This window comes from Tasmannia lanceolata, unplaced genomic scaffold, assembly GCF_043159265.1.
Source record: "Tasmannia lanceolata isolate RefF3 unplaced genomic scaffold, GAP_Taslan_0.1 ptg000009l, whole genome shotgun sequence".
NCBI classification, from domain to species: Eukaryota; Viridiplantae; Streptophyta; class Magnoliopsida; order Canellales; family Winteraceae; genus Tasmannia; species Tasmannia lanceolata.
Genome location: NW_027518686.1, coordinates 425,330 through 569,508, shown reverse-complemented (window position 1 = coordinate 569,508; position 144,179 = coordinate 425,330). Strand labels below are relative to the sequence as shown.

General features: G+C 39.2%; 5 protein-coding genes and 7 long non-coding RNA genes across 15 annotated transcripts in view; 7 read left to right on the top strand and 5 right to left on the bottom strand.

The window, feature by feature from the left end:
• The first annotated feature begins 12,751 nt into the window (after positions 1-12,751).
• On the top strand, positions 12,752-27,222 carry LOC143885810 (beta-1,3-galactosyltransferase GALT1-like). The gene is made up of 8 exons (XM_077389869.1): positions 12,752-13,022; positions 15,947-17,242; positions 20,767-21,002; positions 21,841-22,122; positions 22,966-23,094; positions 23,506-23,685; positions 25,703-25,810; positions 26,351-27,222. Exons 2-8 carry the CDS (start codon positions 16,480-16,482, stop codon positions 26,558-26,560), a joined length of 1,908 nt encoding a protein of 635 aa, XP_077245984.1. The 5' UTR covers positions 12,752-13,022; positions 15,947-16,479; the 3' UTR covers positions 26,561-27,222.
• A 389-nt stretch (positions 27,223-27,611) lies between these two features.
• On the bottom strand, positions 27,612-29,306 carry LOC143885812 (protein DMP9-like). The gene is made up of 2 exons (XM_077389870.1): positions 28,771-29,306; positions 27,612-28,037 (listed from the first exon to the last, which is right to left on the bottom strand). Exons 1-2 carry the CDS (start codon positions 29,101-29,103, stop codon positions 27,732-27,734), a joined length of 639 nt encoding a protein of 212 aa, XP_077245985.1. The 5' UTR covers positions 29,104-29,306; the 3' UTR covers positions 27,612-27,731.
• A 971-nt stretch (positions 29,307-30,277) lies between these two features.
• Positions 30,278-31,520, bottom strand: LOC143885787 (uncharacterized). The gene is made up of 2 exons (XR_013253590.1): positions 31,309-31,520; positions 30,278-30,730 (listed from the first exon to the last, which is right to left on the bottom strand). It is a non-coding gene; the product is annotated as an uncharacterized LOC143885787 (long non-coding RNA).
• Positions 31,521-44,760: 13,240 nt separating this feature from the next.
• Positions 44,761-46,290, bottom strand: LOC143885786 (uncharacterized protein At5g19025-like). The gene is made up of 2 exons (XM_077389847.1): positions 45,971-46,290; positions 44,761-45,791 (listed from the first exon to the last, which is right to left on the bottom strand). Exon 2 carries the CDS (start codon positions 45,623-45,625, stop codon positions 44,927-44,929), a length of 699 nt encoding a protein of 232 aa, XP_077245962.1. The 5' UTR covers positions 45,626-45,791; positions 45,971-46,290; the 3' UTR covers positions 44,761-44,926.
• A 30,375-nt stretch (positions 46,291-76,665) lies between these two features.
• LOC143885809 (cyclic dof factor 1-like) lies at positions 76,666-80,603 on the top strand. 2 transcript variants are annotated; one of them, XM_077389867.1, is made up of 2 exons: positions 76,666-76,921; positions 78,951-80,603. In XM_077389867.1, the coding sequence occupies exons 1-2, from the start codon at positions 76,742-76,744 to the stop codon at positions 80,193-80,195; spliced, it is 1,425 nt and encodes a 474-aa protein (XP_077245982.1). In that variant the 5' UTR covers positions 76,666-76,741; the 3' UTR covers positions 80,196-80,603. The 2 variants fall into 2 exon arrangements, with proteins under 2 accessions (XP_077245982.1, XP_077245983.1); XM_077389868.1 differs by having other exon boundaries at positions 76,782-76,921; positions 78,494-80,603.
• A 4,681-nt stretch (positions 80,604-85,284) lies between these two features.
• Positions 85,285-90,571, bottom strand: LOC143885766 (uncharacterized). Its single transcript, XM_077389834.1, has 2 exons — positions 89,689-90,571; positions 85,285-85,343 (listed from the first exon to the last, which is right to left on the bottom strand). The coding sequence occupies exons 1-2, from the start codon at positions 90,569-90,571 to the stop codon at positions 85,285-85,287; spliced, it is 942 nt and encodes a 313-aa protein (XP_077245949.1).
• A 6,487-nt stretch (positions 90,572-97,058) lies between these two features.
• LOC143885808 (uncharacterized) lies at positions 97,059-106,907 on the bottom strand. Of its 2 annotated transcripts, XR_013253641.1 has the most exons (5): positions 106,276-106,907; positions 106,115-106,170; positions 105,443-106,008; positions 98,484-98,577; positions 97,059-98,370 (listed from the first exon to the last, which is right to left on the bottom strand). It is a non-coding gene; the product is annotated as an uncharacterized LOC143885808 (long non-coding RNA). The 2 variants fall into 2 exon arrangements; XR_013253642.1 differs by lacking the exons at positions 97,059-98,370; positions 98,484-98,577 and having other exon boundaries at positions 105,359-106,008; positions 106,276-106,890.
• Positions 106,028-113,028, top strand: LOC143885807 (uncharacterized). 2 transcript variants are annotated; one of them, XR_013253640.1, is made up of 5 exons: positions 106,047-106,890; positions 111,650-111,705; positions 111,807-111,943; positions 112,553-112,605; positions 112,702-113,028. It is a non-coding gene; the product is annotated as an uncharacterized LOC143885807 (long non-coding RNA). The 2 variants fall into 2 exon arrangements; XR_013253638.1 differs by having other exon boundaries at positions 106,028-106,890; positions 111,807-112,605.
• Positions 113,029-116,660: 3,632 nt separating this feature from the next.
• On the top strand, positions 116,661-117,527 carry LOC143885785 (uncharacterized). Its single transcript, XR_013253589.1, has 3 exons — positions 116,661-116,897; positions 116,966-117,021; positions 117,123-117,527. It is a non-coding gene; the product is annotated as an uncharacterized LOC143885785 (long non-coding RNA).
• A 1,177-nt stretch (positions 117,528-118,704) lies between these two features.
• LOC143885791 (uncharacterized) lies at positions 118,705-119,479 on the top strand. Its single transcript, XR_013253591.1, has 3 exons — positions 118,705-118,847; positions 118,929-118,984; positions 119,091-119,479. It is a non-coding gene; the product is annotated as an uncharacterized LOC143885791 (long non-coding RNA).
• Positions 119,480-125,689: 6,210 nt separating this feature from the next.
• Positions 125,690-126,454, top strand: LOC143885784 (uncharacterized). Its single transcript, XR_013253588.1, has 3 exons — positions 125,690-125,990; positions 126,090-126,145; positions 126,259-126,454. It is a non-coding gene; the product is annotated as an uncharacterized LOC143885784 (long non-coding RNA).
• Positions 126,455-144,170: 17,716 nt separating this feature from the next.
• The window catches only part of LOC143885783 (uncharacterized), a 750-nt gene continuing 741 nt past the window's right edge, over positions 144,171-144,179 (top strand). The window contains exon 1 of the long non-coding RNA XR_013253587.1: positions 144,171-144,179. This exon is cut by the window's right edge and continues 215 nt beyond it. This is a non-coding gene — a long non-coding RNA (uncharacterized LOC143885783).

The window sequence follows — 144,179 nt, the reverse complement described above, 5'->3', positions numbered from 1 at the left end:
TATGTCAATCCTTTGTAAGTGCCAAACTGATTGCGAGTCCAAAATCTTTAGTCTAATAATCAGTTTGGCCCTCACAATCAGATGTCATAATCTTAAACGAACAGGGCCTAAACGTAAATTTGAGTCTAATAATCAAGTTTAGCACTCACAAGATGATACTAGAGGTTTTCCTTCTCTTGAAGAGTGACTTTTACCATAAATGGTAAAATGCAATTTTTGAAGGGGAATGATATCCCCCCCCCTGTGACGGTCTGACCTATAAAATCCCCCCTTTAATGTTATTCGTTAAATTTTAAAGGCAAAGAAAAACGTTAAAGGGGGTGAATTTATCCTCAACGAGTGAACCATTCTCACATAAACAATTAAATGGGGGGATTTTATCCGTTTATTAGGGGGGGGGATATCATTTCCCTTTTTGAATCCTACAAGGGGCATCTACATGAAATCGAGACCTAGATTTTGTAAAACATCACAAGATGGCCCACATGTTAGGTATATAATATAACCCATATATGTTCTAATATAAGCCCAACAAGATAATGGACCGGTGTAGTGGGCCTATTTGGGCTAGAGCCCACTAACCTATTAAAACCCTAGTGTATCTCTATATATAGGGGCCGGAGGCAACAAACTTGGTATTTCAAATTAGATACCTTGGTGTAATGCTTCAAGCAACTTCTTGCTTGACCTAATTCTTCTAACAATCTTGAAGCATTATTCTGCAGCCATAATTTTTTATCGTTTTGGGTGTGGGTTTAACCCTCGACAAATCGATTTGGGCGTGGTTCTATACTAACCTGAATTTTTTTTTCCGGTCTGGCTCGCTACCTGATTGTGTATTCGCTTCTTGGTTGCGGTGTTTGGCTTGCTACCTGCTTGCAGTATACGCTACCGGCGAAAAGAAATTTCACAAACCTATTCGTTTTGGGATTTTGAGAATTGATTTTCAGCCCAACTCCGTCATCCCTGTCACGGCAGAGGAAGGTTTTATGCCAAATCAATTTGGGGTTCTCACGGCAATGGAGATTTTCAGCAATTTCTCTTGGTGGGATTTTTCCACCGAACCAGGACGCTTGATTCTTGAATCTTGGTCGAGTTTTCTCAGACAAAAGATCAAGGATTTGTTCTCCTCTCCATACTCGACTTGTGGCCGTTTCTAATTCCCGCTTGTGGGTTTCTCCCGCTCGTGGGTTTCTTCCACCATATGATGCAACTCACGTTTCTTGAAGAACAAAACAGAGCAGGTCTGATTTTTTTTCTCCGCCAAACGGTTGCGAATCTTGCAGCCCTCTTTATCGTGGGTTCAAGAAAAAGAATTAGCGAAGCACGTTCATTCAATCTGCTGGTGGCGTGGGGTTCTCTCCATCAAACAAGGTTTCTGGGCGTGAGTTAATCAAACAAGGGCTTGTTTTTAACATTTGCCTCTTTGGTGCTAGTCCTTCCTCAACGGTTTTTGGAGGAAACGTATCTTCTTGGTGGGCTTTCTACTAATTATTGACCCACTCCTAATCAATTTGGTCGGTGATAAATAAAGTCACCATCCATTGCCGAACCATAGTTCTGCTAGAGGACGAGATTAAAAAAAAAAAAAAAAGGGCAAGTTGAAAAAAAAAAAAACAGAGAGCTACTGTACAAAGACTTGTGTTCGGGGCTTACGGAAACTTGGAGTGGATTTTCACTTTCATTGGGTAAAACAGGGTCGTGCAGTTCCCTCCCTGGTCGCACAAATTGTTATTGCATCCCAATCCGGATGACCTTTCTTGGCCCTAATTGAAAAAGAGCCGAAACTTTAGATTTTGGCTGCCTGTGTTGTGATGGTTCTTGAAATCTCAGAGGCTGTTATTGTTAGCACCCCCTTTTGTCTTTCATTACATCTTGGGCTATGCATATAGCAATGTGAAAAGAAGCCCACTCACTTGGGGATTCTTGAAGACCGTTTTGGGGTAATTCTCTCTTCTCCTTGGTCGGTGACACACAAGTACACTACCATTGCTGAATTCACATTTTTTTTGGGTATAAATCCCATATTTGAATTCCTTTAGAGGACCTCCCCATTGCCGAATCCTAACTGGTTACCTTCGCAGCATTTGTGGCCGGTTTTTTGGAACTAGTTTTCTCAGACTTTACAACTGGTTCAGTTTGTGAAACTGGTTTTAGACCAGTTCTCTACAACCAGTTTTGTTGACAGTTTGGGTTCTTTTGAATCTGTTTGGTTTGCCACCAGTTCTTGCATGAGCCTAAATGCCTCGGGTTTGGCCTTGGTTGTTTCTTTATTCTCTGGTTCACCCCCTGTAAATCCCAATAGTTGTCAGTTGGGTTTGGGTTATTACCTTGGTGGTTATCTGTTGCTGAAGGGTTTCACCTTGGCTGTTGGATTTGGATTTGGTACACGATTTGGTTCACCCATTTGGCTTCGGCTTTCGCGATACACAAATCAGGTGCACTCTTTCCATATTTACTTTTGTAGTTAGCCTAAAATGGAAAAGACTATTATTCCCTTTGAGATGGTCAAACTTCAATCCTTTGGTGGATCTAAGTTTAATTCATGGAAGTTAAAGACTCAATTCGGTCTAAAATATATGAATTATTTTTACACCATTTTGAGTACCTTTGTTGACACGAATGAAGAAGTTGATGAATCTCAATGGCATTCTTTTAAAAATGAAATGTATAGGAAAAAGGTGCAAGTGGGACTGGATGATCTCAAACGATTCATTCGAATCGAAAATGAGACTCGAGCCAGGAATAACTTGGAGATGATTGGACAACAACAGTTTGCTGCTAACGCGGTAACAAATCCCAAGAAATTTTCTTGAAAATCTAAGTCACCTAAAAGTGACAATCCCAAGTTGGAGGCCAAAAAGCCTATCTTCCAGAAAAGAATGGCAAGTGCCACAACTGTGGAAAATGTGATCACTTTGCAGCAGATTGTAGGCTACCTAACCAGTCTAAATCTGACACACCACAGAAGGAAGCTCATATGATGGTGGGTAAGACTGAGCCTAAGAGTTTTGTTGCTATGTTGGGCAACAGTAAGGCCAGTCCTTCTTCAGATTGGTGGTTAGATACAGGAACCACTTGTTGCCGCGAAAGAGACTGTTACAGTGGCTAGTGGAGCAGAGGCAGAGATTACTCACACTGGTACTGTGAACTTGGTCCTTTCTTCAGAACAAATACTAACTTTAAAAATTGTTAAAGTAGTTCTTGCTTTTCAAAATAATTTAATTTTTATTAGTCTTTTAGACTATGCTGGCATATGTACTTCATTTATGTGTGGTAGAGTAACTTTAATTGTTAACTTATACTATTTTGATTGTGCATATTTGATAGATGGTATGTTTGATTTGAGTTTAGATAATGAGACTGTTAGTTAGGATAGTTCATCGCTAATTGCTCCTAAGTTGTTACACAACTGATTGGGACATGTGCACTATTAGAAAATGGTCTAATTTACTAATACTCATAAGATACCATTATATATGTCAATAAAAAACATTTGACAAGTGTGAGTGTTAGGAGTGATAGAGAGGAGAAGAAACACATTGACAGGGTTTAAGAAATTATGTGCCTCTCAGGGCGTAATCCTTGAAACTACTGCTCATCTCTCTCGCCTCAATCAAATGGCATAGCTGAGTGTAAGAACATGACGTTAACTTAAGTGTTAAACTCTATGTTAATGTCAGCTGGCATGCCTAGTTGCATTTGGGGAGAGGCAGCTTTGACTGCAAATCGCATCCTAAATCTCTATATGCTCCTCCATGTGATAGAATACCCAAGAATTTGGTGAGGACTTTGTAACCTACCAATTGGAGAATGATCCATCATCCTATCAGGACCTGATGAGATCTAGGGACTCTATATTGTGGGCAGAAGCCATTCATGATAAAATGGGCTCTCTGTTAGAAAATCTAACTTGACAGCTAGTCGATTTGCCAAAAGGGGCTAAGACTATAGGCTGTAAGTAGATATTTGTATGTGATTATACAAAGTTTATTATGGTCTTAATCAAGCACCTATATTGTGACATCAGAATTTGACAAATTTGTAAAGAGCTTTGGGTTTCTGACAAATTACTCGGATAAATGCCTTTCTTATCGTTTTGTGTCGAATAAGGTAATGATTATTTACTTGTATGTCGATGTTGATTCTTGTTTCCAATCTCTCTTTGTGATGAGTAATGTGAACTAACCTTGGATACAGAATTCGACATGAAAAGACCTGGGTGTTGTTAACATCATTCTTGGTATGAAAGTAAGTTTTTGAAAGGCAAGGAATCACCCTTGGCCTAGCGCATTATATGAAAAACTACTTTTCTTTTGAGGATGCAGTGAGTGCAAACCGATTGAGACACCATTTTAATTATACCAATAAACTGATCTCTAAGGAAGAGACAGAGTGAGTCAGTTAGATTATTCTAAACTGATTGGTAGTCTCATGTATGATTTGTGTTGCACTAGGCCAGACATAGCCTTTATAGTCGGCATGCTGAGTCGTTTTACTAGTCATCCTGGCCATGAGCATAGAAATGCCCTTATGAGGCTGATGAGATACCTTTCGTGTACTCAAGAGTATGCTCAAAACTATGGTGGCCATCCACTTATTGTGGAAGAATATTCTGATGAATCATAGGGCTCAGAATTAAGAGTCAGTAAGTCTACCAGTGGTTATGTGTTTACCCTGGGTGGAGCTGCTGCTGCTTGGAAGTCGAAGAGACAGACTTGCATTGCTCTGTCATTCATAAAATCGGAACTTTATGCTCTAACGTCAGCTATAGATGAAAGCTAAGGGATAAAGAATCTGATTATGGTTATGGCATTCCACTGACCCGGTTAAAGATAAGTTCTTTAGTGGGTTTCCTTATGTGTGTTCTGTGATAATCAAGCTACAACAATGGTTGTGAAGAACTCACTCTTTAATGGTAAGAGGAGACATCTTAGGCTGAACCAGGCCATATGCTGAATTATCTCAAGAACACAGGATTATCACTTTGATTGATACGAAATCGAAGGATAATAGGCTGAAGCTCTCACAAAAGGGACTGACCAAAGATCGAATATTCAGAATTGTGGGGGAGATGGGGTTAAAGACTGTGTAGACATGTCTTAACCTACATCCATGTTATTTTGAATTTTTTGAATCTCCCTCTCTTGGCCAAGATAGGAACTTGATATGTTTCGATGACATGTCATTTTTGGGAAAGGTTGTACATTCCAAACTTGATGATACATCTTAACTCAAATATGGATAAGATGACTGTAACATTCCAAAAAGAAACATGGAATGGTTCTTTGCAAAAGACACTATTTGGTCTTGTTCTGTATGGAAACTTAACAATTAGTAATGGTTCTTTGCAAAAGAAGCTATTTAGGTCTTGTTCTTTATTGAAACTTGACAATGACGCTTATGGTGAGAGTGATATTGATACTTTTTTTCAGTCATTTTAGAATTGTACTAAGTTCTTCTTCTGGTAAAACTAGATACTTTCGTGGATTATGTAATTGTACTAAGTTCTTCTTTAGGTGGAACTAGATACTTTCATGTTTATAATATTGGTTGGATTCATTTTTATGAATTCCATATTTTATAATTCACAGGGATTGGCGAAAATGAGGAGCTTGTCTTGATTTGGACTTTGATGAAGATGACTTACTTGATGATGATGACTTACTTGATGAGTAAATCTTCTAAAGTCATAAAGAATATGCTTTCATTTCAGTATGTATCGAGTTCACTTTTTTGTGGAACTTTATTTCAGTATGTATCAAGTTCACTTTTTTGTGGAACTTTATTTTGGATCTCGATGAGAATCATACCCCATGAATGAATTCCTTTAAGATCAGTGGGGTTCACTTATATGTGAAACTACCTTTGGTTGAGTTTAGATTGTATCTCAAACTCTTGGTTAATCATAAAGTATTCTTGTTTTCAGTTGGATTACAGATCTTTATTGATATGGTGATATGGATGATTCAATAATTTTGTTTGGACATCACATTAACTATCTATTGGATTGTGCTATATGTAGAACATAGGAGGAGATTGTTGAGTATATAATATAACCCATGTATGTTCTAATATAAGCCCAACAAGATAATGGACCGGTGTAGTGGGCCTATTTGGGCTAGAGCCCACTAACCTATTAAAACCCTAGTGTATCTCTATATATAGGGGCTGGAGGCAACAAACTTGGTATTCCAAATTAGATACCTTGGGTGTAATGCTTCAAGCAACTTCTTGCTTGACCTAATTCCTCTAACACCACAGACATAGGGTGTGGGTTTCCATCTCGGACAGACATCTCGTGGCTAAGATAGAGGACTTCCATATCCAACAGACATCCCATGGCTAAGATAGAGAGGACTACAAAAATCAATAGTTTAACTTTTCTGCTTTTCTAGGTAAGAATCCTAAACGAGACTTAATGGATCAAAAGCCTATGATAGTCCGATTAAGGTGTTCTCAAGGGTATTTGGTCGGACTTATGGCTGCCATTCGGAACAACGAATCTGACCACATAAATTAGGCAAAAATGGACCCAATAGGTGGCTTTTATTAAGGGGCATAAAAGTGACTTTCTTATTAGCAATTTCACTCAAACCAAGCAACATTTATGTGGGGTTTTTTTTTTTTTTTTTTTTTTTTTAATAATGGTTGCCCACTAACTGAAAAATCAGATTACTTGAATGGTCCTAATCTCTTTCCTAAATACAAATCTTTTTTTAATTGTACATTTATAGCCCTCAAAACTTATCTAATCAGAAGGTTAAGATTGCATCATTGGTGTGATTTTTGGGATATGGTCCATTATCTACATGGGTTCCATTGCATGTGCTAATAAATGGGATTAGTGCCTAACACATAAAGAAAGTGTGCTAATTGAAGATATACTGTCACCTGACCACTTGAATTAATTAAAAACTACGGACACCAAATAAATGTTTGGAGCTTACAAAATTGGTAGGTGCTGTTGCCCATCATGCAACAACCATCAATATGGTTTTACAAATTGATAGCTTTCTCATTGGCTTCTAAATGAAGGCTAGGGTGTAAATGTACAAAACTAAGGGCTGGTCTGGAAGTATCAAATCTTTAATAATTATTTTAAGAGGAATGCTAAACTGAATGGCGCCCTTGCAAAAACCAGCCGCAAGGGCACCCCATTGGGTCCGTGTCAACCGCTCGAGACAGCGACTCCCACAACATTAGCCCAGAAGCTTGTCCTCAATCCCAGAAATGCGAGTCAAACAGCAGGTTCCATAAAGAGGTGCCGTCACTGTAATGTAATAAGAGTTCAAAATGGAATGATCAGCTTGAGTTGACACCTTTCGTTCACCGATACTAGTAGAGGAGGAAAGAGTGGCAATGCCTAATGGAAAGGATACACATGCGAGCTTGGTTGCCAAGTATAGTAAAGATAGCAATCTCGTCCCTTTCGTCCAAAAAAGAATAGGTTAAAACAACGATTTTCCCCTTACTGTTGGAACGCTTGAGTTCAAGCTTTCAGAAGTTCAGTGCGAGAGGAGCTTACACCGGTCAAAGGTTGCCGGCCCCTCGACCCCGCAAGGTACTATTGAGGAGCTCTTTGGTCCCGTCGCCTTATCGTTCCTATCCGCAGCTTTTCTTCAGAAAGAGCAAAGTGAGCAATTATTATTCCTTTGATTTTACATTTTCCAGTGGTATTGTAAATGCACATTGTTGATTTGGATCCAATGGGGCAAACTTGTGAGTCGTGGCGGGTTTCTTCAAGGGTGGTCTTGAGTTTAGCTTTCCTCTAATTTTAAAGATGTCATTTGTAAGAATGTGAGAAAATAAGGCCCACCAACCATTTTCCGTAGAGTTTTTGCACATTTTCTGTGTGGAGAAAAAGAAAAGAGAAAACAAAAGAATTGCTTTCGGTAGACTCATTCTGCCTGTTTTGTTAGAGTATAAAAGATTAAATAATGCGATTTATACAACTTAAGCTTCTGGAGAAATTGGTTGTTTCACATGGTATCAAAGCATGCCATCTCCAATTGCTTAAACTTTTGAAGAATTGGTTGTTTCACATGTTTAATGAAATCTAGACCGTTAATTAACAAAAGGGGCCGAAATCTTGACCCTCTACCAATACTTACACATGTCAATGAGCCGTGCCTGTCCAATTTCGTTTTTTTCAAAGAGATTTTATTTGACCTGAGGCCGTATAAACCTATTTTCTTTCAAAAAGTATGGTATGACCCACACTATAGGATGATCCAATCCGTCCATTATAGGTTGTGTGCCCCAAAAGTCATTTGCATAGGATGATCCTAACCCTTCGATCTATAGAAGTTCCCATAATGTGCATCTCCTCTATAGATAGGAGGGTAAAGATCATCCTACTGAAATGATTTTCGTTGTGGCCCAACAAATGATGGAAGTGATTTTCTCGGTTTATACGGCCATAAATCATCTAATCTCTTTTTCAAAAGGGATATGCTAGGGACCATCGCATAAGGCATTTTGAGGAACCGTGTTGCTTGAGAGAGCAGCCGCCTCAGATACATTAAATTAATAAGACAAATCTGGGCCTATGTGGCTTCTCTCTCATGCGACGGCCGGCCCACAAATGCCTTCTTCAGTGGCCCTTAGCAAATTCCCTCTTACCACAGGAAAATTATTTTCTAACATTTGGTAATTTAGTAATTTAGCAGAAAAAAGCATGGACATTCTAGTAACTCAAACAGAAGTCTCATGACTTGACTTCATCGCTAAACAAATTATAAAAAAACGCAACCGTTTCCTCTCCTTAAATGGCGTTTGCGTGCAAAAACAAGAAAAAAAAGAAAACAGAGAGATCCCCTCAAAATTAGGCAGTTCCACCCATACCGGTTTAAAGAAATACCAAACCAACCTTCCAATCATTCCTCTATAGATTTATATAATAAAATGGTGGACAAAATGAACAATAATTGAAGAAAACAAAAGGACACCGCGCGCGGGGGGTGGGCCGGGGTTGGTTAAAATATGTAAATAGTCATTTAGACAAAATGATAAAAGCACCCAGCAAAGGAGGCATTTCGCGGATGGTCTGTTGCATGTGAGAGCAGCCACCAAGGCTCACTTTAGGGCAGATTTTGTCTTCATTCATGAGGTGGCTACTCTCACATGCAACAGACCATCCGCGAAATGCCTTCTGCAATGGACGCTAGTAAATCCCGTATAATAAAGGGGAAAACAAAAAAAAGGGGTGGAAATATCATTGTCCTAGATATGTATATGTATACAATGAAGGGGATAACAAATTGGTGAAGGTCTTTGTTTTCAACTTTCAAGATTGGAGGTTCCACTTCCATCCAGCTTCCCTAACAATAACGTTAGGTACTATAATTGGACATTTGGACGTCCGACACCCGATGAATAAGATGTTTGAATTTATGATGGGGGTCCACAGGATGACCACTGCATATCATGTTGACATCACTTGGATGCTCCACATCTATCCATTTTCAAAGGGTAATGATATACTCACCCCTTTTTTTTACTTTGGGACAGCCCCTCTAGTGTACCTATCTATGACTTTTTACACTGGAGGGGGCTGTCCCAAGTAAAAAAAGAGTCGAATATATCATTTCCCCCCTTTCAAATCCAAAACTAAGATAAATAGTAAAAAGTATGGGAGGAAATTTATTATAATCTTCCTTCAATAGATTTTTATGCTCTTCAGCAGACTAATGTGTTATTTTATCCTTCAATTTGGGTCACCTTTGACTTTAGAAAGGATCTTTTGAAGATATTAGCACAACCAAGTTTTGATATTTACACTAACTCATCTTGTCTTTTATTATTTAAAGAGCGGTCAAGGGTCATTGTAGTTCCAAAAAAGGCCCTCACAAGCATGGTTTTAAATTTCAACCGAAATCTGAAATTTCGGTCGATACCGATGCCTAAATGTACTGAAACCGAAACTTACCAAATTTCAGCTGAAACTTAACAAATTTTGGCTGAAATTTGGAAAAAATTTTAATTTTTTATTCCTTTACCGAATTTCAGCCAAAATTACCAAAATTTTGGGATTTCGGCAAAAATTTCGGTTTTGGTTACCCCTGAAACCTTTTCAATTGGCTTGTGAGCAGGGTTTTAACTTTTAAATTTAGGCCGAAACCGAAATTTAAAACCTTGCTCACAAGCCAATTGAAAATGAAAAGACAAGCTGGGTTTGTGCAATTAATAAAACCTGGCTGTGCTGTTATCATTTCCCAATAAAAAAAAAGAGTGTTTGTCCTATGAACTGTACTAGGTGGGAGACAGTTGACGAGGACTTCGAAGTTTTGTTTCTTTGTTTCTTTAATGATGAAAGTTATCAGCCTTTCACTTTATCCAAAATAACGGAAATGCCCTTTTGACATTTTTGACTCTTTTGGCGTAAGGAGCGTATTCAGCATAAATTTAGTGGAATATTTAGCTGGCAGCCTTGAACTTTCCGGTCGCAACAAGTGAAAAGAGTGAAATCTGTGGTTTGTTCGAGATGTTCTTTGAGTTGACCAAAATGCCCTTGCTCTTTTTATTTTTATCTTTTCGGTATTAATAGGAAAAGGGAAATGATACGAGCGCTCCATTGTTTTGATAAACATGCGCTCCACTTGTTTGTCGTGTAGTATTTAAAGGTCTATAATGCTCTGTATGGTTGCCAGGTTTTTTTTGGTCCCGGGAGTTATGTGGGAGAAAAAAAATACCCTGGGAGATAGGTGGGGAAAAAAAAGTCCTGGAAGTATCCTGGTAAAATAAAAATCCCAAGTTTGGTTATGTGGGAGAAAAAAATACCCTGGGAGATATGATGGGAAAAAAAAAACCTTTGTTTGGTTGCTTGAACTGTTGGGTAGAAAAAAATTCTTTTCAAGCTTATTTTTGGTTCCTGAGTTTATTTTTGTTCCTGAGGTTATCTTGGGATGGGATGAAAAGGCAATCATTACAAAAGTGAGATTAAAAAATTCACCCCACAAGTAATCATTACAAGAGTAGGATTAAAATAAACCTAGTGCTAAAAGGCAACCAAACATGGGATGGGACCAAAATTTAACTTACTCTCCCACAAAACTCCCAGGAACAAAAAAAACCTGACAACCAAACAGAGCATAAGAGTTTTTTGAAAACCGTAATATTCCTCTGACAACCCTTTAAATGCTACACGATAAAAATTAGAGCGCCTGTTTATCATAACATTAGAGTGCAAAAATCATTTACCTAGAAAAATAAGAAATCTAAGACTTGATAATTTAAGCCTTATGCCATGTTAAGTTTGAGTCTTATAATCAAGTTTAGCACTCACAAGATGGTACTAGAGGTTTACCTTCTCTTGAAGAGTGACTTTTACCATAAATGGTAAAATGCAATTTTTGAATCCTACAAGGGACATTTACATGAAATTGAGACCGTCGATTTTATAAAACATCACAAAGATGGCCCACAGGCATAGAGGATTTCCATATCTAAGAGACATCCCTGGCTAAGATAGAGGACTACAAAAATCAATAGTTTAACTTTTCTGTGTAGAATCCTAAATGAGACTTAATGGATCAAAAGCCTATGATCGGACAGATTAAGGTGTTGGTCAAGGGAATTTGGTCCGACTTATGGTTGCCATTCGGAACAGCGAATCTGACTGCAAAAATGGACCCAATAAGTGGCTTTTATTAAGGGGCATAAAAGTGACTTTCTTTTTAGCAATTTCACTCATAAAGAAAGTGTGCTGATTGAAGGGATACTGTCACATGACCACTTGAATTAATTGAAAACTATGGACACCAAATAAATGTTTGGAGCTTACAAAATTGGTAGGTGATGTTGCCCAGTTTTACAAATTGATAGCTTTCTCAGTGGCTTCTAAATGAAGGCTAGGGTGTAAATGACAAAACTAAGGGCCGGAAGTATCAAATCTTTAATAATTATTTTAAGAGGAATGCTAAACTGAATGGCGCCCTTGCAAAAACCACCCGCCTCTAATTTTAGAGATCTCATTTTTGTAAGAATGTGAGAAAATAAGGCACTCCAACCATTTTCCTTAGAGATTTTGCACTTTTTCTGTGTGGAGAATAAGAAAAGAGAAAGAGGAAGGGAAAGAGAAAGAGAAAGAGAAAGAATTGGTTTCGGTAGACTCATTCTGTAAAAGATTAAATAATGCCATTCTTACAGCTTAAGCTTCTGGAGAAATTTCATTTTTTCAAAGAGATTTTATTTGACTTGTGGCCATATAAAGTATAAACCTTTTTTTTTTTCAACAAGAATGGTATGACCCACACTATAGGATGATACAATCTGTCCATTATAGGTTGTGTACCCCAAAAGTCATTTGCATAGGATGATCCTAACCCTTCGATCTATAGAAGTTCCCTCTATAGATGCATCTCCTCTATAGATCGGAGGGTAAGGATCATCCTATGGAAATGATTTTCGTTGTGGCCCAACAAATGGATGGATTGGATCATCCTATGGAAATGATTTTCTGGGTTTATACGGCCGGCCATCTAAATGAATTGTGCCATTGGTCCCTAGCAAATTTCCTTTTCCATTGGAAAAATATTATTTTCTAACATTTGGTAATTTAGTAATTTAGTAGAAAGAGCATGGACATTATAGTAATTCAAACAGAAGTCTCATGACTTGACTTCACCGCCAAACAAATTAAAAAAAAAAACAAACGCAACCGTTTCCTCTCCTTAACTGGCGTTTGCCTGAAAAAACAAGAAAAAAAGAAAACAAAATTAGGCAGTTCCCACCCATACCAGTTTAAAGAAATACCAAACAAAGCATCCAATCACATTAAGAGGGGTGCCAATTATCCTACAGGGGGTGCGAATTTATTATAACCCTAAACAAAAGACAGTCTAACTCTTCACCTGCTCTCCTTTCAAAAGTAAAAAATAAAAAAAAGGGAAAGCAAAATATCTTCTTCTTCTTCACCTTGGCGTAGACTCCAAGTTCAAAAGAAACCCAAAAAAAAAGAAAAAAAAGAACCCTATTTTTCCTCCTCGAATAACACGCGATTTCTCTTTCTCTGGCAAAAGGTCAGCCTCTCTGGAACTGATCAGAATTTGTTTCTTGATTTTTTTATCTAATTTTCGACCTTTTTTTCAAGTTCAGTTTCATGAGATTTGTCCATCTATTCAGTGTTTTACATTGTTGTTACATGTTTTTGTTTTTTGCTCTTGTATTGATTATCTCTGTTTTTTTATTTTTTTATTTTTTGTACTGGACATTTTGGATCTGGTCTGAGACTGTTTGTTTAGGGTTTGGGATTATAATTTAGGGTTTGTTTGAAGTTAAGGAGTGTTCTTTAAGAGATTAGAGTTTGTATCTGCTTTTGAATTTGTTTGTTTTGGTTATGTTTCGTAATTGAATTTTTTTTTTCTTTTGGCAGTTTTGAGGGATTTTGCAAGAAATGAGGTTTTTTTGAATGGTTTGAGGACTCTAGAAGTGAAGGATTCTGACTGGATGGAGTTTAATATCTGTTAGATTACTCTGTTTTTGGTTGAAATTAGGGATTGGTTGATGATTTATTCAAGGAATGTGGTTTTGAATTGCATATAGAGCGTGGCAATTTAGGGTTTAGGTTGAATTTAATGTTTTAGTCTGTTTGAGAAGTGGCTTTCTTTTCTGATTTCATGTTTTTTTTTGTGGAAAAGGTGGCTTTGAATTGTTAAAATGAGAATTAGTTTTTTTTTTTGAAATATTTTTTGTTTTGCTTCTTAGGTATGTCATATCAGTTGGGGTAGGAGGTAAGGAAGAAGACATAGTGTTGAATTGTTGATTATCTGTTGGGTTACTGTCTTTGGATGGAATTAGGGACCTTAGAGTTGTTTAATGATTTATTCAAGGAATGTGGTTTTGAATTGCATATATACTGTGGAAATTTAGGGTTTAGTTTGAATTTAATGTTTTAGTCTGTTTGAGAAGTGGCTTTCTTGTTGGATTATGCGTGTTTTTGGGGAAAAGGTCGTTTTGAATTGTTAAAATGAGAGCTATTCTTTTGAGATTTTTTTGTTTTGCTTCTTAGGTTTGTGAAATCAGTTGGAGTATGAGGTAAGGAAGAAGAAATAATGTTGAAATCTTTGGAATTTTTTGCAGTTTTGATGATTTCTGCAAGAAATGAGGTTTTGTGAATGGTTTGATGACTTTAGAAGTGAAGGATTTCGACTGGATGGAGTGGATTATCTGTTGGATTAATTTGTTTTTGGTTGGAATTAGGGACCCTAGGGTTGTTTAATGATTTATTCAAGGAATGTGGTTTTGGATTGCATATAGACAGTTGAAATTTAGGGTTTAAGTTGTATTTAATAGTTAAATATAAATGATTAAATAACACCATCTCTAACAGCTTACGCTTTTGAAGGAATTGGTTGTTTCACATGGTATTAGAGCCATTGCTTCATATCAGGTCCTGGGTTCAAAACCCAACTCAAAAAAGAGGGTCCGCAGTCGAGGGGAAATCTTGAATTATAAACGGTTTGTAGAAAATCCGAGAAATACTTCTTAACACGGATCGAACACGATGTGCAACAAAACAACAACAAAACGATGCAGAGAAACACAATCACACAAGAAACACAAGATTTTACGTGGTTCGGCACTGCCTACGTCCACGGGGGAAGATTTTCACTATTTCAGTCTAGGGTTACAAAGTCGCTTCTTCTTGGCCAAGAAAACACAAAGAATAAAAACCTAATCCCGCAACCCTAACATGTGGCTTATATATCAACGCCACTATGTGGAGAAAATTTACCGAAATACCCTTAAGGGAAAACCCAAAACTTAAATTTAGCTTCCGGGGTGCTGCCTCGGAAACCCCGGCCGGGGCGCGCTGCCCCCGGCACCCCCAGCGAACTAACCGCGTAGCTCGACCCGCGTGTGCGTCTCGCACATTAGTCCGTCAGGGTCCTGTAGAATACAAGACATCTGCACAACACGATTAAATAAGGGAAGTGATATATCCACCCCTTTTGATTACTTGGGACACCCAGCAGCAGCAGTGTGCGTGGCAATCAGCCCCATTGAATCCTTCTGACATGAAGTACATCAGCCTCTCTGCAGTCATTGATACACTGCTGCTTGGTGTCTCAAGTAATCAAAAGGCGCAGATATATCACTTCCCTTATTTAACACCATCTCCATAACAGCTGAAGTTTTTGGAGGAATTGGTTGTTTCACATTAGTATTTTAGTCTGTTTGAGAAGTGGTTTTCTTGTTGGATTACACGTTTTTTTTTTTTGTTGTTGTTGGGAAATGGTGGTTTTGAATGGTTAAAATGAGAGATGTTCTTTTGATTTTTTTTTTGTTTTGTTTTGCCTCTTAGGTTTGTGATATCAGTTGGAGTATGAGGCAAGGAAGAAGAAATAGTGTTGAAAACTTTGGAATTTTGGCAGGGTTGTGGGATGAAAGGTTTAGGATGGCTGATGTAGAAAACCTCTATGTTTGATAACTCTTTCTCTGGCCATATCTGTAATTTCAGTAGGATATACTCAGTTTAGATAAATGGAAGTGTACATGCCTTCTATTTTATGCTGCAAGTCGAAGTGGGGTATCTTTTAGGGAAGGTATATTGAGGAGGCCTACCTGAATTTGTTGGGTTCATCAGTAATCTGTTAATGGGTCTTCCTCAATAGAATATTTCTTTTCGCTTATTATCACGCAGTTCACTATTTTCGTAGTATTCTCTCTTGAGAGCTGCATCTCTAAGTCATTCACTTCGTGGTCAAAGTTGCATTCAGCTGTATTGTGTGTGAACTTTCATATTCTGGAATTCATTCACATTTTTGTTGCATTTTTTTTTTATGAAATCCTATTTACTTGGATCCCTTTCCTTGGTTTTGACACTTTAATTCAGCTTTTTTTTTTTTTGGTTTCTCCTTTTGAGGTTATCTAAAATACAAGGCTAATGATTTAGAAAAATACTGTTGTTTGCTTGACTGACATTGCTTTGCTGGTTGTGCAGATAATTTGACTGAAGCCTTTTGTTAAGTACCGAGTCACTCTTGAATGCATTTCATTGAGAGTTGAACGTGGGGTCAAGGGGTGTGCCACTTAAGTCTTTCCCTGTGATTCTTGCTGAACCAATGCTTTTATAGTTGCATTTTCATAGGTTCCACATGAAGAGTTTTGATGTTGAGCTTACTGGCTTGAGTTGCGGTTGGGGAGGTCTAATTGCAAAGCATGGCAGTTTGTTGGGTGCAATAGACTGACAAGTTGAAGTTTCATCTTATTCATCACTTAAGAAATAATTCTTTTTCCCTTAAAGTATCTGACCGTTGAGTTCAATTTTCACTGAAAAAGTTGAATCTTTTGCTCTTAACATGTTTCATTTTGCCCCTTATAATTCCCAGAAATTAGTTAACTTGCTTCAATGGAAAGAAATTCTCAGGAACTCAAATGACGCGCCATTGGCCCAAGTAGTAAATTTGTTTCATACTATATAACGTCACTTGCTCCAGCTCTGAAATTTTGAAGTGAAGCTGCGAGTGTCAAAAAATGAAGAAGTGGTATGGAGGTGTTCTAATTGCATCCTTATTTATTTTGCTGGTTCTAAGGTATGGCGTGATGGACGATCCTCTTGGACAGAGGTCAATTTTAAATCCCTTTTCGTACTATAATACATCAGATCATCTTCATTGGGAGCATGTTGGGGTTTCTTCTGCAGTTCAAAATCCAGAAAGTGACTCTCAAGTAGTTTCAACCAATATATTAGTCTCCAGTCTTTTTACACAAAGAAACCTTTCTAATGAAGAGCTACAATCTTTACAAACATGGAACCGCATGACCCACTTAATTAGTCACGCTGAGGGGTTACCTCAGGCAATAGACTCCATCAAAGAGGCTAGTACTGCATGGGAAAGCCTTATGGTTTCAGTTGAAGAGGAAAGACAACTTGGTTTTTTAAATGAAAGCGTGCGTCAAAAAGTGAAAGAGAAACAATGCCCATATTCTATTCGTGAAATGAATGCTTCTAAACTCGGGGATAGCGGGTATAAGTTACGGATTCCTTGTGGGCTGATTCAGGGTTCGTCTATTACAATTATTGGCAGTCCTGGTGGCCTTCTTGGTAACTTTCGGATTGATTTAACGGGAACACCACTACCAGGGGAACCAGATCCTCCCATTATCTTGCATTACAATGTTCGGCTTCATGGTGATAAGATTACAGAGGATCCTGTGATTGTCCAAAATACGTGGACCATAGCTCATGATTGGGGGGCAGAGTGGCGCTGTCCTGCTCCTGATAGTAATGGGAAAGGTAATTATTCCATTTGCATTTTCTGGTATTTGAAGTGTAGAGGCTCATCTCTTATGGTCTGTTATAAGACGTGTATTTTGCCAATTGTCACTGAAATTTGACCACTTCTGTAATCTTTTAGTTGTCTAGAATTCATGCATGAAAGGTCATTTTTGCTTAAATTATCATTGGAGCTGATTTGATATCTCTTTAGACCATCGGTTGATCTCCGATTTAGCTTTAGCTTGGAGTCGAATTTCATTAGTATTTAATGACTGGCGTCTCTGTTGATGCTTATGATGTATGAATGGTTGGTATCCTTATGCCTTTATTTTCTTTACAGATGCCGTGATTGTGATAAGTTTGCCTTATTTGTTCTTTGTTCTATTTTATCGGTTGATGCGGTCATAATTCGGGAGAGTCTGACTCTGTAGGGCAAAATGCGGATGTGGCGCAACGCGGCCAAGGTAAAAAGGGAGTCACTCCGGGGATTCGATGCGGACGCGGACACGGGGGAATTTTAAAACTATGGATCAAACTATTAATAGTCTTCTGCTCCATATTTTTTCCATAACCAATTAACCATGCCTTCATTTGAACATTTTCCTGAATCCTCTTCGAGAATTTAGATGCATATGATTTAGGTTTTGCCTTTATAAGATACCACAACTTTCCCTTGGTAGTGAGAACAACAACAATGTATCTCACCCAGTGAACTTAGTTAATATAGGTAACATAGATATTAAGGTAATATAAAGGAAGGAGCAGTTCATACTCTAACATGGATTCAGCAGACTTTGTCTCCATCACAACATGCTTGAATCAAAACCTATTACAAAACTGAATAAATATCGCAAAAACAGCTAACATGCAACCGCTGACTATGTCACAAATATCTCCAAATAAATTGCTAACTATCGCGATATTTTGATAAATCGAAAAAATCCCGAAATATTCCCTAGAATTTAAAAAATATTGCGATATTTTCATTTACCGGGATAATATCACGATATTTTTTCGATATTTTATATTTTTCTTAATTTATATATTTTTAAATAATTTTATTTTATCATTTTTTCCGATATAAACCTGAAAAAATAAAAATAAAATTAATATGTCCCGATATTTTCCCTTGCCGAGGAATTCCCGACAACAATATTTGTGATATAGATAGCTAATCACTCTCAAGTCCTTAACACTGCTGGAAGCCACTAATCACCCATTGATTGATGTCACAATTAGAAAACAACAGGAATCCACTTTTACTAACACCACCACCAATAGAGCTTATAAAGTTATAAGATACAAAACAACATACCAAACTTGTCGTCAATCTATAATAATGGCATATGGATTAGAAAATACAGAAACAACACGTTGCCTCTATCTTTCTAACGAGGATCTACATGATTGAAAGAATATGAGGCAAACCTTGTGGTTCGTATGAACCATCACTGACAATAAAATCAGGAAATCCTAAGTTGCGATAAGCACTTAGAGATTTTATTCACTTCATGTTTGTATGGACGGGGAGGATGAGGAAAACAAGAGAATGAAGAAGAATCAAACTTTAGACTGTTAGCTCTGATACCATGTTATAATGTAGGGTTCGATCAAGAAGAAACAAAGAAGAAGAGAGATACAGGAATCTTGAGATAAGACGAGAGTTTCCCTCTCTCTCTCTTTCTATATATATATACATATATATATATATATATATATATATATATATATATAACGTTGACACACACACACACACACACACAGATCCTGAATCAATTCAGCCAACATGTTTGAAGGGGAAGGGAAATTTCCAATTCTTATAAGGAAATTACAGTGCCATTTCTTCTTAATGCATTATTCTATGTATTGTTAAGAGTTATTGCAGAAGAGTTTTTCCTCTAAATTATCTGAAGATCATTAAATTTATAAAATTCTTCTGTTGGTTTAACTTGTCTTGAGGTGGATGGCTTGGCTTTTATTTTCTAAAGATGACTGTCTAAATATTTTCTTTGTTGATCTTTATTTTAGATTATCAATTAAATCAAGAATAAATTGTTTGTTTGAAGTTAAGACGTTGACACACACACACACACACACACACACAGATATATATATATATATATATATATATATATATATATATATATATATATATATATATATATATATATATATATATATATATGAGAAAAGGGTTCCTGCGCTCGAGTGCAGATAGCTATCTGCGCTCGAGTGCTGGAAACAGAGGTGGGGCCGCATTTGGGGGGGGGGGGGGTGATCCTAGGCATTCATTTGGCAGGCCCTATCATGGATGGGGGGTGTACAAAAAATCAGCTCCATTGGACCCTCTTAGAGTGTCCATTTGTGGGGGAGAAAATGGACAGATACTGTTTGTTCAGAAATCTGCCCATTTTCACCCCACAAATGGACACCCTATGGTGATCCAATGGAGCTGATTTTTGGTGGACACCCTATCCATGAAAGGGCCCATCAAATGAATGCTTTGGACCCCCCCCACCCACCCATGTGGCCCACCCCTGTTTCTGTGCTCGAGCGCAGATAAGCTTAGCTGTGCTAGAGTGCAGGAACCCTTTACTCTCTCTCTCTCTCTCTCTCTCTATATATATATATATATATATATATATATATATATATATATATATATTTTTTTTTTTTCTTTTCAACGCCGGAGCTGGAGGAATGCTGTCTATGTGGATATTTTTCCTACATGTGTACCTTTTCTAATCCTACTTGTATTTTCGGCTATGATTTGTGGACATGGACACGGAGTTTCGTACACTGCAAATCCCCAAAATTTAGAAACGGGGACATGGCTAAAATAGAAATTATATATAATCCCGGTTTGTCGATATGTATTTGTGTGTCGAGGTTCCACAAAAACGCGTCCACACGACCACATCAATTCTAACACTCCTAACAGTACATTTAAAAGTGTCCAAAGGAGTGTCGACATGTGTAGACACATGTGTCGTGTCAGACATCGCAGGACACGTCTGTCAGCAATAAATATAAAGTGTCGGCTAAGTCATAGATTTTCAGCATATACAGGTCCTAGAAACCTTTACTTAAAATTTCTAATTATGTGTTTCTTTTGTTTTTAATTGTACTGAAGCTTCGCGCTAATAATCATTTTTAGGAACTTTACTTCAGGATTCCTGTTTTACTTGGTGGTTGTACATGACTATTGTCTCTTGTGATCTTGGATCTTTTAATTTTCTTTTGAAATGAACAAAGAACTTGCCTTTATCTTAGTTTTCTTTTGCTTGCTTTTCTTTAAAATGACAAAAATACTCATCCCTATGCCATGTGGCATGTTGGGATTTGCTCGGTTTACCTCTCAGTGAGCTTGAATCTTTTATCTTAGACTATTAGTGTTGACATATCGAAAAGAGTCTTTTATTTGATTTTCTTTGTTTGTTTGTATCCTATCTTTCTATTTTCAGTTTACTTGTTGAGACCCATCTTCAATTGATTCAATTACCGTCTCTTATATCCGTATCTGTAAACTTTTCTCCTTTCAGTTGACGACTTGGATCAGTGCAACCCACTGGTTGGTAAAGATGATAAGAGGTTGTTTCCTAGTAGTAAATATTCTAATGGCTCGAGAAGGCCTCCACTGTCACAAGAAGGTGCTTCACCAAGACGGTATTTTCCTTTTAAGCAAGGCTATCTGTCTGTTGCCACTCTACGGGTGGGAGAGGAAGGGATACAAATGACAGTTGATGGAAAGCATATAACTTCTTTTGCTTACCGCGAGGTAATCACTCTACCCAGAGAGGAATTATATAATGCTTTACTAAAGCTAAAAAACAATTAGAAATTATACAGGTGGACTCCATTATTAAACGATCCCTACCATTTATCTAGTGGGCCCAGTCTGAAACAACCAACTACTCGAAATGCTTAAACCGTTGGAGATGGCATTATTTAATCTCTTATACTTTAACACTCCCCTTCACGTGTGGCCCCTCTTTTTAGGGTTGGCCTACAAGTGGCACCTCTTTTTGTTCTAGCCATTACATGTGGATTTTTATTATCAAGGAGTTTTGAACCCAGGACTTTTGCTCTGATGTTATGTGTAACAAACAATTACTCCAAAAGCTTAAGCTGTTGGAGATGGCATTATTTAATCTCTTATACTTTAACACCTAGGACTATGGTCCATGCCACAACAGTCTTTCCCGTTGGATGATCCTTGCCATTTAATTGGTGGAATTCTGGGCCACAAATTGAATGGTCACCATGATTTGAAAGGGGAGATTTTTTGGTTACGTCTCTACTGTGGTGAGTTTGAATTTTGTTTGGATCAACAAGCAAGGGACCACACCTGTATAGTGTGGTGCTTTGAGCAATACACTTTAGTGTCCTGCTCTCTGGTGTGTTGCTTTGAGCAATACACTTTAGTGTCCTGCTCTATAGTGTGGTGCTTTGAGCAATACACTTTAGTGTCCTGCTTTGAGCAAGACACATTTTTGTTGGTACTGGCATTATATAATTCCTTTACATCGAAACCTTTTTCTTCCTTAGTTTGCCCTTCATTTAGAAAATCAATGCCTTTTCATTCTAACTTTTCTTTTTTACTGGTATTTTTCCAGAGTTTGGAGCCATGGTTTGTTAGTGAAGTAAGGATCTCGGGGGACCTAAAGCTTATTTCTGTTCTGGCTAGTGGTTTACCCACATCAGAGGATTTAGAACATGTCATTGATTTAGAAGCACTTAAGTCAGCTCCTCTACCCGCTCACAAACCGTTGGATCTTTTCATTGGTGTATTTTCTACGGCAAACAATTTCAAGCGCCGGATGGCAGTTCGGAGAACGTGGATGCAATATGATGCTGTGCGGTCTGGAGTTGTTGCAGTTCGTTTCTTTGTCGGGCTGGTGAGAACATAGCATATAGTGCTTGATGTATTTATGGTGATTTCTAGTTTGTGAGTGAGTATTTATCTTTGTGAAACAACCAATTACTCCAAAAGCTTAGGCCGTTGGAGATGGTGTTATTTACTCTTTTATGCTTTAACACTCCCCCTCACGTGTGAACCCTCTTTTGAGTGGGCCCTTACATGCGGATTTTTAATATCAAGGAGTTTTGAACCTAGGGCAATTGCTTTGATACAATGTGAAACGACCAATTAGTCTCAAATATCGTTCTCGGGGATTTCTCGGTAAGGGAAAATCTCGAGATAGTTTTTTTTTTTTTTTTTTTTTTTTCGGGTGTATATTGGGAAGAAAACGATAAAATTAAATTATTTAAAGTTATATAAAAATATATAAATAAGGAAAAAATATAAAATATCACAAAAATATCGTGATATTAACGCGGCAAATGAAAATATCGATATATGTTTTGAATTCTCGGGAGTTGTTTTATTAAAATATGTTAAACAACCAGCTACTCCAAAAGCTTAAGCTGTTTGAGAAAGGCTTTTTTAATCTTTTATACTTTAACACTCCCCATCACGCGTGGCCCCTCCTTTTAGGGTTGGCCTACACGTGGCACATGTGGGCCCCTCTTCTGGGTTTGGCCATTGCATGTCGATTTTGCTATCAAGGACGTACCCAGGGATTTGCTCTGATTCCATGTGAAACAACCAGCTACTCCAAAAGCTTAAGCTGTTGCAGAAAGGCGTTTTTAATCTTATATTCTTCATCAAAATATATCGATAAAATCTCTATATTTTGAAAATATCAGAGATATTTGTGACATGGTGTGATATTGAACAGCATAAAAATGAAATGGTGAATGAGGAGCTTTGGAATGAGGCACGCACATATGGAGATACTCAGCTGATGCCATTTGTTGACTACTACAGTCTCATCACCTGGAAGACTATTGCCATTTGCATCTATGGGGTAAATTTGTTAACTCTTTTCCTGAAACTGGAAGATTTTTTTTCATCACTTTGGATATGTCTGGCAGGCAGGATTATTTTTTCATGATAAATCGCCGTCTCCAAGTGGCGAGAGAGGGGTAGGGCAATGGGAGAAGGAGAGAGATTTGAGACGACACGATTGAGATGAGCCTGAAAAGTGGCTAAAAATAAGGAAAAAGTCAATACTATTTTGAGTAGAGTTTTTTGTTCCTGATTTTAACTTATCATTTGGAGACACTAGTTTCCTATTTCTTGTTTCCTGATTTTTAGCCACTTCACTCTCATCTCCACTTGGAGACACCGATTTATCATGAAAAAAAAATTCATGGTGGCCAAACATTCCCTTTGTGTTTCACTCTTTTCAAATTATGTTTGTTATTTACTTTAACAGACGGAGGTTGTTTCGGCTAAATTCGTGATGAAAACGGATGATGATGCATTTGTGCGTGTGGATGAGGTGCTGGCTTCTTTAAATAGGGTAAATGTGACACGTGGACTGTTGTATGGTCTTATAAACTCAGACTCTCAACCTCATCGAAATACCGACAGCAAATGGTACATAAGCCCAGAGGTAATAGGATTTCTTCCATCTGTGTCTGCAATTTCCTATATCAATTCTTGGACAGACCAAATTACAATCCACTGTTATAGTAGTGGGCATGAGTAACATGGGTTCTTTGGGATAGCTCGAACCCAAGACCTATATTTAGTAGGGGTATTTGAATTACCCACCTATAATATTTCTAATTTGCAAAAGCTCACCCATAGTATTAGTTTTTTGGAATTCATGGCCAAGTTTTGAAGTATTTTTTTCGAAAACTGACCTGCTGTTCTGATTTTAAATGGACCGGTGTTTGGCATACCCATTTGTGTTGAAAAAAGACTAAAATGCCCTTCAAAATAAAAAAGAAAATCTCGGGACTAGGATGATCAGTCTATTGTTTTTTTTTTTTGTTTCGTATTGAAAATTGACATATTTCATTAATATTAAGGTAGCAATTGGGACCAGTAGTCCCCTCCTGCATTACAAAATATTAAGGTGGACTGTACCGACATGCCGGTACTAGTCCAAGAGAGAGAAACAAAACAGCATACAGATGTCTATATAGTGTTCAACCACTAACTAGGTCTTCCAATCATTCACTTCTTGTACCAAAAAAACCCAACCTAACGTTCCCCAAGAGGTCCCATCCCTGCAATTATTACCTCCAAAAATCTCGTTAAACTTCCTTGCCATCTTTACATTTTCTCCATCCAGTTAGAATTACTGAGTAATTAACTTCGAGACATACTATTAAGAGTAATATGTCACAAGGTTTAGTATCCCTGACTTTCCTTTCCATTTTTCCTTTTCAAACTAACATTGGCCTCCCCTACCAAGAGGTTCTTCTGTTCTTAAACAGGGGCACCTCTCCCCTTCTTATCTGATAATTGAAATTGTAGATGATTCGTATTTAGCCTAATCCATAAAATTATTTCGACAGGGAGTTCATTTTAACTTAGGGTCCCTTAATCCTGGTTTCCTTGGTCTCGACCAATCTCCTCGATTCTTTTCTCCCTTTCCTTGCCATCCCTTTCTTGTATGGCACAACACATTTCTCTAGTTTTGTCCATATTTTCATTATAAGACATTCCGAGAACATCCCCTATTCTTAAAAAATAACTAAATTGTTCTGGGTATTGAGGTTCAGGGGACCTTAAAATGTCACTGAGGCGTCGGCTTTTTCCTTTGGTGTCCCCATCCGGTCCACACACTTCCTTAACGGTGGGGACAATATCCAGGGCTAGGGTTCCAGTCTATTGTTTTTTCAAAACATCTTTCTTGTTATTATTATTTTTTTAAATTTAAACAAGCTGCTTGACTTAATATTTGGTCAAACTTGACTTGGCTGGCGTGGGTTGAGTACTGAATTCAAACTTCGATTCAATAAAAACTTTGGTTTATTGAACCCCTTACTTGGACAAATTTTTTTAACTCCCAAGATTGACTTGGATGAGTTGAAGTTTAGATGAGTACTGGATTACAAATATTGTTTCATGGAGCATCTCATCTTTTTGAGCTTTACTAAAAAATGGGAAAGTATTTCAAACATTGCTGAGAGCCATGTTGGATCATAACAGCATCTTGCTGGAGTTTAAAAACTTTCTGATCAACTCAAAAGATGAGGCATGAACAATTTTTATATATAATATTAAAATTAGAGATACCGATCTAATGCTTTCAGCGCCAAATCCAGGTCTCTAAACATTCTGCTAGACCATGTCACACTATGGGTTTATAACACAGCCTTGTCCAGATATGGAATAACTTTCTGATCATCTCAAAATTTGAGTGAATTGAATTTACTCATTTTGTCCAAACTCGGAGTATCTGTTCTAAACTGTGGTTTTGTGAGAATCAGAAATTTGACAATTGAATTGGCTGTTTTTTTTCTAGTAAACTTTGACTTGTCATTGACTTGGCCAAGTAGGGTCTGTACACGAACCTTGTGACTACGATGATTAGAGTGGCTCTTTTTAGTTTTCTTCTTTTATTTTTATTCTTTGCTCCTATGGTTATCTAAATGTGCTTCTCTTTTTTTGTGAAGGAATGGCCTGAAAACAATTACCCCCCTTGGGCACACGGACCTGGTTATGTAGTGTCTCAAGACATTGCAAAGATGGTGTACAGACAACACAAAAAAGGGCGCTTAAAGGTGCATTCTTCTCTTCTTTCGTTATGATTTAACATTCCATATCTTTCTAAAATGCACAGTTCTTAATGTGCACACCTTACTTTTGTGTTCTCATGTGTGCACCAAAATATGGGTTGACACATGCAAACGAACTTGCATTTTTACCTGCATGATATGCTTCAAAGCAGTATTGCCAGAGACTCTGCCGTGTTTCCATATGGGAATGAATCAAAGTAGGATGTGTTCATGGTTTTAAATTTCATCCGAAACAGAAATATTTAAGCCAAAATTTCGGATTTCCACCCTGACTGAAACGATATTCTCATGGAATCTTTTTTTACAGGATTTCGCCGAAATTTCACCAAAAATTTTCCGAAATTCTGAAATTTCCTTTTTACAAGACTTCCACTGAAATTTTAGAGAAACCAAGATTTTTTCCATTAAATTTACATGATTTTTGTCTAAATTTCCACCGAAGCCGAAATATTTCAATTTCCATTGTGGCCGAAACCAAAATCTAAAACCTTGGATCTGTTAAATGCTGACATGGTGTTGGGGCAGATGTTCAAGTTGGAGGATGTGGCGATGGGCATATGGATAGCGGATATGAAGAAGGGAGGGTTGGGCATTCGCTACGTAAATGAGGAAAGGGTCCACAACGCGGGGTGCAAAGACGGGTTTGTGGTTGCTCACTACCAAGGGCCGAGGGAGATGCTCTGCCTCTGGCAGAAGCTCCAAGATGGTCAGGGGGCCAAATGTTGTGGTGATTAAAGCTGTCTGAGAGAGTGGGGGAGGATGCTTCTACAGGGGTTTGGGTAGGACTGCAATCTAATCAGGGTTTTAGGATGGTATTAAATCTGGGTTTTATCGATTTCACTGACTTAGTTTTTCCAGGGAAGTGACTATATGGTTTACAATGAGTGTTTTGGGATTTCAAATGAGGTTTGTGAAAGAAAATATGGCTAACTAGGGTTTTAGGTTAGGGCTTGGGTTGAAACCAGTTCAACTTTTAGCAGTTGTACAACCCAACCTGAGCCATGTTGTACCCTTACTTGTAGCTATAGGGGTTTTAAGGAGATAAATATGACTGACTAGAGGTTTTAGTTTAGGGTGGTAGGAAGTTCTGTGGGTCTAACATCATATATTGAGAGGGAGGTGTACTGTATGTAGAGAGGAAGACTCTATATGAAGTAGAGGGGGTATGATTTTAAATGAGGGTGCTGTAGGAAGATGGTATATTCTATTCATTTCACCACGTTTTCTTTTAATGTAAGCTTTGATTACATTTATTTCTCTTTTGAAATTTGGGTGGCCACCTGAGATTTTTTTTACGACCTTACATGTGTAAACTTCCCTCTAGCTACTTAAATGTCTTATATTATGTTTATTTTATACTAATGGAAATTAAATAAATGGAAAAACCTAAGTTGTCATGCCCAGGCTCCAAGGCTACTGAACACCTTATAAACATGAACTCCGAGGTATTTCCGTGAGTCTTGAAATGGATTGGGATGGAGGAAAAATGCTGTTAAAACACCAATGGGTTGTGGATTAGCAGCAGAAGTTAGATATGGGTTGTGAGCTCATAATCAAGATATTGGGGTTAGACTCTCAATTGATTTGTAACCTTTCAAGCACTATCAATATATGTTTGAACCCTCTTTATTTGTAGGACTACATCCCTTGAAATTGTTAGAGGAAAATACTTCCAAAACGGGAATTCGATTGGAAAATAAACACAAATGTGAAATTGGACCAACGATTTTGTCATTTGCAGTGTTTTGCCCATGTGTTTCGTCTTTATTTTCCAAACGAGATGTTGATAACGAATAAGTATCAATGATACTTCAATTAATAATCAAATACTCAAATAACACTCATCTTGCACCATCCCCAACTACTAACCTAAGCATGGTGGGAATTAAAAACACCAGTTTCCCTTTCAGGAAGCCATGCATCCAATGCCATAACGAGTGTTGGGGAACACAAGAAACAGACCACTACATATTACACCCACCATTAGAGGGAAACTCTCCATAACTTCCTCCATCTCTTCCGCATGCCCTGGAAACAGGCAATTTGTCACCCGATGATCAGAAAAGGCGATTGCCACGAACACCATCACCGACATCGCCGCATGCACAAAATCCACAAACCCGACTCGGAACCGATCGTCCTTCGGTACCTCCACTCCGAGGCCCGATTTGAAGACCGCCAATCCCCTCGGCGTCACAAACCCGTAGTAGACCTGTTGAAGTATAAATGATTTAGGTGTAAATAGCTTTGATCTCATAGTCTGTATCCTTATTCTTGTGACAGGGTTAGTATTTTGTATGCTAATTGTAATATCATTCTCATTCTAATAAAACGGTAGGTGTAAATAGCTGTTACACATGGTATCAGAGCTATTGTCTCACAGCAGGTCGTGGGTTCAAACCCAACAACTCCTTGATATTAAGGCCATGTCTCTCGAAGCCATTTTTTTTTTTTTTTCCATGATAAATTAGTGTCTCCAAGCCGTGACAGATGGTGGGGAGGGTGTGAGAGGGAAAGAGATTTGGGAGGACACGATTGAGATGAGGGTGAGAAGTGACTAAAAATCAGGAAAACAGTGATCTTATTATGAGTGGAAAGTGGAGACACTAGTTTTTCACGAAGGAAGAGGGATATTATAGATAAGAGAGGGGCTGAGAGAGGAGAGGGCAAAGCCTGAAAAACCAGGAAACAAAAACTCAACTTAAAAGTCTGATGGGCTTTTTCCTGACTTTTTAGCCACATCTCACCCTCAACTAATCGGTGTCCTCTCAAATCTCTCATTCTTCCATCTGCCCTACTGCTGCTCTCTTAACACTTGGAGACACTAATTTATCATGAAAAGAAATCCATGTGTACGGTCTACCCAAAAAAAAAAAGGTGGAGCCCCACATGAAGGCGAGTGTTAAGTATAAATGATTAGAGAGTGACTGGTTGTTTAACAATACCTTCCCATCCGGGCCTTTAAAACTATCCGTGAAATGGAAGAAGAAACATGACAAGGCGCATAAGCCTAAAAGGACATGGATCATCATAGTATTCACCGGGGAGCACTCGCCGGTGCCGGAGACCGATGGGAGGAGCATCTCAAAGGTGAGTAGGGTGCCCGTGGGAAGAAAATTCACTAGCATTGATGTCTTGGAGAGGGTTTTTTGGACTCCTTTTGCCATTGCCTTCCTTTTTCGGCCTGTTGCCGGGGCCGACAATGGAGAAGATGGGAACGAGGAGGGCTCGCTCTGGAGATCATATAATTTGATTGGAATTCCATCGGTTTGGTCCATGTTCTGGCAAGATTCCGATCAGCCACAAACATGGAGATGATGGGTTCTGAGGGTAATGGGTTGAAAGAGTTCGTTTGTTGTTGGTAGGTGTTGTCTTATAGAGGGGCTTTGGTTCGGTTTTTTTTATTATCAGATTTTGAATTTGAATTTTTTAGTCTAACGGTTAGTAACTGATAGCCGTTCCGAACCTTGGGGATTAGTTATAAAAAAGGCACAAGTGATACTAATAATCTTTAGAAAAATCTTGGGCCCCACCTCTGCCTCATTTACGTGTCAGATCCGTTGATATGAATAGCTAAACAGATGATTTTTTTTTTGGGAAATGTATTTTGACGAGGGCACTCTTCACTTTAGTAAAAGTACGGTATGGCCCGTACCATAGGATGATCCAAACCGTCTATTAGATGGGTCACAGCCTAAAGAGGTTGTGCCTCAAAAATTATTTCCATAGGTTGATCCTAACCCTCCGATCTATAGAGGGTTAGCATCAACCCTCTAACATTCAGATAGGAGGGTTAGGATCAACCTATGGAAATGATTTTTGGGACATAACCTATTTAGGCTGTGGCTCATCTAATGGTGGATCATCCTATGGTGCGGGCCATTTCGTACTTTTAATAAAGTGAGGAGTGCCCTCATCAAAATACAGTAGTGCTGATAACATTTCCCTTAACGCATGAATATTTGTTTGGCATCTGACCAAGACTATGCGGGTCGCTTCATAACGTTCTACACGATCAACGGTCCTGATCTCACATACATGCCCTTATATGCTTCCAATATAACCCAAAAATTGACTTTTTTTATAACATCGAATGGAAAAGTGGCTTTGGTGTAGTCGTTCACCTTGAAATAAAAGAGGGGAAATGATATATTCATCCCCTTTTCTTTCCCGAGCCACCCTTGTAGTGAAAAAATTATAGTCATAAATACACTAGAGGGGTTGATCCAGGGAAGAAAAGGGGGTTACTATATCACTTCCCAAAAAGAGTATTTGAAAGTAAGGAAATGTAGGGCTAATCTGGGTACCCAAACGCTAGAGGTCCCACATTGGCAACAGATGGCCCCTCCCTTCACTCTCATGATGTACAGGATTTAGTATGTCATACCTTATCAATTATCAATTGAGTAGTACAGGATTTAACACATTATAAGAAAAAAATTGCAAACAATAGAAAAGAAGGTCATTAAAATGCTTATTATAAAGCTTCATAATAGATCATAACATTGATATCTTTTTCCTGGCAGCACAAAAATGACCTATTAGAAAATGATTAAAAAGCTAATGAACTGAAATCAAACTAACATAATCACTTAAAGCACGACAAATATAGAGCTTGCACTTATTTCAAACATATCATTTATCTTCCAAAGATTGGTTTCAAGCTCCAAACACTTCTAATTTTCTACTCCTCGAGGTGAAGATTGAAGATATTCAGATCATCGTGAGGGTTGCAATAGTGCCTGAGATCCTTGCAAATGCACAGAGGAGGCTGGGACCGTGTACACTGGCAACGGTTGCATGACTCGAAACAACGAGGTCCTTTATCGTTGCATCGGCACACCGGAGAAGAAGATCCATGAGAAGACTTACAAGAACAGTCATTACACCATTTCACCCTTGGAGCTGAAAAATATAAAGAAAAATAAAGGGTAAGAGTTTTTGCCATCATAATCAAAATAGTTAATTACTTAATTGAGAACTCTTCTTCTCTGGCCAACTCACATGATTGGGCCCACCAATATTCTATGGTATAATATTGGGAAATGATATATATCTACCCTTTTTTCTTCCTTGTGCCACCTCCAAAAGTGTAGTCGTAATTCGTAAACACACTAAAGGAGGCTGGCCTAGGGAAGAAAAATGGGTAAATATATCACTTCCCAGAATTTTTCATGGTTGCAAAAGATGACCTTAAGCTTTTCTTCTTTCTACATAAAAAAAATGGGCCTAAGACAAATTTTAGGTCCATTTTTAAGTGGAGAAATGGTCCTAAAACAGATTTTAAGCCCATTTTTAAGCTGAAAATGGGCAAAAAATTTGTTCTACGTCCATTTTACGTAGAAAGCAACAGAGCTTATGGACAAATCATGTTGGATTTTGTCTCTTCTATGGAATTGATATTTACACCCCTTCTCCCCCTCGAGAGAGAGAGAGAGAGAGAGAGAGAGAGAGAGAGAGAGAGAGAGAGAGAGAGAGAGAACCATCCATTGATTCATCAAACTGGGCTTCAATAGTCAATGAAGAAGTAAAGAAGGCCACCACTAACACCAAAAACATCAAACTGAAAGTTCTGATCTCCATCTTTCTTAACAAAAACAAGAACTTCACTCACTCTTTTCTAAGCTTCTCACCTCTCTCACTCCTTATCTTTTCTTTCCTACTAATCTCCTTCACTCTAACTCCTTTTTATAGATTTTTACTCATACACTTTAACGCCTTTACGTAACAGATAGCAATGATCTCGGTATTAAATATTTGACTTTGTCTCAGTATAAAATATTATCAATATTTTATTACTTCAAATAAAGAATATGGGAAATGATACTATAAGAAGCCTTACAATGAGAGAAGTATGAGACACCTGATCTGGGCCTACCCAGATTAGATTAGCATCATCCGGACCATTCGATCATTTTGTAGCCCATATCCTGAAGTGACTGATCGGATGATCTCAATTCTTCATCAATAACGTGGGGCCATCGATGAAGGATATAAGATCACGCTTTCAGCATGTGGGTGTGCCCAAGTTAACTTTCTTATACACTTCTCATATTAAGAGCTTCTCACAGTATCATTCCTCTTGAAATATAATTCTGTTGTTATGTAAATAAATTTCTGCTCCATACGGATTCATTTGTTATTAGTTCCTATTTATTAGGGTTTTAGTTATCTTTTTTTGGTGAAAGCAATAATACAAGCGGTGCTTATGTGTGTGAGCATGATCCGGACCGTTCATTTTGGGGTCCACTAAGTAGATTTGCAACCAACAAACTCAATTTCTCAAGTGACCATAACCATTCGATCAGATCACTTTGAAGTGGATCCGGGCCTACACAGATTAGACTAGCATCATCGATCAGGACCATTCATTTTGTAGTCCATATCCCGAAGTGAGTGATCCGATGATCGTAACTCTTCAATGACATCCAAATTCTATGGTCCAAAGATCAAAATGTTCGAATGAATTGAGTGATCATTTCATCTATAGCATTCAAAATGTGGGTGGGCCCAAGTTAGCCTTCTCATGCACATCTCATATTAAGAGCTTCTCACAGTATCATTCCTTCATAAGTACGATTCTGTTGTTTTTTTAATTAGTTCCTGCTCTTTACGGATTCATTGGTTATTAGTTCCTATTTATTAGGGTTTTAGTTATCTTCCTTTTGCCAAAACAATACTACAAGATGTGCTTACCTGAGCATGATCGGGACCGTTCATCTTGGGGTCCACTAACGAGATTTGTATCCTACATACTCAATTTCTGAAGTGGCCTTAGCCGTTGGATCGGATGACTTTGATGTAGATCATTTTTCTTATGTTCCTTATTTTTGTGGGTTTTAGCTGATTTTTCACCGCAAAATAAAAATTTACAGTAAATATGTTGGATTTCATAAATTCGATCAACAACCAATGTCAAAATTCCGACTAAATGGAGCTCTTAGAGTAGGTATTATTTTATCATTTATACTTCATGAATACCCATATGGATGTTACGGTCCTGAGTGGGGGCCCGCTTAGGTATGGAATTTGGGTGGGACCCAGCCTGGTATGGGACAAGTTTAAAGGGTCTTGCCTAACGGGTTCAGCATTGGAGCTTTTGGCGTTAATGTAAGGTACCTAATAATCATCCACCAAAAAATGAATTTTGTGGGACTGAGTAGGCCGCCACAGTGGATATTATACAATGTTTGATTCTTTTTTCTCCTTTTCAAGCAAATAATTGGAAAAATATGGTACAATTTTGATTTAGTGAAAATAGAGGATTATTTTAAGGCTCTATTTTTTTGCAGGTAAAATGGATGCAAAAAATAAAATAAAATTACGCATATTTTTCACTTAAAAATGAGCATAAAATTTGTTTCACGCCAAGAACTTTTGCAAGATGAAGAACAGAAGATAATAATATGATATTGAAACAAAAGATGATCCTAGCCCTTCAATCTATAGTGGTTTCCATAATTAAAAAAGCATAAAGGAGGAGGGTAGGATTGAAATTATGTGGCTTTAATGCGTGCCTTTGTTAAAAAACATAAAAGAGGGGGTAGGATTGAAAATATTTGGGTTGAATGGGTGCCTTTGTTAAAAAAGTCAAAAAATATAGGTTGATCCAAGCCGTCCATGTGATGGAACACAACATCAATTGGTTGTGCCTGTAAAATCATTTCCATAGGTTGATCGTAGCCCTCCAATCGATAGAGGTTTCCATAATTGTTGTTCCTCTTCAGGTGCCCAGAATCCGTCAATATTTTGCAAGTGTCCTGGTAATAGAAAGTAGTTCTTCCGTCATTGTCATATGTTTTTACCTCTTATTGGTAGTTTTTCCCCGTAATTGTCATAGACAGTTACCCTGTGTTGGTACTTTTCGTATCTAGATTACAATTTTACCCTCATTTCTCATAGAGTTCGATGTTAGATATCAGCAAAGGGGTTAATGGTAAAAGAGTAATGCTTACGTGATATATTTCGGGTGAAATAAAATGTCTATTTTACCCTCATAGATAGTATGTACAGATATGTGGGGAGTGCAAAAAGGGTAAAAATCATCCACACTGACGTGTTAAATGGACTATAATTCTCCAATTTCTCTTCTGCTATATATTAAAAAAAGTTCAAAAATATGAAAATACTCAAAACAATGGGAGTGGTAAACTTTCAACTTGTGTACATTGATAATTGAAACAGATGACAGTATGTCACATCTGCTGGACTTTGGCTCCCCATGTCCGCGTCTAACAAGACACGCCTATTTACATGTCATTGCTTCTCAAGGATCAGATTTCCTTTTCCATTGAAAAGGATGTTCAACAACAAATTACTCGAAAAACTTAGCTTTTGGAGTTGGTAATTTCACATGGTATCAGAGCATTTGCCTCATAGCAGGTCCTGGGGTCTAAACCCAACAACTCCTTGATATTTAAAATTCACATGTGACCCATCTTTTTGAAGTTAGCCATGGTTTTTTAATATCAAGAAGTTGTTGGGTTTTGAACCCAGGACCTCTCATGTGGCAATAGCTCTCATACCATGTCAAACAACCAAAGACTCCGAAAGCTCAAGCTGTTAGAGTTTGTGATGTTTAATCTTTTGTACTTCAACTCACCTCATGTGTGGTCCCTTTTGTTGTTGGCCTCTCTATTGTGTCGGCAGAACAAATGATTTTTTTAAGAGCAAGGTTGCCTTTCTCACATGGATGTATTTGAGAATGCTGAGTTTATATAAAGAATGACACTAGATGTCAGAATCTAAGACAAATCAGATGGCTCCATCAATTTACATGTTTTTTTAAGGATTTAAATAATATATGTTTTCTTCTACTCTGTCTAGTTTTCTAGCAAAAAAATAATCTTTATTGCTTTCTCATGCATGTGCTTTGTGCTGTAATTATTTTCCCAAGGTGTCTTGTGTATTTGGCATCACCTAAGACTCCCTTGTAAAGGATAAGATGTTTATCTTCTTATTTATTTGTGCCTTAAATGTGCAAGTCAGATGTACTTTTAATTGATAATTAAGCTAGATTAGTAAGAAATTAGTGCATGTTTGGATCAAATGTAGTCAAAATTGGAAAACCCAATCCTCTTTAAACTATAAAATATATTTGCATCTCTATTGATACGTGGGTAGAACTTTCAAACTACAATAGGTCCATATAGTCCATATAACAGTATGAAAACCAGTCTCTGATAACTGGTAGCCTATGTTATATAAAGCACAGTACCTTCTGATATGTCCTGACAAAAATATGGAGGAAACCCATTGGTAGACTACTGACTTAATCTGAATTCCAACAATTTAAGTCTAGTTCTCGCCAACCTGAATGAACTTCGCATTGATACTGACTGTTTAGATCAAGCTCCTTTGATGGCTTGAACTTTTTCAACAGATTAATTATCTGAAATTTCTTGATGGATTGTTTTCTTGCTTGCTGGTTGCTCGACAGTTGTGTCATCATACATGGGGCTGCAACTTCTTTTCCCACCCATGACCTGATCAGTCAAGCTGTTCTTGTTTAGGACAATTTTATTTGTATTGTAATCCACTGATAATGGCATAGGAATTTTGTTAGGTTCAATGGTTTCTTCACTCTGATTATAAGCTGTGTTCATCATTAAAGTTTCTACTTTTTCACCACTTCGCTCTGAGCTTTCACAAGAGAATAGGCAGTTGTCTGTGGAGCAATCAGTAAGCTGGGTTTGATGAAGAAAAGAGTTTCCAATTTCTTCCCTTGTTTCTCTAAGGTTATGTTTGACAATTCTGTTAGTTCAGACAACCAAGAGCTCAGACATTCGACGTCAACCACAGGGTGCAATTCCAAAAATTCCGCTTTTGTAGCTTCCATTCCCAAATTAGATGAATTGTAGACAGAAAGTGTTTCCTCTGCTTTCTTTAATATTGACTGTAAATACTTTCCTTGGATTTGGAGCTGCAAGTGTTTCTGCACCTAGATCAAGTGCAAAACATGAAGACTAGACCTGGCAAAAAGTGACACGGACCCGCAGGCCGGCCAGCCCGTAATTTAGGGGTCTGGTCTGGGTCACTAGTTAGTGACCCATTTGAAATTTGACCCGGCCCGTACAGGTCACATCAAAACTGGGCCGGGCCGGGTGGACCTGCGCGTGCCTGTAAAATCCCAAATGATTTAAATTTTATAGGGTGTAAGCCCCTATTGTTCCGTATTTTTCAGAAAGTACTGTAGGACCACATCATAGGATGATCTAAACCGTCCATGTGATGGAGCACAACTTAAATAGGTTGTGCCCCAAAAATCATTTCCATAGGATGATCTAAACCGTCCACTTGATGGAACACGACTTAAATAGGTTGTGCCCCAAAAATCATTCCCATAAGATGATCCTAGCCATAGATCGGAGGCCTAGGATCATCCTATGGAAATGATTTTGTGGGGCACAACCTATTTACGTATGGCCCATCACATGAATTGTTTGGATCATCCTATTTTAGCGTGGGAATAAAAACAGGAAAAAAAAAAAACCGGGTGACCCGAGTGGTCCACCTGGCCCGTATAGGTGGGGCCGGGTCCACCAATTAGTGACCCGTAAAATTCCGAGTCATTTTTTGACCCGGACCGTACGGGTGGGTGAAACCCCCACCCGTTTGCCGGGTCTAATGAAGACCCTTTGGGTCTTTGCTTTTCTTATATAATGTAAATGAAAAAGGAGGGAGATGATGACAATCAAGATTGAGAGTGCAAGTCCTTTGGCAAACCACGTGGTATGACGAGCACTCAAAGAACTGGTGAATGATGGCCACCCCACCCAAGAGCGCTTATGTCATATGAGAACTCATGGATGGAAGCAATCCATATTTGTGCAATCTTGTGGGTGAAGAGAGGGTAAGGATTGAGTTTAATCTCTTTGTAATCCTTGTATTATTTTTAAATATGGAACAGCGTATCTCACTAATTGTTGTGCGCTCGGGGGTGCTAAGCGTAAATATTCGTTGATACGAGTCAGGGTTGTGCTAATGTGGGCCAACATAGTGGAATGTTGGTCTAGCGTGGCCTAGGTATGCTGCAATCAGGCTCCTGGGTATGCTGTTGTCAGGCTCCTTTGGGCTGAGGTCGGTTTGGCCCTGAGACTTCTCCTTGGATTGGTAGTTGTTAGTGGACCCTAGAGCTTTCATTTTATCTACTTACTATATAAATGGAATATCATTCTTGTTAGTGGACCCTAGAGCTTTCATTTTATCTACTTAGTGGTGGTGGGGGAGGGGGTTCCTTCAGCATCATCCTGGAATCTCCTTGTTTTGGAATATATTAAAGCAAGAAAGTAGTTGGACTTGGAAGTACAACAGCAGGTTAAAGGAAAAGGTACTTCCATTGATCATCTGCTCTCTGTTTTCAATCATTTTGCAGTTAAAAAATGATTCAAAGTCCCCTCCCAAAATAATGATTCAAATCCTTCTAATATTGATTGGAAAGTAGAACTTTCATTGAGACGACAAGAACTTGAAAAACCATTGGCTGGGAAGACTTGAATCTGATAAAACAACCAACAGGCTCCATTAACATGTACTACATGCAAAATTGCCACAAAAGAAATGAATTTTCTAAGTCAAGTGCTGATATCAAAGTAATTTTAATTATTCATGGTTCCTAGAATTCTCCTCCTCCAATCAAATAGGAGAGTGAAAAGGCTCTAGCTTAAGCTGCAGGTCTTTTCATTTAAACCTTTCACCTTTCAATCATTAAAACAGTGTTTCAAAATGAGGATGCAGGCCAAAGCGTGGCCGAAGAAAATCCTAGTCAAATCAGCCAACTCAGCAGGACATGGTCAAGTACTTGATCGGCGAGGCTGAGTACTCAGTTGATGCAGCCATAACTCGGGAGAGTCAAATGTGTTTTATTGACTTTGTAGGGGAAAATGTAAAACATGGCCAAGACCAAGGTAAAAGGGAGTTGACTCGGGGGAGTCCACGATGATGTGGAGGAGTTTTGAAACTATACATTAAAAGTTTATCAATGAAGCAAATGAAATGAATGCATGGAACATTAAGAAAGCACTTTGATGATCCATCTTTAAATTTTGATTTGGGGGAGTAAAATTCAGGAAGGAAACCCGGTTTGGTTTTGTTGTTGGCCATTGTTAAACTACCTTCCTTTACTTCATTTAGATGCGGGTTACAGTCCAAAGCAGCTACAGCCTCTCCCTTTGGAATATATTTCTTAAGCTTATTTGCTGAATTTTGAAACCTTATAGAAAGAGTAAGTCACATGTGTATAATCATGCTAGCAGGAAGCCTAGAATCACAGGCTATGGAGGAACTTTTATCATTTTCAGAAAAAAAGGGTGGTGGCATGTTTAAGAGACATACCTAAAGCCTGTTTGTTTTGCATTTTGAGAATCGAGTGTGACTCATTTAAGATTCTGACAACCAATTGTCACTCCAATGCCGATTATTTGACACCAATTGTTACTCCAATGCCGATTATCTGACTCAAAATTATGTTTTATTTTGAGTCCAATAATCAGTATTAGTCATAATCGATTATCCGAATCTTAATTAAACAAACAGAGCCTAAATATTGCACTGAAAACTAAATGTAAATTTTACTCCAATAATCAGTTTTGGACTCACATCGAACACAAGCATGAAAGAGAGAGAGAGAGAGGGGGGGAGAGGGAAATGATATCTGCACAACCTTCCCTTTGATATTTGAAGTCATTAATCTTATCTTTTATTATTTAAAGAGCTGTCAAAAAAAGGTTATTCCTGTTCCCAAAAAGCTCTCCCAAGACAATTAGAAATTAAAAGACAGCTGGGTTTGTGCAGCTATTAAAACATGGTTGTTCTGATATCATTTCCTCATATTTATTTCACCCCTTTTTGTCGTAGGTAAGCTGGGATTCAACATTCGACTTCCTGGTTGGAGAACAAAGTCTTGACCACTGAGCTAAGTCCCTCAATGGTCTTCTCTCATGTCGTCACTCATTGAAGGCGTAGAGGAGAGTCTGCAAAATTGGAAAACCAAACCGAAGAGCAAACTGCCCCCTCTTCTTATGGATCTCTCCCCAAGAGAAAAACCCACATCCATTTTCTCTCCTATTTCATAAGGTATATAAGATACTTTGTATGGTTTGGTTTTACTGTAAGCCTAAGACCCCCCCCCCCCCCCCCCCCCCCCCCCCCCCCTCTCTCTCTCTCTCTCTCTCTCTCTCTCTCTAACTAGGAGATAAAAATCGACCTCACCACTTGTTTGGGAAACAAGAAACAAACCCAACAATATCTACCTTAGCTTGTTCTTCAGCTACATTGAAGAATTTGAAGTTGGCATCTCCACCTGCTATTACTGGAAACTATCATTGGCCTTTGAAGAACCAACTAACAGACATTGAGCCAGTCTAGTTACAACTCCACCTGACTTGATCAACATGATCAATGCATATGTTAAGTTGCCCCGAGTCAACTCAAGTAGTCAACTCTGGAGAGAGATCTCGATCCATCAATTCCTAACACAGAAACTAACACCTCACGATCATCTTCCACCTGGAAACTTGTCACATTTGTCTCATCTCCAACTTCGAAAGTGACCATACACAAGCTATTGTCATTTTGAGAACCCCATTTCCAGCTGCCCATCTTGATTAGATGAAAATTTTTAGAAGCTGTAACATTATTTCGATTCTAAGAAAAATGCATAAACAGCATTTGGTCACACCAAAATCATGAAGCAACAGTACTAGGAAAAGGGTGCACCCTTTTCATAGAAAATTAATGCGATCTGATTGACTAGAAAATACTCTTAATTGACAAAAGGAGGACTATCTTGGGAAAAACCACCACAAAAAGAGAATAATTCCGCTAACAACATACAGATGACCTATTTCATCTCATAAAATAAACCATGCTGCCTCCTCCAGCAGAAAAGAATGATTCTCAGACTCCACAGTTCTCACAAAGGAAATTTCAAGTATTTTGTTTTTGGTAGGTAAGCTGGGATCGAACCTCTCCGACCTCTAGGTTGGAAAGCAAAGCCTTTACCGTCAAGCTAGAGGCTCAATCCCGGAAATTTCAAGTACTTCAAATCTTAGCTCTTTCAACCACTCTATTGTCTCAAGAAAATCTAGTCAGGTTACACATGCTGCACATAATAAGTATAAAAATATATAGACTATCAAAGGAAAGTGTTGGTGAGCTTAAGCGCCCAATCACATTGGTCCCACATTTTCTGTGGTGATCCAAACCATTCATTTGCAAGGCCCTATCTATGTGTACCAAAAATCAGCTCCATAGGATCATCCTAACCCCTCCATTTGTGGAGGTCAAAATGGACAGACATTATTTGTCCACAAATCTGCCCATTTTTGTCCTCCACAAATGGAAGGGTTAGGATGATCCTATGGAGCTGATTTTTGGTACACACCCTAGCTATGATAGGGCCTTGCAAATGAATGGTTTGGATCACCACAGAAAATGTGGGACCCATGTGATTGGGGCGCTTAAGCTCACCATAAGTTTGGTGAGCTTAAGCTCACCAACACTTTCCTCTAGACTAGATATCCAAAAACTACACTAAAACTAACTTGCTTAAATTTCCAAGTAGACCAACATTTTGGTTTCAGTACATTTTGCCAGTCTCAGAGACAAAAAGATGCAGAAACTACAGATATTTAAGGCTGCTTCTCCACTCTAAGGCCATATTTGGAAACCACCAATCTTTTTTCCAGGGATTATTAGTTTGTTTAGTGGTGAGAAAGGGGTATAAAGAGTGGAAGAGGGAGAAAATTGAGAAGGCATGAGTGAGGAGATGATGCTAAGTGGATGAAAAATAGGGAAAAATAAAACTATATATTTTTTTTGAAATGAAAAATAAAACTATATTTTGAGTAGAGTAATTTCTTTTTCCTGTTTTTGAGCCACTTCTCACTCTCTACTCATTCATGCCCTCTCAATTCTCTCACCCTCCCACCCTCCTTGCCACTCTCCCACAACTGGATAAACTATATATTCATCGGAAAAAAATTTCATGGCTGCCAAAAATGGCCTAAGAAGTAATAAAATCTACCCATTGATGTCATAAGCCAAGAAACTTCACCTTCTGAACATAGGAAATTGATCCTTAAGAGGAAAAAAGAAATGAAGGATGTGGATCCTAGACATGTAAAGTGCACTATATTACACCAACCAACTCCATACCAAAATATCAAATAACTTCAAATGAGAAACTCATACATGATAGGAAAGAAATAACTATCATAGATCACCCGTAAAAACAGAGAACTGCTGCCAAATAACACATATAGGCTCTTTGGCCAATAGATGAAACTATTTATCTTCATTATTCTGCGGTAACTATCTATCTGGAAGTTTCATCTTCATTGTTTCAGAGAACATTGACAAAGACAGAATGATGCATACACAATAAATAACCTCCAACTCATCACAGAATCACACTTGAGGAGTTTCCTTTGAGAAAACCTTTCTCGTAGGTGACAGATCATAGTTGCCAGAGTAGGAAGTGAATGCGAGAAGCGATGTGGGAAGTGAAAAGTTCGGCAAAAAGTAAAGAGAAAATGTGTGGGAAGCATCATTAAAAGTCAAAATGAAGCATGTGATAAGCCTCGTTGGAAGCGAAAAGTACATAGAAAGAGTAGGATTGTACAAGTAGAAGAGAAGACTTCACGGCTAATTAGAATTACAAGGTGTAGGAATTTATAGTTTCACATGTTTTATTCATGTATATTTAATGTTAAGCTTTTGAGAAAAGATCCACATAAATTTCATTTGAAACTTAAGATGAGTTTTCAAGTTTTAAATGCTCTTTTTTTTTTATATACACTCCTTAAGCATTGTCAAAAAGAGAAAAGATTCTTTTAGGAAGACATAATCACCTAAACAAGAAGCGTACTTTTAATTATGAGGAAACGGTCGGAAGTGTCTGAGAAGTGTGCTTCCCCTAAATCTGGGAAGTGAGAAGAACTTAGTTTCCAAAGCGAGTTTCGGGGAAGCGAGCTCCCCATCCAACTAGGAAGTTTCTGGTAACTATGTGATAGACAAACAAAGAAGAATAGGTCTACCACAAAAGACAATAGCTTAAGGAGGATGCTTCTATAGCTAGAAGAATAGAGGCAACTAGGTTCATGCATGGAGATTAAATCTCTATACGTTAGAAAGAAACCAAGGGCAACATAACATAATATCAGCATGCCCTGTACAAATGGAAAATGACTATCAAGTATGTCTACAGTGGGAGTGATACCTATAGGAGCTTAACAGTTGTAAGAGTAGCACCAATTTGTGGAAAGATGCAAATTCTGTCCCAGAATGTTATGAATAATTCACTTGATTATGATACTGTAATAAATTGACAAGAGCTGAAAAATCTGTGACTCTCAAAAGAACACAAGAGGCTACAAATCTGTTCACAGACATGTACTTAACTGAAACAATCAAAATCCACTCAATCAGAGGACCACACTTAATGAACGGTAATACAAATTTCCCAAGGACAGTGGTACCAATTTCAGCAGCAAAAGGAAGTATTTTGGTCATTCTTCACATACATTAACTATTTACCCATGTAACTTATGCATAGATGAGGTGGTGCCCATCAACCTTGGAAATCAAATTACCAAACACAACTGTACAGCTTATATGATAATATAAAACAGATCTTAGTATAAATATGGAAGAGGGGAAGATCCAGCCATGCATGATGGCTCGCATAGTCTCTGATTCACCAGGACAGGTTGGCCTACAAGGTTACCTCCGTAGGTCAGTCTGTCCTAGCTTATACCAGGCTGGCCATTTGTGCGGCATGAGCAGATCTAAGATTTAAAATTTTGGTTCCGGTTGGCACGGAAATAGAAAAATTTCGGTTCCGGTAAAATCACGGAAACATATTAAAAATATGCTAATGACTAAATTTTGAGATGAAACTTTGGGAAATGCTAGAATAGGCATAAATACATACATAAAAACCATCATATAAGCAAGAAAACCATATATAATGGCTTAACCAGATCAAATACCTGGTGGCATGCATTGTCATTTGTCGCATATGTTCAAGTCAATAAAGAAGTCCAATGTAATAAAGTATATAGAAGTATAATGACTAGTCTCCCCTCCAAGGACCCCAACTCTATGCCAATACGACGTAAATAGCTTTATACGATTTGAATCATAACACCTTTCCATTTTTTTTATCGTTAGGACAATTTCGGTCGAAATTTTGGAAAGTTCGATCGAATTTCAGAAATTTCAGTGGAAAATAATGACATGAAAGGAATTCATTAAGATTTCATTTCGATGGTGAGGTGATGGAAATGGTAACATTTCAGTCATTTAGGAGAAATTTCAGAGAAGTTTAAAACCATGCTGGCTTATATATATATTAGTCAATATAAAAGGAGATAATTAAAAAAAGAAGCAAATAAATAAAATTCACCACTACTAAAAAAATATATTATAACAATACAATAAGAACTCTATAAATGGCGCTTTTGTGTCCAACATCATGATTGCTTTGGAAAATAGATCATTCATGTTTTGTAGTAATTACTCAGTCATGGACTTCAGCCTCAAGTTATTGCATGGAGAAAAGTGTGATAATTGCTAATGCAGCCAAAGGAAAGAATCACAGTGGCCATTTGATTTACTAGAAAACAGTTTTAGGGGGATATAGCTAAAATAACAGAGTGAAGCAATCCATACTATCTACAGACATTTGAGAAGGCTAGCATAAAGAACTCTATAAGCGACGAATAGGCCTGATGAGTTATATGGTAGTGCTTCCTTTTAGCAATCGAGGTCCTGGTAGTTGTGCAGTCTAACATGTTACTATTGCTAGCCCCTAAATAAGGAAAATTGCAATCGCCTACAAAAATAAAAGCATGTGTTGCGAGTACAATCATGGAATCACCTAAAAGGGCGAATAATAGAAATAATAGGCACACGAACTATTCCATACACATCAATGTAATAGGATCCTATGGAAAATATGGGTCTACTATCAACCTCTTTAGACATACTGACATAAGCGTACACATTGTTACATCTAGTACAAACAAAGAAAGTTACCAATGAAAGTGCAAGGATCCTAAGAAGCAACTCCATTAGCATGGAAAGATATAGAAGGATACATTCAAGTCTCCTGATCTAGAAGAATAAATTTAAGCATCCTGTTTAGAGTATTTCTCACGTCTTGATATCCTTGAAAATAACATCACAATCGAATGTGAAGCTCATATAACAAAGAAACAAAGTACGTAAAGTTTATCAGAAAATAATTAATAGTAGTTATGCATTGACAAGTAAAATCTTCCAACTTAAAGTGGGATGAGCACACCATCGGCTCAAAAAAAGTTGACAGTTGCAATAAAGATCGTGCAAAAATCTTTTAAATATTGTACCAAGTATAATCAGGAATGACAATAGAAGTAATAATGCTTCACTGACAATGACTGAATGGCATAGTGGTCACAACAAACAAAACGAAAATAATGAGTGACATTTGTTTAAGCTTACTAACATAACCCTCAACACAAGTCATAACTAATTAGGCTTCATACTGCGGAATTGAATATTAACTTGTTGGGAGAGATGCCCTGCGAGAAATGAAATAAACATTTAAGTGAACATATGTGCATGCATCTGGGATAAACTTCTTCTATAAGCTGATATCTCTCACATTTATCCTTCTTTAAGCAGCAAATTATTCATCAAAAGTACCTACTCAATCCCTAATTTAAAATGATTAGAAAGACCCCCACTTTCCATGTTGATATAAGAGATCACAATTGAAACTTAAAACCATGATGCCATTCCCACTAATTTTCCTTATCATTCACATTCCACATAGAAAAAGAATTCCCTTACCAAGAATAACAAAACTATAGATATTATCAGAAAGAATAAGCATGGAAAGGTTAGCAGCTAACTAGCCTGCAACTACTTCAACAGGACATAAGGTGGGGTACTCATAATTTTTTTTTAAAATTTCAAAGTTCACTGATAGCAGATACAAACATATTGTTACACTTCTTTAAACATGATATAGTTCTGAAACAAGTATCAGTAATCGAAACAAATCTGAACAAACTAAGATTTATTAATAACCGATATTGATACCACAATTATCAATTACTTCTTTATCTTCCGAACCTTCTTCGGCCCCCCAACTTCCATTCTACCAACAGCGCATCCACACCTTGCTTGAAACACAATGACTGCTCTCCCATTAGGAGGCGCAATTTTCTTAAGCTCAGCCTCTAATTCTCTATGATTTGCTGCATTCAATTCAAACATCTCTCTCTCCTTTTCACCTTTTCCCACTGAAGAACTTGAATTCTTTAAACTCTCCTCAGTCTCAATTTGGATATCAAATTCTGCTGCCTTACGAAGGCCACGACAATTCGGATTATTACATTTCGTAGATGTACATTTTAGAATCCCCCAAAGAGCTATTGCTGCAAATAAACAGCTAAGTCCAATAATTGAATATAGGATTGGAGCCCGAACCAACTCGTCTTTCACCGCATAAAGAGTCAGACCACCAATTTCAAAGACTCCATGGTAAAAAAGCTTTGCATAAGGAAATAGCAAAAACCCACAAGCACAAAGAACTGCAATCAAGATTAGAACATCAACAGCGGCAGAGCGGGAACGGTTGCAAGGAGGACTTTTCAAGGGATTCAAAACAGTGGGTTGTTTTTTGTTCTTGTGAGATTGATGGGTCTGTTTTGGGTGGGCAGATTGATCAGTTGAAGCAAGAGAATTTGCCATGTTTGTTTGATGATCAAAGGACTTGTATGGTGAAGTTAAGCTAGGGTATTGGACCATTTGGGGAAAATGAAGAAAATAAAATTGAGCACCAACAAGAACAACCAATCAAAAGCCAAAAATTTGATCAATCCTACTAAAGGGAAAGAATAGGGAGAGTTTGTTGACTGATCTAAAGGTCTGATTTTGATCAAATTTGTTTCCGTTTTTGGTCAATTGTATCCACCTGAAATAAAATCAATTAATCCAAGAAAATCTCTCTCTTTGAGAAATTCAAAATCAATCAAAAGAAAAAAGAGAAAACCCAAAATTTAAAACCCATCTCTGATGAAAACCCAACAAGCAAAAAAAAAAAAAAAATCAAACCCAGAAAGGAAAAGAGTTTGAAGAGGTTATTGAGTGAACCTGAGGATATGATTTTTTATGGAATTGAGGCCTTTGAATCGGCTTTGTGAAGCTGAAATCCAATCTCTACTCAAATTCTTCTTGTGATTAGAGCTTAAGGTTGATGCTACAAATCCCCACCACAGAAATTGGATTTTCTTCAGAGGGAAGAAAATCCCAGAAAAGTTAAAACAGGGAGAGATATAGTCAGAGAGAAAAATTAGAGAAGTGTAAACACATTTTGACCGGATAATTTTGATTTGACTGCCCTAAACCCCGGTTTGGATTTCAGGAATTTTCTGGGAAACTTGGAAAAGGAAACATATTTCTGAAACATTTCTACTTTTTTAATACACGAAATAACTTGAACAGTTGAACCAAACCTTCAACCCACTCTAAATTAACTATAATAGGGGAGTGATAAATCGACCCCCATATATCTTAAATCGACTCCCCATGTGTCTTTACGGGGGTCGATTTATCATTGCCCTAAGTGTATCTTTTATATCTATATATCATGGACTCAGAATGGTTTTCTTGCAACCAATACTGGTAGGGATGCAACTCGGGTAGGGTTGGATACTTGGATGGGGTTGAGGCCAACTCTAGCCCAACCCGAGATAACATACCCTCAACCCTAACTTGACCCGACTAGAGCCTTGGGTCGAGGATGGTCAACTCTAACCCCCTCTAAGTCACGATAGGGTCAAACAGAACTACAAGAAAAAAAAAACTTAACCCTAAGAAAATCACGATAAAAATAGAGGATGGACGTTGGGTTTGGCTCGGGTTGGGTTGCCAAGAACTCAACCCTAACTCAACTTGAAATTAAATTGGGTTGGCTATTCCCAGCCCAACCCGAGGAAATACCAACCCAATCTGAGCCTAAATGTTGTTGAACTAGTCGAGTTCGGGTTGAGCCCGACCCAAGTTGCACCCCTAAACAAGGCCTAAAGAAAATAAGAAAGTTGATGCATCCAATACATTAATGTGAGTCCCACATATGAATGATCAGGACCTTTCATCCGATAGACATTGCTTAAGATCTTGAGAAAACCTTGATCCCTTTATCTATCAAGAGTTAATTTTTGTGGTTCATTATCTTAGGCATGAGCTGGAAGTTTAGGATGAAACCAAGACCCTGTGGGCCCCGTCATGACGTTCTATAATATTAACGGTCTTGATTCAACCTACGTGTGCTCCTATGCCCTTGTAGAACTCAAAATTGCCTTCAGCAATGTGGGCCCTCATGATTTTTACAAAATCATCGGTCTTAATTTCTTGTACATATCCCCATATGCCCTTGTAAGACAGAAAAAATTATTGCCTACAGCAGGCAGTGAATTGCCCTAAAAGCCCAAACTATAGGTTGGGATTGAAAAAATTTTGAAAGTTGAGGTAGTGTTTTACAATTTTTTCGATAGATATTTAGCCATAACCCGTACGGGTGTCGCTCTTTGGCTTAAACTCATGGGTATGCTCCCCAGTAGTGACGGGAGTTCAAATTCGAATCCGCCGGGCTTACCTGATGCGCATGGTTTACGGGTGATTGCGTGCATCCGTAGGGAATACTCCCGCCCTTAAAAATGGAGTGGGGATACCCTACGTCATCCAAAAAAACAAAAAAAAGATATTTAACAATGGCATTGGAGGCTTCTTGCCAAGTATGAGTAAGCTTCCAATGACTAAATTTTCCAATAATTTGATTGATTAAGGCAAAGAAAAGTGAGAGCTCTCCAGGGGCAGTTGCTAACCCCATTAATGATGTCAACAGCAACGGGCAAATCAGACTCGATCCATATTTTTCCAACTTTTGTAAATAAGCCAGAATACAGGTAGTGTTTGGGAAAAAAAACCTACTTTTTTGTGGGAGGAAGAAATTTTATTCATGTGACGTGTGTTGGAAATTTGTTTCCATTTAGGTGGCCCATAATTAACACCGTGAATTTGGTTCTTAATGGGCCAACCTTTGTTGACTAAAAGGTTCAGTTTATTGCTTTTGGTTTGTGTTTAGGGGTGTAAACGAGCCGAGCCGAGCCTGGCCAAGCTCGGCTCGTTAAGCTCAAAAGCTCGGCTCGGCTCGGCCAGGCTCGCTAGCGACTCGCGAGCCTTTTCAAGCTCGGATTATATTAATTTCACACCCCTCATCTTCCCTGGACAGCCCTATCTAGTGTTTTTTGACTACTCTTTTTACGCTACGGGGGGTGGTCCAAGTAACAAATGGGGTTCCAAAAAAGAAGTGACATATTTTGTCTCCCCCTTTCACTCCGTGGACAACCATTTTAGTGTATATATTAATATATAATATATATATTTAAATATATTAAATTCTTAATGAGCCTTAACGAGCCGAGCCTGGCCTAACTCGGGCTCGGCTCGTTAAGCTTAACGAGCCTGGCCAGCTGGCTCGGCTCGGCTCGTTAAGGATTTGAGCCGAGCTCGAGCGAGCTTCCGAGCCCGAGCCAAAATTGACACCCTTATTTGTGTTTGTTTAATGAGTTTGTTGAGTATTTGAAATCTCAAGAGTGGGGGTGGCGTTTTCCTAGGGGTGTCAACGGATCCACTTCGGATCGGATCCACCTATGTCTCAGTCACAATCCATTCAGATCCCTTATCAGTCGGGTGGGATTCAAAGTGTTCTTCAGATAGTACTTCACATGTTTCAGTCTCGATCCATTTCAAATCGGATCGTCCATCGGAGTGTCCTAGTAGGTCCTACTTACGTTGTACTCATTTAAAATCCTCAAAAGAGGGCGAGTTGCAGTATCGACGATGTAGTGAATTAGGGACTTATAATCAATGGTGAGAGAAGGAAGAGAAGAGGATGACTAAGACTTGAGACAAATGAGTGACAAAATAGGAATTGCTCGAAAAATGGATATGGTTTATTCTACTAAAATACCCTCAAAATAATACTTAATGTCATAAAAATTGGAGGGTATTTTCATAAAAAAAAAAATATATATATCGGATTTTGGATTGTCTTGTGGGCTTTTATAAGTTGTTCGGATCCGATTGGTAATTTTTTCAGATCCAATGATCGGGATCTGAAATATGTCCATGGATCCTAGTAGGGTGTCTAGGTGTTGTCCATTTAACTTCAGATTCGGATCGTCCATCCGACCGCCTGGGTCCATTGACACCCCTACGTTTTCCTCATACTTTTTTTAATATCTTCTGCCTTATTTTTTGCCTTTTTGCTTTGAAGGGTTTGATATTAGATCACATCTTGCCAAGAGAAACTAGAAGTCTGCCACTAAAATAATCATTCAATGAATGATTTGCAAAATTTGAAAAGGGTAGTGATAAATTTACCCCCTTTTCTTCCCAGGCCACCCCTCCTATGTATTTATGACTACTCTTTTTAGACGAGAAGTGGGTGGCCCGGGGCAGAAAAGGGGGAGACTATATCATTTCCCTTTAAAAATCATAGAAACTTTATGATGAGAAAGTGAAACTTAGTGGAACTTATCAAACCATGACCAGAACCCTAGTTTTATTTTATTTTCTTTTGATTTGTCATATGAAAATCAAGGATTTGTTTGAACCTTGATTAATTTGAAGAACCCTAATTTTATATTATTTTCTTTTGATTTGTCATATGAAGATTAAGAACTTGATCCAACCTGGATTAATGTGACAAAGGATTTCTCCTGACTAGAGGTGGGTGATTCTCACTTTTCACCTCCTAGAAAATGTGTCATTTGTCCACTTGATTTTTCTTATGGACTATCAAAATTCTTCTACTTTCTAGAAATTCAGTAGGGTAAAAACAATAATTTTTTCCCGCTTTCAAGTAATTTATATGTTGAAAATAATGTGTATGACGATAAAAATATTTGATCCGTTCAAGTCATGTAACTCTGATTCGTTAATTATAATTTACTTTTTAAGTACTTCTATATCACACTTCAAGCATGGGAATTGTAGCTTAAAGAGCTCCTCTTTAGATGAAGAATATCATAGTAGAAATCCATTGAAAGATAATGAAATTGTTCGAGCAAGTGACAATGTTTTTCCATTATAGAAAAACATGAATCCATACACATATCCACAAACTTTTTTACTTAGATAAATTCAAATTGGAGAAACCTCATTCTCAGAATAGCGTGAAAAACTTGAGAAAACTACTATCAAGAGAATCCAATGGTGATCTTGAGCATAGGACTTATTTACAGGAATCATCCAATGGAAGTTATCATGGGGGAAAACAACCAGTATGATCAAAGAAGGAGTTGGAGTCAACAGCCAATATTGTCAGATCTTTGATCAGGCTATCTGAGACCCTTGGACCATCAATGCGACGATCCAGATCGCCGATCAAAGACTACAGAAGAGGAGTGCCATCCGGAGGCCGATCACCCCGAATCAGGAGAAGATCCAAGCATCGTCAGATCTACGGTTTTTGTAGATTCCATCATCATGAAGAAAGAAAAGGGCTTAGTTTTATTTTAATCCAATTAGGAGTTTTAGTTGTTTTATTTGGCTTGCTTTAGTCGGTGTCCTAGTTAAAGTCGCCCAAACCACGGTATTAATTTGTTTAATCGAGTTTTATTTCTTTGTTGTAGTAGGCTAAGTAATAGGGAAGTTCAGTAAGAAGTGTCTTAGATGGTTTTTGCAACTCAAACGTTCTCTCATTAGCCTACTTTGTAGGGGCTTGTAACTAGAATATAAGTATGCCGTTCTCTCATTAGGCTAAGTAATAGGGAAGTTCAGTAAGAAATGTCTTAGATGGTTTTTGCAACTCAAACGTTCTCTCATTAGCCTACTTTGTAGGGGCTTGTAACTAGAATATAAGTATGCCGTTTGAATTGAAAGTATTAGGGTTTGGATGTGGAAATTTTTTAGGAAGGGTAGGCTTTAGGAAGAGTTTTAAGAAATGGGCTTTGCTTAATTAGGGCACTTGTTAAGCATCATTTAATTGCCATCGGGATCATGAATTTACACATACTTTGAGGAAAAAATCTCAAAACATGTGTAAAAGTATCAAAGTATGTGTAAATTCATGATCCTGATGGTAGTTAAATGATGCCCGAGAAGTGTGCACTTAGGGCGCTCGTTAGCAAAACCCTTAAGAAATATAGTTTGTCTTTTTTAGTTTTTGAGTTTGGTTGGTTTCAACCACCCCAATTACTATAAATATGTAACCCAACTATTATAAATCTGAGGGGACTTTTCATGTAATAAAATTCTATTTGTTGCCTCGATTACTTTGCTTTAATCGGTTGCCGCCCCAACACTAACAAAATTTCTTTTCGAATCGCTATAATTAATTTCACCCTTTTATACTAACCCTAAGCCCTTTACACTCAGCCCCTTGCACCATCACTGAAGCCCCTCTAAAGTCTAAACAACCTCTACATCCATCCTAAACCCATCCCATCAGCCACCATCACCTATCTTTTCCTCCTTTTGAGAGTCCATAAAACCATCTTCCCAGGCTCCCAGCACATATCTCAGACATCAACCCCCCTCCTCACATAACAGCCACCTTACACTTCTTACCCTTCCAAAACCATCACCCAAACAACCCATATTCTCCACTAGGGGTGTAAATGGATATTCGGAAATTTGATTACCGTTCGCATCCGAATCCGTTTAAAGCGAATATTATCCGAATCCGTTTCAAGCGGATATTATCCGAATCCGTTTATGAGATATCCGGCTCTTAGCAGATGCGAATCTGGTAAATTGTATATCCGATCCGTTTAACATCCGAATCCGAGAAGTAAATCCTTTTTATTTATTATTAATAATATCATTAATATTTATTTTTAGTAACGACACACTATCTTTTGTTTCTATAAGAAAAGTGAATATTCTTTTTAGAAAAAATAAAATAAAAACAAAAATAGCCCAAACCCATTCTATCAAAATAACCAAAACCCATTCCATCATATACAAAAAAAAAGAAGAAAAAACCCAAAGACCACTATCAACACTATCATCCATCCCCATCCCCATCGCCTCCCTCTCTCTCTCTCTTTGCCTTTGTTTTAAAAGGAAGAAGACGATCTCATATATTTTAGGGTTTGAGAGTTAATTTTGTGAAGAGAATGTAGAGTTCTAGTCTTAGGGTTTGGAAAATTCATTCGAGTAAGTAGGAGAAAAAAGATAAAGTGCTGCAATAAAATGTTCGAATTTACCGAATAAACGGATACGGATAATATCCGAATTCGAACAATATCCGACGGATACGAATTCGGTAATAGATATTAAATATCCGTTGAATCCGAATCCGAATCCGAATTCGGATAGTTTATACTGTAATCGAATTCAGATATAGCCATATCCGCTCCGAATTCGATCCGTTTACACCCCTATTCTCCACAATGTGCAACCCTCTTCCCAACCACCTAATATTCTGCCCAAGATCTCACCACTTGAACCTAAAACCTCCCTAACAGCCACCTAATAATATCCATTCTTCAAACCACTAATTAATAAAACATTGCCCTTTTTCAATCCACTCCCTTCCGTCTTCTCCCAATTCCATATTAGCTTCTGCATCCTTACACACACAGCATTCCGCTGCGTACACCCCTGCATCATTAGGCTTTACATTAAATGCTGGAACAAGAGAGTAAACTTCCGACCATTGAGAAGATCCCATTTTATCAACAACATCTTACCAAGAAAAGTTTTCATGCTCCAAGGAATCAGTGAAGAAGAAACGGAAAAATTGACCAATCTAAACAAGAAAACAAGAAAACCCCAAAAATTCTTACATCACGTTCAACCCATTTTGTGTAAAAAATTTAGGGAATTCATTCACACTTATACACTAGCAGCATAGGTCCTAAACTACATCTGATCTAGTCCCAATGTCAATGGGGTGCATAGGCAGTATGGTATAAATGGGCGCAGCCTCATCATACTAAATTTCGAGCCTTAACCTACCTCTTTCAATCAAACCTTCAAAATACCCGTTTCAATGATCGTCCTAGTGCTAAAGCCGGACAAGGATGCCCAGCTAAGCTATAAGAGCTATTTGAGTGTTGGTCTTTGATCCCATAGCGCAAGTAGGGTAAATTCTTATGGCATGTAGTCCTTCTAACCACAGTTTGGGTGTTGTGGAAAGAGCGCGTCGCCAGGGTTTTTAGAGGCCAAGTGAAATCTTCTCATGTTCTATACATAAAGATAATAGCTCTTTCCATTGATTGGGCTCGGTCTTCGCCTAGCTTCAGATTTGTCTCTGCATATTATCTATGACAAATTGACAAGGTTGGTCAGAGGTATGCAATACTATGGATTTGAAGCCGATCATCTCTCAAGTTTGGGAGCCCCCCGAGTGGATATCTTAAGCTAAATTGTAACGGTTCAAGTTTTGAAAATCCTGGGGTGGCTAGAGTTAGAGACCTCCTTAGGAATGGGAGAGGAGAAACGTTGTGGGCATTCTAAGGCCCCATATGTTGGTGGGAATGTCGAGAAGATAGAATTCTGTAGAGTTGCTTCAAGGAGCGTAATCGCTTTCCTTAAGATAAATTTCGCCCCCACAGTTATGTGCAAAGGGGATCCGCGAATTACCTCCAAAATACAATGAAGTCTTTTAGGAAGAACCTACAAATGTTTGATGATGCTATGCACAAGCGGAATCAAACCCCAAACTCCTTTTTAAAAACTTCAAGCCTTAGAGAAATCACTAAAACTATTTCTGCAGAAAACAGTCTTTAGTGCACTATTTTTTATAAAAACTCAACTTGAAAACAAGAGAGAAAAAAGATTGCAAGAGAGGAAGAAAAAGATTGCAACATTAACTGTCATTGAAAGGACAGATTTCTGCTCATTTTATAGAACATTTGATTTCTTTTCATTTAGAGAAATATCCCTTCAAAACATCTCTTGGATTGGTTTGAATAATGACTATTTGATTGCAACTCTTTGCGATTCAACCATTTTGGATCATTCACAAAGTGTCCCTTGTGTAACTTTGTTTAAAAATCATCCATGACTGTTGGGAAGTAAAATGACACGAAAATATTTGAAAAGAGAAGTGAAAAACCATGTCTTTTTCGCCCCAAAGAATTGAATTTTGAACGGCCACGGTCACCCACCAATAGGCTTCTGGACTTTTTAGTTTTTCGATCCAAAGAACCGCGATCGACCAGCCATACCTTTTTGGAAATAGTTTATATTTCTAGTAACCAATCCGCGGTCGACCAGCCCTGTTTGAAATTTGTTTTTCTATATTAAAAATAACTTATGAAAATTCATTTAATTTTCTAATATTATTTTGAAAATCTCTAACACCATATGGGGTCGCGGACTCCAATGAGGCAGAGATTAGAGTGGTGCATCAAGGAATAAGGTTGATGAAGGATTACAATCCACTAGATAAGGTAATATTGGAAGGAGACTCTTTGAATGTGATAAGATGGTTGGAGGGGAGTTTGTCGCATCCTTGGTGGTTTGCAAGATGGATTGATGAGGTAGGAGATTGGGTGGAGCCGTGGAGGGATCATCTATCTGATTTCATCATGTAAGAAGGTCGGCCAATAGCGAGGCCACTAGGTTAGTTAGGAAGGGCGCATCGAGGGCGGAGTTGGAAGTCTTCGATTTCCTCCCCCTTAATGTGTTGTTGTTTCTTATGCACTCTGCTTTTTTGGTTGGTGCCTTGATTTTCTAGATTGGTCCTTTTTGTCCCTCTTATTTATTAATTCATTGCCATTAAAAAAAAAAAAAAAAAACTCCGGCCAAGGTCTTAATGGTTCCTACCAACTCAACAAAAAAAACATGAAGGACAAATGAGAAGGCAGATGTGCCTACTAAGTGACAAAAAGATAAAAGAGGAAGCTTTGGACAAAAGTTTAGGTAACGAGCTGCTTCAACCAAAAGACTCGCAAAGGCAATTCAGGCTAATTGGGAAACTTAAAAAAAATAAAGAAGGTCCATATGTCTCACCACATCCCCATAGAGGCCTTTTTATATGCTAGAGGACCTACACCCAGAAAGAAAAAGTACAGGACCTTTCTTGCTTACCAAACTGACTCTTAGAGTGGATACTCAAAAGAAATAAAAAATGCTTTATTATCTGTCTCTTATCCTTGAATTTATCTCTACAACATTTTTTTTCTCTTATATCATTGTTTTTTTTCCATACATACAGCCTACTTTTTTTAGCTTTAGTAGGCTTTTGGTCTTTAATTAATTGCGAAGAGGGTCCCTTTGTGAATAAAATCCTCACTTGTTTAAAAGTTGGATTGATGGAGATGGAAGTGTTGTGGTTGGAGAGTTAGTGACCACTACCCCACGCCACCACTTTAAGAAAGAAGGTGATTATACCTGTGATCTTTACAAATTGCATTTAAGTAGTTCAAGTGTGTAGTTCAACAAACCCATTGTCTTACTACCAAAACCATTAGCTCGAACGCTTTTCATGATATTAAATGTTTTAGTCGTGACATATTGGGCACGTTTGGCTGCCAGGAATTGTTTTTCATGATAAATTGGGAAGTCTCCGAGTGGAAATGATGGTGAATTAGTCGGGTAAAAAGCCGGAATCAAAATCCCAAAACTAGTGGAGAAGTTGCTACCGTACGAATCCTGTTTTTATTCAGTGTCTCCGGTGAGGAGAAGTTGCTCAAAATAGGGAAACCAAAAACTCTACTCAAACCGGATAAACCTTTTCCGGTTAGCAACTTCTCCACTAGTTCCAGGATTTTGTTTTGGGATGTTTAGCCGACTTCATCCTCATCTCCACTTGGAGACGCCCAATTTATCATGGAAAACAATTCCTGGCAGCCAAACGAGTCCTTAAGAAGAAAAAGTTGACCAACTTAATATCATAAGTATCAATATTATGAGAACACAGTAAGTCAGGCAGAAGAAAAATAAAATTTGAGAAGAGTGACAAGCTCAAAATGGTGGAAGAAAAGAGTAAAAATATTTCTAAAATTTCTAATTTTTAACAAACAGAGAAAGATAACTTGAACCAACCCTATTCAATTTTTATTTAGAGGGACTTTCAATGTACGATGATATCTTTCTAAATTAACCATAAGAATATTATTTCCCTATAAAGGGCAGTGATAAATCGACTCCCCATGTGTCTTTCTCCCACGGGGAGTCGATTTAAGATATTTGGGAGTCGATTTATCACTGCCCCCTATAAATTGTGAAACGAAAATATAATAAAAAATGTTTTTCTTGCAATCCAAACGTCTTAGGGCCAGTTATAGAACTCAGTTCTTTTGAACAAGGGGCCAACTTTTGCGAGAAGAGCATGAGCAGCCTAAACTTTTACCACACCCACCCACATGTTGACCACATGACTTGGACCCCGATAACACTGCCCCAAGATCAACTTATCAGATGATCCCGAAAATTAATAAAAGATAATGTAAATCTGCATTCAAATTGCTACCCAAATTAACCCCAATGAGACACCTTTTGAAACTCTTTTTGGGACTTTCATCGAATTTTTATTCAACTTAAGACTATCCAGATTTGTGTCCTTATATAAAATGTAAGTCCACAAATTTTCGTAGTTTGTTTAGAAATAATACTTCCAGACCTAGAATTTATACGGACAGAGAGAATGAGAATTCTTGATGTAAATCTGACTGTAATCTTTATTATTCTAGAAATATGTAAATGAAAATTGCTATATACTGAATTGTAAGATCCAGCTGATTATCTTCATAAACTCATCAACATTATAGTGATCACATGGAATCACACCTATCAAACATGGTGATGGGGTCCAAAATCTGCAACCAATCGGCTGTTGACACGTGGCCCTCACAGGGACCACTGCAAAGCCAACACCTGTCCCTGCTAGGTATGACACCTGGACCAATCGGGGACTTCCACCTGCCCCTCCTAGGTATGAAACCTGGTCCATACAGGGGCTACCACCTGTCCTGGACAGGTGGCTCAGGATCACTATAAATAGCCTTCACTTGTGCTAAGGTGAGGGATCTGAGATCAAAACCCTAAGCTTTTTGCTCTGACATTGCTTTGCACTCCTGCTCAAACTGACTTGAGTGTCGAAGCGCCCGTCCGGAGCACCACTCCGGGTTGGTCTTCTGACCCTTTGTATCCTTGTCTGTGCCCTTGTGCAGCGCAGGACTCCATTAGCCCTTCAGCTGTGGCTTGCCAGATCAGCCCTTCCGGCCCTACCATAACCTGTTACCAATTTTAGACCTAACACATGGATTATGTACACATAGATCCTCAAAGGCATCGAAAAGGACTCAAAAAGTTTGTTCTTTCCTTAAGAAGGAATTTTTGAAGGTGTGATCCAGATCTCTAATCTTAATATTTCTCTTCTATCGATGCAATTTCATGTGATCACACCTAACTGATTACTATATAGATCTAATATCGACTAGTGTCTATAGTTTTATGGTTTTTTCCGATGTAAATTAAGTGATCTAGGACACTTGACCTAATTTCACCATATTACACTTACAAGAATCCGGCCAGAAAAGTACTTTGCTTTGAATCTCAAAAGATCTGTAAGTTTTCAAGCTTATTCTTTGATATTGACATTCACTGGATCTACGCCCATTGATTTTTCAAGCATTGCTTTGTGCAGCATACCTAGACTTGATAAGTAGTGAAATTGAGACTTTCTAAGTTGTCTTTGAGGAATGATAATTTCCTATTTTAGCAGTTATAACATATTACGATCAAAACTAATCACATGATGTGAACATAATAAAGTAAGATAAATTATTCCACTAAAATGTCCCAAGGGGGACAATGGTCTAAATATATAACCACGCACATGGTCTGGACTGGACCATGGGGAAACTAGGGCTGCAACTCGAGCCGGGTTTTACCCGACCCGCATCGACCCGACCCGAAAATAGCCTGGGTTGGGTTCAGGTTTCATGGGTTTCGGGTCGAGCCGGGTTGAGCATTCAAAAGCCCGCATAAATCTCGGGTCGAGCCGGGTTTGAAGGAGCCCGACCCGACCCGACCCGAGTTACATAAGTTATAGTATGTACATTTTTTTCTATTGTTAGTTAAAAGTTAAAAGTGAAAACTCACGCACCCACTGTTATTGTATGTGAGTGTAATTTCTGCTTCTATGAGTTGAGTTGATTCAAGTGTTCGATTCAGCATTGTTTGATTGTAATTACAACATTGTTTGATTACAGCATTGTTTGATTCAAGTGTAATGTGAATGTAATTACATCATTGTTTGATTCAAGTGTAATGTGAGTGTACTTTCTGCTTCTATGAGTTGAGTTGCCTTGCCAAACAAGAATTTTCCTTAAAAAATTGCGTCAACATGAAAAAACCCGACCCGAGATTTATCATGGGTAGGGCCGGGTATGGGAATCGTGGGTTTTCCGAAAAAAACCCGACCCGAGATATTTCTCGGGTAGGGTTGGGTTCTCCAAAACCCGACCCGCCCGACCTGAGTTGCAGCCCTAGGGGAAACTAAAGATGAGAGTCCAACAGGAATCAAGTAACGAAAAGATAATGGATTTTGTGGATCTAATCAACTCTTTAAATGTATGGTGCATATCTAAGATCCCTTCCCCTTGTATTTGATTCAGTTGGGATATATGAATATAATAGGAAAGAACTTTTCAAGTGTCCTTTCAAAGCAAAGCATGAAGAACATAACAGGAGAGTCTCAGCTTTTTAAGTTTCCTCCCAAATTTAAAAATTTTATGGGAGAGAGACAACCTCATGAGGGGATAGTTGTTGACATTAATATCACGTGTCTCGATCTCCACCATCCATTCGGTCTACTACTTAGGAGGTAAGTCAAATAGAGTCACTTCTCTAGGAGCATGTCTGGCAACCATGAAAATTTTTTCCAAGGAATATTTGTGGGCTCAATTGAGAGAGATGAGCAGAGAAGAAGGCCAGGAGAGGAAGATACTTTAGAGGGCAAGAGTGGAGAGGGCACCAAGGAAGCGAGGTTCGAGCCGTACACGGATTGAGATTTGTTGCAAGAGATGGATGGGAAAAGGTGATTGTGGAGATGATTCTTCTTAGGGCTGCAAGTTTGGTCCTACCAGCCCTGACCCGCCCTAAGCCCGAACAGAGTCAGAGCTGGATTTTCCAACCTTGAGGGCGGGTCAGGGTTCATTTTTTTAGACCTTGACTCAGGTCGGGTCAGGTTCTGGGTTAATGCCTCGGGTACCCTGACCCGGCCCGACCCTAAGTTTTCTATTATAGAATTGAACCATCTGTGCATGTTTCTTTTGCTAATGTTTTCTATTATCTTGGATTGATGTTTCTTTAGATTATTATTATTAATTGTCTCTGTTACCCGTCATGTTGTTGAATTCATATTGTCTTATTTTGTTCCCTTTCTTTGTTTATTGATCAATTTGTTCTATATGATAAGTGGTTGCTTTATTTTTGGCACTCTTAACAAGTATTTGCACTAGGGTCAATTAGGGCCGGCCCTGCCCAATCAAGGCCAATCAGGGCGGGCCAGGGCCAGCACTGAGCCCTGTAGGGTGGGCAATGGGTTGAGGTTTTTTGGCCCTGACTCAGGGTCAGGGCGGGTCAGGGCTGAGATAATGGGATCCAGGGTTGGGCTAGGGTTTTGAAAAACCCGACCCTGTTGCAGCCCTAATTCTTCTAATGTGATTCGATGGCTCAATGGTCCACGAAAGCCACCTTTTCTTTTTTTTTGAAAAGCGACAAAGATATATTCATATTCATACGGAAGTTACATAACAGAGGGACCAGGAGTCTCCATATAACTACATCGTATGATGGCCTGGGAGATAGCTCCAGGCCTTGAAAAAAACAATGTTCAACATAACTGTTCCCCCTTTCGATAACCTTTAGGTTCATAACATTCAGGTTGAAATTCCCATCTTTATGATTTTCCTAAGAGATCATTCCTAAACAAAGTTAATCTACCAAAAATCTGTGCGATCTTCCTTGAAGATCTTGAAAATAGAATATAACTTTCCCCCACCGCAGTAGGTCTATCTCGAAGACCTTGATGATAACCTAGCAAAAGCATAACTTTATACAAAAACCCCTGTACAATACCCCTAGAAACTCCCTTTCAGGATGAACACTTATCCACAATTTCAAGTTCCAGTCCATTATCTTCTGAAATGAAAGGGGGAGGATTCGCAGGGACCATTTCCAACACCTTTTTCGGAGCAATCCATTCTTCCAACTTTTGAATCCCCACCACCTTTTCAACCTCCCAACGTGTCTCCTCTCATCAACCAGCGTTTTGTTGAAGAAAGGGTGTTTGTACATGAGCGTATGAGTCTCCTTTAAGTTATGTGTCCCAGTTAGACGAAAGAACTCATCAGCATTTAGATGGCCGCCTGCTTGAACAATTTTCATTGTGTTTCGAGAAAACCCTTGATGATCTCCCTGGGGTTGGATCATTCCTAGAAGCCCTCTCTTCATCATAAACCATCGTCTTCACCGTACCAAGGACATCCTCCAGTTCCAAGGGGTCCGAGTATCGATTCCTCTTCCGACTCAGAGAGCCGGAGGGGGGGAGATACATTGTTCTGCTCCATTTTTAGAATGATAGAAAGGACAAGAGCTTCTCTCTTTTAAACCTTATAGAGAAGCCCAAGCAGTACCTTATCAAGGAGAGTGACCGCCAATGATGTCCAATAACGAGACTCCACTTCACCAAGGAAGCGTGCAAAGCAATACTAACATTTATGATTCGAGATTTATTTCGATTATTTCTGACAGATTTTCTATGAAAAAACTGCAACTTCACGAAAGCCACCTTGTAAATTCAACGATTTATTTGACGAAATGCTTGATAAGGTAAAGAATAGGTGGATTGAATTTATCCGTGTTCGTCAAATGGCCAATGAGGTTGCGGATGGCGAATGAGGTTGCGGATGGCTTGACTAGAGCAGATGTCTCTTTAGAGTCCTTGGCACTTTTTGATGACCTTCCTCCTTGATGATTTTTCTTTGGTTGTATTTTCATTTTATCTCTCCATCTTGGTCATTCATTTCTCTCTTTCAATAAAATTTGGCAACCTTCTTTTAAAAAAAAGTGCAGAGGGCATAAAATACCAGAAAACAGTGAAAACAAAATACCTTACTTAAAATTGGATCCTTTTTTTTCCTGTTCTTTAGGAGCTTTTCATACTCTCGCACCCACCCTCTCAAGCCTCTCCTTTTCACTCATCTCTTTCAGCTAGTGCCCGCAAATATTCCATGGAATATTTTTTCATGGTCCAAACATGTCCTAAGGTTTTTCCTTTCTTCTTAGACTTTGAGCTTGTTTAGAGCAAAACCCTTTCTAAGATTTCTTAGATGAAATGTAAAAACCAATGTTAATGACGCATGGGATGCTAAATATCTTTTATAAGAATCGTGAAGAACAAGTTTTCATATAATAAGGATTGAGAATGGTGGATAGGTTGTATGACTTGTCACAAGCAAGGTTTGTGAGGTGTGGTGGTGGTATCAGTCGACAAAAGGTGGCAAGATATTAATTGCTTGTTGAAAAGAACAAAGGTTTCGTTTAAGGATACTTTAAAGATGACATAAACAATGTCATATAATCAGGACAGATGCATTGATGCAGTTGATAATAAAAAATAGCACACGTTCAAATGCTTGCTTCTCATCTCTGTTTACTTTATATTAATGTGTATGCATGCAGAGAGAGAGAGAGCGAGAGAGATAGAGAGTTGAGAAGACTCGACCGAGTCACTTCACATTCAATAGAGCTCAGAGGAATTAATATGGTGTGTGGTCGTATAGTCCGGTATGTTTCAAAAGGTATTGTATAGTCTGCTTCATAGGATTATCCAAACAATTCATTTGTTGCACGGTAACATAAAAATAGGTTGTGCCCCAAAAAATTCATTTTATAGGATGATCCTAACCCTCCAATCTATGGAGGAACTGCACATTAATTATGGAAACCTCTATAAATTGAAGGGTTAGGGATCATCCCATGCAAATGATTTTTGGGGCACCACCTAGTGTGGCTGTGACGTTCTTCTTGAAAAATACTGGACTACACATCCACACACCACATAAAATCTCACCCTTATATTATATGTAAGTGTGACAAGAGGTGGGTCCCCTAATCCCACAATAATAACAGGGTTTTGCTAAGGGGCACTTGTTAAGGTGCTATAAAAGGTAATTTTACACCTATTTTCAGAATTTTTACAAATGTGAAATTACACCTGCTTCTCAAAACAGGTGTAAAATTACCTTTTTATAGCACCTTGACTTAGGCACTCATTAGCAAATCCCGAATAAAAATGTCTTGAACCATGAGATTTTATAGTGTAAGCTCGTATAGTCCAGTATTTTTCTAAAAGTATTGTACGGCTTTCACCATTGGATGATCCAAAGCATCCATTTGATCGGCCACAACGTAAATAGGCTGTACCCCAAAAATCATTTCCATATATAGGATGATCCAAACCCTCCAATCTTTAGGACTTTCCATAATAACTGGTTCCTCTATTGATCGAAGGGCTAGGATCATCCTATGGATATGATTTTTGGATCATCCTATGGTATAAGCCGTACAGTACTTTATGAAAAATACTCGATTGTAAGGGCTTAAACCATATAAAACTCAGATTTTATATAGTGTAAGGCTGTATAGTCCAGTATTTTTAAAAAATACTCGACTATATTTGTTGCACCATAACTTTCTCCATGTACTTAACAAACGTGGCCCTATTAGCAAAAAGTGTTTAGAAACTGCTTTAATTACTTGTTAATTTTATATTAACCCCTATGAGTAATGCTAGATCACAGGCGCCCTTGCCAAAAAGGGAGCAACTATTTGTCTAATTCCACTAAAGGCATTTATGACTGTAAATTTCGGTGCAAACGGGATTTGACCAATGGGCGCCTGTGAGTCTAGACTCCAAGCGTATTTATCGCATTCTAAACTATAAAATTAGGGTTGCAACTCGGGTTGGGCGGGTCGGGTTTTCTAGAACCCTACCCTGCCTAGAAACTATCTCGGGTCGGGTTGGGTTTTTATTGGAAAAAACCGCTATTGATAAACCTGGCCCTACCCAAGATAGTTTCTTTGTTTGGGCGGGCCCGGGCTGGTTTTTTTTTAACATCGTCGCAGATTTGACACCTGCGCACTGGTCTATTGAATGGAATATTATCAAGAGGTGTTCCACTTGGGCAGATGTGAGCCAAAACCCTGTGGGAACAATCCTACCATCTGATCAGTGCACAAAGAGACAATAAAATTAAAATGCCCACCCCATGGAGGCAATCTTCGAAGGAAAAGAGGATGCATGGGGCAGGTTTGGTGAATCTCCATTCTCAGTTTTTTATCAAATCTTCATCCTCGGCAATGAAAAAGCAACCTCATTGTAATACAATGAGGCGAGCCCTCACCTATAAATGATATGAACAACCTCATTGTAATATAATGAGGCAAGCCCTCACCTATAAATGATCTGAACAGTTATTTTGACACTCTTGCTTTGGATCTCCTATGTACAACTCTTGTAAAGTATAAATGTCCAAAAATAACATCTTTAAACGGTTTGGATTCAACAGCAAAAAACATAAAAAAGGGAAAAATATAGATACTCCCCCTTAACTTTCTGACACATTCAACGGCAATCCTAGGTTTTCAAAGTCATCAACGACAGCCCCTCTGGTTACATTTTGTATAAGGTAGACCCCTTCCGTTGACAGTCCATCAGTTTAACCTGACAGAAAGACTGTTACGTATTTGTTTTGTTGAGATTTTTTAGGGATTGGGTGTGGACGTGAATTATTGTGTAGGTTGTTTTTATAACTTGCAATTTTTTAGGAAAGTTTGCTAAAGTTTAGGGGTTAGTGTTGCACGTAGGAATATAAATAATTGTAGAAGATTGAATGAATAAAAGAGAAGAGATTTATTTTAGTAAGTTGTGTCTTGCGCACAATGGAGGACGACCCTTCTCTTGAAGCAGGTTAAGAGGTCGTTCTTCCCTCTGAGAAGATCAATCCGTTGCGATCCAAATCAAGGTCGTAAAAAAGTAGTATCGGAGCAAGGCATGGATGATCCAACGATCGGACGGTTGGAAGCAAATGTGAGTTCTCTTGTTGTGGGACAAGAGAGAATAATCGAGGCGATGCATGAGATGTTTTCTGCTATGAATGCGAAATTCAACAAGATGGTACTTTCGTTTGACGTGAAGAAAGAATAGCCCCCATGTTTGAAGGAGATGAATGAAAGGTTCAACGAGATCACCATCGAGAAGGAGTGTATGACGAAAAAGAAAAGAAAAAATAGAAAAAGGAGAGGAAAGAATAAGAGCGAAAGAAATCAGATAGAAGAGAAAAGGCCACAATTGAAAGAAGTCGTTGATTTTCAGTATTGTCGAGTTCGTAGTTGGAAAATTCGTCATTCCTCTCAGCCAATACACCATCAAGAAGATCATCATCCACGACCATTCGTGCATCAAAATTGCAATTGCGCACTACGATGGAGCTTTGATGAAAAACACGATCAAATTGATTTGAAAATGGAGCTTCCTCAACACTTGGTGACTAATCGCAAGACGAAGAGAAGAATTGAGCGATAAGTGAAAAGAAAAAGAGAAGAGGAAAGAATTTTGAAAGATTCTGCCCAAATCTTTTACCAACTGGTAGTGCTTAATCTCCAACCTTGAGGACAAGGTTGATTCCTAGAGGAGTGGAATGTTACATATTTGTTTTGTTGAGATATTTAGAGATTGGGTGTTGACGTGAATTATTGTGTAGGTTGTTTTTATCACTAACAATTTTTTAGGAAAGTTTGATAAAGTTTAGGGGTTAGTGTTGCACATAGGAAGTTAGTTTCTATAAATAATTGTAGAAGATTGAATGAATAAAAGAGAAGAGATTCAATCAAGTAAGTTGTGTCTTGCGCACAAAGGAGGACGACCCTTCCCTCGAAGCGAGTCAAGAGGCTGATCTTCCCTCTGAGAAGATCAATCCTTTGCGATCCGAATCAAGGTCGTAACAAAGTAAACCGGGTTAGTATTTTGAGGACAGAAATACCCTCGTCCCTGCTATTAAGGCATTTGCAGAGGCTTCTTCTTCCAATTGGTTACGCCACTTCCTTCGAAGCTTCTTCCTTCCACTGCTTCCAACTGATTCCTTCCAATTGGTTACGCCACTTCCTTCGAAGCTTCTTCCTTCCACTGCTTCCAACTGATTTTAAGTAGGTTATGGGGTGTTCCAACAACCTTAAATTCTTGTCTCCATGCCCAACAACCCTAATAATGTGTTCTAATCTCTAATGGCACTCTTTTTTTCTACTCTTCTCATTTAAAGGGAAGGACTTTTAGGCCCACTAAGCCAGTTAATTGGATTACATCGTGACTGTGCACATGCTATCGAAGGTACATTTTTACAATGGAAAATGATACAATGACATGCTTGATGCTTGTTTTAGGATTGCTTCAAACCATTCAATATTTGTCATAAACAAGTCCTATTAATGTGCGCAGAAGACAGGATTATAAGTGCCTCCTATCTTCTTTGCAAATCTATACGATTGCTTTGAATAATTTAAATTAAAAAGCCCTCTAATAGCATGCATAATGCTAATATTATCATATGAACAGGGCATCATCGCCTAGTTGTGGAGAACACAGTCAAACCCTAGGGTATTATGGGTATTATGGTCATTTCCTTTTCGCCATGAACGTGGAAGTGTCTTCTTTTCATTTCCTTCTCTCCCGTCCACTCCGTCACGTTAAAAAAACCCATTGTAACCACATGGGGTGTCGTTGATAACTTTGGAAACCTAGGGTTATCCCGTTGAATGTGTTAGAAAGATTAGAGCGTGTGTCTCCCCCCCGCCCGGCCTGCGGCAATAAAAAAAAAAGAAAAATACATATGTTACTGCAAGTAGGGGTGGCAATGGTTCGGTTTCGGTTCGGTTTGACCCTCAAACCGAACCGAACCGAAATTTGAATCGGTTTGGTTTTACCAAACCGAAACCGAACCAAAATCGAATTTTTGGTTTGGTTTCGGTTCGGTTCTGCCAATTTTACCACCCCTTACTCATAATTATTGGAGATATTCGGTTTGGTTCGGTTTGATCCCCAAACCAAACCAAACCGAAATTTGAATCGGTTTGGTTTAACCAAACCAAAACTGAATTTTCAGTTCGGTGTCGGCTCGGTTCCGGTTCGGTTCGGCCAAATTGAATATCTCCAATAATTATGAGTAAGGGGTGGTAAAATTGGCAGAACCGAACCGAAACCGAACCGAAAATTCGGATTTTGGTTCGGTTTACCAAACCGATTCAAATTTCGGTTCGGTTCGGTTTGAGGGTCAAACCGAACCGAAACGGAACCATTGCCACCCCTATACATAGCCAATTATTATTTTGTCATTTTCATTCTGACACGCCATGTGTCACTCATCATCACGTGCATCGTACTGTCTTTTGGTGCACTCCTGAGGGCAAATAACACCCACAAAGGAAGATTCTTTCAAGTGTGGTGGAGATTTGATCCGTACGTCTCCTGATATTCCGACACGTGTTAATGGACCTTTTCGCCCCACTTGTTCAGACTCCTCGTTGTTATAAGAATGTGGGAAGTGACGTGTCAGGAGCCTACTCGTTAGCCGATTCAACGGTACAAAGATGTCCGACAAAAACACAAAGACGAGTGGGTGTTAGGCCTTATAGTCCCGTATTTTTCAAAAAAAGTAGTGTACGCACCACATCATATGATGATCAAAACCGTGTAAATACCCAAAAATCATTTATATAGGATGATCCTACTTCTCCGATCTATAGATGTTTTCATAATATGCAGTTCCTCTATAGATCGGATGGTTGGGATCATCCTATAGAAATGATTTTTCTGGCACAGCCTATTTACATTATGATCCATCATATGGACGGTTTGGATCATCCTATCAGTTCTTTTTGGAAAATAATACACCATATAAAAACTCAGTTTTTACATGGTATAAGCCCTCATTGTCCATTGTATTATTGAAAATTGCTGTACTGCCCACACCATAGGATGATCTAAACCGTCAATCATTTCCATAGGGTGATCCCAACCCTATGGAAATAGACGGTTTGGATCATCCTATGATATGAGCCGTATTGTACACCGTATAATTTCTCGAAAATATTAATGATATTTATGTACAAATTTGGTGCTCTCATGTTGGATGTCGGCTCTAGGACTAGGAACTCTCTCAGATTTTGTGTTCTTAAAGGGAAATGATGTATTTGCCCCCTTTACTTCCCTGAGCCACCCCTTACAGTGTAAAAAAGAAGCCGGAAATAAACTAAAAGGGGGTGTGCCGCAGAACAAAACTAGGCGAACATATCACTTTCCCTACTATTACAGCATTACTTGCCTTTGAGAGAGGTTTATTATTACTTTTGTTGGCCGACATGCCACGTGTCCTGTTTTCAAAGGACGTCTATGTGGACTTTTTGGCGGCTTAGGAATTTTGTCCTGTTTTCGATTTCTTCACGGGCGCGACGGAGTTTGGTCAAAACTCGTGCAAAGATGATAAACGAGTATTTCTTACACAGGACAGCCCCCTGCAGTGTAAAAGAGTAGTCATAATACACTAGAGGAGGCTCTCCCAAATAAAAAAGGGGCCAATATAAACACTCCCCTTTTTATCTGTCTTGCATTTGAATAAATATCTGCAAGAGGCCATTTAGAGAATGCCACGTGTCAATGGCTGTTTGATAATGATAGACACTGTTTATGTGGCGGGCGAATCCAACACATTCAGAATTTTTTGCTGAATGCATTTGGAAAGTTGCCAAAATATCTTAATCCAACTGTTACTGTTTTATGGCAAGTTGAAGGTGAGGCCCATATAATAATGTACACTACAGGTCGACACTCGAAAAGATCAATTACCTTTCCTAAAAAGCTGGATTTAGTTGATTTTAAAATGACTAATACCGAACTACTTTTAAGTCGGCCAATCACATTCTCTAAGCCAAAAAGAAGAAAAAGGTTAAAAGAGAAAGCAAAGAAAAGGAACAAAAGAGCCGCAAAAGCAACCTTCCAAGTATTATACTATCGGGTGTGTTTGGATTGCTGGAATCAGGAATCAAAATTGTGATCACGTACCATTCTTATTCCTATTACCCCCGTTAAATAAAATAAAAAGTCTAGTTCTAATGTTTGAGTAAAGATCAATGTTGGGACGCGGGTAGAACTCGTCCTTAAAAGCTAGCCATTAAGGTGAGGGTGCCCAAATCCATTCACTTTTCCGATGTGGGATCTTTCTTTTGCATGGAGCGACCAACAGTCTCCCCCTCCATGCGGAAGCGACGTGAACAATCTCGCCCCTTCACGTGGAGGCAACATGAGACCTACAAGATCTTCTCCGAGGGAATTTCACCATCTCAAAGGTACACCGAGATCTTCCTTGAGAAATTTTCTCCATTCTTGAGGGTAAACTGGGGTTACCACGCCCCGACTCCGATACCACTTGTTGAGACCTGGGTAGAACTCACCCTTAAAAGCTAAGCCAGTAAGGGGATGGCCCCCAAGTCCTTATACTCCCATCCACATCCATTCACTTTTCCGATGGGGGATCTTTGCTTCTGCTTGGAACCCTCAACAATTAAGAATAATAATCTTGATCTAGCGATTTGGGTTCCAGTTCTTCTCCCAAAGCTTCTGGTAATTGGCTGCTAATAATTTGGCATTTGCGTTGCTTCTATATCTCTCAAAGAAAACAAATTTTCTGAAGAAAATTAAGCCTTAGAAAACAGGAACCTGCCTAAAAATCTCTCTGAAACTCGAAGAAATCTCTCCTGGAAAACTTGTAGAAAACTTTGAAGAAAACACGAAAAAAACCATTGAAATTCCTGAAATATCAACAAAGAAAACTCAAAAAAATCTAAAGAAAATGAAGAAAATATCTCCAAAAAAATTCAAAGAGAGAGAGAGAGAGAATATCTACATTTGAAAAAAAATCATCGTCGAAAATAGAAAAACCTTACATTTTCCCAAAAACACTCTACAATTGTAGAGAGAGAGAGGACGGAATTGAGAATACTATCTATTCGGGCAATATCAAAATCCACCCGATAATCCAGTTTTTTTCCACCTGCCCATACCATTTACAGCAATACAATTCACCCACACTTGAATCTGTCGGGAATGAATCGGATTCGGATTCTAAGTCTTGATTCTCGATTCTGGTAATCCAAACACGCCCTCTTTGTTCATATTTCAAAAAGCTACTAATGTTGGAACTACCATGTGTTTAATAAGGGAAGTGGTACATCCGCCCCTTCTTTTTTACTTGGGACAGCCAGCTCCAGTGTATCTATGACTGCAGGGGTTGATGTACTTCATGTGGGAAGGATTAAACGGCTTGATTGCCACATACACCGGAGTTGGCTCTCTCCTGTATAGAAAAGGGGTGAATTTAACATTTCCCTTTAAGAATTGCATGTATCTCTTTTGTCAATTCTTTTTTTAATAGCTGTAGAAGTTATTACTGTCCCGAAAAAGTTTATTTAAGGCAATTAAAAAAAGAAAAGACAAGCTGAGTTTCTACAGATTTTTAAAACATGTCATTGTTAGTATTAAAACATGTCATTGTTAGAATCCCTTGGTGTCTCTCCAACCAGATTTGCAGGCGCCACCTACCTGGTACCTCCTCCCCCTGTTATTGCATCAAAACCTGCGCCTCAACCACCCTCTCTGGGACGCAGCTATGCCGACGCAATGGCTAGGAACCTGTTCTTGCCGAAATCTTCGCTGGGGTTGTTAAAGCCATCCAAAACTGCCTCTGGTATTCCTGCCCTATTTCTCAGTGAAGAAGAAGTCAGAAAGGGGTCTGCTCCTTTCAAACTAGCTTTAGTTGCCAAATGTTCTTATGGGCGCCCTCCCCTATATGTGGTCAAGGAATCGATCAAACAAAAATTCCATATTTCTGTGGAACCAGTTGTTACAATCCTGGATCAAAGGCATTTATTGATCAGATTTGGCACGGAACGAGATTTCCTCTCGGTCTGGCTCTCAGATAACATGAAGATACAGGGCTACCTCCTCAGGTTCCTGAGGTGGTCACCGGACTTCAAGCCAGGTATTGAACCGCCTATTGCCCCTGTGTGGGTAACGCTTCCGGGCCTTCCCATGTACTTATTCAATGAAGATTACCTAGCCTCAGTAGGAGGGCTGCTTGGGAGAATGTTGAAAATTGATGCTCCCACCATCCAGGGCACTCGAACAGAATTTGCAAAAATCTGCATAGAGATCAATATTAGGGAGAAGCTCCACGAAAAGTTTTGGCTTGGCTCCCCGGGCGGTGGAGGAAGATGGCAGAAGGTGACCTATGAAAAAATCCCAAAATACTGTGATCACTGTCTCAAATTTGGGCATTATGAACTAGAATGCAGATCAAAAAAAGAACACGAATCAATTAATCCTCTTAAGGATCTCTCAATGGAAGGAAGGGTCAGGGCAGCAGATGTCTCGGCCCCAGATCAAGGTGAAAAGCAGAACTCTGGCAGGGTGGGGAAGTCTACGAAGGCCTGGGTAACAAAATCATTCTCCGATCGAAGAGATCCAGAGGACACCAGAACCATGCAGGACAAAGAGAATATTGATCAAATGGTTACAGGATTGGAAGAGACAAGATTTAATGAAGAGGAGGATTTGATGAACCAAACAGAATTTTTTGCAGATGAAATATCAGCAAGGATAGCCTTCAAGGAAGATATGCAAAGACAAATTCAGTTCACCCAAATAGAGCCATCAGGCACCCATGAGGAAGGAGAACAGTCTCTGGCACATTCAGCATCAGACCAATCTCTAGGGACGGAGCTAGCTGAGGAAAGTCCTTTAAACCATGAATCAAGGGAAGTTAGACCCGAAAATTCAGAGATGATCCTAGAAGCAGGAGAACCGGAGGAGGAAATTCCAAGCCGTGTTCATTATAGTGAGGGAGCAGAACCCGGGAGATTAACAAGAGAGTCGTTAACCCCATCCTCGGAGAAGGAAACTAGCACAATCGTCGAAGACGGTTCAGAGATTCATCTCTTAATTTCACCTAGAAATCAGGCTGGTTCGAGTTCTGTTCCATTACAAAATCCAAGAAGGGACATTGAAGAAGGCACAGTCTCGGCTGGAGCTAGTCCAAAGTCAACAGTTCCTAGAAGGGAGCTAATCAAATTAGGAGTTAATGTTGAAGCCAGAATTCAAGCAATTATGGACACAGTTAGGCAGGAGAACACGGGAAGTGCTCTGTTATTGGAGAAAGATTGCCTGGAGATAATGCTTACAGAAGAATCAGCTAAGTTGGGAGTTTCATCTCAGGAATCAGCCAAAGCTCAATCTGAATTTACCACCAGGTCAGGAAAGAAATGGGGGAAGCCTTCAAAATGATTTCAGGAATTATATGGAACATAAGGGGAATTAGGAGCAGGAGCTCCCGTAGCAGGTTAAATATGATTAATAAGATGCACAAGCCATGCTTCATCGCAATTTTGGAACCATTTCTAAACGAAGCAGCGATTCAAGGGGTGGCCAATCTGTTAAATATGGATTATCACATGACAAACTCAGACTCAAACTCAAAAATATGGCTGATGTGGAATAATATGATTGATATAAATATAATATCTTCGTCTCAGCAAGCTCTATCAGTGAAAGCCCGCCATCGGGATTCGGCAAAGTCTATTTTCATGACATTAGTATACGCAAGTTGCTCAGTAGTCGAAAGAAGACTTCTTTGGAGCTACCTGTTTGACTGCAGTCAATACTTTACTGATGCGTGGATGGTGGGTGGGGATTTCAATGCCGTATTAAGTGCGGAAGAAAAACTGGGATTACATCCTCCTAACTGCCGATCTACATCTGACTTCCAAGATGCAGTAGAAGGAGCAGGATTGATTGATGTGGGATACTCGGGAAATAGGTTCACAAGATGTAATAATCAGATGAATGAAGGGTGCGTATGGGCTAGATTGGATAGGGTTCTTGTTAATGCATTGTGGATGACAGAATTCTTAGCATTAAAAGTTACTCACCTATCTCGAACCAATTCAGACCATTGTCCGCTACTTGTGAGCTTCAGGTCCAATGCCAATCCTCCTGTGGGGTCGTTCAAATTCCAAAGAATGTGGTGCAGGCATGAGAACTTTCAGGAGGTGGTCAGAGGAGCTTGGAGTGTGCCGGTAGATGGGAACGCCCTTGAGATCTTGTCCATAAAGCTAAAGAACACAAAAAGAAACCTAAGAGCTTGGAACTCGCAGCATTTTGGTAATGTTTATCAGAATGTTAAAGATGCGGAAGACTCTGTAATAAAAGCGGAAAGTATTCATCTGGAACTTCCAAACCAAGTAAACACTGCAAGCCTTGATGGGGCTAGGGCAAAGTTGAACGAGGCCATTCTCCAGGAAGAAATATTTCTAAGACAGAAATGCAAAGACAAGTGGCTTAAAGAGGGGGATCGAAACACAAAATTCTTCCATGCCTCAATTCAAATGCAAAGGAAATACTGTGGAATGAGGAGGATTATGGAAGATAACTCTTGGGAGGAGGACCCTCAGAAAATACGTGAGTTGGCTGCTAAATTCTTCCTCAAAGCCTTTCAAGAGGAGGGAGTTTCAGAAGATGAAGAAATGCTCGAAGCTATTCCTTGTCTTGTATCTGAAGAGGTCAATGTCTCGCTGATTCAAGCTCCCTCAGAAGAAGAAGTCAAGGAAGCCGTGTTTGGCTGCCCAGAGGAGAGTGCTCCTGGCCCAGATGGTCTTAATGGGACTTTCTTCACAGCTTGCTGGGAGGTAATTAAAGATGAAGTGGTGGAAGCAGCAAAAGCCTTCTTTGCCGGAGGTAAGTTATCGAGACACTATACCTCCACTCTAATTACGTTAATTCCGAAAGTGGAAGACCCAAAGGACTTTTCTGAATATAGACCAATCAGTTTGTGTAACTTCTGTTATAAAATCTTTGCCAAGATTATTGTAACAAGACTTGCCAAAGTTTTGCCTAACCTGATTTCTCCAGAACAGGGAGCATTTGTTAAAGGAAGATGCATTTCAGACAATATATCAATTGCCCAGGAAATGATGGTGGGAGTAGGTAGGAAAGTGCGAGGAGGTAATGTAATGCTCAAAATTGATATGGCCAAGGCGTATGATAGATTAAATTGGGATTTCATGCAAAAAGTGTTGGCGCGATTTGGATTCTCGGAGTCTTGGCGAAAGCTCATCGAAGAAGCAACCCAGAAGTGCTGGTTCTCAGTGGTTTTGAACGGGGAACCAAATGGATTTTTTAAATCTTCGAGGGGTCTCAGACAAGGCGATCCTTTGTCTCCTTGCCTCTTTATTATTGCCGAAGAAGTCCTAAGCAGAGGAATATCTAAACTGTTCCGTGAGGGTAAGGCTAAGTATTTCTTGAGAAGTAAAGATAGCACCCCAATATCTCATTGTCTGTTTGCAGATGACACCGTGATCTTTTCAAATGGAGGGAAAGCAAGCTTGAACCAGATTATGAGATTCCTAAAGCGGTATGAAGCTATGTCAGGCCAGCTAGTTAACGCTAACAAAAGCAGCTTTACCACATCAGACAAGATGACCCTCAGTAGGCAAAGAGCTATTGGCAAAAGTACAGGGTACATGCAAAAGAAGTCCCCTATAATGTATCTAGGAGCTCCCCTATTCACGGGTCGTCTTAAAGCGAGTTTCTTTGATGGGCTAATAGATAAAGTTCGGAAAAAGATTGAAGGATGGAAAGGGAAAATGTTATCCTCTAGAGGAAAACTTATATTAATCAACCATGTTCTATCAAGCCTTCCCATCTTCATCCTGTCAACATTATCCCCTCCAAAAAAGGTTCTCCAGCGCATTGACAGTATAATGGCCAACTTTTGGTGGGGGAATTCAGAATTTGGGGCTAGAAACCATTGGGTTGCTTGGAAGAAAATTTGCAAGCCAACAGACGAAGGGGGATTAGGCATAAAAGCTATGGAGGACCTATGTATTGCTTTCCGAATGAAGGCTCTTCATAGGCTTCACCAATCCCATGGGCTATGGGCCTCATTCTTGAAATCTACCTACAGCAGGGGTAAACACTTAAATTTAGTGGAGCCAAATGCAGTCTCATCAAAACAATGGAAAAATATTATTGCTACAAAACCCTTGTGGCAAGAAAATGCGAGGTGGACTGTTGGAAAAGGAGAGGTGTTTTTCTGGACAGATATTTGGATAGGGAATAAGCCATTGGTGGAATATACAACAGGATTCCAAGGAATCGATCTTAAGGGAAAAATCAAAGACATGATCAATGAGAATGGAGAGTGGAAGAAGAGTCATATATTGCCTTTTTTTCCTGGTGGTTGGGATGCAATTATGGACAAGGTTAAGATCGTCATCAACCGATCGCCTGACAAGCTCATTTGGGCAAAAACATCGTCAGGTAATTTCAGCTCTAAATCGGCTTGGGAAGTATGTAGAAGGAGTGGCCCTAAAGTGAGTTGGGCGCAAGGTATTTGGGATTCCATCCCACCTAAGATGGGTTGTTTCTCTTGGAAACTTTTCCTCAATGCCATTCCAGTGGACAGCAGAATCAAAGATCTCAAAATCCAGATGGCATCCAAATGTGAATGTTGTAAGCACAGTAAAGAAGAATCAGTTGATCATCTGTTAGGTAACAGTGGCCTAGCAAGGGGAATCTGGGAGTTCTTCGCAGACCTCTGGGCCATGAAACTTCTTCCATTGCAACCAGTAAGGAGCAGGATGCTTGCTTGGATATCATATGGCAGGAAAAGGAGCACCCAAGCTGGATTTCTCCTTGGCATGTCAGCTTTGATTATCCCTTGGGAAATCTGGAAGGTACGTTGTAATAGAAGAATGGAAGGTAAAGAGAGAAGTACAAATTGGGTGATTCAGCAAATATTAAATAAGTTAAAAACTGTGAGCTCTAGCCAAAAATTCACCAAAGAAAACAATATGGTGGAGTGTTTAGCTTTGGAGCAAATCCAGATTGATCCGCAGAGGCAAAAGATCAGCAGGGATAATTGGATTTGGTGGGAACGTCCGATGATTGGTTCGCTCAAATTGAACATTGATGGAGCAGCCAAGGGAAACCCAGGAGAGTCGGGAGGCGGTGGAGTTATGCGAGATGCCAAAGCAAAAGTTATATTTGCTTTTGCGTTCTTCTACGGGACATCTACCAACATGGTGGCTGAAGCGAGAGCTCTATTGGACGGCCTTAGGCTATGCAAAGCCTTTGGGTTCAAGAATTTCGTAGTAGAGTCAGACAGCAAAGTTCTCATGGACTTCATCTCTAAGAAAGGAAGCCACCCCTGGTCCATCTCTTTCTTCTGGCCCGAAATTATAGACCTCATGGACTTCATGGGCCCTCATCATCAGCACCAGTTTAGAGAAGGTAACCAAGTGGCAGATGCTCTTGCAAATGAAGCTTGCAAAGCTAGATCTCATCAAATTTTCCATGGATGGTCAGAAATGCCTCGCATAGCCCGGGGGGCTGCAAGATGCGACACTAATGGTTTTCCAAATATTCGCCCAAGCAAATGAACGAAGCAGGTGGTGTTGTGTAGGGTCTTTGGTTCCCCTTTGTTTGTCGCGGTCTAGAGGGCTGGTTGTTTGCCCTCCTTTTGTATTGTGCCTTCAATAAATAATATGCTGAGGCCCGCCCCGGGGTCGCATTCCTTTCCGAGTTAAAAAAAAAAAAAAAAAAAAAAAAAAAAAAAAAAAAAAAAAAAAAAAAAAAAAAAAAAAAAAATAGCCTTTCCAAATTTAGAAAATTTATTGTTGGGGTTCCACGCAAAAGCAAAAGATCCCATATCATAAATGTAAAGGGATGTGGATGGGGTTATAAGGGAATTGTCACCCTCCCTCTAATGGCTAGCTTTTAGGGGTGAGTGCTACCTGGTTAAGACCCCAACAAATGGTATCAGAGCTCAAGGCGTGGTAACCTTGGTTTGCCTCTAAGAGTGGAAATGTCTCCGGGGGAAGATCTCGAAAACCCTGGTGTAGTATTTCATGGTTTCCACGTTGCCGCAGCGTGTAGGTGCGATATTGTCCACGTTGCTTCCGCGTGGAAGGGAAGGTTGTTGGGGTTCCATGCAAAAGCAAAAGATCCCACATCGGAAATGTAAAAGGATGTGGATGGGTTATAAGAGAATGGGCAACCTCCCTCTAATGGCTAGCTTTTAGGGGTGAGTTCTACCGGTTAAATTCCCTACATGTACAAGTGGGATCCACTTGTGTCTTGTGTACTTGATTAGATCTGATAATCTTAGCGGCCAATTTCCACTGAGAACATCTTTATCCGAATGATGTGCAATTGAGGCCGTTGATCTTGTAGAAAATCATGATGGAAACCTCATGATCTTGAATTCATACAATAGAGTACCACAAGAGAAAAATTCAATGGTTAAGATTTTCTTTGCAAAACTCTAAATATTATTTGATGAATCAAGGACCAAGATTATCCGATCGCTATCTAGATCAACGAATCGTATCGCGTACAAGGGACCAATTGTCTTCTTAAATCAAACCCCCCAGTTGCTCCCCTATAACCAATCATAGTGGGACAGGTGTCTTACAAAAGACTCCTGACAAGTCGACAAGATGAACGGACCAGATCAACTATCAAAATTCGCCGAGTTAGCGATTTAAGTTATTGGGTGCTGACTAGGATCTCCGGGGACCCACATTTTCCACTAGTTGTTGAGATGGCAATTCCGACGCCACAAGAACTTGTGGCTGAGAATCACTTCACTGATGACGTGGCATCTGGCTCTCGTTAAACTGAGCAAACCGAAACGAGACAACGAGAAGCCCAACTATACAAGTCGCACCCCTTCTTACTTATTTTTTGCGTATCGGTTTTCGGACCCTTCGTTTCGTTTCGGAAACATGTCGGGAGCCAGAGATACCGCTATTAAGCTGTTCGGAATGACTATTAGTCCGATGTCTCCAATCAACGAGAAAGCACCACGTGGCGGCCCTGAAGAGGGTCCGGAACTCGGCCCGGAACTCTACTCAAAGACTGATGATGGACGAGGAGGAAAAGAAGAAGAAGAAGAAGAAGAAAAGGTAATAAAGATTTTATTTATTTATTTATTTTTTTAGACTTATTTGGAAGAGTTTGGTTCTGGGTTTTGTGTTTTAGGGGATTCTGATGGTTTATTTTGACTCTTTGTTGCTGAATTAAGGTATAATTTTCACTTCTGATATAGGTAATTTTACTGTTTCTGTCACTATTTTTTGGAGTTGCTTTTCTTTCGAATTTTTTGTTACAAAGTGTTAGAGTAGATCAGGTCAGGTAGTTTGTTTAGATTTGCAACTAAGCTAGTTTTAGTAGGTAGGATTTCTATCTTTATCATTTTTCATAGTTACACTGATTTCTTTATATGTTTATGCCCTCATTAGGGCTAATTGTAATTAATCCAGGAAAGCAAGATTAGTAAAATCATCTCATTACTTTGTTACAAAGTTTTGATTTTGGTTTTTGGGGGAAATAACAATTGGGTTTTGATGGGTTTTGCTTCTAAAGAGATGATTATCAGTTGTCATAACTCATAACAACATATAGTTTATTAGAGAAGATTTTGTTTTAAAGGAATTCTGATGAGAAATTTAGTTATGAAGACACCCAAAGACTGTAATGGGATTATATCGACATTTTGTAAAGGTTTTTCTTCTCAAAATTGGATATGTTCCTCTTTTTCTGCGGTTCTTCGGATCTTTTTTGTTACGTCCAAGTTTGGATGGAGAATTTTATATTTTTCTGTTTTGGGTGAGTTTCCTCGACAATTTACAGTTTAATTTTGCTGTAAAATATTATTATTTTCAGTTCTGGTTGGAATTTGTTTAGTTTTCTTACTGTTTTTGGGTGCTGTTGTGTTACAGAGCACTCTGGTTTGAAGCTTTTGCTTTCTCATCATTAAAAGTAATTATAGGTTTTAAGATGGAATGATCTTTTGCCAAAATCTGCAAGCTCTCTAATTATATCCTTCTAGTGCTTCTTCTGTACATTACTTTTCGGATCTGGGTGTTTTTTTATTATTATCATTTTTTAATTTATCTTTTCTTTCTTCTTTTCTTTTATCTGTACTTGATTTTATTTTGGATTTTTTTCCTGTCCTTTTTTTAATAACTTTTCCTTGAATGGCTTTTTTTTTTACTCCAATTGAGTGATGCCTATTGGAGTATTTTCTTTTCAGTAAGGATCTATCTGTAAAGGCTCTCATGCGATTTCTTTCTTGTTTTAACTGACAGTGAATGTACTTTTATTAATCTTTGATGATTACAATTAACCATAATTACTCATTAAATAGTTCTGATCTATTCTAACATTTAACACCTTTTGATCTGCAATTACCATCCTCCCTTGATTAGTATATCTAATTATTCTTGATCAAAAATAGTATATCTAATTATTAAAAAATCAAATGAAATTTGTTGTTTTCTGGACATTAGCCACTTCGATTGCATGTAATTTTGCCATTTGCTGAATATCTCTCGTGTAATTAACATCGATCAAATACGCATAAAGTTACCATTGATTACCTATTCCCAATTGGGCTCTTTTCTCTAAATGTTATGACCATAAAAGCAGAGCATTTTTAGTTATGGAATGTTGAACTATCTTGGACTTTTATGCAGAAATGGCAATCTTTCCTCTCCACACATTATATCAGACCCATGTTTCAGTCATGCAACGTTCCTGTTGTGGTCTCTAAAACTGACGAGGAAAGTCTTTATTACCTTTCCATAGTTGGGAGAATTAAGCATAAATTGCTTTATATACCTTTTTCCACCCCAATTATGTTCTGTTATTGTGATAAACCAGTAAGGCCCTGTTCGTTTAAGATTGACAACCGATTTTTAGTGCCAAACCTATAATTGGACTCAAAATTACTTTAAAATTTGAGTCCATTATTCAGTTTGGCGCTCACAATTGGTGCCAAGCCTGACCGATTTTTAGTGCCAAGCCTAACCGATCATTTACGCAGCGGAGAAAGTAAAAATTATAATGAAAAATTGCAAATGACTATAGGTTCTGTTCGAAGGCGAATAATTTGATTGCTGTTTCTTATTGAATAATGGAATTTACTTTCAGGATCCATCAAGCCAAAATTTTACTGAAGTAAAAGAGAAAGAGAAAGATCAGCCCCCCTCGGAAAAGTTAACTGAACAAGCCAAGTCCTCAATGGTAAATGAGGACCCGAAAACACCTTCTGTAGACAAAAAAACAGAAGAAGTGGACGAACTGAAACCAGAAGAACAGAATGACTCAAAAGAGAAGACACTAAAGAAACCAGACAAGATACTTCCATGTCCTCGTTGTAACAGCCTCGACACAAAGTTCTGTTACTACAACAATTACAATGTCAACCAACCCCGACATTTCTGTAAGAACTGCCAGCGATATTGGACTTCTGGAGGGACAATGAGGAATGTCCCTGTAGGAGCCGGGCGTCGAAAGACCAAGAACTCTGCCTCACATTATCGGCACATTACTGTATCTGAATCTCTCCAAACAGATGCACACGAAAAAATCCATCTTGCTCCATGCAAACCCAATACCACCGTTCTCAGTTTCAGCTCAGATGGAAAACTATGTGAGTCTATGGCATCTGTGTTGAGCCTCGCCGAGAAAACAATGAGGAATGGGTTTCATAGACGTGAGGAACAAAGAATTCCAGTGTCATGTGGAGGAGAAATTGGCGATGAGCACTCAAGTGAATCTTCTGTCTTGGCTTCAAATTTGACCGACGAAGGTAATCGGGCAAACTTGCAAGAGCCAATGCAAAAGTGTCAACAATTCCCGCCTCAAATGCCATGTTTTCCATGGACTTATCCATGTAATTCAACTCAATGGAGCCCTCAACTAGCACCACCACCTTCTTTTTATCCTCCAAGCTTTCCCTTATCATTTTACCCTGCACCACCTTATTGGGGTTGTTCTATCCAAGGCCCTTGGAGTATTCCTTGGATATCACCCCCGTCTACTTCTCCAAACACTGGTTCCCCGGGCTCTGGGTCGAATTCTCCAACCTTAGGAAAGCATCCAAGAGAAGGAGTCATTCCTAAAGAAGACACAGTCAAACACAACAACTCGGAAAAATGTTTGTGGGTTCCTAAAAGTTTGAGGATTGATGACAACGGTGAAGCTGAGAGGAGCTCGATATGGGAAACTCTTGGGATTAAAAATGACAAGGAGGATTCAATGAATAGTGGAGGGTTTTTCAAGGCGTTCCAATCAAAGGTCGACGACAAGAATCATACAGCCGAAACCTCCCATGTCTTGCACGCCAACCCTGCTGCACTTTCGCGCTCACTTAACTTTCGCGAGAGCTCGTAGAGGATCAGTGAACTGGTGAAAATCTTGTAAATTTTGGGAGCTTCAGCTCGTGGTAATGAATATGTACCACTGAGCTTTGGCACTGTACTACACCAAGCTTTGTGCAAAAGGTTGTATTGAAAGAATTGGCATGGCAACCCAATTGTGAGAAAGACTTATGAGGAATTTCTCTGGGTGTTGCTTTGGAAGAGCGAATTTCATAGTAGCTCAAATAGCCAATGGTTTGTTTAACTTCCACTGTGGCAGTATGAACATGTTTATTTTCTTAGTTCTAATGGTTTGGTGAGTTTGCCTATATGTGTGCAAATATATGAGATAGTGAGAGAGGGAAGAAAGAAATAGGATTTTCAGATGTAATAGAATAAATCTATAAACATCTATGAATCCAACTCAAGTTCTTTTTTTCCCTCTTATCTTTTGAATTAAGGACACTCAATGGACATCTATTTTCAAAGAAATGTGTATTTGACTCATGCATTACTTAGTAGGTGTGGTAGTATGTCATGGTGTTAGGTTCCTTGAGTGATCTATTTTGCTTAAGATATTTGGTCTTTAATTTTAATTTCAGAAATTGGTCTGTTGTATTCTGTGTTGAAGAGTGAAAGACTGTCCTCCTTTGGTATCTTAGGAAACATACAAAGATTTCAAATATATAGGTCTGGAGGAGGCCAAGGTGTTGAAAAGCCATTCAAGTGTGCTTTAAATAATCCAAGCAGAGGCAAAAAAATATTGGAAAATATCCTAAATAAAAGAAAAGGTTCTTGTTGAAAAGGCCATCTCTTGTTTTTGAAGATAAATATGAATTTTTCTTTCGAGCATCTTTCTTTTTCTGGGCCCATAGTGAGGACCGCTTAGGGAAACAGGTGGAAAGATTAGGTTGAAGATAACATCATGAAAAGGTATCCTTTTCTTTTCACTCCCCTATAATATTCTTCACCAACTTCTGTTGTTTTTTCATACTGCAATTCAATAATGTAGACCATTTAGCATGATGTCGGGATCAGGAAAACAAGTTTCCAACTGCTAAATTTTGGTTGGCTATTTTTAAGAAGATTGACGGGAGAACATCTTCTTGAGATCTTCTTCCACTAGCACTGTCCGGCGACGGTCGGGTGATGTGGCGCGCTCGAGATCTTCTCTCCAAATTTCTTCAAATCAAAGAAATTTGTGGAGAAGATCTTGGGGAGATCTTTTTGCCCTTATCCCAACCCCCCCCCCCCCATCCCATATTTGCAAGACAAACCAAACAATGTTTCTTTCTTCCACCCTTAATCTCCCCGTTGACTAATCTACTTTAGATCTCCCCTTTAATCTCCCCTTTGACCGTTGGGATATAGATCTCCCAACGAATTAATGGCATCCAAACAGAGCAAACATGAATTAGGTGGCTTCACTCCCGTGTCAATCGTTGACTTCCTTTTCCCATGGCTGAGTTCTCACTCGAGTCAGAGTTTTATCCTAGTAAATCAGTCAAAACTCCTTTTACTCATCTGAGTTCATGAAAATTTGACTGTACCTAAGTCCTCATTTGTAGAAAACCGAGAAATACCTCCTCAACAAGGATCAAAAAGCAAAAGATCCGAGCAACATAAGAATAAAGACAAGATTTACGTGGTTCAGCACTGTGCCTACGTCCACGGGTGAAGAACTTCACTATTTCGGTTTTAGGGTTACAAAACTCTCTTTTTTTACCCAAAAAAACCGAGAGAAAAGCTAGCTACCTGTAACCCTAACACGTGGTTTATATATCAATGCCGCCACATCAAGAAAACTACTGAAATACCCTGTACAGCAAAACCGTAAATTAAATTTTCCTTCTTGGGCGCTGCTTGGGAAACTCTAGCAAGGGTGCGCTGCCCCTGCACCCCAGCGAGCTGACCGTAGAGCTCGACCTGTGTGCATCAAAAACATTAGTCTGTTAGGGTCCTGTATAATGTCAGAATCCAAGATATTTGTACAACATCATCCGAGTCCTAGTATGTATACTGTCTACACAACTTAGCTTTCCGCAAGAAATTCCAACATTTTTATTCAACACTGTCAGGCTCACGCAGCATTGAGAAATCTCAAGAATTTGTTGAACGAAGAAATAAATGTGAGATTGGTTGAACAACTTGTGTGAGAAGTACTGCGAAATCTGTTCAAAGTCGGGGTGCAACTTGGGCCGGGCTCAACCCGAACCCGACGGGTTGAACCAGATTTTGGCATGGGTTGGGTTGGCATTTTCTCGGGTTGGGTTGGGAAAACCAGCCAGATCTAATTTCGGGTTGGGTTAGGGTTGATGCCTTGGCAACCCGATCCGACCTGAACCCGACCTCCATCTTCTAAGTTTATCAAATCATGAGGATTATGTTTTTTTTTCTGTGTATTTCTCTATTTCGCCCTAGATGAACCCGAATCCAACCCAAGTCAACCTGACCCAATTTGGAGGCGGGTTGGGTTAGGGTTGACCATCCTCAACCCGAGGCTTGGGTGGGGTTGGGTTGGGTTAGGGTTGAGGGAATGCTATCCCAGGTTGGGTTAGGGTTGGCCTCAACCCGACCCGACCCAACCCGATCCGAGTTGCACCCGTAGTTCAAAGATGTCATTTTCTTACAGGAGACTTACCGAACTTACATTTCTCATTTCATCTGCATTCAAAGCTATTTACATTTCATCTTTTTACCAGATATGCCAAACAACTTCATCTTTTTCATAATAAGTGTACAACAGTTTGGTCATTTTCACTGAAAGCCAGGACCAAGCATCAGATATTTGTTGCTGAGAATCAATGGTGGACCACATGATTCCTATAAGCTCAGTTGTTGTGGGACCAAATGCATGTTACTTTCCAAGAACCTCCTCCACATATTTCTTTCCTTCCTTTTCTTCCTTTTAGAAGAAGACAAGAGGCCTTTTTTCCTATCTGTATACTTGATTTCCATTATGTGTTGGTCTCACAGCCACAAATGTAGCCAGGTTTGAGAGCAATTTGATCTTTTCAGGCCACTATAAAAGATGTGGGGCCAGACAATCCTAGCGGTCAGATTCAGCGTACTTATTATATGATATTTGCCTTGATGATCTTGATTAAGCTCTACTAATGCTAAATTCAGTCTTCTGTCACCATTCACAAATAAATAAATAAAATTCAGTCTTCTGTCATACACTAGAATTTGACCTTATGCCAAAAACTGTGGGTAGTTGAGCTAGATGGAGTCAGTACAATCATAGCCGTCCTATCGATGTTAGAACTTGATTGCCCGTCGCAACCATCAATCCAATGGCCCAGATTGTCTAACTCCAGTTAAGTGCCTAGCGCTAATCCCGGCGCATGATGGGTTGCATGTTATCTGAAGTAAGGGTGTCAATTTTGGCTCGGGCTCGGAAGCTCGCTCGAGCTTGGCTCGAATCCTTAACGAGCCGAGCCGAGCCGGCTCTCAGGCTCGTTAAGCTTAACGAGCCGAGCCCGATTTAGGCCCGGCTCGGCTCGGCTCGTTAAGGCTCGTTAAGAATTTAATATATTTAAATATATATATTATATATTAATATATACACTAAAAGGGTTGTCTAGGGAGTAAAAGAGGGAGGCAAAATATGTCACTTCATTTTAGGAACCCCATTTGTTACTTGGACCACCCCCATAGTGTAAAAAAAGTAGTGAAATTACACTATATAGGGCTGTCCAGGGAAGATGAGGGGTGTGAAAAAAAAGCTCGGTAAAGCCGCTCGCGAGCCTGGCCGAGCTGAGCCGAGCCGAGCCTGATTCGAGCCCGCGCCGAGCTTTTGAGCTTAACGAGCCGAGCCTGGCCAAGCTTGGCTCGGCTCGGCTCGCTTACACCCCTAATCTGAAGTATCTCATCAGTTTGGGTTGTTGTATTGGGAAAATCTGATCTTTTCAGGAACAAATGGGATCTGTGAACTGGACAATCCTATCCGTCAGATCAGACCCGCATTTGATTTTTGGCGCACAATTGATGTGCCTGGGTCCACAACAGCTCCACCCCTTCCGTGGGTCACCCACAAGGGCACGCAAGGCTGACTTTCCATCCAATCACCTGGAACAACTGTGAGCGGGGGAAATCCAACAATTAATTTCATCATCAATAGGTCTTAAATTAATTCTCGAAATAAATTACTTCTCAAATGATCATAATAACTAATTAAAATCCAACAGAAGTGTCCTTGTCAGCAATTCTAAATGAAATAAGTTGTTCTGGTGAGGTTCCGCTTAGGGGTGCAACTCGGGTCGGGTTGAGGTCAAGTCAACCCAACCCAACCCGAAAACTTCAACTCCCAACCCTAACCCAACCCAACCTAAATTGATTTTTCCCTAACCCGAACCCAATCCGACCCGATTTCTATGACAATCACCTGTTTACTTTGTACTTTAGTTGGTTGTTTGCCTTTACTTTTTGGATATAAGTTAATAGGAAATATTAAATAAGTATTATAATTGTTAGGCAGGAAAGACAAAACAAAAAAGTCAACAAAAGGTCAAAAACTATAAAAAAAACATGTATACCGACAAACTGTGTTTATCTTTGGCGGGTTCATGGGTCGGGTTGGGTTGCTTGGTCCCCAACCCAATCCAACCTGAATTTAAGTTGGGTTGCCAAATCCCAACCCGGACCCGAACCCAACCCGAAATTGGTCAACCCAACCCGCCCAAAAATCGGGTTCAACCCGTCGGGTTCGGGTTCAACCCAACCCAAGTTGCACCCCTAGTTCCGCTAGGCTAAATCCTCACTCGCCTGTATCCCGCGGCTCAAATCCATACTCAGGATTCGAAAAACATAAGAATATAATGAAGTGAGCTTAACGCTCACCCGAGTAGCCAAATCACTATAAGAGGCGGATCAAGCATGCTTACAACACAAGATAAAATCATCATGTACATGTCGGAAATCATGCAACAATCACTTATGCCCAATAGCCTATGTTTAGAAAATCCGCCGGGCAATCTGATCTAATCGTGCAAAATTAAACGGAAAAGTAAAATAAATAAACAAGCCACAAGATGAACACCAAGACTTTAAGTGGTTCGGCCAAGCCTACTCCAGGAGCGAGAAACACGATCTTCCACTATGAGAAAAACAATATACAAGGATTACAATGGATTAATCGCAAACCCACAAACAACCCTTTCCTTGCTTCTTAAACCCAAGACTGTACACAAGAGATAATGAGAGAGATAAACACGAAAAAGAACCCAAGAGAAAACCTCGAGATGAAAAACCTCATCTCCCTTTCTCTCTCCTTTGGCAGCTGACACACCAAAGACGTCTTGCTTCGCCGCAACCCAAGAGAACAACACTTCTCTTTTTATAGTTTAGTTTTCCCCAAAAGCTAAAAATAGAAATCTCTATTTTTGCCTTTGCCTTCCCACCCAAGCAACCACTGTGGGTGGAAATAAGGCAACTTTCCCAACAATCTCCACCTTGGCTTATTTTCCAGCCACCTGAAGATTTTCCGTTGATGTTGCCACTGGTCCGCTATCGTAGCAAACCACCATTGGCCTTCAGAAGTACCAGGTACACACCTTCGAATCACCTTGGTTATGACTCCTCCCGATTTGATCAACATGGCCAATGCACATGTGTAGCTGCCAACCCGTTGACTCACTTAGTCAACCTTGGAGAGGGATCTCGATCCATCCTCCCCAACGTAGGTATCGTCATCCTTTCATGCTTGCCATCATTTCTCTTCAACGCCTTAGCCAAGCCCTGTTGAACTAGGATGTCCTTCACCCTCATCTGCCATAGGGAGAAATTGCTCTTTTCGTCAAATCCGTCAATGTTGAACTGAGTAGAACTTGATTTTACCGCCATCTCAGATTACCCCACTCTTCAGGGTGTAGCGCTCCACCTCGAATGAGAATCTTTCTTGGACAATCTTTCTACTCTAAAAAATCTCTCTAACCCCGATCCAACCACAACACCCACGATCACTCCACCTGGCCTCAACGATCGCTCCACCTGAGCTTTGATACCACTTGTTGAGAAAATCTGCCGTGCAATCTGATCCATCGTGCAAAAGTTAAACGGAAAAGTAAAATAAATAAACAAGCCACAAGAAGAACACTAAGATTTTACGTGGTTCTGCCAAGCCTACTCCACGGGCGAGAAACACGATCTTCCACTATGAGAAAAACAATATACAAGGATTACAATGGATTAATCGTAAACCCACAAACCTGCAACCCTTTCCTTGCTTCTCAAACCCAAGATCGTACACAAGAGATAACGCGAGAGATAAACCCGAAAAAGAACCAAAGAGAAAACCCAGAGATGAAAAGCCTCTTCTCTCTTTCTCTCTCTTTTTCTTCTCTCTCCTTAGGCAGCAAACACACCAAAGACGTCTTGTTTCGCCACAACCCAAGAGAACAACACTTCTCTTTTTATAGTTTAGCTTTCCCCAAAAGCTAAAAATAGAAATCTCTATTTTTGCCTTTGCCTTCCCACCCAAGCAACTACCGTGGGTAGAAAATAAGGCAACTTTCCCAACAGCCTGAATACACGGTCAGTGCCACAACCCCACTGACAGGTAGCAGTGATCGGTCTAACGTGGTCATGGCCAGTGCCATGACCTCACTAGAAGGTAATGATACCATAAGTACCATGTGTATTCCCACAAAGGCGCATTCTTTTTTTTTGAAAAGGGCAACAGAATATATATATATATATATATATATATATATATATATATATGTAAAAACAGAACCGAGGTGGTCCTGAAGGAACAAAGATAATACAAAGATAGCAGTGCAATAATTCAAGGAGGTAGATAGTCAAAGCACTCAAACGCGGCCCGAAAGACTCCTTTCTTGGCAAGGGTGTCTGCTTCCGCATTGGCTGATCTCCTGACATGGCGAAAAACTATTGAGGAGCCCTTAGCTCTGTCCTCAATTTCCTCTAAGAGAGGCAAAAATCGCCAAGGGGGAGAAGCGTTACCCGAAAGCCAGCGAATAACATTTAAGGAATCCCCTTCGACGATAATGTTGTCGCACTCCAGACGAGGCATCGAGAGAAGCCCGCTATGAACGGCTCGGACCTCTGCCTCGTTTGAGTCTGCCACTCCGATAGGCCCCGAGTAGGCCCAGAGGACTTCCCCTTTGTGGTTTCTACATAACCCCCCTACTCCTGCCATTCCTGGATTGCCGATAGACGATCCGTCAAAGTTAAGTTTCAGGGACCCCGGAGGAGGAGGAATCCAGGAGGGGATGATTTTCACTTTGGTAGCCGATTCCAAGCATATGATTGACCATCCTTCCCAGAGGTCGAAAGCTGAAACAAAACGAAACAGAGGAAGGCTTCGAGCCCAGGATATGACCGCAGCTATCAACTGAATATAAATCCAATAGGGAGATCTAGCCTTCCCTTCAAAGATACGAGCATTCCTCTCTTTCCACAAGAACCACCATGAGGCCAGGAGACACATCTTCCACAGCGTTCTGCCTTTCCTTTTCCAAGGAGTCCAGGCCCAACTCTGAATGAATTCAGCCATAGAGTTGGAGGGGACCCAACTGATTCCAAAACGAGAAAAAATAAGACCCCAAATATGACGAGCAACCTTACAGTGTATGAAAAGGTGGTCAATGGATTCCCCAGCGGATAAACATAGAGGACAGTGATCTACCAACCACATTCCTCGCTTCCTCAAAAAATCCATATTTTGAATGCGGCCCCAGCTAACCGACCACCCAAAGAAAGCAACTCTCGGAGAGCAAGATTGTCTCCAAACCGAGGAGGACACGTGCTCCACTAAAGAAGGGATCAGATGGTTATAAAAAGATTTGACTGAAAATATCCCCGAAGGATTCCAAATCCAAATCCGACGATCTACGCCCGAAGACTTGATGAAGCAAGAATCCAATAAGGAGAGGAGGGCGCTGTAAGAGCTTAACTCCCTAACAAAGAAGTCTCTGCGAAACTTAGGAGACCAATCCACCTTCCCATGTCCCTTGCAAAACATTCCGATACCCAGGCCTCTTTCTGAGATGAAACGATGAATAAGTCAGGAAACATCACTTGAAGAGGATCATCCGAACACCAAGAATCCTGCCAGAACCGAACCCGATCCCCCCTATATACTCTGAATCGGACGCCAGGAGCAAATAACGACTTCAACTTCAAGATGTCCCTCCAAACCGTGAGACCTTTGAGTTTAAAATTATCAACAGAGTCCCAATGCCCATGATCTGAACCATACTTACTTCCAATGACCCGGACCCACAAAGAGGATTGTTCTTCGCCAAATCTCCACAGCCACTTGCCCATAAGGGCCTGGTTAAAACTCTGAACCCTCCTGATACCCAAACCTCCATTTTTAGTAGGCAAGCAGACCATACTCCATTTAATCAGGGAGACCCCCTTGGAAGACCCTGATCCGCCCCACAGGAAGCGTCTCTGAATTTGTTCGATGCGTTTAGCAACCGAGGCGGGACATTGAAAAAGAGATAGAAAATATATCGGCATATTGGATAGAATGGCCTTTATAAGCACTAATCTACCTCCTTTGGAAACCAACCGGCGCTTCCAGGTAGCCAAACGTCGCTCAATCCTTTGAATAATAGGAGCCCATAGGTTGTGTTTCGGTCGACCCACACCAAGAGGAAGACCCAGATAGGTTGCTGGAAAGACATCTAAACCACACCCCATAATTCCGGCGAAAAAGGATGCATCTCTCTCAGAAACATTGATCGCGAACAACCGAGATTTTGCGAAATTAGATCTTTGACCCGAAACCATCTCATAACAACGAAGCATTGCTTTAAGGTTGAGAATCTGGGATATGACCGGAGAACAGAACAGAAGAGTGTCATCCGCAAACTGAAGAAGCGATACTTCCACCTTACTCTCACCAATAAGGAACCCTTGATATAGCCCCAACTCACTTCCTTTTTTCAGCAGTCTGCACAGTGATTCGGCAACAATCAGGAAAAGAAAAGGAGAGAGAGGATCGCCCTGCCGCAATCCTCTAGAAGATTTGAAGAATCCTTTTGCTGATCCGTTGATGAGGACAGAAAACCAGGCGGACGATAAGCAGTTCCGGATCCACCCTCTCCACCGACCCCCAAAGCCCATACGACCCATGAGAAAATCTAATGCTGCCCAATCCACTCGGTCATATGCCTTCTCCATGTCAAGCTTGCATAGAATGCCGCCTTCCCCCTTCCTCCGATAATAGTCAATGGCTTCATTGGCTGTTAAAGAACAATCAAGAATTTGCCGGTTGCTTATAAAGGCACTTTGACAGACCGATATAATGGAAGGAAGAACCACTTTGATACGATCCGCCAGAACCTTTGCGAGGACTTTGTAAAGGCTGCCCACCAAGCTAATCGGGCGAAAATCCGAGTTTTTTGTTGCTCCTTCAATTTTTGGAATGAGGACGAGAAAAGTTGCACCTGTCCCTTTGTCAAGGATGGCTCCCTCAAAAAATTCTATGAAGAATCGAAGAATGTCCGATTTTACTGTTTCCCAGCAAGTTTGAAAGAAAGCCAAACAAAAACCATCGGGTCCAGGGGCTTTATCTTTTGCCAGAGAAAATAGGGCTGATCGGATTTCCACCTCAGAGAAAGGGATTTCCAATCCGGCTGAGGCTTCCAGGCTTAAGCTATCAAAACAAATGTCTTGAGGAATTGGGCGTAACATCCCATCAGCTGAGTATAAAGATCTGTAGAATTCAATAATTTCTTCAATAATTCGCTCCTTGTCAGATACAATCTCCCCCTCCACTTCTAAGGATTCAATTCTGTTCCTTCTTCTGCGAGCACTAGCCATGGCATGGAAGAAGGCTGTGTTTTTATCTCCCTCCAACAACCACTTGACTCGAGATCTTTGGCGCCAAGAGATTTCTTTAAGCATCAACAACTCTTTATGCTCTTGAATTAATCTTCCTTGTTGCTCATAATCCTCCGCCGAGGCCAAACCACTCTCTGCCAATGTATTTATCTCCATCAATCTGTCCTCAAGAATCCTCTTCCTGCCTTGGTCCACTTCTTTCTGTTCCTTATCCCACTCTTTTAATTTCCCCTTAATGAAGCGTAATTTTTTGCCTATAACTACGTCCCCTGGACCTTCAAATACGCTTTCAGACCACCATCGGACTAAGAGAGCCTCCATTTGAGGATTTTCCAGCCAAGCTATTTCAAATCTGAAGGGGGGCGGACCCCAGAACTCCATTTTAGGAGACAAAAGGAGAGGGCAATGGTCGGAAACTGAATGGGGTAAAGCCTGCTGATAGACTTCAGAAAGAATTGCCAACCAGTCACCCGAGAGAAGAAATCGATCAAGCCGACTTCGGTTCGAACCTCTGGCCCAGGTGAAAGAGGAGTCACCCAAAGGTAAATCTGCGAGCTCGTTGATTGCGATGAAATCAGCGAAAGATCTCATGCCCGCAGTGACTCGCTGTCCCCCAAGGCGATCTCTTGATCCTAGAACTTCATTGAAATCCCCCCGATACACTAAGGAGCGGAACATAGGCGTCGCGTCTGATTTAATTCTTCCCAAAAAAGACACTTCTCAGAGGATGACAAAGGACCATAGACGCCTGAGAAGAACCAGACTGAATTATCATTGCATTTTCGGAAAGCAACGGAGAGAGAGAAAACTCCACGCCAAACATCCGTGCTGTCCCACAAGACTGAATCCCAAGCCACCAAGATGCCCCCTGAAGCCCCTTTGGATGCTAAGAAAGCAAAATTCCAGTCAGTATTGAACCCCATGCTTCTCATATCTATGTTACGGATTTGCTCCATCTTTGTTTCCTGAAGACAAACAACCTCAGGGCGCCGATGTTTAACTAATGCTTTGATTTGAATTCTTTTCTCCCGAGAGCCCAAGCCGTTTATATTCCAGGATAAAATCTTCATTAACAACTGTATTCCGATGAATTCCTCCCCGCCCTGATACCAGACTTTCTTCCTTTTTTCTAGGATGTGAGACCTTTGCTATGCGATCCAGAATCATAATTGATATCCGATTGAAGTCTCACCAATTCGCGCTCCGTGCGTTTCAGGTTTACTTCGGATAGGGAGGCTGAAGATGACACTCCAGCGACCTCCCGTAGTTCTGCCGCCTTTATGCTAGACCTATATTCCTCAACGGGACCCGGAAATATTAGACCCAGATGAGAACTAATGTGCATGATATGATCCACCATCAATTCAAGCACCTGTTGAGAAGAAACCAAGCCCGAATCATTCCGTGGAGGGACATAAGAGAGTTCTGAGGCACAAGGCAGGAGCTGAAAATCCGCCTTGCTACACCATCTCAGTGGACAAAGATGGGAGAAACTTCCAAGCGATACCCTGACGAGCGAGCGAAAGGACCACTCCCTAACTTCACCAGAGAATAAATGCTTCATACCTCCCAAACCACTATAATCAATGATCACCTTCCTTTGCCCCACCCGGCACTGAATGAAGAAAAGGTCATCACGAGAGATAAGGATACACCTACTCTTGTGACGTTGCAGACCTTGGTAAAGAGGCATGGGAAAGACCTTGGTGGCATATCACAAGTGTGCAAGGCAGCAACAATGCCGTGGGCTAGGCATGGCCTAGTGAACTGGCGGACAAGGCACAATATTGGTGGACCGGGCATTGGCAGGAGCGGCAGTGCACAATATTCAATGGCATTGGCGCCAAGCGCTAACACTTGCGGGCAACAATGGGCTAGACGTGGGCGAAATTGACCAATCGCACAGGGCACAATGGGCCAATTGGGCCATGGCCCACAAGCATTCCAGCGGGAGTTAGTGTAACTGGCGCCAAGTCAATGGGCTAGCGGGCATGCAAACAATCCATGGGCATGGCAAACAACAGTACAAGGCTATTGCTGGGAGTTTGGTGTAGTTATGGGCGTGATAGCTAGGCATTTGGCCACGGGAGTAATGCACATCAAGGTTTCTCCACATGGGAGGTTGTGGGCTGTAAATAATTGATGCACATGTGTAAATGGCCGTACGAGCAGTTTTAATTGTGGCCAATGGGCTTCTTGGCAGTTTGTAAATGGGCCAATGGCCTTGGGGTGGTTGCCAAAACTGGTCTATATGTTGGAAAACGCCCCATGCACCAAGATAGGGGGATCGGGTGTGTTCTTTGAGAGAGAGGTTCCTTATAAAGGTTTGGGCCTAGAGTGGGAGATCTGTAAAAAGAAAAAGCAATAGAGATTGCTCGAGGAGGTAGGCATTGTTTGTCCGAACCGCGTTAAAAATTGGTGTTCCTCGTTTGCTTGTGTGCTTTATCCTTTTCTTGAGAGAGCCTCGGAGGTTTGGTTGGGTGACTAAGTTGGGAGGACCTAGGCCATCATGGATTACCATTGAGTAGGAGCAAAACAACCTCGTGACACCTACTCTTATAAGGATTGGTATTCCAAAGATGACCCATGATGACTCACCCATCGAGGCTTGAGTTCTGTTCAATCTATTGAGGCAATCATTCGTTGAGGTTCGAAAGCCTATTTCGCGGCTCATCTTTCTTGTGACACATTCTTCAACAACATGGGATAATCATCTTCAGCAGATATCGGACTAATGTACGTATATCAAATTAGGAAATTTTCTTTGTAAGCAAACTTATATCGATTTTTCAAACCACATACGTTTGAGGGGGCATGTTTGAGGGGGCATGTTAGACTATGTGATATCTCACCATCGCATTGGGTTAAGATCTCACCATTGGATCTTCTTGGAGGTGAATCAGGCAAGTTTGTTAGATGAAGTTACCTAGGCAACTAGATTTGATTAGAATAATATATTTCCGTAGTTATATTCTCTGTAAATCATCCAAGAATCCAAGGTCAATAGAAATCTTCTCAGATTTTGTCACAAGAATCAGTTTTGGACTCATAGTCCTTTGTCAAAATTTAAAACAAACAAATGTGAACTGCTGACCGTGAACTGGATTCCCAACCAAGCCACAGATGAACCTACGACTTGTGAGATTTGACCTTAATGGATGCCCATGTTCAAATCAATTGCTAAAAAAAAGTGCCTACACTGACAGGAATGAATACTATTCTCCGGGGGAAACCAGGAATGGGGAGAAATTAATTGATATTCAAGATCATTTGTTTTGAAATTTAGGGCCTCTTTCAAAAGGACATTCCCAGTCACTCACCTCCCTAAATTGGGAGTCACAAACAAAGATAATATTGTACGCTATTAATGGGAAAGGACAGACTAAAATAATAAAAAGGGGTCAAACATAGAAATCAAACTGTGTGATTCACACGTCTTTATGGTTATATAAACCCACTGTTAATGAACACCAAGATTTTACTTGGTTCGGTCAAGTCTATTCCACAGGCGAGAAACACGATCTTCCACTATGAGAAAAACAATATACAAGGATAACAATGGATTAATCGCAAACCCACAAACCCGCAACCTTTTCCTTGCTTCTCAAACCCAAGATCGTACACAAGAGATAACGCGAGAGATAAACCCGAAAAAAAACGAAAGAGAAAACCCTGAGATAAAAAACCTCTTCTCCCTTTCTCTCTCTTTTTCTTCTCTCTCCTTTGGCAGCAAACACACCAAATACGTCTTGTTTCGCCGCAACCCAAGAGAACAACACTTCTCTTTTTATAGTTTAGCTTTCCCCAAAAGCTAAAAATAGAAATATCTATTTTTGCCTTTGCCTTCCTACCCAAGCAACCACCATGGGAAATAAGTCAATTTTCCCAACAGCCTGAACCCACGGTCAGTGCCACAACCCCACTGACAGGTAACAGTGATCGGTCTAACGTGGTCAAGGCCAGTGCCACGACCTCACTCGCAGGTAATGATACCATAAGTACCATGTGTATTCCCACAAAGGCGCATTCTACTGATCTATGTGACCACGTGCTAGTGCCACAGGCAGATGGGAAAACCCACAGATGGGAAAACCCGAATACGTAGCTAGTACTCTAACGGCACGCATGATCAAATCACCGACCTAAAGAGCCAAAACATTTCCATGGAAACTCATACGCAATGGAAATCATTAAACCTTTACAACATAAGACACTCATGCTTGATATTGAGCCAAAACATTTCCTGAATCAGGCAAGTTTGTTAGATGAAGTTACCTAGGCAACTAGATTTGATTAGAATAATATATTTCCATAGTTATATTCTCTGTAAATCATCCAAGAATCCAAGATCAATAGAAATCTTCTCAGATTTTATCACAAGAATCAGTTTTGGACTCATAGTCCTTTGTCAAAATTTAAAAGAAACAAATGTGAACTGCTGACCGTGAATTAGATTCCCAACCAAGCTACAGATGAACCTACGACAGTACGACTTGTGAGATTTGACCTTAATGGATGCCCATGTTCAATTGTTCAAATCAATTGATAAGAAAAAGTGCCTACACTGACAGGAATGAGTACTATTCTCCGGGGGAGACCAGGAATGGGGAGATATTAATTGATATTCAAGATCACTTGTTTTGAAATTTACAGCCTCTTTCACAAGGACATTCCCAGTCTCTCACCTCCCTAAATTGGGAGCATGGTTTAAAATTTCGACCGAAATCCGAAATTTTGGATACCGGTGGAGACCGAAATCGAAAATTTCCGAAATTCCATTTTTCGCCCTTTACCAAAGTTCGGGCCGAAATTTCAGTAATTTCAGTCTGAAATTTCGGTTTAATGACATTATTTATTAAAAAAAAAAATGTTACACAATTTCGGCCAAAATTTCGGAATTTGGGTCCCAAATTTCAGAAATCCGAAATTTCGTTTTTTGGTGGGGTCCGAAACGGTTACCGAAACCAAAATTTTAAACCTTGATTAGGAGTCACAAACAAAGATAATATTGTACACTATTAATGGGAAAGGACAGACTAAAATAATAAGAAGGGGTCAAACATAGAAATCAAACTGTGTGATTCACATGTCTTTATGGTTATATAAACCCACCGTTAATGAAAATATCAGTTATGTTTTGAGTTATGTTTTGCTATTTACTCCATTGGTAAAAATCACTTTCAAGTACCAGAACTATTAAAACCAAGCTTGATTCATAAATTTGAGAACCCAATTGATAAAAACTAAAAGCACGGAAGATATCATGGGCAGATCGTACTTTATCTTGCTTCTCATAGTTTCATTTGTTGTGGCACTCTGCTTCTCTCAAGGTATTCTTTTCTTTTTTCATATTTATGTTTTCTTTTGGGAAATGATATTAGCAGAAATGATTTCAGCTCTCCAATGTTTGTTTTTTTAAAACATGTGCTCCTATGTTTGTCATGTAGTATTTAAAGAGCTGTCAGAGGAATATTAGGATACTCAAAAAGCTCTTAAAGCCCTTTAAACACTACATGGCAAACATGGGAGTGCATGTTTATCAAAACATTGGAGAGCCGAAATCATTTCCCTTTTTATACAGTGTAAGCCAGTATAATCCAGTATTTTTTAAAAAGTACTATATGGCTTACACCATAGGATCCAAACTGTCCATTTCATGGGCCAAAACGTATATAGGTTGTGCTAAAAAAATCATCTCCATAGGTAGCCCTCCAATCTATAGAGTTCCCCTATAGATTGGAAGGTTAGAATCATTCTATGGATATGAGTTTTTGACACAAGCTATTTACATTGCGGCCCATCAAATGGATGGTTTGGATCATTCTGTTGTGTGGCCCGTACAATACTTTTTGAAAAATACTAGACTATAAAAACTCTGATATCAGCACAACCATTTTTTGTTACTGTCTCAAAACATCTTGTCTTTTAGTATTTAAAGGGCTGTCAAAAGGTTATTACATTTCCCAAAAAGCTTTCAGGAGGCAATTAAAGAAGAAAAGAGAGCTAAGTTTGTGCAAATATCAAATATGGTTGTCCTGATCATGGTTTTAAATTTCGACCGGAGACCGACACCGAAACCACACAAAACCGAAATGGTCATTTATTTTGGCCGAAATTTTGGAATTTCGGTTTTTCCTAAATTTGACACAAAAAATCTGTTTTTTTAAATATTAATTTAATATTTCACCGAAATTTCTACTGAAATTACCGAAATTTAATAATGAATAAAATATTGTTTTTTTTTATACCAGATTTCGACCGAAATTTCGAAATTTCAAGGTCCGAAACCGGTACCGAAACCGAAATTTTAAACCTTGGTCCTAATAACATTTCCCTTTCCTTTTACTTTTTGATTGAACTTGTTTCGTATACCACGTAGGGTTTGGGAGAAAGGAAATGAGAACTGAAAAAGGAGCTCCAATCAAAATACTTGAGGTTGGTTTTCCTATTTGTCATATTTTTCTTAATTTTGAACTGTTTTAGTTTTTGCCATGATCTTGAACTCTTGCATCAATGTTGTTTTTTAGGTGAGAAATGAAGAAGGGGGATTAATGCTGGAATCTCTAAAAGGAGACTATGATGAACCCCGGCCAAACCAACCTAGTGGAAAAGAAAAGCCTAAAGATCAGCCCTAAACATCAGCTACCTCCTCCTAAACATTCAAGTTAAATAAATAAACCAAAGCTCTATACCGGTTGTTTTGGATATTAAAATTTGTGCTTATGTTACTCATGGATTCTTTGCTTTGCTTACGAACTCAGCAAGTGGACACAACACACCAATTAGGCTTGATTGGGGAAACATCTTTTGGCTTTAGTATAGAAGTAGAATTTATCTGTAACCATGTGTTTAAAAGTGAATTTGCATTTGGGTTTGAGTCATTCCTAATTACATTCTTCTTTAAATAATGGTTGATAGCATTAATAAAAACAAGTTAGATTTGGTAATGTTGCTGTGGAATGCACTCTAGATAAAACTCCGAATCAAATCCGTCAGGCAAAGAGAATTAGAAATCTTCAACCTGTGGATGTATATTGATTAGTGGCATAACATGAACTGAATTAGGGTCAATCTGTAAGCCATATTCAGTTAAAAAAACTAAATTTATGTAATAGTATGGATGCAAATCCATATTAAACAACAAAAGCAATGAAGAAAATAAACACGCCGGAATATAATACATGTTGTTACTGATATCTGGACTAGGCTCTCGGAAAGTGAACCTTGCTGAGTTGAGATAAGTTGCGATATGCGTACATAGAAGAGCGTCGGAAAGAGAGCCGGAGTTGGTCTCTACGGGTGACTCCCATGGCTAAGTCAATCGCCGCAACAGTATGAGCTGAGCTCTCTGAGGGCCCAATGAATTGAAAGAGAGATTGTGAGATCTTGATTGCTTACGTCGAAGTTTGTCCCACTTTGATAGAGCAGAGTCCTAGGCAATAAATGATGGTCGACTTTTCTGTAGGCTTGCCTGATTGGGCGAGTTTCCCGGAGTTCATCCATTATTATGGCGATTGTGAGTATTAGGGTTTCTAGGGCTTCCGGTAGAGAGGCAATGTCACCCTTTTACCCTCTTAATCCCTTTTGTTTCCTATTGCCATGTGTCAGGCTCCAACTGGATGCCAAAATTTTCCCCACCATATTATACCCTCTACTTCCTTGGGTTGATCCGGGCTATGGAAATATATCTTCAACCTAAGTTTCATCAGGTCGGTTCGCTGGGATATGAAAGTTGGTGAAGCGTATTCTCCCAAGTCCTTGTCAGTAGGTTGGTAATTTGTGTCAAGGATTGGCCTTGGTAACCTCAATCCTTCTAGTTTTGACTGTTAAACCTGGGCTAGGCTTTCACCTCGTCTTAGGTCGGTCTCCAAGTTCCTGACTGGAGGGGGTTGGCTGAACTAGATCGGTCTTTGGAGGTGTTTGGCTGGTTCAGGTTGGCACTCGGATCATTCACATCGGTAGATCTAGGCCAATCTTCGGGTAAATTACCTCTGTTTTCTGAGATTGAACTAAGATTTTTCTTCTATCTCGGCCTTGGATTTTATTCCACCTCGATTTGTGTAGCTCGGACGATGGTATATCCTTCAGCTTTATGAATCCGGATTTGAGATTCATGCAGTCATGTACTTTGTTCATGCACCACGGATATGAGATCTGTATTTACCTCGGTCTGTTTAGGTCGGATATATGTTTTCTTGCATCTCAGACGATCTTGGTCCCTCGAAGGCCTTCATTCACCTCGGACCGTTTATGTCACGCCATTGGCTCGAAGGTGTGACAGGCATCAATTCACCTACAAGGTAGACCTCGTAGGGATGCAAGGCTTTCAAATATCACAAACAACCTTTCCAATCCTCCATAGAAGATTTCAATATGAATCAGAGCAACTTCTGTTTCAAGATATGAATAATTGACCATCAAATTCAATGCCCAAACCCCACATAAACTTAAAATTGAATTCTCACCATCTTTTTCAAATTGTTTAAATCCAACAAATACTCACAACATAAATTAATTAAGTTTCCAAGTGAGCTAATCTCCCAAAGCTAGACTAGCTGAACGCCTCTCCATGCCCACGCGGAACTACGACTCATGATCTGAAAAAAAAGAAATGGCATGGGTGAGATAAACGCTTAGCAAGTAATATATTTTAACATAGTTGGATCTAAGAATGCCAAAAAAAAAAAAAAAAGGCTAAAATAGGTTATTCAAGCAAAGCCGAATCAGAAATGTTGGTCTTAAAACATAAATTCAGAAACCCTCACTTTTTATCAAACAAATAAAGAAGAGCGGAGATTCTGGTTGATGCTGATTGTGTACAGGAAGATATGTCCAATCTCAACTACAATTATGAACTTTTAAGGTCTTCAAAGAGCTGGAATATCATATCACCCGCCCCTTAGGATCTATAATTCCATGGGCATGGTATTCCTAGTTTGCCCCAAGTGACAAATATGTATCAAAGAGCAAGCACATTACACACATTCAAATGTAAACACCCAATAGATGTCATGAAATAAATCTTTTATTAATAAATTAGTTTCAATACAACCAATGTATTGGATTTAAGGCATATAGTCTAACAATCTCCCACTTGCTCTCAAAACAGTCATGCAGGTATTTATGACCCTTTCCCTTTAAGTGTTTCTTAAACATTGTCTGCGCAAGGGACTTGGTCATGGGATCCACCATGTTATCCGCCGAAACAATTTCATGTATGGATATGCATCACCTCTGTTGATGATCTCACGTGTCACTAGATACTGCTGAAGGATGTGCTCTCACATCGGGTGAGATCTTGGTTCCTTTGCTTAAGCAATTGCCCCTTGTTGTAACAAGAACATAATGGGCCTATCAATATAGGGAACAACCTCGAGTCCATCCCAGAACTCCCGTAGCCTACTGCCTCTCTCGCTATATCTTATGCAGCGGTATACTCTGCCTTAGTCGTGGGGTCCGCTGTGGCGTCTTGCTTGTAACTTCTCCAACCAGTTAGCTAAATGGAACATGAAACTCTTTCACATTATGAATGTAAGACTAATATTCGCATCGGTATATCCAGAGATTAACTTATCATCCCCACCATGGACCAAGAAATAATACTTAGTCCTCTTGAGACACTAGAAAATATGCTTTGCCACAATCCAATGCTCAAAACTTGGGTTAGACTAGTATATGCTACACAGAAGAAGTGACATACGTCCAGCCTGGTACACATTAGACTACGCACAACATATGCATGTGATGTCAATCCTTTGCTTATCCTCAGACGTCTCAAAGAACATCATCTTGGAAAGCTTGATTCCATGACGAAATGGAATTAAGCCCTTCTAGGAATTTGTCATAATTTAGCTAGTATCTCGTCCAACTCTTCTTGTATAGCCCTAATATTCTGTTTCCGGTCCCTAAACACTTTAAGGCTCTAGAATAGAAATCCATATCCCTATATAGGACAATATCTCTATGTCATTCCCAATGATTGGGATGTTATCCACGTACAACACTAAGAATGTCACAACACTCTCACTAACCTTCTTGTAAACTCAAGCCTCCTCCATATTTTATGAGAAGCCAAACTATTTGACTGTCTCACCAAAACGAGGTTCCAACTGTGGGACACATGCTTCAATCCATAGATTTCAACAACTTGCACACTTTCGATTACCCTTTTTGGCAGCCTCAAACCCCTCAGGCTGGACCACATATATCTTCCTGAATGTTTACATTCAAGAAGGCAATTTTGATGTTGATCTGCCAGATCTTGTAATCCTAGTGCGCTTCTTTTGGCAATAAACTAATGGACTGTGGCACGGCTATAGGAGAAGCGTTTCCACATAGTTAATACCAGCCATTTGGCTATAGCCCTTTTTGCTAGTAGCCTAGTGATGCAGGAGCATCCCATTAAACACATCAGTCTTGTGTGGTTCTTAGTGTGTGTCTTTGTTTGTCCATGTGATGTCTTGTTTAGTCATTTTACTTGTTGTAATTATCCTTAATGGTCATTTTGTGTCATTATGGGTAGTTCATGAGTTTTATATTGTATTAGGGGTTGCCTATATAACGTCCTTCCCTCTCATTTGTAAAAGTTTTTGGAATATAAGATTTGGGAATTGAAATTTTTGGAGAGATTCTCTTTGGAGAGAAATTTGAGATAGAGATTGGCTCTTCTATATATCTTTCGTATTTCTCTTAGGATTATGGGATTTAGATATTAGTGTTCTAATCTTTATTCCATATCTTCCATGTATCACTTTCTTGTTGAATGCAAGAATGTCATCATTCGATTCGGCGATTGATCAAGCACTTGCGTCCCCTAGCTCGTGGTGCAGATCTAATCATCCGACGATTCCACTCTTGATCGAGCTCATGTGTCCCCTCTCACATGGCGTAGATCAAGATTTATCTTTTTCTACAAAAAAAAAAAAAAATTAAAAAAGAGGATTTTTTTTTTAAATCTACCCGATCTCCAAGATCGACGAAGAACACTTCCAGATCCAATTACATCAATTGGTATAACTGTATAAGAGCAATACAGAGGAATTCCCTAATTCTTCCTGTTGAGAAAATCCGCCGGGCAATCCGATTCGATCGTGCACAAATATAACGAAAAAGTAAAATAAACAAGCAAATCAAGCCACAAAATGAACACTAAGATTTTACATGATTCGGCAAAGCCTACTCCACGGGCGAGAAACACGATCCTCCACTATGAGAAAAAATAATATACAAGGATTACAATGGATTAATCACAAACCCACAAACCCGTAACCCTTTCCTTGCTTCTCAAACCTAAGATCGTACCCAAGAGAAAACCCGAGAGAAAACCCCAAGAGAAACCCAAGAGAATACCCGTAGAAGAAAACCCAGATAGAAAATCCTCTATTCTTCTTCTTCTCCCTTTGTCTCTCTCTCTCTCTCTCTCTTCACTTCTCTTTTTCTTTTTTTCTCTTTCCCTGTTTTGATTTTTCCACTCTCCAAAGAAGAAAGCCACTTCCTCTTTTTAGTTGTTTCCAAGAAATCCAAATAAGAGGGTTTCTATCTTTGCCTCTTGCCTTCCCACCCAAGCCACCTATGGTGGGTGGAAAATAAGGCAACTTTCCAATAATCTCCACCTTGGCTTATTTCCCAACCACCTGAAGATTTTCTGTTGATGTCTCCACCGGTTCACTATTACCGCAAACCACCATTGGCCTTCTAAAGTACCAGCTACACACCCTCGAATCACCTTGGTTCTGACTCTTCCCGATTCGATCAACACGGCCAATGCACATGTGCAGCTGCCAACCCGTTGACTCACCTAGTCAACCTTGGAGAGGGATCTCGATCCATCCTCCCCAACGCAGGTACTGTCATCCTCTCACCATCATCTGCAACCTGGAAATCTGTCTCTGCACCAACTGCGAAAGAGACCCTATGCGTGCGCACGCCATTACCCTGTTTCCATCTAGCCATCGAGATATTAGAAACAGTAGTCACCGTATCCCCAATCAGACGATATAATCCACCACACTTCTCTCCTTTCATCAGAACCATACAACCGCGTGTGATTTTCATGGCTCCACCTGCAGCTGAAAACCTGCAACCCCTGGAGTCCAACCGGCCAAGAGATACTAGATTCTTCCGTAGCTTTGGGACATACGCCACACCACCGAAAGTACGAACCACTCCAACAAACATTTTGATCTTCACCATCCCAACTCCCGTGACGTCACAAGTGGACCCGCCACCCAAGGACACTACACCAGCCCTTGTCTCCTGGAACGTATCAAAATATTCCCTCCTGGAGCATATATGAACAGAGCAACCTGAATCTAGAATCCACTCATCATGAGAAGTGTGGTTACCTGAGGAGACTGTGAGAACGTCTCCAAACACTTCGCACTGTTCTCTCGCCACCACAGCATTCGTAGCACCATTGTCCACCTAGTCAGCTCGCTTTGGACAATCCCGCTTAATGTGGCCATATTCCTTGCAATGGTAACATTGCACACCCTTTCCGCCGACCCTGGATCTTGACCTGCCTTTTCTTGATCCCATGTCAGACGACCTTTCTCTTTGATTCCTACCATGAACAACTACCCCTTGTTCTTCACTTACACTAAGAACAGGTTTCTTCCGCATCTCATTCGATAACAGTGATGCCGTGACTTTCTCAAACTTTATTGTATCCTTACCATACAATAAAGTCGTCATCAAGTTGTCATACGAATCAGGAAGAGAAGTAAGAAGCAAAAGGGCCTTGTCTTCTTCCTTCAACTTTTCTTCTACCTTGTGGAGCTGATCCACAAGCCCGTTGAACACCGTAATGTGTTCCAGAAGATCCTCGCCTTCCTGCATCTTCAGCCCGTACAATTGCCGCTTCAGATACAACCGGTTGTCCAAGCTTTTTGGCATATAAAGTTTTTCTAACTTATCCCATAATTTAGGCGCTTCTTCTTCTTCCATAACGTTAAACATAATGCTATCCGCCAGACATAGTTGAATCGTGCTGACCGCCTTCGACTCAATGTCTTCCCACTCGGCATCTGTCATCTTCTTTGGCTTCCCATCCTTTCCTTTCAACGCCTTAGACAAGCCTTGTTGAACTAGGATGTCCTTCACCCTCATCTGCCATAGGGTGAAACTTCCCTTTCTGTCAAATCTGTCGATGTTGAACTGAGTAGAACTTGATTTTACCGCCATCTCAGATTACTCCGCTCTTCACGGTGTAGCGCTCCACCTCGAACGAGAATATTTCTTGGACAATCTTTCTACTCCCAAAAATCACTCTACCCGCAATCCAACTACAACACCCACGATCACTCTACCTGGCCTCGACGATCGTGTACAAATATAACGGAAAAGTTAAATAAACAAGCAAATCAAGCCACAAGATGAACACTAAGATTTTACGTGGTTCGGCAAAGCCTACTCCACGGGCAAGAAACACGATCTTCCACTATGAGAAAAATAATATACAAGGATTACAACGGATTAATCACAAACCCACAAACCCGCAACCCTTTCCTTGCTTCTCAAACTTAAGATCGTACCCAAGAGAAAACCTGCGAGAAAACCCTAAGAGAAACCCAAGAGAATACCCGTAGAAGAAAACCCAGATAGAAAACCCTCTATTATTCTTCTTCTCCCTTTGTCTCTCTCTCTCTCTTCACTTCTCCTTTTCTTTTTCTCTCTTTCCCTCTCTTGATTTTTCCACTCTCCAAAGAAAAACAGCCACTTCCTCTTTTTAGTTGTTTCCAAGAAATCCAAATAAGAGGGTTTCTCTTTTTGCCTCTTGCCTTCCCACCCAAGCCACCTACTGTGGGTGGGAAATAAGGCAACTTTCCAACACTTGCTTATTGTGGAAGTGGAGGAAGATGATTGATGCATTACTGTTCTTGTCTATGAGCTGTTGCTGAAATTTGTAAGAGTTTTAATGAAGTCACTGGAAATCCTTTAAAAAAACAAGGAAAAGAAGTTGAATTCCTTCCATTTCCTGTTCGTGAACTATCACCACAGTTGATTGCATGCGGTTGTCGAAGGTTATTTCACGGAGGATTTCATCTCCAGTTTACTCCGTTATTCTTGATTAGGTAATTTTTATGTTTGAATTCAATCCAGAACTCAATTTGTGGTATGAGAAAACATTCGAATAGAGAACTCATGGCTCAGATCTAAATGATTAGTAGCCACAGAAATCTTGAGCTGAAATTGTTCAGGTCTGGATTAGAGATTTCTCTTATCTCTAGAGCTGATCCAAATGATCGTTCTAATCACATTCTATTCGGAGAGCTCATGTGGATTCTTAGAACAATTGCCTGAAATTGGTTGTGGAAAGTTTAAGCCATTGATCTGAGCCAAGAAAAGCATTTCTTGTATTGAACAATCTTGTTTGCATACAGACTTACGGTTGAGGTCCTCTAAATAGAGGTTTCTATACTATAATTATTTCCTCAGTTCGATCTTTCCATGACAAAATGCTGCGTAATCTGATTGATAAATGCCTAAAAACCTCAATTCCTTGGTCTCTGTTTCATGAGAGAGCTGGACCTGAGAGTTCTTTGTGAACTTGTTCTCAAGACCTAGAGCCTCATTGTAATGTTTATCTTTTATAGGACCAAAAAAGTGTCGAATTTGTGTTGAAGGAAAGTCACTCAGTCAACAAAGAGAATCTTCTATTAAAGCTAAGATGTAAGGACCATTTCTTACACCTTGAACAGATTCTATGCTTGCATGGGTTCAAAAATCATTATGGATATGAGAGTTAGAAGAGCCTTATTGTCAGTGTATCTTGAGTTTTTCCCTCTTTGACTCTTGAATACTGAAGGAACCATGCATGCAATTCAATCACACAACTATGCTCAGCCATAGCTAGTCTTTGTGGACTCTAATTCAAGGGATTTTAGTGTCAAATGCTTGTATCTGGTTTCTCACTTCATTGATGATATGTTTGGAATGGAAGTATAAAATTCTGCCTACCCATTGTTTGTTTGTTAAAACACTTTCAAGAGAGTGAGTATTTGAGGCTGAGTTACTAATGGGGATTCACTTCAACCTTGACCAAGGATGTTAATTGCCTTCGGTTTTGACATGTAAAAATGTAAAAACCTCGCCAAAGCTGAAGTAATGATATTTGTTTTGCGTCTTTTGAAAGCTGAAAGTACCATCGCCATTTGATTTCATCCCAAAGGCTTAAGTTCGTGAGATTGAAGCTCTTGTGGTGCTTGTTAATTTCACAAATGCAAGTGAAGCATTTTTGAAAAAAGACAGTTCAGTAGGCTGAAAATTTATTCAATCCTATGTGTATTTGGAAGATGCTGGCGTTTTGTGAAGGCTGCATTTTGGTCATCTTATTATTGTGTTCATCTTATTCTTCAATAAAGTTTTAAGGCCAAAATATTGCTAAAAGTGTGCTTCTGGAACTGAAAAAAAGAAGAAACATAACTCTGCCTCAGGAATTATTTTGTTTTGCATGCATACCACCTGCTCAGAGTTTTGCTCAAGATCGATGAGGACCCACGATCTGAGAGACGCTTCGATCTCCTGATGATCTTCGGATGATCGGTCTTCTGGTAATCCGTTAGCAATCTCCTCGACACCATCGTCGATCTCAACCGTCTGATCGTGGATCGGGAGGACTTCGATACTCCGATCATCGATCTAGGGATTTCGGTCGTCATTTCGATCAGATTCAACCTGCATCACAATCTCCCTAGCACTTTCATAAGTTTTAATTCAATATGTTGCTCAATCGACCAATTCAACCTGGGCCAACAAACACAAATTTGATTTATATTTTAGTTTACTTCCGGATTTACATATTAGCAACGGCATTTTCATCTATTTGGCAGACAAATACAAGTACCCTTTGATAATCCAAAAGACTCACCGTACATTTTTGAGAATCAACCATATTACAGGTGGTATTTTGTAAAAATCCCTTACACTAATCAATCACAACATGGATTCAGGTTCCCATGGCGCACCGGAGGATCATAATCAGGATCTACCATTGCTTCGATCATCAGTCTCTCTTCCTTCATATTCTTCTAAACACCCAACAAAAATAAAATAAGATTTTAAGAGATTGAAAGGAGCATAGGAAACTTAAAATATCCTCCGCAACAAAAATAGTTAAAAATATATAAAATTCACCTCAAGCAGATTGAAAGGATAATCTTTTCCATATATAATTTCCTTTCTCCCAGATCCTATAAAACAAAGAGATTACAAGCCTCAATATGGAAAAACAATGGGAAAAAAAAAAAAAAACAGAAAAATAAAGCATAGAAATTAAGCGAGAAGAGTACTACTACCTTCTGAGAACCAGTTAACAAAAACCAGTGAAATTAGTAGTAGTATGAGGAGGTAAGATCGACCCATAATTTCTTTAACGGCAACTGTGAGGAGTAGAAACAAAAAATCACTTCTGGTTATGAAGAAAACAACTTTTCTTGAGACCTGTTAAACTCTGGTGTAATGCTAAGATAAGCAGATTAAATAGGTTTTTTAGAATTGAGAGGTGAGGATGAGGCTTGAAATATACAGGGAAATGATAGAAGCTTGACTAAGGACCATGGGGACCCACGTAGCTATGTTTTTATTCTTTGAAATATTTAGGGAAATGATACAAGCCTTCCCCTTCTAACATGGAAATGATATTTTCATCCCATTTCCTAGCTCTCAATCAGTGTGTCCGGGGGGAAGAGTTATTTGCTCAAAATTCTCATAAGGGCTAATTTTCCCTCATTTGAGAGTTTATAAGACTTGGAGCTAGCGGGGGGACGACCGGAATCTGGCCATTAAGGTTTTTTCCGACCTCATCCGATGAGTTTTCTGGTTAGATTATCGGAAAGATCGTGTGAGGGAATGGAGCGATGCCAGTCGGATCGCCGGAATTTGCAGGAGTTCGCATGAGTTTCTTCATTCAGGTATTTTACATTTCAGTTTGTTTCCTTTTCATTAGCTTAGCTTGGTTATAGATTATGGAGAAGTCTAGGGAATTAGGGTTTCATACCCTAATTGCAAAGACTTCCCCCAATCCAATTAGATTTAGGTTTGGCACTAGATTTTCCAGGCTAGTTTTTCTTTAGTTTATTTCAAATTCCAGTGAGATACAATGCTGAATCATGAGAATTGTGGAAGATCATTCCATAATTCCCATGGATCCCCAATGGAATTCATTGAAATTTGAAATTCTGGAGAGATCCGGTAGATAATCAGTAGTAGATTAGTGCAAATAATCCCTAATAACTCTATTAACTCTCGGATCTCAGAAAAAAAACAGAGAATTGAGCAAATTCTCTGAGCAATTCAGAACGTACGAATGGAATTTAGATCATATGATTTTTTATCGTACGATTTAAAAAATGTACGATCAAATCTGAAATGAACGATAGTACGAACTTTCCAGAAAATAAGATTTTTCAAAATTTTCAATTTTAAAAGTGTGATTTCAACATTCCATAGTAGAATTTCTAAAATAAGAGCATAGACCAGGATTTACTAGGTATGAATGGTGCCTAACACCTTCCATTCATGTGATTTATGTAAACTTAGATATCTGGTTGGACAATTTTCCTTAAAACAGAGTCATACCTATTCCTATCTCAGATCATCAGATCCGTATCTGATGAGGATTTCGAACCTAATTTCTAAAAAATTTCAAATTAATAGGAGTTTAGGTGAATTTTCAAAAAGAATTTATAACTCCGCACTAAATGTGTCTAGGGGTGGCAATGGTTCGGTTTCGGTTCGGTTTGACCCCCAAACCAAACCAAACCGAAATTTGAATCGGTTTGGTTTTACCAAACCAAAACCGAACCAAAACTGAATTTTTGGTTCGGTTTCGGTTCGGTTCCGCCAATTTTGCCACCCTTTACTCATAATAACTGCAAATATTCGGTTTCGGTTCGGTTTGATACCCAAACCGAACCAAACCGAAATTTGAATCGGTTTGGTTAAACCAAACCGAAACCGAATTTTCGGTTCGGTTTCGGCTCGGTTCCGGATCGGTTCGGCCAATTTTGCCACCCCTAAATGTGTCCACAAAAAGCCGATCTATGGAGGCTGGTCTTCACAGACATTCGTAGGTTCAAAAGCCCATCCATGTTTATCAACAAAACTAGATGACAGAAATGAGTGTGTGTGGCTCCCAAATGAAACAAAACATGTGCAAATGAAGAGGATACAAGAATAGTACGTGACACCACAGTCTTCGAGACCTGTGCTTCCAGAACTGACATAAGAAACACTCACTGCTAATTAGGGCTTTTGCCCCCCCCATCTCTTTTTGCCCTGATGGCAGGGCCTGAGCTTGTTTTAACTCTATAAGTTGAAAGCATTAAAAAAAATTTCTGGTGGAATTCTTGAGTTTGCTATGCTTTATAGCTAAGGCTTTTACTGACCAATTCGGCATAAGATCCAATTTGGAAGTCCTTAACCACCTGTCTAATGGTTCAGTCCTCCTAGGAATCGATGAGCTATCGCTCTGTATTTCTACATTAACTCTATCTGGGAAAACTTGCCCAACCTAATGAACTCGGCCTCGTATTCTGACACAGATTTACTGCCTTGTTTCAAATTGAAGAATTCATTCTCCTTCAATATCTTAATGCTGGCAGGGAACTACTTATCGTAAAATGCCTGCCTAAACTCCTCTCGAGTACATTCTCTTTCTCTCCAATGAATCCTCGTTTCTTTCTCCCACTAGTCTTCTTCTCCCCCTCGCAACATGCAAATGACATCATTCAGCTTTTCTAGAATTGTGAATCCCAAGAAACTGAAGGTCTTCTCCATACTCTCGACCATGAATTTGTTGCTAGGGGGTCATTAGTCCCCTCGAATGGCACTGCCATCCTATGAAATTCTGAAAGTCGATTACCCTGCCTCGGCTGAATCTTCTCTTCATGATGGGTAACTACCCCCACGAGAATCCTCATCATCTGGCCCAAGGTGGGAGACCCTGGCCTCTCATGCTAAGGCTCCTGGTGAGTTCCCTCCCTCTGCAACGGGAAGAACATGTGGCATGCGATCACCACCCCTAATATCATGAGGCTCCTCACTAATTGGCTTTCTCTAGAGTGGGGTCTGCTCGGCCCTGGGGCTTTCAACAAGATCTGACACATGCATGTATCCTCTTCATGCCATATCTACCTATTATCATCATTGTCAATAAGATTTAGTAAGATTAAGTAAAACAACACAGATCCAGAAAATTACAATGCTATATGTAACACAACAAAACTACACTACATCCTCGGAGCTCATAACTGTCCGTACTTTTATACCATCATAACTCGCTCACATGTCGAACTAGGTGTCCCCTGTGCACATGAGTCCAACATGTGGTTCCTTTACGATACAACTAAATCATGCGATAACCAAAGGTCCCCGGCGCACAAGAGTCCGTCGTATCAATCCTAGGTGCTCCTTTCCTAGTTTCTACCCAACACTCAATTTACGAATTCAATTCTAATGAATCAGCTAGTTCCACTAGTCTATAGGTTCTTTAAACAATGCTCTGATACTAGTAAACTGTCACGCCCCGAATGGGGGTTTGAGGTAGCATCGCACGCTGACTGGTGTTTGACCGGTCTAGTGTGGTCACGTCTATTGCCACAGCCCCAACTGGCAGGTAGCGATACCAAAGGTACCACGGGAAGTCGGGAACACTCCCAAGATTGTGCATTCAATCGATCTACGTGACCACGTGCTAATGCCACAGCCCCAACTGGCAGGTAACGATCCCAAAGGTACCACGTGCATCCTTTTTAGATCCAGTGCCACATATCCACTTCTAGATGGAAAAGCCCCAAATACATGTCTAGCCTAATAACACGCATGATCAAATCATGACCAAAAGGCAAAAAACCAATTCCAAGGAACCAACAGTGCAATGAAACCAGTAAATATTTCCACAACAAAAGTCATGCACACAAGCTTGATCATTTTTTAGAAAATACAATATTTTAAAACATGATAAGTTTTTCAAGACATGATTTCATGAATATAATCACCAAAGCACAAATAAATATTTCCAAATCAACATGGGATCGAAAACATTGGTGTTGAGATAAGTCACTTCCAATTTGTTGATCAAAGTCTCCCTCACTACTCTGTCTCTAAGCTTGTCATGGTGTGATAATTAATCATTAGTTAGAGTTTGTGCACTTAAACAAGTAATTAGGGAGAGGTCACGCCCTAAAATCAGCGTTGGAGGGCCGAATTGCAACCCAACGAGGTTACTGGTTTCGGTCGACTGACCAAAGGGAACTGGAAATTTTCCTTCGACTGGTTTCGATCGACCGACCATGACTTTCGGTGCACCAAACCAAAGATTCTGGGGGTATTCCCAGACCGCATGGTTTCTTTGATATTTGTGTATTTTTCCTCCGAACTTGTATATTTTACGAAAAATTTAGTAGGACAACATCCTAAGATTTAAATTTTCGATTTATTCATCATTTCCTCTCTCAATCGAGATTGGTTAATACGAATTTGCCGGAATCCTTACAAAGCGATGATTCCAACAAGTCCAACAATTTGCCAGGTGGCAAATCGGCATCAACCGAGGGCAAAACTCATCTCTAATCCCTGATCTTTACCTACTTAATATGCTTTTCTCCCTAAACCAATGATTTAAGTATCTCTTACCTCGAAAATAGGTTTATTTAGTCATGACACCCCATACTTATTCCCCTGCTCTCTGAGTCTATGCCGCGCAGCCAAACACTACTTACCACTATTCTTCTAAGTAATTCCAGGCAAATCCAATGCTCGTCACCTCCTTGTTGACTTCTTATTCTACTATTCTACCACTATTCTCCAAGGTAATTCCAGACAAATCCAATGCTTGCCTCCTCTCTCCCTGTTGACTTTTCCACTATTTTCTCCAAGGTAATTGCAGACAATTAGTCCACTACTCTCCCAATCTATATATGCTGCGCATCCAAACATTACCATAAGTAAACAAGTATTCTATGAAGAAAGTGGGTAGGGCGTTGTGGAGAAGAAACATCGTACCATGTAGGGAAAAGACCAGATCAGGTCAATGGAGTTGGTAAAATATCACGTCAAGACTTTATATTTATTTATTATTTATTATTATTATTATTTTTTTGGTAAGTAAGCTGGGGTTAGGCAAGACCCCTACCAGATATCATAAATGAAAGAGGAGAATACAAAATCTAAGGGGGCTCAAAGGCCAACAGGTGGGGAACAAGCACCCATACAACAAAAGCAAAGCAAAACTCAGAAAGAGACATACAGGGGGAACAGAGAAAAAAAAGCCAGATCCTTTTGAAGGGGACTCCAGAGGAGTCAGTTTATATTTATTTATTTATCGTGATAGAAGCAACACGTCAAATAATATATAATTTTCATCAAAAAATCCGGAAGTTGTCCGAATTAATTAAAGCTGGTTTTGCTATTTGTACCAGGGCAAAAGCAGTTGTTCTTGGGTTCTGTTTCCAACATTTGCCAAAATTCACAGCTAGATTCTCCTACCTGAAAACAACCCATTTACTAAAAACTAGAGAGATCTCATGGGTCGATCTTACCTTATCGCATTTGTTCTAATTTCAATTGTTTTGGCTCTCTACTTCTCTCCAGGTAGTTGTTTCCAATTTTCCTACATCTTTATTTTTAATTTTCATCACATCAACTTTTTTTTCCTCTCTCTCTTTATAGGATTTGGGTCCAAGGAGATGATATTTCGTAGAGTAACTCCTCTCGATCAATCTATGGTGGGGTTTTCTTTCATTTTCCTTTCAATTTCTAATCATTTTTAAAGCCATTTTTTGTAGGCCATGGTTTTAAACACTTGTTTTCTTTTGATGTTTTTTAGGAGGATTGGAAGAAAAGTACACTGTTGATGGATTACGATACACCGCACATGAATCTGAATCCTCGTATTGGCAATTAACAATCAAAAGAACAACAATACACAAGGACGTGGGTGGCAGTTGAAGATAATAAGCACCAGTTATGTAATCCTTGTGTTGTTTTCATGATATTTTTTTGTTCCATGTGTGAAGGAAAAACTTTAATCGGGTTAAGTAATCGTTTAGCTTAGAATTCGCTTTGAAGCTTGGCTGGAGTATCTGCATATTAATTCAATGCATGGGTACATGTCAATTGATACTAGGGGTATAATACCCTGCCCACTGCATACTTTGTGATTGTCATTGTGGCGCGTACATTACTTTTTGAAGCTGTCTTGTCACAAAAACTCTGATATCACCACAACCATACTTTGTGATTGTCACAAAACATCTTATATTTCGTTAGGGATTTGCTAAGGTGAAGCTGTCTCCATTCACGAGGTGTCTTGTCTGAGATGCAACACACCAGCTGCGAAAAGCCTTTTGCGATGGACACGCTAGCAATTCCCATTTTGTTATTGTCACAAAACATCTTGTCTTTTCGTATTTAAAGGTCTGTCAAAAGGTTATTACATTTCCCAAAAAGCTTTCACGAGGCAGTTAAAGAAGAAAAGACAGCTGAGTTTGTGCAAATATAAAAAATGGCTGTGCTGATAACATTTCCCTTTCTTTTTACGTTTTGACTGAACTTGTTTCGTATACCACGTAGGACTTGGGAGAAAGGAAATGAGATTCGAAAAGGCTCCAATCAAAATACTTGAGGTTGGTTTTCCTATTTCTCATCATTTTTCTTAATTTGGAACTGTTTTAGTTTTTGCCATAATCTTGAACTCTTGCATCATTGTTGTTGTTGTTTAGGTGACAAATGAAGAAGGGGTGGAATCTCCAAAAGGAGACTATGATGAGCCCAGGCCAAACCAACCTAGTGGAAAAGACAAGCCTAAAGATCAGGCTTCAACATCAGCCACCGTTTCCTAAACATTCAAGTTAAATAAATAAACCAAAGCTCTACACCGGTTGTTTTGGATACTAAAATTTGTGCTCATGTTACTCATGGATTCTTTGCCTTAGTATAGAAGTAGAATTTATCTGTAACCATGTGTTTAAAAGTGAATTTGCATTTGGGTTTGAGTCATTCCTAATTACATTAATAGCATTAATAAAAACAAGTTCGATTTGGTAATTTTGTTTTGGAATGCATCTCTAGTTAAAACTCCGAATCAAATAGACAGCAAAGAGAACTAGAAATCTTCAACCTGTGGATGTATTGATAAGTGGCATCACATGAACTGAATTACGCTGCAATGTGAATGCCATATTCATTTTGTCATGCCCCGAACCGAGTTCACGGCCAGGCACGTAACAACTGACAGCGTTGCTCACCCATGAAATCCAATTCACAGACATGCAAGGCCATCTAATCAATCACCACCTGTAAGCAGAGCAACTAAAGTCTAACATTAATTTAAATCAATAAAAAATAAATAAATCTGTAAGACCATTTTCAATAAAGCCACAACTAAAAATTGTTTATAGTAATTAAATAGAATTCACACCAATCTCTCTTAATCATATTAAATGAAGTAAATATATTGGACGACAGTCTCCTTAGCTATTCCTCACTCACCCCAAAATCCAGCGATGCAATCCCAATTAATCATCAGAATTACTAAGGTAATAATAGAATGAGCTTAATGCTCAGCAAGTAGTATAATACTAATCTAGTTGGGTCTAAGCATGGCAAAAACAGAAAAGCTAAAACAGGTTATTCGAGTAAAGCAGGATCTACAATGTTGGTCATGAAATATGTATTCAAATTGTCAAGCCCAAACAGTTATCACGGCCCCGGCACATGACAATGCTGCATACCTGTAAAGTAACCTCTAGCAGTATGCAAGGCTAAGAAGAAATATTCAGAACCATCTATAGCAATTAATCTACGTTTAAAAGGTCATACATAAATCAAATTCTCCCTCTCTCTCTCTACCCAAACATAGAAAAATAACTGTATCCTTTAACACTATCCCAAACAATACTCATTGTCTATAAACTTAAATGAAACTAATAAGAATGACTCAGAGAGATTATGCCTCCGCTCCCTCGTTAGTACCGTGAGGATCAAAATTTGAAAATGCATGTACAATCCACAGTAAGCCAAAGTGCAGTACGTAATAGCGTATCATTCTAGTTGGGTCAGGCATGCCACATAAGGAATTTGAAGAGAGGAGTCAAATGAGAAGAAATGCAATAAGATGATAATAAAAATTCTTCACATGTCTGATCACCTAAATAATGGACCAGAGTGAAAGGAATCATGAACTTACAGGTAAGTATCCAAAGGTTCATATGCCAAAGTTCAAAGGTATCAAGAGTTCAATGAATCACACACAATAGGCAACAATATCAAATCAACAGCATTTCTACCAATGGGGGATATACGTTGGCCGTGTCTGGGTAATCGGCCTAGTAATGTAATACCAAAATTTACCGTGGTTCAAAAGACACGCTATCTTACACCGGCGGTGAATGATGTTGAAACTAGTTCCTATTCATATTCACATATACCTGTCGACGCGGCCAACATATATCCCCCATTGGTAGGATCAGAGTTCTTATGCTTGCCAACGTATTGTTGGCCCATTGGCGGGGCAGTTCAAAGTTCAAATCTAAGCATCACATGAAGTGTCCACAATCATGAAATAGATGTAAGGATTGGTAGAAGTCGGATACATAGCTTAGAAGAATATGGGTTCTTATCATGTCACAACCAAACAATACATGATCAAGAAGCATTCATTATCACTAGATCATACACACACTTCAAAGGGACATAAATCCAACCCCACGACTTCGGACGCTCGAATAGAAGTGTTCAAACGCCCAAAGGAGGTTTCGCGCCCAGACAGATGGAATCAAAAGAAACCGAGAGCCCAGATTTTTGAAAGTTTTGCATGTGTTTTGGAGCAGCTTCCCATACTCTCCTCACTCACGGCCTTCTCAAATCTTTCTTCTACTAGCTTCGTTTGGTTGCCCTGAGTCTCAGCAGCCGTGAGGATTTTGAAGGAATTCATTGTTTTGTTGCCATTCCTTGTTTGGTTGCCATTCCTTTCTTCTACTAGCTATTAGATGTCAGCCTTGGTGCAACGGTAAGGTTGCTCCATTGTGACTTGGTGGTCACGGCTTTGAGTCACAAAAACAGCCTCTCTTTGCATACAACTAGCCCTACCCAGACCCCGCAATGGCGGGAGCCTCGTGCACTGGGCCACCGTTCCTTCCCAGGTAATTATACATTTCAAACCCCCCCCCCCCCCCCCCCCCCAAAAAAAAAAAAAAAAAAGAAAAGAAAAGGGAAACGATAAATGCACCCCTTTTCATCACATGGGACACACAACTGTAGTGTACCTGGCAATCAAATCTGTTGAATTCTTCTGACGTGAAGTACATCAGCCCCTCTGCAGTCATTGATACATTACTGCTGGGTGTCCCAAGTAATGAAAAGGGGAGCATTTATCATTTCCCAAAAAAAGGTAGAATTTGGCTTGAAAAATCTTGGTACTGGTACTTTTTTCTCTCCTCTCTTTTTCTCGCTCCCCTCCCTGTATTCTATCTATTTAGTTATGACACCCCATACTTATTCCCCTTCTTTCTAGAGTCTACACTGTGCTAACAAACACTACTTACCACTATTCTCTGAGGTAATTCCAGACAAATCCTGCTTGTCTCCTCCCTGTTGACTTCTTATTCCACTACTCTCCTAGGCAAGGGTGGATCTAGGGGGGGCAATTGCCCCCCTAAAAAACTGAATTTTCCTAAATTAGTAAATTTAGATATCAAATTTTCTTAAAACTTCCCCCCTTGAAATTAGGGTTGCCACTTCAAATTAGGGATTTTTTCCAAGTATGTTAGCATTTTTTTTAGGGAAATGATAAGTTTGCCCTCCTTTTTTACTTGGGATAGCCCACTCTAGTGTAAAAGATAAGTCAAAAATACACTTGGCAAGGATGTCGCAAGTAAAAAATAGGGGTGGATCGATATATCACTACCCTTTTTATAAAGTTGCCCCTAAAAATTGGGATTTTTTCCTTCATAGTTTAGTTATGTTTTTCGTATAAAGTTCCTATATAATAGGCTTTTTTAATGACTTTCTCATTCGCAACCTAAATCTCTCCCTTTATGCGAACTCACCTTAGTTAAGCAATTATGAGATTTTATATGTTAGTGCACGTAAATTTTTTCTCAAAAAATACTGCGGGCCCACTTCATCGGATGATCCAAAGTTTTCATTTGTTGGGCCACAACATAAATAGGTTGCTCCATGTAAATCATCTCCATAGGATGATCCTAACCCTCCGATCGATAATGAGATTGTCCTTTAGATTGAGGGCTTAGTATCATCCCATAGAGATCATTTAAGTTGTGTAGAACATGAGATGTATATAGTGGGTCCCACGCATTAGAACACAAGGTGTAATTACTGGGCCCCGCTACATAAAAATATTAGGTGTAAAATGCGGGCTCCACCTTAAGGATTAGAGGGAGATGGTGGGCCCCACCTATCAAAATTTGCAGTCCAAAATGGTGGGCCCCAACATGCTATAACAACCATTTTCTGCCCCTCCTAAAGTATATTACTGGATCCGCCCCAGCTCCTAGGTCAGTGCTGCGCATGCAAACATACCTAGGTAAACAAATATTCTATGAGGCGTTAGGGAGGAGGCTAGATCCAAGTCAATGGAGTTGGTGAAATAGCGCCCCAACTTTGTATTTATTTATTTAACTTGATAACAACCTAAACTGACGGTTAAGGAATGCGGATTGAAGCAGCAAGTCTAATATATATTTTCACCAGGAAATCCTTAACTCTTCCTAATTAATTCAAGCTGGTTTTGCTATTTGTACTAGGGTAAAAGTGGTTGTTCTTGCCAAAATTCACAGCTAGATTCTTCTATCTGAAAACAACCCATTTCTTAAAAACTAGAGAGATCACATGAGTCGATCTTACCTTATTGCATTTGTTCTAATTTCAATTGTTTTGGCTCTCCACTTCTCTCCAGGTAGCTGTTTTCAATTTTCCAACATCTTTATTTTTACTTCTCATCACATCAACTTTCTCTTTTTATAGGATCTGGGTCTAAGGAGATGATATTTCGTAGAGGAACTCCTCTCAATCAATCTATGGTGGGGTTTTCTTTCATTTTTCTTTCAATTTCTAATGATTTTTAAAGCCATTTTTTGTAGGCCATGGTTTTAAACACTTGTTTTCTTTTGATGTTTTTTAGGAGGATTGGAAGAAAAGTACACTGTTGATGGATTACGATAAACCGCCCCTCAACATGAATCCTGGTATTGTCCCTTAACAATCAAAAGAACAACAATACACTGGGACTTGGCTGGCAGTTGAAGATAATAAGCACCAATTATGTAATCTTTGTGTTGGTTTCATGATAGTTTTTTGTTCCATGTGTGAAGGAAAAACTTTAATATGGTTGAGTAATCGTTTAGCTTAGAACTCGCTTTGAAGCTTGGCTGGAGTATCTGCATAACGATTCAATGCAGGAGTACATGTCAATTGCTATGCCCACAGCAACTAAGTAAGATTTTATGTAAAGTAATTACAAATTTAATATGTAGTGAGACCCAATTGAAGACATCTATAAGGGAATTTGTGTGGATGGTTCTTAGCAGATCGAGGGTCGGATAATTTGTCATGGTAATCGGATCAGATTCATCAGATTATTTAAATCAAAGGCCGAAGGCTATAAGTTCTTGATCAAACCTATTTAAAACGATCAAATCAATGATCAGATGTTCAGATCAAATTCATAGATTATTTAAATCAAAGGCCGAATGCTATTAGTTCTTGATCAAATCCATTTAAAATGATCAAATCGATGAACAAATAAGCCCAACATCACATGATTCGACGAGTAAAGAGCCCCCATAGTTTGTGAAAATCATATGGAAGGTCGCCTCGGGGTGAAGTTTTCCGATATTGGGTTCGGTCAAACGAACACGCACTCAGTCGACCGAGCTTGGCTTCGGTCGACCAAGTGGGCCTTCGGCCGATCGTAGTGTAGGCACTGAAATTTTTTAAAGTTTTCAGTTTGGAGTTCTGCCGACCGAATAATGGCACGGTCAACCGAACCCCACTTTCTAGAAGGGTCTCCTTGTAGGTGTGTGGCACTATCACGTGTTGAGCTGTTGTCTCGATTCGGGCTGTTGTCTCTAATAGTTGGCTGGTTTTATTTTGGATATGTGGATTAAATTGTATGTATGATATCGAATGCCTTGCACGCTTGTAAGGCTCTCCTTGCAGGTGTGTGGCTGGCTCATGTATTTGTCATCGGATCGGATTTGCCCGGTAAATTTTCTCAACAAACCAGATTTCTTTAACTTCATATAAATTGACGACAATACCCCTATTAATTAACTAAAGACGATTAGGGATTTAGGGTATTTCAGACAGAAAGGTAGGGATTGGTGGCTCATTGATATTCATGAATAGGCTATGCCAAATGAAGAGATCTACAATGAAGAGAAGGGAAACTTATGGATGGGATGTGGCCATAGAAATGAAGAAGATGCTGATGGCAGTCCTATATCACTTCTAGACAGATGTGAAGAAACAAAATCAGGGGGGCCACTACCATATCCTTAAAAAATTTGGATTCTATGCCATCATAGTGATAGGCCTCTCGTTTTTTCGCTTGGGGTGTAGCTTCTTAGCTTACTCTAATATTTGTTTTGTAGCATTGTCATGTTGTTACAGTTTGTACCTAGGCTCTTTAGCTGTTGTGCCCCTCCCACATCCCACTGATTAGATTTCTGAGTCCCCACTTTGCCTCTCTTCTTTTTTATCCTTTCCCTTCTATAAATGCATCTAATACTCTAGTAAGAAATCGTGGGAACCATTTTCTTAAACGCCCTGAAAGAAGTTATGGGTCGATCATACGTTCTCACTGTTCTTCTTATTTCATCTGTTCTTTCTCACTGCTTACACCAGGGTAATTGATTTTACGTCTTTTTACCTTTTTCTTTTTCTTTTTTGTTGCTTTCATTGAGGCTATTTTTTCTATGTATTGTAGGATTTGGGGGAAAGGAAATGAGATATGAAGAAGCAGCTCTTGTTAATCAACTTGAGGTGGACTTTTCCCTTTTTGTTTGTCTTTGTTTTAACATGTTTAATTTTCAACCGTTATTACAGGATAAAATCCTAAAATCGTGCTTTGTTTCTGTTGGATTCTCAGAGGAACTTGGAGAAAAGAAGAGTCACAATTGAATTTACTACTGATTATGATGGTCCAGTGAGAGGTGCAAAACCTGGTGGACAATGTACCCCAGAACCCCACTATTAAGCATGAAACAAAGAGGACGGGCAAAGAGAGAGAGAGACAGGGGGTGTTAAAGTTAGCATAATTTTCTACTGTGCCAAATCAGATACCCTGGCTGAGGAATGTAGCTATTTCATTGCTACTGAGTCAGCTCAAAACTCACTTTGAGACTTGCCCATTGCTTCTTCTTTGTTTCTTAATTTGTCTATTTTGTGAGTGTTTTTTAGTAGAAAACTCATTGAGTCAACTTGAGACTCACATAAGGTGTGAAACAACGAATTACTCCATAAGCTTAAGCTGTTAAAGATGGCGTTATTTAATCTTTTATACTTTAACACTCTCCGTCACGTGGGCCCCCTCTTTTTTAGGGTTGGCCTACACGTGTCACATGTGACCCCTTTTTATGGGTTGGCCAGCAGATGTGGATTTTTAATGTCAAGGAGCTTTGAACCCATGGCAATTGCTCTGATGCCATGTGAAACAACCAATTACTCCAAAAGATTAAGTTGTTAAAGATGGTGTTATTTAGGGGCCGTTTGGATACGCGGATTTTAGAATTCCGAATTTCTTCAAAATTGTAGCTAAGAGACAAGAGAAGAAGCGGACCAACCATCGTTTTTGACTCGTTTTTTACTTCTCGCCCTTCTCTCCGTCAGCAAGAACATAGCAGATGCTCCCACATTTCCAGGTTTTAGAAATCTCAGGATGCAGGAGAGATTTTTAAAACCTGATTTTCTTACTTAAAGTCCAAGAAACGCTGTCAGGACAGTATACAGCAGCTTGATCATGAACCATCTTTAACACTGTTTTTCAGACTAAAAACCTGGATTCTAAAATCCGCGTATCCAAACGGCCCCTTAATCTTTTATACTTTAACATAGGTCACCTACACATTAATGCTAATGAATTATAAAGAGAAGAACACTCATACCGGAGGCTTCTGAAAAACCATTTCCTAAGTACCGTCCCACAGCCCCACAAAGTATGATTAAGGTCAATTAAGGTGAAACAACTTTTATTTAGTTAATCTAATATCTGAACATTTGAATTTAAAGACAACTCACATATGGTCAAAGATGTGTCGGTGCGCTTAGGGTACATTTGCAAAATTAAGCAACTATTACTCTATTTGTTATGCGTTCAAGACATCAGTCTGCTTCTAAATTTGGTAACAAGGTTCTCATAATTTGGTCCAAAACCCATGAGAATGTAAATAGCCTGGTCATATTCTTGAATATGATGGATGGATGATGCAAATTGATAGGCTAACATCTTAGTACTGGAAGGGAGTATGTGACTCCGACGACTCACCCCTAAAAGCTAGCTGTTAGAGGGAGGGTGCACATTCCCTTATAACCCATCCCCATCCATCTCACTTATCCGATGTGGGACTATTTGCTTTTGCGTGGAACCCCAACAATCTCCCCCTCCACGCGGAAGCAACGTGGACCATCTCGCCCCTCCACGCGGCAGCAATGTGGGAACCACGAGATCTTCTCTAAGGGAATTCCACTGTCCTCGGAGTCATACCGGGGTTACCGAGATCTTCCCGGGAGTTACCATGCCCCAGCTCTGATTTTGTTGTTTTTAGAAAGGTTTTTCGATTGCCTATCTAAAGAGTCCAATCTTATGCAATTTGGACTTGATTTGGCTAAGTTAAAAGCATTTTACAGATATGATATAGTTAGATTACAAGATTACTATTTTACGATGTTTTAGTCATGTTTCTAGTTTTTATTTTTGTTGATTTAGATAGAAGATTGAGAATAATTGTTTGGCAAGTATTTTGGGTTACTATTCTTAGGTTTTGGCTCTCTATATAATGTAATGGCATGAGGAAAGAAAGGGAGATTGAATAAATTTTATTTTTGGGACATCACTTGTGAAGATAGCATTGGCTCTTTCACGTGGGTGAAGGAGCGTCGTACCTTTCACGTATTATATTGAAGTTTTTCTCCAAAACCGTGGCATGGGTTTTCAAACCCACACGAGATTATTTTAGTTGCTGCTTGTGTTAATCTTCATCTTGGTGTCACTGCCTCATGCTTCCCTGCATCACTAGGCCATTCAAGAAATTCTTTGGGTTGTAGACGACCATGGAACTCCGAAAAATTAATCTTGATGGAGTCGAAATCATGATAGATCCTTCCCAACATAGCCTCCTCACGAGTATTGGCGAAGGGATTCACATTGGACTCGTCACTAGAACCTCCATGGCTTGATCCACTATGCTCACTACGAGCCTCTTGGAGTTCAAGTCGCATAGTAAGTTGCTCAATTTGTCTTCGAAGCGGTTAAAGTTCATCATCTCTTTCATCTCTCAAATTTTCCATCATATGGTTACCACGCCTTCGTCTACCTCTTCGTACCTCCATGAAAACTAACGTTAGCTCTGTAACACATGATGCGAATGCTTAAGAGGGAAGAAGAAGAAATCTAGAACTTAAGAACGCAACAAGAGAAGAAGAACCAAAATGGGAACAATGCTTAACCCTATTGATATAAAATCAATTACAAAAGTTTATCAAAATAAAAACCCCCCTTCTACAGATGATTTCTATCTATTTAAATGAAAGACATTAAGAGAAAATCCGTTCAAACTCCTCCACAAGCTAGCTTAGGGACTTACATAACATTAATTGCTTTCGAACTCAAAAAATTTGACTAGCTTGGGAACCCACAGACACATACCACTAAAACTGCAGAGCCCAAATACTTGTTGAAAATTTCTCAAAATGTTGTACAACTTCCTAGTTTACCACTTTTCCAAATCTTGCCATCTCGAAGTCAAAGAATCAAGTTGAAAAAGGCCAACAACATTATAGCGGGAATACACTTTGGAACTCCACCCAAGCCACCTAGGCATGACATGGGAACCATGTTGGCACTACAACAATTCCCTAGGTTAACATTGAAGAAGAACTTGTTATTTGAGCTTCTAATCCGTGAGTATCATTCACTGTGTTATTTGAGATGCTATAATGGGTTAAATAGTTTACCGGAATAGAAAATAGTGCAGGGTTAAGTTAGCTATATATTGTTTTGATGAAAATTGCTCTGATATGATATGCACTTATTGATATCGAATGCCTTGCATGCTTGTTGGGTTTGCCTTGCAAGCATGCGGCACTGTTGCTATCCGGGCTGGATTCCGGGTTTGGAGCATGACACCGTCAATGTGGGATCAACAATAGACAAGAATTTTCTCCTTAATTAGATCAACAGAACCGTAAAGTAGTTGGCTTTTCTCCACCATAACATAATTTCTTGGTTTGACTATAGAAATACCGTTATTTTAATGACGAAATGACACATCATACAATGCCAGTTGATTTGATAGTCCACCTGTAGCAATAGTTTACTTCTTCAACAGAATAAAATTATGTTTTTGCTTGTGGGGATTTAGAATGAAGAGTATTGTTGTTATACCATCTCGTCTTAGAAGGCTCTTTTAATGAATCAAAACCTAACTGCAAGAGCAGGTCTCGTCTTAAAGTCTTATTTCAAATACATTTACTAGAGGTCTTCTTTCACAAAAACTTCATAATGCAATTCTCTTTAAAGATTAGCAATAGATTTTTTCATATAAAACTCCATAATGCAATTCTCTTTAAAGAATAGCAATAGACTCAGTCATATAATTGGAGGACTGCTTGTAAATAAGGAACAACTAACCAAGAAGAAACAAAATAGGAAAAGAAAATTGGGCTTGAGTCAAGACTTTCTTCTTCAACCTAGAGGTCGGAGGTTCAATCCCAGCTTAAATACTAGGAAAAAAAGAAGATAAGAAAATGACACTGGGAAGGTTTGCAAATGAATCTTTAGCGAGATTTTGGCAATTAGAGGTACTACTTTCTGTTAAACTTTTACTAATTTTTAATTGTTTGTTTGGTAAAGATGCAGCTCTAAGAACATATAAATCCTTATTCAAGGGTCATCTTATTCAAGGCAAACCACTTTTCAAGAATCAGAAGCAGATGATCTTGGTTCTGTTTCAAACTTTAAAACCATAGCCGGATTGAATCTAAATACAATCCATTTCATAAAATGGTGAAAATAATCATGGGTCAATCTTACTTTCTCACAGTTGTTGTGATTTCAGCCATTGTTGTGTCTGCATGCTTCTCTCAAGGTAATTTATTTCCTTCTTTCTTTCATTCTTTATGCCTCTTCTAAGGCTTTGTTCCTCTATTCCATAGCTTACGGAAGAAATGCAATGGGACTTGAGAAAAGAGCACCTTCTGGTAATCTACTTGAGGTGGGCATTCCCCTTTTTTTTCCTTTTCTAATTTTGCTTAGTGGTTTCATAATGTGACTTGCTTTGCTTTTGTCTGATTCTCAGGAAAATTTTGCGAAAGGAGTTGGGATGGAATTTTCATTGGATTATGAAAGGCCCACACAACGACCACCAATCCGTGGATAATTTATTGTTACATCAGCTCTGAATATAAACATATAAATGTTGGCATAAATTGTTATGTGTACTAAATAAGTCCGGGCATTTCATAATGTCCATGGCCAGATATGATTTCTCTAGCTCCCCAACATTTGGTCTATCTGTTTAGTTGCTGTTGTATTTGTTTCTGTTTGTTATTGTCTTGTTTAGGTTTGTCTCTCGTGTTGTTCTTGATTTTCTCTTAATGTTATGCATCGTTTTCCAAGTGCAAAAACAACAAGACATGAAATTTCATGCATGAATGTGCAAAACACTAATGGTTGCATTTTACTTTGATTTATGTGGATGCCTTTGTACTGCCAACTCACTAAGTCAACTCGATTAGGACTTGGTTATGCTTCGTAGGGAGCACTTTCTTAATTTGTAATGACATAAACACAAGGGAATCAGCATCTGAAATGTTAATATGGAGTGCATTTTCTACTAGGAATACACTTCAGTAGGAAAAAGGCTCCTGCTAAAATTGATCTCTACAGTATGAACAACTTACCATGAAAGTTTTTGTTCATGATTCCAAAATTTCCCTTCAACTTGGGATCAAGTTATCGAAAATTTTCAACAGTGGGCGTCATTTGAACGAGATCTATACTATGAGATTTGGAGAAAATAAATATATAAATTGGCAGTGATGGAATTATAAAAATTTGAAAGGACCAAACTTCATTCAATCCAACTTTTTTCCGTTAAAACTGTCACGCCCCCAACCTGAAGGCGCGACAAGCGCCCCATGCCTATAAAATAAGCCTTACAAGCACGCAAGGCTTTCATGCTCAAACATTACATACAATTCTAGCAATTCAACCTTACCAATACGCCAAAAGCTCCAGAGCTGATGTAACGCGTTAGGCAAGGCCCTTTAAACTTGTCTCATACCAGGTTGGGTCCCACCAAGTCCCATACCTATGCGGGCCCCCACTCAAGACCATAACATTCCACCACGCTTCAGCATCCGCATTCCTCGGCGGCCCACTCTGTGACGGCTTTCACTCTGACCTTTTTTTCCAGGTAGCCCTTTCTACATGTCGCCCCTTCCGTGACTCGAACACGGGACATGGTGGCTGCTCTGATATCAAATGTTAGGTAACTTACCAATACGCCCAAAGCTTCAAAGCTGATGGAATGCATTAGGCAAGGCCCTTTAAACCTGTCCAATACCAAGCTGGGTCCCACCCAGTCCCATACCTAGGCGGCACTCAGAACCGTATCATACTCCCTCGCACCACTATTGACCAGCTGTACTTAATCAAGTCATGATATTCTCACCAGCGATAATTACGGCACTAGGAAGCCGTCACATTGCACCCGGAATACGGAAACTCCTCCTACAAAGGGGAACCATCCTCTCCACGCTATGGGATCAGCTCCCCATGGGACCAAATCCCTTCTCCAGAGGTAACACATTACATCCTAGTGCTATGCTATCATTCTATTGATCTCAAAACTGACTTGAGTGTCGGAGGGTTCCCTTGGAGTTCCAACTCTAGGTGTTTCCTAACTTGTTGTCTGTGAGCGCAGGTCACAGGTCAAGCTTCGGACAACGGGCGGGACCATTACCATCATAGTCGTTCGTTCGCTTCACCAAATTTGAGCACCAACAATCGTAAAAGCACATATTTCATGCATTAATCATTTTAGTCCATGTAATATATAGACAACTAGTGTTTGAACATAAATATGATTATTCGCATATAATGATTATGATTGTCCTAGGTATGATACAGTAAATATCCCACTTGTGAATAGACATTTTTTTTAACCGGAATTTATCTAGAAACTGGGGCCGGCATCTTTGGTTTTATTTATAAGAACAAAATATACAAGAGGGCGACATCGCACCTTCCCTCCAAATCCAAATATAAATAAAACAAAAAATATTTTCCTCTGAAGTTACAAATGCAAATATGATTAAATTTTCTTGTTAGTGTGACCCGATCTAGATAATGATCAGTTCAATTTTTTAATGATCAGTTCAACTTAGCTGTCTATTTCTAAATCACAATAGAGTTGATGTCAACCATTGGTCTATTTCATTTCATTCGTGGAGTGTCCCTATAAAAAAAATGATGTAAGTACAGCTCTGTTGATAAATCTTTGTTAGTCTTGTGACCTGGTCAGAAAGAAGACAAATCAATGACCCAAAACGACCCGGCGAGTTGAACACTAAATAAGTGTACAAATGGAAGAGATATTGGGTCTTCTGATCTCTACTTCTTTATCTATTTGCTTTGATTTTCGGGTAAAACTACTTAGCGAATTTGAGAACAGACCATTTCAAAGTAAAACCAAAGAGATCATGGGTCGATCTTACTTTCAAATGCTTCTCCTTATACTAGTTGTTTTGGCTCTCTGCTTCTTTCAAGGTAGCATTCTTTCTGTTCTTTATTACCTTTATGTTTAAATTTCATCATTCGCATTTGTTTTCTTTTCTCTCTGTGATTCTTTTCTTCCTGTCTGATTAGGACATGGGAGGAAGGTAATGAGAACTGGGAAAGGAGCTCCTTTCAGTCTGATTAAGGTTGGGTTTTCCCATGTTTTTTATCTTATTTCTCTCACAGTATTTTCTAAGTACCTGCAGTTTTTTTGGGTAATGATTTTGAAATCTTCATTTTGTTTGCATTGGGTTTTCAGGCCACGATTGAATCTATGATGGATTATACACAGCCAGTACGCGATCCAAATATTGGCGAGTCTGCCATTAATGATAAAAAATGAAAAAATAATTGTAACATTTTCTGTTTAATTTTCACTTTGTGCTAAGGCCCTGTTCCACAGTTTGTTTTTTTATTTTGAGAAGTGATTATGCCCAAAAACTGATTGGATGATCCTAGCCCTCCAATCTATTGACAGACGTTGATATATTTAATTCTCTACATATCGAAAAGGTTAGGGTTAGGGTTAGGATCTGCCTATGGAGATCATTTTTGGGGTGAGGCCTATTTACATTGGTGCCCAACGAATGATCAGTTTGGATCTTCAAAGATCCAAACAAGGAAAATGATATATTCAACCCCTTTTCATTCTTGGGCCACTCTTTTTTGTGTAAAAAATGGGCAATGATATTTGCACTCCCCCTGCAGTACGCATTCGTCCCCCTTTTAATGTGATTTGACGTCAAAAAAGCGTTAAAGTTGCCTCTGTTCATGATATAAGAGGGGTGAATGCAAAATATCATCGCCCAAAAAAATTAGTCATAAACACAATAGAAGTACTTCCCCTAAATCATTCAGTTTGTTGGCACAACCAACTGTCCAGGTTTTGGAGAGAGTGAGTGCAATGGTCGTGTGTGAGAACTGAAAAAGAGAGAAAGTTGAGGGTGAATTTTTCATTTTAAGAATTTTAATGGAAGATAGTAACGGCCGTTTACTTTTGGGATGTTCTTGCAATTAATTTCCAAAAACGAAGACTATTTGGCAAAGGGAAATGATAAATGTGCCCCTTTTCATTACTTGGGACACCCAGTTGCAATTTATCCATGACTACAAAGAGGCCGCTGTACCTCACATGAGAAGGATTGAAGGGACTTGATTGAATCGTACCCTGCACCTGGGTGTCTCAAGTAATGAAAAGGGGCGCATTTATCATTTCCCTTTGCCAAATAGCAGATTCATTAGCCACCTCTCTGTATATCTAAACCCTTTGCAGACATCCATACAGTGACCAACTGAATTCCAATCTCAATATGCTTCAGCATAAACCAAAGACCTAAGTATCCAAGCATCAAATGTTAACCACGCAAATTGAGACATTTCGTGTTCTAGTTGGTCCCAAACCTGATCTTATCTACATGCAAGCACACGATCGGATCATTCACTCAAACAAGTTTCTTCTAAACCTGCATATGGCTCGGCTCCTTCAAATGTGACTAGATTCCCGTGCAAGAACTGAACATTCTTATTGTATTTCTAATATTCAAATACTGACTCCCTTTCAGTTGTAAAAGAAATGGCTATTAGGTAGAATCGTGAACCAGTGATGGCAGTTCTGCTATATGATTGGATTCTCGGTTCAGGCCTCTTGAAGGAGAGTGGCTCACGAATGAAACCTCTTAGCATTCAATATTCTTTGGAATCACATGAACTAGCTTTAGTTGAAACTTGTGTATAGTCCAGGAAGAATAATATTCCAGACATCATAGCAGGTTTTTAACATTCCTGTGCTCTAGACAATGGCTTCATATATGAGCATGATGAAAACCGTGTGAACAGAGCTCCATTTGGATGAGATTTTGGATTCCATTGTCATTCAACACACACCAAACGAATGGTGCCAAGATGGTTTGCTCAATCAAATGACCTCGCTGTTCACAGTAGCTTCTTCAAATTGCAAAACTGCTATGGGAAGCTCTCCAAAATAGCTAATTACATTAAACACAAATCTACTTGTGCACTTGCTTGTGAGTATCAAGTGTGATTCTTGTCTGACTAACTAGACGTCCAATTGAGGTGTGGGTTAACTCACAGACATGAATTCTCAATTCGGAAATTGAAGTTTCAATTGTCCTTTTGCAATTTTGAAATATCATGATAACTTCAATTTCACATCAAAATTGGAGAAGTTCCTCATAAATTCTTGGTCACAAAAGAAAACATTTCATGCATTAATCATATTAGTCCATGTAACGTTATAGACAAGTGGTGTGGAACTTAAATATTACTTGTGAATGAGTGCTGTTATGGAGAACGAGAGTGGAACCAAACAAATCCCCACATGCCGCATGGCATGGGAGGCATAGTTTTGCCATTTTCATGGAGATAAAAGCCAAAAATCAAGGGAAAGAATGGTAATGTGTAAAGAGGTTATTTATTGGGTTGCATACTTGGTCGCTAAATCGGTTATTCTTACTTTAAACAGGTTATAGGGGGATTTTGCCCTGTTATTCTTACTTTAAACAGGTTATTGTAGTCTTTTAGATGTAAATTCAATTTTTCTTTTTGGTGAGACCCAATCAGTTCAACTTAGCTGTCCATTTTAACTGTCCATTTCTCAATCGTAATGGAGGAGAATGTCAACCCTAAGCCTATTTTCATATCAATCATTCATTATTAAGAGGGATGTCTATAAAAAAAGGAATGAAAGAACAGCTGTGTTGATGAATCTTTGTGAGTCTTGTGACCGGGTCAGAAAGAAAACAAATCAATGACCCAAAACGGCTGCGACTTGAACACTAAATAAGTGTACAAATGGAAGAGATACTGAGTCTTCTGAATTGAAATTCTTTTGCTATTAGCTTTTGGTTTTTCCAAGTTTTCGAAGCTACAGGTGTAAAAAGGGCGGCCCAGTGCACGAGGCTCCCGCCATTTCGAAGCTACATGTGTATTAGGCGAATTTGTGAACAGCCCATTTCAAAGAAACTAAAGTGATCATGACTCGATCTTACGTTAAAATGCTTCTTTTGATTCTAGTTGTTTTGGCTCTATGCTTCTTTCAAGGTAGCATTCTTCTTTTCATTCTTTCATTTATGATCAGAAGAATGATAGATTGAAGGGCGCCCTTGCAAAAAGCCAGCTACAAGGACACCCCTATTGTCCATCTCAAGTATGTGAATTTATGAGGGCAGAGAAAAATGTGGGATTGGCATAGGGGCACCTTTGTAACTGGCTTTTTGACTGGTTTTTTGCAAGGCCACCCTTCAGTCGGATGCCCTTGCAAAAAACCAGTTACAAGGGCGCCCTTATTGGTCCATCTCCATAAAACTGCATTTAGTGTTCCTTAAGGGGCCGTTTGGCTACGCAGATTTTAGAATCCAGGGTTTAGTTTGAAAGCACTCTAAAAGAGGGTTTCATGATCAAGCTATTGCATGTTGTCCTGACAGTGTTTCTAGGATTTTAAGTAAGAAATCTAGGTTTTAGAAATCTCTCCCGCATCCTGAGATTTCTAAAACCTGGAAACATGGGACGATCTGTTGCGCTCTTGCTGTCGGAAAGAAGGGCTAGAAATCAGAAAACAACGGCTGGTCTCTTTCTTCTCTCGTCTCTCATCTACAATTTTGAAGAAATCAAGGATTCTAAAATCCGTGTATCCAAACGGCCCCTGAATGTTATTTTTGTCAACACCAATTCCATATTTGTTACTGCCCTCATAAATGCACATACTTGAGATGAACCAATAGCGCCCTTGTAACTGAGTTTTTGCAAGGGCGCCCTTCAGTCTATAATCCCTCGTTTATTTCATAATTTTCATTCTTTCTTTTTATCTTTCTGATTCTTTCCACCTTGTTTGGTTAGGACTTGGGAGGAAGGTAATGAGGACTGAGAAAGGAGATCCTTTCAGTCTGGTCAAGGTTGGGTTTTCTCATGATTTTTAAATTATACTTCTCCAAATATTTTGTATATTTGGATAGTTTCTCAATCAACGATCTTGATATATTCCTATTGCTTTTGTTGTGTTTTCAAGCCACGATTGAATCTATGATGGATTACCAGAAGCCAGGACACAATCACAATATTGGCTTCTAGGATCCGATTAATGATAGAAATGAATAAATATGTGTAACTGTTTCTGTATAACTTTCACTTTGTGCTAGGGACCTGTTTGATTTGGATTTTGACAACCGATTGTGGGTCCATAACTGATTATTGGTCACAAATTTACATTAAATTTTGCCTCTTATAATCAGTTTGGGACTCAATCGGTTCTCAAAATCTAAAACAAACAGGGCCTTGTTCTTTCTTTAATTTTGTGATGTAAAATATGTTTCCTGACACTATGTTGCACGATAGTTCTAGGTTGAATAGTTCTTAGAAAACCCGGCTTGAAATTAAGAATTTTGTACAGAGATCGTTTCACTTCCTATTTCGCACATCTGATCGTTATAATATTAGACTTGATTGGAAGGATGTGATATGATATAATGCATATTTGTCTGGCGAAATGAACCCAAAATATCTATTGATTTTGCCCAATGACTTGTCAATTTCTACCAATTAAAGTCAAGACAAGATGGGATTTTTATCAATGTATCGATCACTTTTAGTGGAATTACAAAGATTTTTTAACTAAAATTCCAAATTCGAAAAGATGCCGAAATTATGTAGCAGATTCAGTCTACAGCTTATTCACAACTATGGCATCTCTCTTGCTCTATTCACCATGTGCATTGTTAGGGTTGATGAAGGGTTCTATCGATAATATGCAAGTCGGTATGGACTTTTCTTTATTCGGAATTTATATAGGAGCCCGGGAACGCCAAAAATTTTATTGATGAATATAAGAAGCATCGAAAGGGGACGTACCATACTTTAGATTATCCTCAGTTTATGTTTATTGAACTTCGTTTTGAATTTCTTGATGGTAAACCAAAAGATATGATCTACCATATGTGTGATCATGCTCCTCATTTTGTGATTGCGATTCAGTCTAACCTTTTGCCCTAAATTTTGTTCCCTTGGCATACTTAGACCCAGCTAGAGTAATGCTTTATTACTTGTCTAAACGTTAGCTCGCCCAAGGTATATATTTTTAAGATCTTGACTATTATGGTATGAACCTAGGAGAGCATTCCCAGCTTAGTTTGGAGAGACATTGTTCGCGAGTACTATTCATTATGTCTATATTGAAGGACTGTAATGATTAATAGTTTATTGAAGTTAATAAAGGTGTTTGATTTAGTCATTGTGGAATGTTAGTTGCTCTGATAAATATTTGAATTTATTATATGTGATATTAAATGCCTTGCACGCTTGAGGGGTTCGCCTTGCAGGTGTGGCGCTATCGTGTGCCGGGCCTGGATCTTGGGTCGAGGGCATGACTGGTCTTATGAATATGATATGGAGAGGCTTCATTACAATTTGCATTTCGCAAAAGCTATGAACTGAACCAATCCTGTCAATGGTAGGTGACCTCGTGCTGCCTTTGCGAATAGCGTTTGGAAACTTTATGGTTCCATAAGGTATCCCCGTGCTACATGCTTAGTAGCAGTTGGAAGCAGTTGGACGGTTAGACAGGGTCAATAGCTTGGGTACCCAAGATAATTCATTAATTAATCACCGGTTGCATCATTACTTGTTTTGTCGGCTTCAGAAAAATAAAGATTTTGGGAATTCACTAGTGGCTTGTTTGGATACCTCACATTTTGTATTTGGATTTGGAATTGAGTTTTCAATACAAATTGAATAGATCCGGCAGCTCATGTAGATGGAGGCAGAGAGGGAAGGGGGTACTTCCTAGTGGAGGGGAGAGGTTGAGGAGCAAAGAGGGTGAAGGAAACCGCCACATCTGTGGATTTCCAATTTCTTATTTCCACAGCAAATTTAGAAATCTGATTTTTTTCACTGTTTGCAGCTGAATTAGAAATGCAAGAATTTGATCAGATCCAAATTACAATGCAAAAAGGGCTGCAAATGTGAGAAATCCAATTCGAAATCTTCTCGGCACCCAAACAGGCACTAAATGAGCATTCATTTATGCATCATGATGATTCTCGGTTATTCGTGCATTGTTTACATGAATTACTACCCATCATTTGCCTCATGGTTTCTCTTGGCATGCAGTGATCTGCTAGTGATCCCCATATGACTTACTTGAGCATTAGCTCACTCTGTTGCTTACATTTTATAGATCCCGAGAGTTGACCTTCCTCGAGATCAGGAGGGTTCTGCAGATGCGTCAATATTATTTAGCATTATATTCTTACTGCACCTTATTTCAGTGAGTAATTTGCAGATCGATGAACACTATTTCGGTCTTTTGTTTTTATTTCCATGGATTTTGTGGCAATGGTGTGAGATGGTGTTACGTGTCACGGAGTTTAATACTTTAATTAGTTTTGGTCTCTTGAATAAGTTGGCTAGATTAGTTTTATCTATCTAGTAGATAGGTTAGGATTTATCTTTACTGTTTCCATTTGACTGAGTTAAGTAGATTAGGATAATCCACCTAAGAGATAGATTATAATTTATCCTTATCTGATGCAGTTACCTATTTTATCGGTCTTGGAGTCTTAGTTTAGGATTCTGGTTGTTCCTATTTTCAAGGTGTTGGACGGTACATTTAAACTTTATTTAAAGTGCCGAATGAAGAATGAAAAGGAATGCATAAAGTTATTCTCAAAAGCATTGAATAAAGAGGTGATGAATACATTCCTCAGCATTGTGACATAATACACACAGACTCGCCAGTTGAAATCCCCTCCTCCTGAGCCTATAACAGGTATTAATACAGCGGAATGCAACCATCCAAGCGGGTCCTCCTGGAATTAAGGCCATTCCCTTCATTAAAACTATTGAAGAACGAGCGAACTGAAAATTCTTGGGGCATGACAAATCATTAACTCAACAAAAATGAATTCTGAATTTGCAAATTCATGATAACAATGTGAAACCCTCACAATTTCACGACTGGATTGAAGTTCCTCATAAAGATTTGGTCAGAAAGCACATACTTAATGCATTAATCATGTTAGTCTGTGGATCTTATAGGCAAATGGTTTTGAAGTTAAGTATGATAATTTTAGAAGAAAGGTTATGATTTTCTTAGAAATGATATAGTTTTGGCCCTAGAGAGGTCTTAAGACTCTTATTGTTCCATTTGCAAATAAGTTTAAACTACGGTGCCAAGTTTGCAAATAAGCATTCGAAGAATCTCTCAACCATAACTCAACACAGAGAAAATAGAATAAGTCAATAAGGTATGGGAGATTTGACATTAGGGAACTTGACCTTCCTGGCAAGTGAGATGCTCTGACCCCAAGAACATTTGATCTGTTTTTCTTCCATCACTTTAGACTGCTTCTTGTAGGGGGAATTTGCCCTCTTTTTCTTCTTTTACGTACACTGGTTATTGCAATCTTGTAGATGTTAATTCAAATTATCTTTTTGGTGAGACCCAATCAAGATATTCATGGATTCAACTTAGCCGTCCATTAATTCTAGATGGTAATTAAGTATAATCTGAAACCTAGTCCTATTTTCATTTCAACCATCCATTAATAAGAGTTGTGTCGCTATAAGAAAAAAGGGGCCTAAATACAAATCAGATGATGAATCGCAAATGGTGAGTCTTGTGACCGGGTCCTATAGGAGGAAATTCAAGGACCCAAATTGAATGGCGACTTGAACATCAAATAAGTGTATAAATGGTATAGATATTGGGTATTCTGATTTGAACTTCTTTTGCTATTTGCTTTGGTTTCAATCCTATAACCAAAAAGATCATGGGTCGATCTTACTTTCAAATGCTTCTCCTAATTCTAGTTGTTTTGGCCCTCTGCTTCTTTCAAGGTAACATTCTTTTCTTTCTTTCCTTTTATGTGAAACAACCAATTACTACATAGGCTTAAGCTATTAGAGTTGGTGTCATTTAATCATTTATACCCCTCGTGTGTTGCATGTGTGGCCCCTCTCTTGGGTTGGTTGGCCGTACACGTGAATTTTTAATATCAAGGAGTTGTTTGGTTTTGAACCCAGGACCTCATACCATGTGAAAACAACCAATTACTCCAAAAGCCTAAGTTGTTAGTGTTGGTGTTATTTAATCATTTATACTTCAAAATTTTATGTTGATATTTCATAATTTTCTTCTTTATGTCACTGAGACTCTTTTCCCTCGGTTTGGTTAGGACTTGGGAGAAAGATAATGGGATTTGAGAAAGCAGCTCCATTGGGTCTACTTGAGGTGGGGATTTTCCTTTTTTTTTTTTTTTTTTTAAATCAAGTTGTCTCTCAATATTTTGCAAGTTTCAGCAATTTTTCGAGCCATGATCTTGAAATAACCCTTTTGTTCTTGTTTGGTTTTCAGGCCTCGATTGAATCTATGATGGATTACGATCCGCCAAATCATGGTCCCAACATTGGCCGAATTCATTAATGATTATAAATGAATAAATAATTGTAACCTTTTATGTATAATTTTCTCTTTATGCTAAATAAATGGGTTCCTTCTTTAATTTTGTCATGAAAAGTATGTTTCCTGGTTCTATATTACCCAAAGTCCTTAATTTCAAGCCACATTTTTTATCTAGTTTTGAAATTGCATAACTACTATTTCGCCAATGAATGTCGATTTTACGGTTATAGAATCAATGGCAACATTATATGGTGTAAGCACCTAGCTGGTAAAACATAGTTGCAGCCCTTGGTGTTTGATCAAATAATTACCTCTTAGAAAGTCGGCTGATGTTGGATCAAATATGAAGGGCAGCACCTTATTTAAGCATGGCAATCGGAGTTTTAACCTAATTTAACAGAGTAAATAGTGGAAGCTTACCTTCGGCCACGGCAATTAGATCCTCACGCTGCTAATTCCAACGATCCGATGTGTTGATTGTGGCAATCTCCATGAATGCTTCTTATATGTGAAGTGATGTTTCTAATCTGATGAAGGTCTTACGAAACTTCATAGAAAACTTTACAATTTGAGGCACCATTTCCTTCTCAGATTAGGGAAGAGTCCAATTTAATTAGATATAAAACTCCAACCGGACCATAACTCTAATTGTGAATTTCTTTAATTAAATAGAAGATAATTTGAAAATTATCACTAAAACTCCACTTTTATTAAAACTCTAAGTGGATTTCTTCTAGAATGACTTGGGCGTCCAACTCAAGTGTGTGGGTCCATGTGTGCCACACAAATATTAACCCCAACACTCTCCCACTCTGTCCACATTAACACACAAATAAGTTTTTTTTTTTTTTTAAAAGAAACTTTCGAATTTCAGATACTTATTTTGAAAAGGCACATGGCCATACAAGTTTTGGAAATGTCATCATTTTTGTCCTTGTTGTACACCCTTGTATTGTGTCTCAAATGTACGGATCATAGGGCACACACCTCCAACCGGATATGTTACCTTCTATGTATTACATACACCAATTCACACTAATGTTCACTTTATATGTAGTTTAGTACTTTATTTAATAGGCTCCTAATGACATTTGGGTCCACCTTTATCTCTCCTCATGGATAGTCAGTCTAATCATACGTCAATGTGTACAATTTATATATAACAGAATGCATATATATAAAATATATAACAACAATCATCAACCTTAAGTTGCAACCAATAATAACATAAATATAATTAAGTAGTAAACATAACAAGTCTCGTAGCATCCACATGTTCCTTATACAACCTGGACAAAAGCCCCTCATGGGATTTTTTATCATCTAAAGAGTAGAAATGTGCTTAATAGTCACTCAGTGATTCACAAATTTCTCTATAGCTTGAATAAACTCTATATCGATGTGTTTACTACGACTCTCACTCTCATTATTTTTAGAGAAGAATACCACAACAGAATTTTCACAATAAATTAGGAACGTCTTAAAGATGGAATCCGCTATCTTGTGACCTGTGATGAAATTTCGCAACCATAACGCTTGCATAGTCCCCTTATAGTACGCAACGAACTCAACCTCCATAGTGGAAGAAGTGTTCAACCGTTGCTTCAAGCTTTTCCACGAGATGGTACCTCCAGCAAGTAGGAAGATAGACCCCGGTATCCACTTCCAAGAATCGAGGCACCTAGTAAATTCCGAGTCCGAATTCCGATCTCTTCTAAGTGATTTGATTTCCTGCATATAAACATGTAATCCTTCGTATCCTTCAGTTACCGTAAAACATTATTTTCAAATATCTAGTGATCCATCCTAGGATTAATCTAGTATCTGCCAAGCATCCCTACTGTGTATCCGATGTCAGGTCTAATACAGATGTAATACCTTGCCCCACCATTGGAAAGTTGATGTAGGGTGTTCTCTCTCTTTAGTTAGTTTGGATAGGATTAGGAATAGTGAGATAGAATTTAGAGATGATGTTTATCCTTATCCTTAGAGATAGAGTTGAGTAGGATTCTTCTTTATTTTTTTATAAATATTGGTTTTGTGTATGTAAAAATCAGATTTTGATGGAATAAAGTTTTGTTTGCTTCTTCTCCTTGTGGATTCAAGGATTTTAATCTTATTTCCTTGTGGACTCAAGGGATTTTATCGAAGAAGACGGTATTCCTCTTCTACTACGGGTTGAAGACAGTGTTCTTCGCCTATTCTGCACGCTTCCGCCTACGTAAGTTGGTATCAGAGCGAGGCTTATCCTCGAATCAAACCCGCTTGGCTCAATCATCCTTTCCTGCTATAAGTTCAAATTCACTGATCTTTACCCAAGTATTTTATCACCATGCTTAATTTGTCTCTTGTTTTCAGCCTACTGAGCCACCGTCTCTTCCCAGCCGTCAAACCCCTCTTGCCATACCACCTCAACCCAATCAAAGACGCTCCCCCAATGCAAGTCATTGCACTTTTTGTATGTTGCCCGCCATCTTCTCTTCCTATTCCCAACATAGCACCCAAGCAACCAGCCCTTTAATCTTATTCTCAGCCCACCGAACCCAAACCAGCCCTTCCGCCCGTCTTTCCTTTAGCCAAAGCAAAAACTCATTTTAAAAAAAAAAATTCAACTCACCTTGATCTTGTTTTCAACCCTCCTAGGTTCACCCGAAACCTTTTCTCAGTTAGGCCCAAATCATCCTTGATTTTTGGCCGATTGAATCCATCTTCGCCTTATTGATAGGCACAGAACAGCCTTCCCCTTCAAATCGATCCTAACCGCATATTTCTTGTATCTTGATGATAGAATCAAACTCACCTATGTAGCCCATCCTCTCTTTCTGCTTCAACGAAATAGCCGCACCCCATTTTTAATCTCCCTTGAACCAAGAGTAAAACCCTACAAACCCTTGCAAAAATCAGCCAATTGTCATCTCCTCTCCGACATCACAGACTTGTCATCTCCTGGAAAAAGGGCTAAGATAAAAAAAAAAAAGAAGAAGAAAGAAAAAGTAACACCTGCAAGTCCCTTTTTTTTATACCATCCCATGTACCTCAATTCCTAAATAATGGCCTAAATATTCACCTCTCACCCACCTAATTCTACCTGACCCCTCACTAGTTCCCTATTTAGCATTAGCCCAAGTCTGCAAATCCCCATGTATCACCCATTACCCGCTTAATGGAAATCATCAGGTTCCCTTTTCTTTTAGAGACACAACAAATCTTTTAAATGCCCTAAGATTTAGCCCATCCATAATTTTCGCAAATCCCTATTCCTTCCCAAATAAGAGCCCATTGAGCCTTTTAATTCCTTTCTACCTCATTTTTCTCCTTTTCCTTCCTTTTATCCTTAACCTCATGGATTTACAATTAGTCCCACCATTTTTTGGATATGATAATTGTGAAGTTGAGTGCTTGGCGCAATTGAGGACTGTAGAGACAAATATGGCCTAAGGGAAAAAGAGACGATTAAGTGTGACAGAGTTACTGTAGGCCTTCACGCCAAATCTTTCTTAATAAAGATGGAACGAGAACGATATAGATCGCGTCAACCGCCCTTCAGTTGTTGGTATGAAATTTGTGATCCCTTCATAAGAGAATTTGCACCAGTTACTTATAAAGAATCTTTGGAGATCAAGGCTAAAGTCAAGAGAGTGAAAGCCCAAAAGGCCAAGGATCGTGCCAAGAAGAAAGCCATGTGTATTCTAATTCAAAAGGCATGCTGCATGTACCTTACCAGAAAAGAATATAAAAGTTACGTCGATTCCGTCATTCTGATTCAGAGTTTGCATCATCGGAAGATTGTCCAAGACAGTTACATATGCATCAAGTGTGCCACTAATGTGATCCAACGCGCTTGGAGAGCCGAATCATTCAATGGAGCTCATGTACACCTCCAGATTCGCCTAAAGAAGAATTTTCCAAAGAAGAAAGTGGCGAGATGACATATGGCGATCATGAGCTAGATCTTCAGGGAGATGATCGAGATCTGTTTGCCTGCGAGTTCTTATACATGCCGACACGAAAGGAAGATCCTCAACAATCATATGAAGCTTTCAAGTTCATGAATCATAAGAAGCTTTCGCCACAACGCCGTATTACTTTTAAAAATTATTATCAAGACCAATGTTTATACGATGCTGTGGACATGGGTACTAGTCATACAATGTGCACTAAGTTACGAGTATACGACATCATGCTTCAGGAAGGAGTAACTAGAGCTAAACTCGAGGACAAGTTTCTTTCAAGTGGGGATGATCTGATGTAGGACGTTCTCTCTCTTTAGTTAGTTTGGATAGGATTAGGAATACTGAGATAGAATTTAGAGATGATGTTTATCCTTATCCTTAGAGATAGAGATAGAGTTGAGTAGGATTCTTCTTTATTTTTTATAAATATTGGTTTTGTGTATGTAAAAATCAGATTTTGATGGAATAAAGTTTCATTTTAGTTTTCTCTGCCTCGTGGATTCAAGGTTTTATCTTATTTCCTTGTGGACTCAAGGGATTTTATCGAAGAAGACGGTATTCTTCTTCTCCAACGGCTTGAAGACGGTGTTCTTCGCCTTTCCACACGCTTCCGCCTACATTAGTTGGTATCAAAGCGTACGTAAGAAGTTATTTATTTACTTATTTTTACGATGGGTATTTTTATTAAAAAGCTAGGTTTAAATTTTGTAAAGCTTGTAGAGAGTGCCATTATCAAATCTGAGTTATGTTTTGTAAGGGGTGTTTTTATCAAAATGGATACTGAATACCCAAAATTCGTTTTAGAGCTTTCTAACTTTCGGCCAAGAGGGGTTTTAGTTGCAAATCAATTTTAGGGGGGTGCTATTCGAATTAATTATTTGGAATTGATTGGATCTTGGATTAGGCAGAGAAAGAGAGATTTTAGGAGTTTCCTCATGGATAACTCTAAATTGAGGAAACTCCTAAAATTAGTTAATTCTGTTTTCCTAAAGTCCTAATTGAAAGAAGTAATGGAAACAACTAAGCTAGTTTGGTCACAAAGTTAGCAAAAGAAGGTTTTTTGGAGATCACCATCAGAGCTTTAGGAAATTCGGATGGGTAAGACGGCTAATTTTAGGAGCCTCCTATTTATTGTGTTAAAGAAGAGATATTCAAATGCTCGAATATATTTTTGCCTTCATTCATTCCCAAAGAATATATAGCTTTTTCTTTAAGAAAATCCTATTGGTCAGAGACTTTCTTTGATACAAACTTTCCAACTTAGCCCATAGATCGATGGCTGTCTTTTCTCCCGCTGTGTTAAATAAAACATCATTCGTTGGACACAAGCGAATAGTAGATCTTGCATTCAAATCCAATTCCTCCCAATTGTCACTTAATATGGATTCCGGTTTTTTATCTTTTCCATGCAACGCCTTATGTTGCCCATGTTGAAATAACAACTCATGGATTTTTAATTTCCACAACTCAAAATTCTTTTTTCCATCAAACTCCTCCACCTCAAACCGATGACTAGCCATCTTCTTTAACTTTGCATGTCTCAAGCAATTTCACAAATACCTTGTGTGCAAAACCCGGTTGCTTTGATATCACTTATTGTGGCAAGAATCTGGCGCTAAAAATCCGGTTATCAGAGACTACTCAAAGAAAACAATAACAAATAGCCACCGGCAACCCATGGAATTAGCTCAAGCGAGTTTATGCAACAATACAAGTATGTAGTGAAATAAAGAAAGAAAACAAGAGAGCAAGAGACACAAGTGATTTGCGTGGTTCGACACTTGGCCTACTCCACAGGCATTCCAGCAAGTAGAAAATCACTATGAACAATGGAAAATTACAAAGAAAGGGTTAAAACCCTTACCTCTCCAACAGTGGTGAACATCCCACCAACACCCTCTTCTTGAAACTCAAGCAAAAAACCCAACTCCCCATTTACAATGTCTTCACAACCTGGAAAGCACCATAAAAGAAACCCAATAACCTTGGATAAAGCTCTTGCCCTTCTCACCGAAATTAATTCCAAGTGATTTTATACCACTAATCCAATACTCTATTCTACCTGTATTATACCTGAAAACCAAACATATGCAAATAGCACCAAGACCAGATAAGTTCCAGGTTTCCTAATCCTGGACTCCCCCATCCAATCCACTTACACATCCACTCTACTTGTATTCAACCAGAACCTTAGGATCCAACCCTAGAAGGTAAAGTAATAACGCACTTTTCATTTGCTCGTGTGCTTCCTTGCTGAGTATCCAAGTGTCTTTGTCTGAGGTACAAGACTAGGCCAGCTGAACCAGGCTAAATCTGGGTGGCATTGTATCGTTGGACGAATGCCACACGGTCATGATGATAATGATTAGCATGCCCCTGAAGGACTAATCATTAACTCCACAACCATGACTTTTCAATTCGCAAATTAATGTTTCAATAGCCTTGGCTGATGATAAATTCTCACCCCCTGTCGGATAATTCGCACCACTTTAACGTTATAAAAAAAAGCATTAAAAGTCTGCCACATACCCTCCTTTTAAGTGGTGCGAATTATCCTATAGTGGGTGCGGAATTAATTATCGCCCTAGCGCTTTAGCAATCTTGAAAGATCATGATAACAATGTTGTTCAGTTGTATTGTAAATGACAAATGGTTTGGAAGTAAATATGGTTATGGTTTTCCTAGAAATGATATGGTTTTGCCCTGTTTTTCTACTTTTACATTAGACAGGTTATTGTATTCTTTTAGATGTAAAGTCTAATTTTCATTGTCGTGGGACCCGATCTAGGTAACCTTCGTTTCAACTTAGCCGTCCATTTCTGAATAAGAATTGAGTAGAATGTGAACCCTTTGTCTAATTGCATTTCAACCATCCATTTATAGAGAAATTATAAGATGGGTAGCCGTACAAAGCTGTATTTTTCAAAAAGTACCGTATGACTTACTATATAAGATGATCCAAACCGTCCATTTGTTGGGCCACAATGTAAATAGGTTGTGCCCCAAAAACCATTTCCATAGGATGATCCTAAACCTCCGATCTATAGAGGGACTGCACATTATCGAAAATTCAATAGATCGTAGGGTTAGGATCATCCTATAGAAATAATTTTTGGGGCAAACCCTATTTATGTATTGGCCCAACAAATGGTGGGTTTGGGTTGGGCGCTGGTGCCCGCGGATTACCTGCCATTCGGTTTTCAACTTTTTATCCTTAAGGCCTAAACACTAAACAGTTAACAATAGACTATGTGGGTAGCCAACAAAACAAGCAAAGCAATAGACTTTGTGGGTCTGGGTCGGGCGTTGGTGCCTGCGGGTTTACCCGTAAGTGTTAAAAAATATCTATTTGGTTGTTTTTCATGTAAGATATGGTGAAACAGTAGCATCCTTTTTTATTTTTCCTAATTCATTCAAATGTCCCAAGTTCCTGTGAATCAGTGCCATTACAGGTGACTGGTATCTTTGGTTGTACCAAAACAAACACTTGTTAAAGTAAATGAGAAATTGTATGATGAATGGGCGTATAAACATGTACTCATTATCCCATCCTTGATATTTGATCCAACAACAGCTGACTTATTAAGAAGTTGTTGTTGGATTAAATATCAAGGCTTGTACATCCAACGTACCACCTTTATGTGTTCATACACCCATTCATCATATAATTTCTTTTGGTAAATATATATATAATTTCTTCTTTAAATTTGCCGAGTTACCCGCGGGTATACCCAACCCGCCCAGGTGGGTTCCGGGTTCATGAAAGGCTACCCGTACCCGCGCCGGGCTTTCTTACCTGTACCCGCCGGTACCGGTACTCGCACGGGTTACCCGTTTGCCTGGTCTACTTATAAGATTGTCTTATGAGCGGGTCCGATAAATGGATGGTTGAAACTAAAGGCGACTTTGACATCAAATAAGTGTACAAATGGTAGAGATATTGGGTGTTCTAGTTTGAACTTTTGCTATTTGCTTTGGCTTTTCCAAAACGAGGATTTTCCATTTAGGCTTTGTTTCTTTCGACGTAAAATTGGACATAAAATTTGTTTTAATTGAACATAAAACAAATTATATGTCCAATTTTATGTCGAAAGAAACAGAGCCTTAGGGCCCGTTTGGATACCTGATATGTTGTATTTGGATTTGGAATTGAGTTTTGAATACAAAATGAATAGAATTGCCAACTGATGTTGAGGGAGACAAAGAGGTAAGGGGGTAATTCCTACTGAAGGGGAGAGGTTGAGGAGCAAAGAGGGTGAAGGAAACTGCCAGATATGTGGATTTCCTGACTTATTTTCACAGCATATTTGGAAATCTGATTTTTTTCACTGTTAGTGGCTCATTTGGAAATTCAAGAATTTGATCAGGATCCAAATCACAACACAAAATGGGCTACAAATGTGAGAAATCCAAATCAAAATCTTCTCAGCATCCAAACGGGCCCTAAGAGAATTTGAGAACAACCCATTTCAAAGAAAACCCAAAGAGATTATGGTTCGATATGCTTGCAATCATTACCCGCATTCGGTACTTTTCTCAATTTTCAATAGTCCTTCAAAGATCATCATAAAAAGGGATTTGCTAGCCAATTTTGCGTAAAGCCATTTCGCGGCTGGCTTTTTGCATGTGAGAAAGAGGCAGCCGCGAAAATGGCTTTCGTTGAAATTGCCTAACAATGTGAAAACCTACAAAGTTCACGGCAAAATTGCAGTATGTCCTCATAAAGACTAGGTCATAAAAGCTCATATTTTATCTATTAATCATGTTAGTCCATACACACATGATGCTCACTTGTAATCTTATAGACAAATGGTTTTGAAGTTAAATATGATTATTCGTCAATCATATGATTTTCTTAGAAATGATGTAGTTTATGTCTCCCACTGAGGTCTTTGTGTCCCATTTGCGAATAAGATTTAATTACAACACCAAACAAGAACTCAATTTGGTGCCATTCAAAGACTCCATCAACCATAACACGGCAAAAGGGGGAAATAGAACAAGTCAATAGGGTATGCTACCAAGACCTTCCCTCTCTAGATAGACGCGCTGAAACCGAGAACATTTGATCTGCATTTCTTCTTCCACTTTAGACTGCTTTTTGTAGGGGGATTTTGCCCTGGTTTTCTTCTTTTACTTTAGACTTGTTATTGTAATATTTTATATGTAAATTCAAATTTTCTTTAAAGTGGGACCCAATCTAGATAATCATCTTAGCCGTCCATTTCGAAATGATATTAGAGTAGAATTTGAACCGTTGGCCTATTTTCATTTCAACCATCCATTTATAGAGAAATTATATGATGGTGGGCGTATGAACCCGTATTTTTAAAAAATGTACTGTACGACCTGCTCCATATTATGATCCAAACCGTCCATTTGTTGGGCAGCAACTTAAATAGGTTGTGCAACAAAAATCGCTTCCACAAGATGATCCTAGCCCTCCGATATATTGAAGTTTACATAATGTTCAGTCGATCTGTAGATCGGAGGCAGGAGGAGTGGCAATTCACACCAGAATATGGAAACTTCAATATATCGGAGGGCTAGGATCATCCTATGGAAGTGATTTTTGGGGCACAACCTATTTACGTTGTGGCCCAACAAATGGACAGTTTGGATCATCCTATGGAGTGGGCCATACCATACTTTTTGAAAAATACGGGTCTGCTACCGGTGCTTCCACCCATCGTATAATTTCTCCCATTTATAAGAGGGGTGTCACTATAAAAAAAATAAGGAGTGTAAATACATCTGGGTTAATGAATCTTACAATATTGTGTCGTGAGTCGTGGAGTCTCGTGACCAGGTCTG

Bases quoted from the DNA above. Each gene is read 5' to 3' on its own strand.
- LOC143885810 (XM_077389869.1), top strand. From the start codon at position 16,480: ATGAAGAAGTGGTATGGAGGTGTTCTAATTGCATCCTTATTTATTTTG. The intron at 17,243-20,766 runs GTAATTATTCCA...TTCTCCTTTCAG, and splicing joins TCCTGATAGTAATGGGAAAG to TTGACGACTTGGATCAGTGC. The intron at 25,811-26,350 runs GTGCATTCTTCT...GTGTTGGGGCAG, and splicing joins ACAAAAAAGGGCGCTTAAAG to ATGTTCAAGTTGGAGGATGT.
- LOC143885812 (XM_077389870.1), bottom strand. From the start codon at position 29,103: ATGGACCAAACCGATGGAATTCCAATCAAATTATATGATCTCCAGAGC. The intron at 28,038-28,770 runs GTATTGTTAAAC...ATACTTCAACAG, and splicing joins TTAAAGGCCCGGATGGGAAG to GTCTACTACGGGTTTGTGAC.
- LOC143885786 (XM_077389847.1), bottom strand. From the start codon at position 45,625: ATGGTCCAATACCCTAGCTTAACTTCACCATACAAGTCCTTTGATCAT.
- LOC143885809 (XM_077389867.1), top strand. From the start codon at position 76,742: ATGTCGGGAGCCAGAGATACCGCTATTAAGCTGTTCGGAATGACTATT. The intron at 76,922-78,950 runs GTAATAAAGATT...ATTTACTTTCAG, and splicing joins AAGAAGAAGAAGAAGAAAAG to GATCCATCAAGCCAAAATTT.
- LOC143885766 (XM_077389834.1), bottom strand. From the start codon at position 90,571: ATGAGATCTTTCGCTGATTTCATCGCAATCAACGAGCTCGCAGATTTA. The intron at 85,344-89,688 runs GTTTTTGTTTGG...TCTTGTGTACAG, and splicing joins TAAAGCCCCTGGACCCGATG to TCTTGGGTTTAAGAAGCAAG.